This window comes from Stigmatopora nigra, chromosome 11, assembly GCF_051989575.1.
Source record: "Stigmatopora nigra isolate UIUO_SnigA chromosome 11, RoL_Snig_1.1, whole genome shotgun sequence".
Taxonomy (NCBI): Eukaryota; Metazoa; Chordata; class Actinopteri; order Syngnathiformes; family Syngnathidae; genus Stigmatopora; species Stigmatopora nigra.
The window spans coordinates 2,536,214-2,639,443 of record NC_135518.1 but is presented as its reverse complement, the minus strand read 5'-3'; the positions used below and the strand labels follow the sequence as shown (position 1 = coordinate 2,639,443).

At 40.2% G+C, this 103,230-nt stretch overlaps 4 protein-coding genes and 2 long non-coding RNA genes across 8 annotated transcripts; 2 read left to right on the top strand and 4 right to left on the bottom strand.

The window, feature by feature from the left end:
- Positions 1–1,117: 1,117 nt before the first annotated feature.
- Positions 1,118–5,889, bottom strand: tent5c (terminal nucleotidyltransferase 5C). Its single transcript, XM_077728283.1, has 2 exons — positions 5,715–5,889; positions 1,118–2,309 (listed from the first exon to the last, which is right to left on the bottom strand). Exon 2 carries the CDS (start codon positions 2,289–2,291, stop codon positions 1,140–1,142), a length of 1,152 nt encoding a protein of 383 aa, XP_077584409.1. The 5' UTR covers positions 2,292–2,309; positions 5,715–5,889; the 3' UTR covers positions 1,118–1,139.
- Positions 5,329–40,451, top strand: LOC144204351 (uncharacterized). 3 transcript variants are annotated; one of them, XR_013327875.1, is made up of 3 exons: positions 5,329–5,457; positions 8,503–8,616; positions 39,441–40,451. It is a non-coding gene; the product is annotated as an uncharacterized LOC144204351 (long non-coding RNA). The 3 variants fall into 3 exon arrangements; XR_013327877.1 differs by lacking the exon at positions 39,441–40,451 and adding an exon at positions 8,941–9,531; XR_013327876.1 differs by lacking the exon at positions 5,329–5,457 and adding an exon at positions 6,148–6,237.
- On the bottom strand, positions 18,148–54,316 carry man1a2 (mannosidase, alpha, class 1A, member 2). Its single transcript, XM_077728280.1, has 14 exons — positions 53,920–54,316; positions 49,626–50,154; positions 47,827–48,088; positions 44,686–44,782; positions 40,865–40,983; positions 34,450–34,530; positions 33,018–33,112; positions 32,829–32,952; positions 30,085–30,178; positions 28,402–28,517; positions 26,393–26,612; positions 25,655–25,827; positions 25,262–25,377; positions 18,148–19,873 (listed from the first exon to the last, which is right to left on the bottom strand). Exons 2-14 carry the CDS (start codon positions 49,937–49,939, stop codon positions 19,738–19,740), a joined length of 1,947 nt encoding a protein of 648 aa, XP_077584406.1. The 5' UTR covers positions 49,940–50,154; positions 53,920–54,316; the 3' UTR covers positions 18,148–19,737.
- A 5,862-nt stretch (positions 54,317–60,178) lies between these two features.
- Positions 60,179–84,059, bottom strand: trim45 (tripartite motif containing 45). Its single transcript, XM_077728282.1, has 8 exons — positions 83,383–84,059; positions 82,324–82,612; positions 82,117–82,262; positions 73,767–74,083; positions 73,376–73,505; positions 67,197–67,311; positions 64,980–65,106; positions 60,179–60,844 (listed from the first exon to the last, which is right to left on the bottom strand). Exons 1-8 carry the CDS (start codon positions 83,856–83,858, stop codon positions 60,690–60,692), a joined length of 1,755 nt encoding a protein of 584 aa, XP_077584408.1. The 5' UTR covers positions 83,859–84,059; the 3' UTR covers positions 60,179–60,689.
- Positions 83,456–91,960, top strand: LOC144204352 (uncharacterized). Its single transcript, XR_013327878.1, has 3 exons — positions 83,456–83,602; positions 85,252–85,439; positions 91,901–91,960. It is a non-coding gene; the product is annotated as an uncharacterized LOC144204352 (long non-coding RNA).
- vtcn1 (V-set domain containing T cell activation inhibitor 1) lies at positions 88,437–95,775 on the bottom strand. Its single transcript, XM_077728284.1, has 5 exons — positions 95,686–95,775; positions 95,419–95,483; positions 92,722–93,081; positions 89,094–89,348; positions 88,437–88,999 (listed from the first exon to the last, which is right to left on the bottom strand). The coding sequence occupies exons 1-5, from the start codon at positions 95,715–95,717 to the stop codon at positions 88,890–88,892; spliced, it is 822 nt and encodes a 273-aa protein (XP_077584410.1). The 5' UTR covers positions 95,718–95,775; the 3' UTR covers positions 88,437–88,889.
- Between the last annotated feature and the right edge of the window lie 7,455 nt (positions 95,776–103,230).

Here is a 103,230-nt window from a genome sequence, read left to right as displayed (position 1 = left end):
AATACAAAACTTTGTGTGCGCAAGCATGGGGGGGGGGGATACTTGCAAACCCGGGCCACCCACGTCCTGAACACCAGATAAGTGCTGCTGGTTATCTGGTGCAAACATTGCAGAGGCGGCAGCTTAGAGGAAAAGGCAAGTGTTTCCAAGAAAAGGCCAGAGGCCCGAGAGAGGGAGATTCACGTGTTGTTTATGGTGGGGGGGCATGGCTACTTACATAATAAAGCAACAAACACCATCTTTGACATTGCTTCACAATCCTAATAATAGTAATCGTATGATGTCATCAAGCACACCTGGTATCTTTACATCCACTACCGCATATGGGGTTCCTGTAGTAGACTACCCGTCCCCCAAGGGAAGACAGAATGACGCTAATTATAGAAGCACGATCTGGTTGCAGGGCGACTGCGCACCACGTGCTTGGACTTTTTAAGGAGGCCCAAGAAACACAGATCTGGGAACCCCAACAAAATTCAGCCTCGGCTCCAAACTTGCCTGGAAGCTTCACAGTGGCGGCGGTGTCAATACCATTAGTGGCTTGAAAGTTTGCCACAATTTAAATGCGGCTTGGACTTACCCGGCTTCGAAAAGTGCCACTTGGTCACGTGACTATGTTCAAGTTCTGACCTGGAGTAACTTTCTCCCACAACTCACTCTGGTATTACTGATAATTTGATTTTGTTTAAACATTATACAGGCACTTGTGTGGCAGTCCTTGAGTTCAAGTACAAACTAAATATGAAAATTAAGTCCTCACCACAAATCATACCAGAATCACTTTCTTTAGGACTTAATATATTACATTTTCCCACAGACACCAGCATTTTTTTCAAATATTTTTCTTCCCACTTTTTCCACTTTGTGTAATTCCAGCAAGGAGGAAACAAAACAAAAAAAAAATCAAAAGTTTAAGGCTTATTATGCCCCTTTAACTATGACCCCCTGATGGTGGTGGGCCAGAAGAAAGCAAAATAGAGAACACTTAAAAATATTACATAGATGTGTCTGAAGTAAATAAAGAAGCATTTCCCATAAGCTTTTCAAAAGTTGTAATCTTCCGTTTTTCATTGATTTGACCAAAACCCCCTATTGCCCCCCCCCCCCCCCCCCCCGCACCCCCATCTTCCGTTGTCCCATCAGTTGCACGGCAGCCAGGTGGGTATATTCTGGTTAGCCACGTAGTAGTTGCTGAAGTTGTGATCGCGCACGTATGGCGCCGGCTGATAGTAGCAGGTGACGCAGGAGGCATCAGGTATGGCGTTCTGCTCAGCGAGTACGCGAAAGGCCATTAGAGAGATGAGGTGCAGCGTTTGGCGCCGCTCATGGCCCATGAGGCAAACAGTGCTCTCGTTGACCACGCGGCGCAAGATCATGAGATAATCGTACTTGCTGGCCTCCTCGCCCACAAAGTGGCTCTGGAGGTACGCCTCTACTTTGCGCTGCTGCTCGCCGATGTCCGGGAAGTCGATGAAGAAGCGTGAGCACATGTAACGCTCTAATCCCCGGAACTCTTCTTCACTGGCAGGCCGAAAGTCACGCACTAGAAGGTTGCAGTACTTGAGCAGTCCACCCCCACGGATTTCTTCGGGCCGCTTGGTGGCGATGAGCTTGTCGCGCAGGTGGCCTAGTGCCACGTGGAAATCACCATAGACACTCTCGCCGCTTACTGCCGGGTGGTGGTCTGCTGACATGGGCACAAGCGTGCCCGTCTCGTAAAAGGCCAACACAGGGTCCAGGATGATCTGGAAGGAGTCCACACTGAACTCAAATTGCCGACGGATGGAGTCAACAAACTTGAGCTCTACATTGCGACCGTTGTTGTTGGATAGTGAGATGAGGCTCCAGCGGTCCTGCTCTGTATTGACCTTGACCAGCTTCTGCACATAAGCCTCCTTTAAAGTCATGGGCGTGATCTTATCCTTGTTAACACCCTCGGGCAGGAAGTCCAGTAGGGTACCCAGCACCACGTCACGGATGAGACGAAATTCCGACTCGTGTGGAAGGTCCACTCTGAAAATGACGTCAAGGTCCTTGTAGCTCCAGCCCAGATCCTGAACGAGTACGTGGCTTGCCGTTGAGCCGTTTAGACGCACATCTTTCACGGGGATGCCGCTCAGGGTCAGGCTTGATTGTACCCGAGCCACAATGTCCTTCAGACATATCTCCAGCGTAGGGAAGTTGCCACGGCCGTGGACAGGCACAACCTCGCTTAAGACCTCATCCAGGCGGCTCACTTGCTCCCATGATAGAAGGCTGATAGCATTACTCATAGCCTCTTTGGTATCCATCTTCTATCGTTATTTTAGCTGGGGACAAAAATAGAGAAATCGGTCACATGGTACACCTGAACTGGAAATAGTAAAATCATTGTTTGGTGATTCATCAGCATTAATTCATTCATTCTCAACACCGCCTATGCTCACATGGGTCACGCGGGTGTTGGAAACTATCCTAGCCAACTACGGACACCAGGCACGGGACACTTGGTGGCCAGCCAATCACCAATATTTGATGAATAAATAAGAAAGAGAATTCACTTTTTTGGCATAGATAAAAGCTGGTATTTGAGTAAAAGCTTGGAGTCACTACTGCAACTCTTTATCCACCTCTCAGCAGTGAACATTAAGTGTTTATTTTCCTTTTTCTTTTTAAATATATTACCTTTTTTCATTTTCACTTGAGCTATAACAGAGGACAATATAGATACCATGACAGGAGTCTGTGGCAAACATATCATCCTAATATATTTCCTCTCATGACAGGGCTAAGACTGACAAAGTTCAGTCACAATTTTTAAGTGATGACATGAATAGCTCTATTCTGTAAAATACACATAATTTTACTCTGTTTGGAATTTCTAATATCAAATAATATTGTACTGCCCGCAATTCAATAAGAAAGGAATCATCTTGATTGCAGAGATGGGATCTTTTTTCTCGATGGATTATAGTATAAAACTAGATTATATATTTATATTCAAATCTAAAAATTGTAAACAAAATTGAAGTCTGGAAATCTGCTACAAATCAAGAATCCTTGCTTCCAATTAGGGGTTCCACTGCTTCGTCATGTGTTATGATAACCTGACATTTAGGGCATTCAACAGTTCACTAATTGCCAGGTCAAAATGGATCCGATATCCAGCACCATCAATGGCAATGAAACATGTCTCCATGCCAGCAATCAGTCATAACATAAGTGCTGCTATAAATGGCCTTTCTTGTAAGAAAATTGTTTCTTTAAAAAAATGTAACTATGCAATTCAAATATTTAAGACATGATTAAAGGGAAAATAATTATTGAACATAAAATGGCACTGTATTGGTTTAGGTTTTCTTCATTAGTATACATCACAATTTCTTTGCTCCTAAATTGTTAAGCATGATTTGTCACTGGGGTGGTCTTGATCAAAACTTGGCTACTGTAGCACCGTCAATGGCATAAAGCAAACAGCAAATTGGCTGGCAACCCCCAAGTCTTTTTCTACCGGCAATGCAGGCAAGGCAATTTCTTACAAATTATGCCACTAAACTATCACGCTTTTTAAAAATATTGATAACTGTGTGCCACAGATATTTAACTATTTCAGTGCCACTGACAATGACAGAAGTCCAATCACCTGGCTCTTTTCATCCTGCCATGTCATTCTACTAAAAATATTTTGATTGACTTACAGCCCTGCCAATTTAAATAGATTGCGCGAGTATCCCCGTCAATGGCAGCCAATGATAATTAATTAAAACATTAAAAGAAAGTTTGGTGTGGTGTACTGAGTACCTAATACAGTACACTAGTGCACAGGTGTGAAAGTGGCAGCCCAGGGGCCAATTCTGTCCCGCTACATCATTTGGTGCGGCCCAAAAAAGTAAATCATATTGTATGATATTCAATCAAGATTATAGATATAGGGAATATTGCCTGATTGTCCCCCTTTTAAATTAATAATTGGATTTTTTAAATCTCTAATGGTATTTTTTCTACTTTAGTTTTGTAACAAACTGAATATTGATGACTTATGATTCAGGTTTTTAACTCTAAAAAAAATTAAAATGTTGTACCGTAATACCTTGCCATCCGAGTGCACCGACATAAGAGCACTGGGCGGGGCTTTGAGTTTTTTCAGTTTTTTTCCCCCGTTAGTCAGTGCAGAATGGCAGAGCTTGCTCGCCAATACGAGGAGTATACTATTTCCCGGGCAAGTCGGCGAAGGGTCGCGTGTTATTCTATTGTGAGGACATTTGTATTCATCATTTTTTGAGTATTTTGAAGGGAAGACAAATCCAAAAACCCTTGATAGGTTCCTTTGAAAAACTGCAGCTGAAAGTCAAGGTGGAGGCAGGGAAATGGAAACCAAGAGAAGAAAGGTATAAAATTAGTTTATAATTAAATTAAGTGTAAGGTTAGATTAAATTTAGAGTGTGTCAGTATCATAATCAAAGATTCAGTTAAATTTGTTTATTTTATGCTACAAGCGTGTAGCCATGCAAAAAGCCCCTCTCTGCCCTCCGTAAAATGATTTTTCCAGAGGGTTGAATTTTTTTTTTGTTTTAGTTCATTTTCATGCGAAACGTTGATTTGAGATAGGAATAAAATTGACATACGATGTCAGTCCCGGAATGCATTAAGTTTGTATCTCAAGTTACCACTGTATCTAAAAGGTTTCCTCTTTCCCCTTTATTATTTTTTTTTTACTGTAAATAAACAAATGTTTAAATACTATTACTTTACATTTACATAAAAATTCAAAGGTTAAACATACGATAGATTTAATATTTGTCCTCATTTCTGATTTAAAAAAAATAATATATATATATATATACACAAAAAAATCCACTACAAGAGAATATTTGCTAGGAAGAGGCTCAAAGAAAATATTTGTACTATTTTTAATGCCAAAGCCAAAAAAAAAAAAAATGATGTATCTATCGGCACGATCAGAAAAGCTGGTAATTCATTAAGCGAAACATTTTGGCAGCCTAGTTGGAAGACATAGCGGCCCTCCGGATGAAATCGAAACAACGACGTGACCGGCGACAAAAAAAAAAAAGTTTGAAGCCCCTGCTCTAGTGACAGCAGCCATTTTGCTGGCACGTCAATTCAACCCCAACTAAATGAATCTGAAGCGTTTGAATGGTAGCCAATGAGACCAGTGTAAATCTCAATTGTAACTAGCGTTTGACAAAGTTTGCTTACACTAACTAGTACAGCATCAGCCGCGTACAGGCAGTGAGGCTTCCAGAACAATTCAGGAGCTTCAGCCTTTATTTCCCTTTTCCAGAGTCTTCCTTAAAACACACACACACACATTCACGCGTGCGCGTGCACAACCGCATCCAAAATTATCCAACCGGGTCACAATGAACTGAGGCAGATTAAGTTAACAGTCGAAGGGCTAAGAAGTTACATCGAAGGACTAACAAGTTAAGAGTCGAAGGGCTAAAACGTTTTTGAACGGTAAGAGTACGAAAGACACCAAAAACCGAGAAGCCGGTTAGCTAGTTATCGAGTTAGTTGTCAACTTAGCTCGCCCATATGCGACACTCCGCAGGGTCATCTGACACAGCTGTTTAGCATCAATCGACTAGACAGTGGAATGAAAAGTTTGATTCGCGCCAAACTTTTCGAACATGGGGTTTTGAAGACGAGTCATACTGTTTTCATTTAAGTGGACTAAATGTAACTTTAAGGCAAGAGATGTGAGAAATACGTACGTTTCCAATAGAGTTCCCCGCCGGCATTCAGAGTGTGTGGGGAGGTGTAAGAATGGGCAGATGTTGCATGTCCTTCGTGCACACGGAGAAGTCAACATTAGTCCACGCGGAGTTTCACACAAACACGCCGTGACACCGAAAGGTCGTTCTTAAAAGCTTCCTTCTAGCGACTGGAAGTGCGGCGCTTTTATGCAATCGTAACACGACCTAGGGGAGCTGTGTGCCTCCGCGTCATGAAACAGTCCTTCGCGCGCATCCCCTTTTTTACATTTTACAATTTTCTTTGACCATACTGTGACTTAATCAGGATGTTCTAGTAAATAATAAATGTCGTTGAAATAATAGAAACGTAGTTTTCGCGACAAATGAGAAGGTTAAGGTTAATTGTATTAATGCGCTGTGTCAGCGTGCTAATTGGTCGCTCGTGTTTTGCGTTGCCAGGTGACCGGAGCAGAATTTCCAATTTCACATTGCAACAGGCTGGATTTCTATCTATATTATAATAATTAGATTAAAGGGAAAGGTTAGTACACTAGTTTAATAAGTTGGGAAATAATAAATGCGTTTTTGTTAATTTTTTTGTGACTATGCGGCCTGGGTATAAGGGAGATCACAAAATGGCTGTCTTTTTTATTACACATAATTGTATTCATTGTCAGAATCCTATAGAATTATGTGTCCATTTTATTTATGTACATGTTCCTTTATATTAGGTATAACAGTAAAAACAATTCTAAAAAGAAAGTGGGTTTTCTCTGGGTACTCCGGTTTCCTTCCACATTCCAAAGACATGCACAGTAGGCTGACTGGTCACTCTAAATTCCCCCCAGTTATGAGTGTGAGTGTGAATGGTTGTTTGTCTCCTTGTGCCCTGTAATTGCCTGGCAACCAATTCGGGGCCCCTGGCCCGCAGTCAGCTGGGATAGGCTCCAGCACCCCCAAGATCCTAGTGAGGATAAAACGGTTCAGAATACGAAAAAAAAGTTTTAAAAAAATGAACAAGGCATCTTGGGTGGCTTCTCTTCACTCAATGATGAAAAGCAAAGAATAAAACTGCATTAAGTAGAATTACAAAAAAGCATGTAATAACTCTGGAATGAACAGGGCCATTGTAACATAAGATTAAAACTTATTTTAAAGTGTGTGTATAGTAATCCAAGTTATTTTTTTTTATTTTAATTTAAAGTGTGTTATGTTCTCTCTCTCCTTCTCTCTCTCTCTCTCTCTCTCTCTCTCTCTCTCTCTCTCTCTCTCTCTCTCTCTCTCTCTCTCTCTCTCTCTCTCTCTCTTTCTCTCTCTTTCTCTCTCTTCTCTCTCTCTCTCTCTCTCTCTCTCTCTCTCTCCATCTCTCTCTCTCTCTCTCTCTCTCTCTCTCACTCTCACTCTCTCTGTCTCTCCCTCTGCTTGAAAAAAAACTTTGAAATTAATAGTAGGATAAAATAAGAATTTTAATATTAGGGTTATAAACTAATTTTTAGGCCAGGTTTGTTTTTTTTCCCAATCAGATAAGATAGTGAAATCAGTGAATTGGTTGAACAAGTAAAAATACTGAAGTGCATTTATTTTGCTGTGTGGTTAGAAATGCAGCTTTCCTTTTCTGATTCTCTTTCTCAATTGATTGTAGTTCCCCACCATTCATGTCATCATCACAGCCTAAGGAAGTACTATAATACACATGTATGCAAGTTATGCATGTGTTGTAGAATTTGCACGTCTTGGTGAGTCACAGTGAGAGAACATCCTCTTCTTCTAAGTACAGTGTCATGAAACTAGAACTCAAACTATGAATATGAGAGTGTGTAGGAGAGGATGGTCCCATGAGAGGTGAACCGACAAAACCTGTCAGTTAACAGAAAAGGAAGTGAACGGGCAGTTTGAAAATTCCCTTATACCTATGTTACAATAAAAATGCTCACAGATCATTTAACACTCTTGTCAATTAGGGCAAAATACAAATAGCATGAAAGACAATGTTTGCTCTTCAAAAAAAAAATAATAAAAATAAATCAAAAAAAAATATATATATATATATATATATATATATATATATATATATATATATATATATATATATATATATATATATATATATATATATATATATATATATATATATATATATATATATATATATATATATGTATATGTATATGTATATATATATGTATATATATATATATATATATATATATATATATATATATATATATATATATATATATATATATATATATATATATATATTTTTTTTTTTATTTATTTTTATTATTATTTTTTTGTGTGTGTTTGTTTTTTGTGTATTATTATGTGTGTGTGTGTGTGTATATATATATATTTTTTAATTTTAAAAAAAAAATCTTTTTTGAAGAGCAAAGATGTACAATGTCTTTCATGCTGTTTGTATTTTGCCCTAATTGACAAAAATGTGTTAAATGATCAGTGAGCATTTTTATAAGCAAAATTCAAGTGCGCGTTATACGTGAGGTCTTCACTTTTATGACCAAATCCCTGAGAAATTTGCATTCATCACTGTTCTTTCTTGGAACATTTTGCACAACCACTGAGTGAGGGGATCTGTTTGCCTTTTCTCTTCTACCACCAGATCTTTTCCTCACATTGGTAAGTGGAAGTGTCAGCCGTTCACTGCCTCAAATGGTTTGCATCCCTCTGCTGTTGGAATGATTCTCATGTATGTTTCTACCAGGCTCAGGCATTCTGACCATGGTTTTTCTGTGTGTTCCATGGTTTATCTGAGTCTGAGTTTTAATGTTCCATTGTTTTTTTCTAGAGTCCAGCACTTCCGCTCGATGAAATCCATGTTCAGACCTCTGAGGGATATGCCATTGTTTGCCTTGTTTCGCACTTGGGTTGTTCATTGCCTTGAGAGTTGTGTCTACAGCAGGTAAGACAGTTATTTTTTTATGAAGTAGGTTTGGAGACCTCTGGGACTATACTATCCCTCCTGTTGAGACAATCGTGGAACGCATAGCTTGTTTTCTACTGCATAGAGGTCGTTTTTGTGTTGAATGGCCCCTTCTGTTTCCCGTTGAAGTTTCTCTTTTTCTGGTGGTTTATTTTAACCCTTTGTAAGAAGGTTTAGTCTCAATTGAAACGCTTTTAGCATTTGCCAGTTACCAGTCCTGGTGCAATCCTTGACGTGAGCTTAGAAAAAGTAAAAAAAATATTTATACCAATTTTAATACGGTACATATATAAACATCAAAAGGACTGTTCAAGCTATCATATTGAAATGGAGGGAGTACCAGACCGCTGCACATTTACTAAGACCCGGCCGTCACTAAACTTTCCTCTCAAGAAGAAAATTGATCAGAGATGCAGCCAAGAGGCCCGTGATTACTCTGCATGAACTGCAGAGATCTACAACTGAGGTGGGAGAGTCTGTCCACAGGACAACAATCAGTCATGAACTGCATGTTAGGGTTATTATTGGTATTATTGTTATAAATTAGCTGGAATGCTTTGCTTCATTTTGAAAGATCATTGCTTTACATCTCTTGCAAGAATAACGCTTGTTTTGTGATTAACAATGGGAAGGTCGCTCCTCTATCCAGCTGGATTTATCAAAGTTGTTTTGAGAAACCTCCGGGAGAACACCCAATTGTTTTGAAACCTCGACTTCTTACACGATTGCAAGCAAGGTGGTTTTGACTTGGACTGCGCACCAGGTGGCGATACCGCTTGCCCCCCAAAAGGACATGCAATTGTTTTGATTTTTGACCATCAATTGTTTTGAATAGATGCTTGCTTGCTGTCAACTCTTGTGAAAATAAATGGGCAGAAGAGGATTCGATTCATTAGAATGATCTAGGATGAGGACGAGTCAGGATCAATTCTCTCTTGCAAGACACTGGTTATGAGTCAGATGTCCATTTCTGTTTTAAGGTGAATTTGGGAATACCTATTGGTGAACCTATCACTGCACTAATCTGGCCTTTATGGAAGAGTGGCAATACGAAATCCATATCTGAAAGATGTCCATCAAGAAGCTTCATTTAAAGTTTGTCCCAAGCCGCTCAGGAGACACACCAAACAGGTGGAAGAAGGTGGTCTGGTCAGAACAAACCAAAATCGAACTTTTTGACCACAATGCACAATGAAAAGTTTGGTGTAAAAGCAACATAGCTCATCTCCCTGAACATACCATCCCCATTGACAACTATGGTGCTGGTAGCCTAATGGGTTAGACCATATATTCCTCAGCAGAGACAGGGACAATGGTTAAACATAATGAAGATATGAATGGAGCCATATACTAGATTATTCTGGAATAAAACCTGTTAGAGACTGCAAAAGACTGAGATTTATCTTCCAACAGGAAAATGATCCTAAATGTTCCTAAATCTCAGTGGCGCTCTGTGCACAGTGATGAATGTCAATGGCGTATGGCAAACATTGCCCGAAAATGCGGTCAAATCCAGCCGAAAACAGCATTTATTGATTAAATACAAATACTGGAGCTTTTTAGACATCAAAACCGTATCAGTATCATTTCCTCAAGAAGAAATACAGCGATGAACGTCGATATGTCCATACATGTCCATACGCAAAATGGTAAAAAATGCACTAAAATGGGGTAAAATCCATTTCCTAGCAGCATTTATTGATTAAATAATAATACTGGAGCTTTTCAGACATTACAGGAGCCAGGGGGGTTATTTCCCCGGGAAAAGACAGCGATGGACCTCAATGGCGAAACGGCAAATATTGCGCTAAAATGGGGTAAAATCCAATTCCTAGCAGCATTTAGTGATTCAATACAAACACTGGAGCTTTTCAGATATCAGAACTTGGCCCACAATTGAAATATTATGAAGTAATATAGCCATATTTTACTCACTAAAAATCCTTTTTAACTGTACACAATATCTGTTCTTTCTTCCTTCTTTTATATCGCCATCAAAGCTAATGTTGAAAGTCAAGCCTGTCCTGTATTTCTGGCAAAGTTTGTCTTGAAAATGGCTTTAAATCAACACAACAATATATTTGCTTGTACACTTCGTTTCAAATACAGTATGGTAGCTCTCCGAAGCTAGCCAATCATAATTGGTGAAAGCGATGACGCATCCCTACGCATGCGAAAAGGCAATGGTGTATCCCTACGCCTCTGACAATGCATTGTGGTGTTGCCACCTCGAAATTGGATTGGTTGTAGCAACAGTCTTATCGACGCTTGTTTAATGCAGCAGAGCCCACAGAACTGATTGTGAAGGCTTTGAGGCAGATTTCTGACCCTGGCAACAAATAATGGTTGAAATGTGATTGGTTAAATACTTCAATATGAAAAGACATCTGGAAGCAGTGCAAACGGGGAAAAGCAATGAAAGGAAGCAAACATACAATTTGGAATTATTGAATAAGTATTGATGGACAAAATATAATATATGATTCAGATATATCTTAGGCCAGCAGAAAAAAGGCCTTGAAGGCCCTGACGGCACGCTACTACTAAATCTACAATGGTTTTTTTCCCACAAATAAACGTATTGAGGCGTTAGAATGGCCCAGTCAAACTCCAGGCCTGAATCCAATAGAGAATCTGTAGGCAGAGCTGAAGACTGCTGGGGATAATGTACAGAAATTTCATTTTCTTGATGGGCAAAACTGATAGAGACATACCACAAGCGACGTGGAGCTGTAATTATATATCAAAAGGTGGCACTACAAAGTATTAATGCAAGGGAGGCAGAACATATTGAACACCCCACTTTTCAGGTTATGACTTGTTAAAAAAGTTTAAAATATCAAATAAATTTCACTCCACTTCACAATTGTGTTACTTGTGATTCTTGACAAAAAGTTATAATTTTATATCTTTATGTTTGAAGTCTGAAATGTGGCAAAGGGTTGAAATGTTCAAGGGGCCAAATACTTTCGCAAGGCACTGCATATGGATATATACAGTGCTGTGAAAAACTATTTGCCACCTTCCTGATTTCCTTGTGTTTTTTGCATATTAACCACACACAGGTTTCAGACCATCAAATACATTTTCGTATGACAACCCAAGGAACAAGAAAATGCAGTTTCTAAATGACAATTTCATCTACCAAGAAAGAAAAAAATACAAACTAGTCTGGCCCTATGTGATAAAGCAATTGCCCTATGAACCACTATATGAGCCATTATCCACAAATGGAGACAACTGAGAACAGTTCCCCGGAATCCGGATACCCGGAGTGGTCGTCCAGCTAAAATTACTCCAAGAGTGGCCCTCTGGTCTCAGTTAAGGGTCATGACTCTTTTATCAGAAAAACACAGGCCAAAGCTGGCATCCATGGCAGAGTTCGAAGGCGAAAAATATTGCTGTCCAAAAAGAATATACGTTACGTTTGCCAAAAAAGATCTTGATGATCGTCCACACTTTTGGAAGAACATTCTGTGGACTGATGAGTCAAAAGTTGAAATTATTGGAAGGTGTGCAGCCCGTTACATTTGTCGAAAAAAATGGCACAGCATTCCATTCAAAGAACACTATAGCACCAACAGTATGAAGGTCTGGGGCTGCTTTGCCAACTCGGCACCAGGAAGACTTGCTGCAATTGATGGAAGAAAGAATTCTGCTGTATATCAGCAAATTTTGAAGGAGATCGTCCGGTCCTTAGTTCATGCGCTCAAACACCAGTGCTCTTGAATAATGCCACATGCAACGATCCAAAGCACACCAGTAGGTCCACCTTTGAATGGCTAAAAAAACCCAAGGTTTTGGTTTTGGAGTGGCCGAGTCCAGTTTTAAAACCTATTGAAATGCTGTGGTGTGATCTGATACGGGCTGTTCATGCTAGAAAACCATTCACACCCACTCATACCTAGGAGCAATCAGCCTACCCTAAATGTCTTTGGAATGCGTGAGGAAACCGGAGTACCCGGAGAAAATCCACACAGTTCTAGGGAGAACATGCAAACTCCTCAGAGGTGGACCCGAACTGGATTTGAACCCATGTCTCTCACTGTTAGGCTGACGCACTATCCACTGTATATGATAAATATGCAAAAAACACAGACATCAGGAAGGGGACACACCTTTTCACGGCACTGTACATTACTCGTCTGAAATGCTTATCCTCACCAGGGTTACGTGCGGTGATGGAGCTCTAAGAGCATTAGATGGTGGACACCCTGAATCGGTGGCCAGCCAATCGTAGGGCACAAGGAGACAGTTTCACATTCACAATAATTTTATGTCAGCGATTAAAACATGATCCAAAATCTAATTCATTTACCATTAATTTCAACATCTTCTCCCAAGCAGGGTCAAAGTTTACACCATTTACTATCTTAATAAACCTTTGTACAGCTGCTCTAATGTTTGGGTAGATGGAAGCCTGCATCTTCTCAAGTATTCAAATTGTTGATAAGTCAACAGTATTTACTCATATTTACAAGGATTGATGGTATTTTCGTAACAGTTTGACTGTGGAATAAATTAATTCTATTTCCATTACCCATGGATATAATGAATGGGAAATGCGATATCAAAGGTCACGTCTGGTGTTTGTTCCAGTGAAAGAGAACCAAGCTCCATTAACACATTAAACACGTACGCGTGCAAACAAAGTAATCCATTAATGGTCTGGCTGTGATCTTATCTGTTTTCGCTGACTCACTCTGAACACTAAGAGCTCACAATTTTCAAATGACATCAGAAATCTTTTATGTTTATCCATTTTTGGGTGGGCTGCTAGTGGGTCCATAATAGGTCTTCTCATATGGGATCCCAAGAGTTGGTTTCAAGGCCCGTGTTTTGCAGTACAGCGGATGTACTGATGTGCAGATATAGCAGTTGTGAGAAAGTCTGCCTAGTAACACACCTGTTGACTGGTCTCCAACGTCATGAGTGCATTTCCCCCGTTGAATGGTTAGTGTATTTGCAAGTATCTAGGAGCCTTAACATTCACTATGAAAGCCATAATTAATGTATTTTCTCGCAGATACGCCATATTTATCGCAAAAAATAGATGAATCAATCAAGGGTACGGCTATATGTGCACAAATTAGACTTGACATGCACGAAAATGCACTATGACAAAGACAAAACACCATAAAGCAAGATAATCCATCCAATATGGGCATCCAAAAATAAACCGTATCTTGCCTAAAACGTGAAAAAACTCACTTGTGCCTGGAATTGTTCTCAGGGTGCAGCCACCTTACCTAGGGATGACAAACTAGACCGCGACTGACACACTTCCTGATAGTACTGCTCGTGATTTAGCGAATAGTTTTCTTCTTGCTAGGGGGGGCCTAACAGAAAATAATTGAGAAGCACTGTGTTAAAGTATGTATCGGTATTCGACTATTAATGTCTGGGTGCACATAGGTTGAGGCACGGGAGATTTTTAGTTATTACAGTAAAAGTTGGTTGAAGACAACAAATACAAATCACTGTGATTATTTCTCCGTATTTAAAGGTATGCTGTTTGTGTTAGAGGCCGATTGAGTTTATGGTTTGCAAGATAGTGTTTAGCATGTGAGAAAGAAGATAATGTTTATTAATGTTTGTTTACTTTTGATGTGTGTACGTGAATGTGCGAGCCTCGGGTGGAGCACATTGAATAGCATTTAGCAAGCTACCCTCGGCCGCTATTATAGTTAGCATTATATGCAGTGTATGATGGTCGTAGCAAACGAAGCTATGTTATTGAGATTCCATTGTTTGCCCCTACTGAATAGTTAAGGACTTCTCCAAGTTGTAAAAACATATGGTAACAGGTTATGACCGTTTATGGAAGAAGTGCTATTGTACATTATGTTTTCGGTTCAAACGTGTTGTTAATATATGTATATATATATGGGTATAATTGTATATTATGTTTTTATGTGTGAATGATTACAGTAAAAGTTGGTTGAAGACAACAACAACGAATCACTGTGTGATTATTTCTCCCTGTGTTTAAAGCAATAAGAAAATGCAGGATGCAACATTTCTCTTGCACGTTATTATTTTTTAATGTGGGTTCTTATATTAGTAGAAATAAAAATATTTGGGGTTAGAAACTGCATTTTTGTTGCCTATAGGGCAGACACTGGAAATGAGAACCATTTTAGCATTGTGCGGAATGCTTTTTATTTGGCGTAACAACATACATGTTTGTGTGACATTCTATCTTGGCACCTCAAATAAGTATATCTTGCTTGTCAGTAAAGGCTGAATGCGAATGGGAAATAAAACGAGAAAGGAGTAGACGATGTTTTGTATTGCTTTCATAAAAATTGTGACCGTAAAACAAAAAGGAAAATAGATAAAAGAAGCTACATTAAGAACATTGAACTTCAAGTGAAATTTTAATGCAAACAGAACTTTACCTTGAAGTCCCACATTCACAGATTTTTATCGTGACCGGACACTTCGCCGATGGACGCTTCGTCCCCGGGCGCTTCGTCCCCGGGCGCTTCGTCCCCGGGCGCTTCGTCCCCGGGCGCTTCGTCCCCGGGCGCTTCGTCCCCGGGCGCTTCGTCCCCGGGCGCTTCGTCCCCGGGCGCTTCGTCCCCGGGCGCTTCGTCCCCGGGCGCTTCGTCCCCGGGCGCTTCGTCCCCGGGCGCTTCGTCCCCGGGCGCTTCGTCCCCGGGCGCTTCGTCCCCGGGCGCTTCGTCCCCGGGCGCTTCGTCCCCGGGCGCTTCGTCCCCGGGCGCTTCGTCCCCGGGCGCTTCGTCCCCGGGCGCTTCGTCCCCGGGCGCTTCGTCCCCGGGCGCTTCGTCCCCGGGCGCTTCGTCCCCGGGCGCTTCGTCCCCGGGCGCTTCGTCCCCGGGCGCTTTGTCCCCAGACGCTTCGTCCACGGACTCACAAACGATTGTTTTTAAAATAAAAGGCAATAAATAAAATTATTTCATTAAAAAGAAAACAAAGGAAATTCACATATTCTTTATTAAAGAAAATAAAACAGCAAAGACTTGCTCGACAACACAGACATTGACATTTGGACGTGTGCAAGTACTAAATGTGCTTGTTTCTAAACACTAGGCACGAAACGGTTGCTACGTTGAGCGCTCCATGTTTGGAAAAACCTCAAAAAGAATCAAAGTGAAATTCACAGATGGGAGTTTTTATTTTTCTTTATTATAAAAAAAAAACAGCAAAAAACTTGCTCGACAATACAAACACTTACATTTGGGCGTGTGCTAGTACTAAATGTGCTCGTCTCTAAATACACCACGCACGAAACAGTTCCTACGTTGAGCGCTTCACGTTAGGAGACCCAAAAAGAATAAACGTGACAACTGAGTTGTTATGTCACGTTGATTCTATTTGGGGTCTTTCTAAACATGGAGCGCTCAATGGAGGAACCGTTTCGTGCAGTGTGTTTAGAGACGAGCACATTTAGTACTTGTACACGACCAAATGTTAATGTGTTTGTGTTGTCGAGCGAGCCTTTTCTGTTTTATTTTCTTTAACAAAAAATATGTGAATTTCCGTTTTCTTTTTAATAGCATGTTAATGGAATAATTTAATTTATTGCCTTTTATTTGAAAAACAATTGTTTGCGAGTCCGGCGACGAATTATCCGTTGACGAAATGTCCTGCGAAGATATGTCTGTTCGACAAACTGTCCGGCAACGAAGTGTCCGTTCGACGAAGCGTCCGGGGATGAAGCGTCCGGCGACGAAGTGTCCGTTGATGAAATGTCCGGGTAACATTTTTACATAACAGGTGGAGGACACACTAACGGTGGCCAGCCAATCGCAGGGCACATATAAATAAGCATTCACGAGCACACATACTTAGATGCAATTTAGTGTTTTGTAAGATGAACATTTTCCATGTAGAATCATTCCTAAGTAGAGGTACTGCTGTATCGGCGATTGAATTTCATATGGTGGCCACCATGTAATGAAACTAAACGGAAGTGTGCAAAGACGTACGCCAGTGATGTCTCTTGGTAACAACTCGTTTTTGGGAAATAGTTCAGCAAAGTCCAAGCTATCAAATTGTGGCCCTTTAAAGTAATATTTAACTAATTATCATCTTATGAAAACAACGTTTTGATTTTACAGAAATCAAATCCTATTAAAGATCAAATGTATGCACTGAACAAGCTAATTTAGCTTTAATTTATAGCAGCGGCAGTCCGTGAATTTCCTGGCGACGCCTTCAGCTGTCGGAATCAATCAAACCTTCAAAAACTATTTTATGGCTATAAAACCTCTACTGCAGCTACAGCTGCTATTGGGGTAGACCTGCCAACTGGCTTAATAATTGTTTGTTTATGTCGAGCCAATGTGGCCAAACTGGTTTTACAATTGTTTGTTAGGACAGTGGAATGTAGGATAAGCCAACTAGCTGGCCTTGCAATCGTTTGTTTGCACCACGAATTGTAAGATAGCTAACTAGCTGGCCTTGCAATTGTTTCCTTGTATTGTGGAATATGGCCAACTCGCTTTGGAACTGTTCAAAACGCGCAATATAAGATAGGCTGCGGCAGTTTGTGTGAGCTATAAAAATATCGTGTTTGCATACAACTTAAACCTGCTAATGTCTAACCATATTAGGTTTTGTTTACATAAGCTCTGTCCTACATCACTGTCTTAGACATATTACCCTATAGTTCCTATATAAAGACTGAGCTAGTGTTCATTCAGAGAGAATTGCGAGGAAGGCAGGCTGTGAGAGGTTCACAGCTGTCGGAGCATTCTCCAACCATCCTGCAGTCCGGTAATAAACCTATTTCCTATTTAAATTGATCTCACTCTTTCTTAACCTGCTCCTGAAGTTGTATTTTCAGACCTATCAGCGGCGACACATGAAAAAATGGCTTTTACTGTAAATCTGCAAACAAATCAATTTCTTCTCTTTCAGCCATTACGGGTTGACAAAACCGCTATTAAATCAACAACAATATACTTGCTTGTGCAGCTCGTTCCGGATACAGATTGGTAGCTCTGGCTAGTCTACTCTACCACTAGCCAATGATAGTTGGTGAAAGCGATGACTTATCACTACGCCTGCGAGACGGCAATGACATATCCCGAAGCCTGCAAAAAGGTCTTGGTGTCACAAAATCGTATTCTGATTGGTTATAGCAACAGTCTTATAAACACTTGTTCAATGCAGCAGAGCCTAAAAACTGATTGTGAAGGCTTTGAGGAAGATTTCTGACTCTGGCAACAAATAATGGCGGAAATGTGATTGGTTAGATGCTTAAATACGAAAACACATCTGGAAGCAGCACGACCAGGGGAAAAGCAATGAAAGGAAGATAACAGACAATTTGGAATTATTTAATAAGTATTCATGGACAAAATATGATTATCATCAGTCTGTGATTCAGATATTTCTTGGACCAGCAGAGAAGGCCTTGAAGGCCCCAATGCCACACCACTCATTTATAGTAAGTGCATGTAACCTTGAAAGACAAGATAAAATGCAAAAGATGATTTACCAAAACTAATATCATATCATGAAAATAAATCAAGGTCCTTCTTAGTTGTAGCAACAACTTTATTGAATTTCGTGTCAGAATTTTACATATTTACACATAGCTTTTCTTTGTAGTTATGTAAAAATACACAGAATATCTCAAGGGATGGCTCACTCCACCCACGGCTGATGGAATTTGATAAAGTTAAGAGGGAGAACAGTGACATTATCTAAATAGTAATGTGTATATGTGGCCTAGCCCAAACTGATGCACAACTTAAAAGCGCAAAATACTTAACTTAAAAAATAATGATTGAACCACTGTACTTTTACAATATGATGCCAATTAGATAAATCATTGCGTGCGTCCCTGTCGGAAAAACCGCATCCAAATTCTTTTAATTTTTGTATTTATTATAAACAATCTTTCAGATAAACTAAAAGCTCGTAACACCTGCCATTACATGCTTTAAATTGAAAAGTCACAGTTTTTTTTTTTAAATCATTCTTTTTATAAAGAGTCAGTACAGCGAAATGAATTATCCATTTTAAAAAAGTCACATTCAGAAAACTATAATTCTGACAACTTTGTCATTTAAGTCTGGTGTTAAATCTGTTTCACATCACAGTTTGAAATGTTTTAGCAAAAAATAAAATGCAAAATGGTCAAAATGCAAAAAAAATTATACCGGCACAACTGTGCTTCGCTCGACGATAAAGGCGAAGTTTAAAATAGAATAAAACGCAATGGTGAAGTGCAATTCAATACTCATCTCCACTACAAGAATTGAGTCAGACTTTTAAGATGACTGATTTTGAAACTTGTCTTATCATTTTGCGAAAGGAACCCATCAACCTAGAAGGAACAATGTCATCATCATTCATCGGAAAACGAAAAAAAAACAAGAAAAATATGATATTGTGATTGTTGTCACTGTGAAAATTAGACATTAGTGTCGATTAGGGGAACTTGTGACTCCAATGTTTTTGGCTCATTGTAATGGGCAGGGTGAAGAAAATGTAAACGACGAGAAAAAGTCAGGACAATGGAGGTACAGTTAAGCTATGAACAAGCAAACGTAAGCAATTTAATACAAGATTCAGGAAAAGACAGGAAAACAGACCACAGGACAAAATTAGATTTACTTCATTTCAGAACGCCAATAATAGTGTGAAGTTAATAAAAGAAAAAACATGAAGGCCACAGCCATTGAGTCAGATAAAGATTCTGCTCTTCCTCAAAAAAGATTGTGCAATGAAGCACACGTAGGACAAAGAAGCAGACGTAACATAAAAAAAAGGAGGTAAGAATAAAAAAGCAGCTTCCAATCATAGTGTAGCAGCAGAGTTTTGTTGGAGGCAAGTGATATTTCAAGATAGAGAAATTACGAAGCAAGTCAAACTGTTGTCCACTCAGTAGGATCCTACCTTGAAAGAAGAAAAAAAACAATGGCCCCTGGTTCACGGCGCAAAAAGGTTTCCACTCATCTGGTGCGTCCCCATTAAAGAGAAATATATAGAGAGTTTGGTCACATGAACATCCAATGGTCCACTCCAGAGAAACAAAGATTTAAGGGAGTCCTCTCAGCTCCAATCTGGTCCCTGCCTGAAGAACCTGATAAAAGTCAGTCCAGTGTTTTTGGATCTTATTCAGTGCTTCGCTGGCTCACTGCCTGGGAGCGTGATGTTGCCCAAGTGGAGTACAGGAAGCGGATGGGCTTCTGTGTTGAAAACCCAATTTTCCAATGGCATCAAGTCGTCGCTGGAGAACAGCAAGTACAAATACCTGATTATGGGGGGATAAAAAGACAGAAGCATGGATTTATAAGAGTAAGCCAATATACAGCAAATGTCAGTCATCATTAAATTTGTCAGCATTAGTCATACATAAGGTACTTTGCAGGCAAAGAAACACGTATTATTTGTTTAGTATTATTATGAATTAAGTTCCAGTGCCAATTATTATACTAAAATAATTAGGCAAGAGATACAGTCCTATGACTGGGCACCCCTAACCATTTTAAGATTTTCCTTTATAAAGGTAACATTTATTTTCTTTTTGTGACTATTTTCATCATATGCTTTTTTTTGTGGGAAAATTGCGTAGCTTTACATAGAAAAATATTTTTGTAACTATTTTTTGTAAATCTGCAATACTAAAAATATATTTTTATGCTCCCGTGATTGAGTAAGATTCCAAATTCCAAATAAGAACCATAAACCACTAAAAATGAACCAATAGAAAGAACCATTCATGAATTTTACGACGCAGACGGGGGGTGCAGACACTTCCAGAATCCTAGCAATGTAAGAGTTCTGTTGATCGTCGATGCAATACTGTAGTGACGCAGCAGGGGGTGCGGACAATCTCGCGACATTCGTCACCTAGTGACGACATCTAGTGACCAGCCAATCATTGATTTTACGACGCGCAGACGGGGAGCAGACACTTACAGAATCCTGCCTATCAACGATCTCCGGTCGAATAAATAATTGGTTGTTCGGATCAGCAATTTTAGTTAAATATATCATTTCGCTGACAAACAGTGATATTTGAGAATTGAAATGAAGTTTATAGGATTTACAGAAAGTGCAATAATTAAATAAAAAGTAGGCAGGAGTATAAATGTAGGCACCCTTGTTGTTGTAGTGATTGCAATATCTTTGGCACTAATTATTGGAACACAAAGTTTGTTTGGTAAGCTCATTGACCCTTGATCTACATAGACGGACGGGTGAAGTAAACCATGAGAAAGGGTATTTAAGGTGGCCAGGTGAAAGTTATTCTCTTCTTTGCATCTTTGGAGACCCTCAAAACAATGGTCAAATGACCTGAAAATAAAGATTGTTCAACGTTATGGGTTAGGGCAGGGAACCTATTACTCGGAGCCAAATTTGGCTTTTTTGATGGTGTATATGGCTTTCGGGTAACCTGTGTGGTAAAATATGGGAACCGCTGGTGAGAGACCTAAATCCCGAAGCGTAACGCCGCCACTATCTCTAGCGCCTTTTTAATCATATTTTTTCTTCATTAGACTCTTCTACTACAATTCTGAATATGGCTCTCAAGGAATAATGTTTGAAAATATGAAAAGTTCATGGCTCTCTTCGTCAAAAAGGTTCCCCGACTCCAGGGTTAGGGGAAGGATACAAAAAGCCAGCTCAGGGATTTCAGCTGTCAGTTTCCACTGTGAGAAACAGTGAGGAAATGGTAGTGCACAGGCACAGATTTAGATAAGCAGAGGCAAAGGATGGTGAGAACAGGCAAAGTCAACCCACAGACCAGTGCCTACAACATGATGTTGCTTCAGATGGTGTCACTGTGCATCATTCAACTATTCAGTGCGGTTTGTATACTGATATCCCGTATAGGAGAGTAATGGAGAAGAGGCCTTTTCTTCACACACTGCAAAAAGAGTTGCTTGAGGTCTGCTAAAGCACATTTGGAGAAGCCAGGTTCATTTTGAAATAAGGTGCTGTGGAACAGATGAAACTAAACAATTTGGAAATAACGAGGGGCTGATGTATGGTGGAAGAAGAACATATCATTGAAAGACAAACACTTGCTACCCACAGTAACATTTGTTAGTAGTTCCATCATGCTGTGGGGTTGTGGCCAGTGTAGCGACTGGTAATCTTGTTAAAGTTGAAGGTCACATGAATTCCAGTCAGTACCAGCAGATACTTTGAAACAATGTTCAAGAATGAGTGACAAAGTTGCAGTTGCATCGGGACTGAATATTTCAACAAAACGACGACCATAAACATTGCTCAAAATCTATCAAGGCATTATGCAAAGGAACAAGCACAACGTTCTTGTATGACCATCTCAGTCCACAGACCTGAAAATCTATCGTGTGATTTAAAGCGGGCTGTCTATGCTCAGAAACCATCAAAGCTGACAATGAGCTCGTATATCGATTTACTCATATCTCAAATCTTTTCCCAAGGAAAACTACCAAAGACAAATGAATTCATTCCCACCATAAAAAACACCAACAACAGGATATTGGAATGGAAAAACATTTTTATTTTTTCTAAATTGCCATTTACTAACAGTAACTAAACTATCTAGTGGTTATGATGTTGAATACTGAAAAGAGACAATAATCAATACAATGCGCACAATCCATAAAATCTGAAAGCTCCTGCCACTGCGCTAACATGTCTTTGATTTCTTTTGTAGCAAGGTGGTCCCCTCTTCCACCTCCTCCTTGCTACGTTCCACCCATTTTTTGAAGGTATCTTTACACGAGAGAGTTGTGGCGAGGAAAAACAGTGCCTTGTTGTTCTCATTGGCAGCCTCTCGCGTCTCGGTTGTCCGGCTTTCTCATATGCTTATATCTAAAAAACTGTTTCGTATCTCAAGGCAAATATTTGCTCAGAATTGTACTCATATCTCAAATGCATCGTATGTCGGGGCATGCGCATGTCAAAGCATTACTGTAAATATACACACGTGTATGTACAGTTGTGGTCAAAAGTTTATATACACTTGTGAAGAACATAATGTCATGGCTTTTTTGAGTTTCCAGTTATTTCTAAAACTCTGATAGTGACATTATGTTCTTCACAAGCGTATCCAAACCTTTGACCACAACTGTAAAACTGAATTTTCTCGCATATAAGCCCTATTTATAACTTGAAAAAATGATGAACCAAGGGTACAAGAACAGAGAACTGCCAACCTCCGTCGACCCTATTTACAGAGCTTTATATTTTCATCAGGAGTGAATGCGATTTGCGCAAAATCGATATAAAATGTAAAAAAAAAAATTACAAGACAAATTATATCCAACTGTTATTATCATGTTTTTACATAAGTTGAAATATTGTGTTTTCACTAACTATTGAAAAAGTACAGCATAATGAAAATTATAAAAAGTATCAAAAGTGAACAAAGTATGATTTAATTCAAATTTCCACAACTTTAACACGTTTTTCAACTGGTCCTTTCCCCGTCCCTGCATTTGTGCAATGTCCAAATGTTGGTCCTTTTGGAGAAAAAACTGAAAATCACATCGTTTGATTTTAAATAATTTATTTCCAAATAAGTATTTAGTCACCTACCCACTGATAATCTCCCTCGATCTGGGGCTCCAAGCAATATCTCACCTCGTGGCATCAAAGTGTTAACAAGAACGGTGAGCAAAAATCCCAGAACCACACGGTGTGACCTAGTGAATGACCTACAGAGAGCTGTGACCACAGTAACAAAGGCTACCACCAGTAACACAATGCACCACCAGGGACTCAAATCATGTGTCGTGTGTGACATGTCCCATGAAGCCAGTACACATTCAGGCCCGTCTGCGGTTCGCTAGTGAGCATTTGGATGATCCAGAAGAGGACTGGGAGAATATGTTATGGTCAGATGAAACCAAAATAGAACTTGGATAAAACAGAAAGGCGCTGTAATGTAATTGCTATGTAACAGGAGCCACAGAGCCTGACATGTTCTGCGGATGTCACATGAACGCCGCCCTCTTAATAAGATTATGATTGGCTGGATAGGTCTGTTTTGACCTGGTATCCCCAATATGGAGGAGCAAGAAGTTAAGGATAAACTAGAAACAGGAGTACTAAAAAGACAAACACACAGTGGTGTTGGGTTTCCCTTGTTCGTCCCTTGTCGCTTACCCTTTCCTCTCGCCCAGCTGCGCGTCATTGATAAATAGTTCTGGTCTTGTCTATGTAACCTCACGGATTGTTTGTTATTGTTGGACCGTCTGATTTACGCTACATTTTTTCCGTGTCTCCTTGTTCCATGTTTCCAAGTCCCTTTGTGTTTTCTGTGCCGAGTTTGATATTTCACATCTTTTGTTATGTTCTTTGCCTCCTGTTTAAGTTATTAAAGTTTGGTTTGAGCACTCATTCAATCGTCCATTGCCTGCTTCCCTGCACACATTTCTTCGCCACGACGTCGCCAAAGGCATGACAACTGGTAAGACGGAGTTGAGGAAAAGCTTCAAATTGATTATTGAATATGCTAGAGAAACTTGTGTTGGCTTCGCTGAATGTAGTCAATGTGGCGTTTTGCTTATATATGCAAGCAAAAGGCTGGCACCTCGACGCCGAGCAGGCATTTAAATAGCTGGCATAAGTGATGATTGTCAATAATCGGACATAGGCTTTGTCATCATCATTGACTCGACAAAAGCCTAATTGTCATCATACCCAGCTGCGTATTACAAAATTAAAAAACAAACATTTAAATCGTCATATAAAAGTTGAAAATGTTTATATAATCATGTTTAACTTTGATTTCGTTACAAAAGACGAACTTGTTATCATTACTCACACCTCCTCCCGACTCAGGCCGGGAGTCCTGAGTCCTTACAAACAAAATATGAAATTTCGTGTTTGCTTTGGGTTCGGGCCTGCAAATCAAGTTAATTGCTCGCGCCGGGCCGGATTTTTTTCGACCCGATCTTATCTTTACTCAATACAGACAGTCTCACCGCGGAATTCGCGGACGAGAGAGACTCAACGGAGGGTGATGCCCTTTAACTTAAATGAACTTAGAAGACTACACACATAAAAATCAGTCTAAATCTTACTTTACACTAAATCTTCTTGTGCGATAACCGAGGCAAAGATGTTAATGTATTCCATCGCGGCTTTCGAGTCGGAATTTGCAGCTTCTCTTTGCCTCAGAACAGAGTGTATTCCAATTAGTTTGTTAAAATTGCCGAACCAGCCATGACTCGCTTTGAAAGGTGTCACTGGTGTTTTTTCAGATTCTTGCTTTGCTTTCATATCAATGTAGATTTCTCTGGCCTTTTCGCAGTTCATCGTCTCGGTTACGCTATCTCCAGTAAAATAATGCAACTTTTATGGCCCGGTCCGCGTAGATATCTTTACATGAGTGAGATGCAGCAAAAAAGTCAGACCGATGCTGTTCTCATAAGAAGCCTCTCACATACACGGCCACCCGGACAGCCGCATCGGGAATTATCTCGTATGCTCGTATCTCAAGGCAAAAATTTGCTATGAATTTTCTCATTCCTCAAATTTCTTGTATGTTGGGACACTTGTACGTCAAGATATTACTGTATTTGGTTTTCTACTGCTTGGTTTAATTATGTTCTGTTGTTTTAGTGACCCAAACATTAAAACATGGATGAGGTTACACAACACATTTGGCAAGTTAACAACAAGCCTTAGAGCTTACTTGAGTGTCTCTGCCAGAAAGAAGCTCTGCTGCACATCGTCATATGTCGGGTTAGACGAGTATACGTCCTTTATGCCTGAGAAGCCGCCACTCACTCTGCAGTACTTGTCAATGGCCTGTAAGGAGCGGTGCAGGATGGATTTGCTTCATTAGAAGGGGGACCAGGGGCATAGGCAGTATTGCAAAGGACGCCTTACACATTATAAATATAAACATTACATACTGTTTCCATATGCCTTTTTCATATGTACATTGTGAGTAGTATAGTGTAAAATGTTGCAATAATTAAGAAAATAAATACTGTGTAACCACATTCTTATTACATAATAATGATCACAGACTGTTAACAGAATACACAGAGCTATAGTGATTGGTTTTTAAAATGCATGATACCTGTGCGGCTTCCCAGCCCCACTGGCGGTACTTGGGGTCATGTGTGAACCTCCACATGTACCAGTAGGTCTCGATGACTTCGGGCCGCAGGATGTAGTACTTTTCATTCTGTCGCACGGCCACCGCTTCTAGGCCGCTATCGAACTTGAATGCTTCAGGGCCCAGCTTCACAACTGAATGGGGAAAACATGTTCCTTGTGAATGTCTAAGTTCAACAAATATATTGTTGTTATGAAGACATTGCTACTCAGTATTACTTGTTTGAATTTCTTGAAAATGGTACTGAAAAGGTAAATATTAAAAATGAAAATTGTCCAGAAATGCATTTAAAGACAAATTCAATCACCTCAGTAATAGAAAAAAATGGCATGCTTGTATAAAAAAAAAACTTTTAAGCTTAATATTTTCACACAATATTAATCTAGATTTAGACTAATCTCAATACATAAACATTCATTCACATAGTACACACGCACTATTGAACTATTCTCTATTTTTGTCCGTTTAATTTTTACGATTGGAAACAACACATTTAAGCTATTAAAATATGCAAATATCTTTACTACCTGGACGAGAAGGGTGTTGTGTTCTAACTTCTTAGCAAATAGAAAAGAAATATAATATAAAATCGGTTGCTGGTCAGCAACATCTTTCACAATATTTCAAGTATTTCTACTCCTAGCCACAGTTGGCTTAAAATGCATTGCAAACGGACTTGCATGTTTGGGCATCACTCACCTGTCCTATCGTAAGATTCGTGGCAGGTGTGTGCAATCTCTGCGCCCAACTGCAGCCAGTGGCCTGCTTTGTCATCGGGCGAGCCATCTGCACCCAATGCGAACATGCCACCAGCAAAGCACGCCAGGTGGCCCATCTTTCTCTCTAGGTGGCCGTTTTTCCATTCACCAATAAAAGTTAGGCCACCGTTGGACTTCCGTATCAAGTGACGTTCAATAGCCTGCAGAAGGCAGGCATTTGGAATTTCTTTGCAATTCTACACTGAGAACTTTCTAATAATGACTGTAATGCAAAAAAAGCAGGCACAAAACCGGCATAAAAAAATCTCAGAATGATAAAGTCAGCGCTGCCAACTTCTCCGGAATTTCCGGAGAATACCCGGACAAGCAATGTAAACCGTGGGTTTCCGGACAATCTCCCTAAACTCCCCCCAAAAATACTTAAATATTTTTTGAAGCAACCACTTCGGATTAGTACCAAATTTCCAATTTAAATGCCTCGAAATTCATTTAATTGGTAGGGCTTTCGCATTTTACTTCCGTAAATGTATATTTATTGCCATATATATTTACATATATGTATATATCTATATTTTTTTTATACACACACACACACATCTGTGTCTGTGTGTAAAAAAATATATAGATTTATACATATATATATACATATATATATATATATATATATATATATATATATATATATATATATATATATATATATATATATATATATATATATATATATATATATATATATATATATATATATATATATATATATATATATATATATATATATATATATATATATATATATATATATATATATATATATATATATATATATATATATATATATATATATATATATATATATATATATATATATATATATATATATATATATATATATATATATATATATATATATATATATATATATATATATATATATATATATATATATATATATATATATATATATATATATATATATATATATATATATATATATATATATATATATATATATATATATATATATATATATATATATATATATATATATATATATATATATATATATATATATATATATATATATATATATATATATATATATATATATATATATATATATATATATATATATATATATATATATATATATATATATATATATATATATATATAAAAACAAACATATGTACAGAAATATACATTTACGGAAGTAAAATGCGGAAGCCCTACCAATTAAATACATTTTGAGGCATTTAAATTGGTAATTTGGTACTTTTCCGAAGTGCTTGCTTCAAAAATCCCCAATTTTTTATTTATATATTTATTCATGTATTTATTTAGTTAATAACTTACTTATTATTTATTTGTCTAGAATGCCTTTCCTATATCTGCATTCTCACCCTCTTGCTACTGTGACAATGACATTTCCCGAATATGGGATGAATAAAGTTATCCAATGTAAGGATTTGAAGCTCTAGTCTATCGATAATGTTTTTCTCAAACTTTTAACTCTTGTTGCCTTCATCAAGTTAGCAAACTCCTTCCATTGCCTTCCAAACAAAATTCAAAGAGCAAATGTTAATATTAAACTTTGTACAATAGGCTTAACTTATTAAATGCCGTATTGGAGGATTTTGACTGACTTGTGTAATGTGCTCGACTATTAGGGATCGACACTAAAACTTCCAAATTAATGAAGAAATTATTTTCTTTTGCCAGGAAAACAAAAATAACTCTTGAGTAGTCAGCGCTGAAACAATGCCATCTTATGAATTTTAGGTGCTCTTAAATAGGGAACATGTGCTTTTGTGAAACAAAACCTCAAACTGAATAGTGCCTGATATAGTTTGGGAAGTAAAAGACGCACAAATATGCTATGGGTACCAAATGAGTTAATCGTGTGGCGAAGTTACTTTGTGATAACTTTGCACAATAATCATTCAGGTGATAATCTCTTTGCAGATGTGAACGTGGCATGAGTTTTACCTCAATAGCGTCATCATATGTCTTGCGTGCCTCCGTGTCAGTTCTGTCTGACATGAGCCAAGCCTTTAGCAAGTACTCGTAAAAGCTGTCCCCAAGCCCGCCAACAGAGGTGTGATCTGCAAACAGCAAAAATAATCTCCGTAATTGCATTTGAAGATACAAAATGAGATGCCAAAATAAGGCCACACAACAGAACATTGAAGACCAAAAACTATAACAACAATAAGTTAAGAGATGACTCTAAATTGCGCCTAGGTATGAGTGTGAGCGTGCATGGTTCTTTGTCTCCTGTGCCCTGCGATCGGCGGGCCACCGATTCAGGGTGTCCCCCCGCCTCTGGCCCGGAGTCAGGTGGGATAGGCTCTAGTACACCCCGGGACCCTAATGAGGATAAAGCGGTTCAGAAAATGGATGAAAAAAAAGTTAGGAGAATATATCACCACAAAAATTTGTTATCGTGACAGGCCTACTGCAGCTCTACTGTTGCAATATTTAAAAATTCATTACAACAGAATTACACTGACAATACAATATGATACAGCCTCTATTAGGAGTGGGACTTTATTTAAAAAATAAATAATTTAAAAGATTTGTAATTAAAGAATCTTTACTAATAACATGTGTTTAGATTGGATTGGATTGGATAACTTTATTCATCCCGTATTCGGGAAATTACATTGTGGCATTTGCAAGAGGGTGATTAGACAGAATAAACAGCAAAGCACAAAGTACAAAGCAAATCAAAGTAAATGGAATCATCAAATCATTAAAACATAAAAGCCGCAAAACACAAAACGAACAAGAGTGGACAAAACTACCGTGGCCGCCGGCTGCCGCTTAAACAGCGCCATTTTGGTTGCGGTAACCTCAAAAATATGTTTTTATTTAAATGAAAAGATGTAATGGATGAATAAATGAAATGGTAAACCTCCGAAAAAGGCATTTAGGTGCATTTTAGTTCAAGACAATGTGAAACAAAATTTGAGCAAATAACAATTGTCTGAAGTAGAGCTGGACGATATGGCAAAAATGGTTTCATGATAAAAAAAATATCAGTCTATCGATACTTATCACAATAACTATCACATTTTTTGTTTCAAATTTGAAACTTCAAACTTCTGTGAATAAGTAAATAATACTTTCCTCCTTATTCAAACATGAAAGTAACAACATAAGCTTTCTTTATAAAAAAGAGAATAGGAAATATTAAGTATTTTTGTTATTCTGTGGTGCAATAAAGATAAGACAACTCCCTCCTTACACTATGAAAAAGTATAGAATAAAACCTGCAGAAATTTTGCCGGGCATCTTTATTTTTATAAATTTCCCTCCAAACCAGAAGTTGCTCCTATGCAATATGAAATAAATAAGATAATCAACTGAAGACATCACCATTGGCAAACAGACTATTTTTAGCCTCGTAAAAAGAAAGTGTGAATTTAGTTCACATTAATTTTTTTTTGATTCTGTATGTACAGGGTATGAATGAGCTTCCAAGTGCCTGCCAGTAACAACAACTCTGTGGGCCAGATCTGACACTCAAGCAGGTTGCTTCTGGCCCTCAAGGCATACGTTTGACACACCTAATAAATATCACCCTTTGCCCTTGTTTAACATCCACACATACACTTATATTTCAAAAGCAGAACATTCGAATACTACACCAAAGAAAGTGGTACTCACGTTGGCCCCAGCGACCTGTACGGGGGTTCAAGTAGTTTGGGTAGAGCCCGTTAGGTCTGTCCATTTTGGCTAATAACTTTCTGATATGCATCACCTGCAAATAAATTAAGACATTGTACATTCCATTCAAAAATTTGAATCATTGTAGAGCTTTGTCTAATTTTCTTTCTCATTTATTAATTTTGTTCATTTGTACATTGTGATTTGAGAATTGATTTGAAACATTTAAATTGCATTCATTATTTATTCTTAATGAAAATACTAGGTGTCTTTGAAATCTTGATATTTTGTTACTAAAAATAGAGTAAAAGTAAGAAATAAAAGATACATTTACAAATTAACTGACCTCTTCCACCACCTCAAAACATTTAAAATGGTAGTTTCTGGATAAAATTTCTACATAGGAAAAAAAAATTAATAGAGAAAATTCTTTCAAAGTTAACTGTCCTGTTTCTGAAAAAAAGAACGGCACTATTTAATGAAGCCTTTTCACTTCTTTCCAGTCATAAATCCATCAAAAATAATAAAACACTCTTGATTGTGTAATTGCAAAGGTAAAACATTAAAGAATCATTAATTCCCAAAATTGGATTATTCCCCAGAGTCCCCTGTGTTTGCTTTAATCTTGATAATGATGACACTAAAGCGCTGGAAAATAAAAGTTTGTGCACCCTTTTTTAATGGTTAAATTAAAGCACTTTAAATACGAGTTTTCGAAGTACCTTGTAAACAATGTTTAAAATGTAACGAATCATCTGGGTCACTGGTAGCAGACGAAGACGTCATCGCTGATTGCTAATAGTATTGTCATGCTTTAACCATGATGTGCGCACACTCATTCCCTTTTCACCCATTCACCTACTCACGAGTGCGTCAGAAAGGCGTCCACTTTGGTGATTTTTTTTTAACTTTTACGTGCGTCCTGTGTGAGTAAATATGTGCCGCGTACTTTATTGCGAGAAGGCAATGACATATCCCTATGCCTGCGAGAAGGCCTTGGTGCCACCAAATTGAATTCTGATTGGTTAAAGCAACAGTCTTATTGACGCTTGTTTAATTCAGCGGAGCCTGCAGAACTGATTGTGACGGCCTTGAGGCAGATTTCTGAAACTCGCAACAAATAATGGCTGAAATGTGATTGGCTAAATGCTTCAATACGAAAACACACATCTGGAATCAGTACAAAAAGGAGGAAAAAGCAATGAAAGGAAGCTAACAGACAATTTGGAATTATTTAATAAGTATTCATGGACAAAATATAATTAACATCAGTCTGTGATTCAGATATTTCTTAGGCCAGCAGAGAACCACTGGTATGCGTATGTATTCTCAGATGTAACACATAGGCCTCTTTCTACCTAACTAACCACCAATTTCACAATACATTCACACTTCCACACAAATAAAAAATATATTTACATGCCTAATTCATTTGAATGGCTTAATACATATTTTTCGTTCTTTTTTGCCACTAAAATATTTCATAAAAAATTAGTATACTTTTAGAATTGTTTTTAAACGGTTTAAAAGTAGTATTGTATTATTGTACAGTGGTACCTTGAGATAGATACAAGCTCAATGCGTTACGGGACTGAGCTCGTATGTTGATTTAATCGTATCTCAAAACAACGTTTCCCATAGAAATGAACTAAAAACAAATTAAGTCATTCCAACCATGTTAAAAAAAAACAAAAAAAAAAACATTGGAATGGTAAATTTTGTTTGTTTGTTCTAATATGCCGTCTATTAACAGAGTAACAAATACCTAGTGGTTATGATGTTAATAGTACTAAAATTAGATAGATTTTGCAGAAGGGAGAGAGATTTTTGCACGGCAACACGCTCGTAACTTAAACAAATTTACCGTATTGATAGTACTAAAATTAGACAGATTTCACAGAGGGGAGAGAGCGAGAGAGATTTTTGCACAGCAACGCGCTCGTAAGATAACACACAAATTTACCGTATTTTCACGACTATAAGGCAGACTAAAAAGTCTTACATTTCCTCCAAAATAGACAAGGCACCTATCCAGAGCAGACCGCCGTGTTTAATCTCTAAAGAGTGAATGAGCACACTTCTTGCCGACACGCTTCTTATATAGAGAGAAGGCAGACGTGGGTGGGGTCAGACGCTAGAGGCACATCCCTACAAGCTACCCGTATATAGTGTGGGCATGTGTTTATTGCAAAACAATTTTGGTTTGGTTTCTAAGGCCCCCGAAGCAGCGGTGAAAAACCAAGTAACGAAAATGAACTCTGAGCTTGCCTTAATTTCCGGAGGCTTAACTAAAGCGCCAGGCTAGTTACACTACTATTTGCAAATGGATTGTGGCCGCCTGGACTAATGTGTCTGCTTGCACGGTTGTTGAAGGCACTAACAACAGATGCTTGAAAACCACTGGACATACATGTAATTGAATGCCTTTTTTGTCATTATAGAAGTATAATGACATTGAAGACATTCAATTATATTTAATTCAATACTTTTTAAGGCTTTTTAGGGGACCGTGGGAACAGTTGCTATGTTTTGTCATCCTTCCTTTAAAATAGACATGTTGCACTTTGACTCCTGGCCGGACCACGTTTATTAAAACAAAAAGTATTAAGTAAATCTTAAATGAGAGACCAATATTTGTCAGTCATGAAGGGGCAAATTTATACCCGGGTTGTTACTAGAAATTATGGGGAATATTGTTCCGTGCAGGCACAATGCAATAATAATCTTAAAGAGAAAGGCGTTACCTTCTGATAGTAGACAGGGTTTCCCGTCAGGTAGGTTAGGTGGACAAACTCCATGTGCAGTGTACCGAACTCTGCCAGGATGCTGCTGCCAGCCGATGCCCAACCCCAGTTGCGACCAACACCACTGTAAGGGGAAAAAGCGCTCATCTCAAGAGGCACCTTTGAAATAGCTAAATAATTACTACACACCTCTTCAGATTCACCATAGCCCATGGGATCCCTGTGGGTGTGTTGAAGGCAGGGAGCAACTTTTCAGCAAGCTGTACTGACTTTAACTTGAACATCTATAAAGGAGACAAAAAAATGGAATTATCATCATGAACTGAATTTCAACCATAATATTTAATTTTTTAGTGTTGAGCTTTAAAGTTTCAGATCATGTTTTACTGAATTTTCAAATACTTTACAATTTGGTAAATTACTTACTGTAGTTAGAGAAAAAGAAAAGAAATGGATGAAAAAGGATTTAGGAAAAAAAAGAAGGTTGGTGTGGTAAAATGTAATATGTTCCAATACACAGGCGTAATAATCCTTACAGTTGGTATATGCACAGGCCTGATTTCAATATAATTGTGACATAAATAAATTGTTCAAGTATTTGTTTACTGATTCATTTTCTGAAACTTATCCTCAAAATGGTCCCAGGGGGTGCTGGAACGGTACTCGGGCGATTCGTCTGGCCGAGTGACAGTTCACCGAGGAGGCGTTTGGCTGAACGGAGTTAGCCGAACGGATAGTTAGCCGACCGGATAGCCAGCCGAAGGACGTTGCGCCGACGCACTCGCCCCGCCCCCGGTCGTGCGTGTACATGTTTTTCAAACTCGGTCATTCATTTAGAATAACAAGGGCATTTATTCACAGCCAAACACACGCAGAACAAGAACATTTTAGACACATTCCCCGTGCAAAATGACCCACCAGAACCAAGTGGATCTGCTTTTAATACACAACTGTACGCACTCTAGACTGGTTTTGAATTGCCAGAACTCTTCCACCTAGTGGACAAATAATTTTATTGCAATTGGGTCCGGTACTGGGTTAAAATCAAGCAACCTGGGCTCCGTTATAGTCCCTAAAAATCACCAGTATTTTTATTTATGCTGCGGTATTTGCATTTATTCATTTAATGCTGTTTTAGGCTGGATTTAAAGCCATTTTTGTGTATTTTGGTGCGCATAGAAAACATTGAGATTAATCTTTGAATTAAGGTTCTCAGCAAATCATTTTGAATATATATATATATATATATATATATATATATATATATATATATATATATATATATATATATATATATATATATATATATATATATATATATATATATATATATATATATATATATATATATAGCAAATCTTGGTTCACAGAAATGTTAAAATTCAATATTTATTCAGTACATTCTTACATCATTGGAAATCATAAGAATGTTTCTGTCATGTTTGTCCTCCTCCAGAAACCATATTAAAACAAAAATATACTTCTCTTGTCCGTTTTCAAACATTTGTGAGAAAGCACAAAGGAGCCTCTAAGCCAAGTCTAAAGAGCCGCATGCAGATCCAGAACCTAGGTTTGACCCCGACTTAACCAAAATATACACATTATCTACACAAGTACTGACCTCTTGACCAGAGAGGTAGTATGCTGCCAGGAGGCCCCCGATGAAGCGGATGTTGACCTCAAAAACAGACACCTCAGAATTCTGGAAAAAGTTCACAAAAAACGAAGGTATTATTAATGTATGATAATATAAATATTATAAATATATATTAATATATTTATTATATAAATCAGTCATTGTTTTTGGTTTATCATATGGAGTTGTCAAAAACAGCATAGATAATACTTCACACAAGTAATATGCAAAACTAACTGCAAGATTGAGGAAGTCACTAACAACAACAATGGAAAAATTTAATTACAGAGTACTAAATATATTTTTGGACTATAAGTCACACTAAACAAAAAATGCAAAATAAAAGGGAGAGGGGGAAAAAGAGAAACACTGGAATATAAATAATATTTTGGGGGGAATTTGCATAGATTTAAAACAAAGAACAGACATGTCAAATATAAAATGTTCATATTGTAAGAAAAACAAAACAAAGTTGATATCTAGATCGCCACCTGGCCTGGCATCTACATGCTCATGGGGCCTACTCAAAGATATATTTTTGGGAAAGAGTGTTCAAACTTTTTTGCTCCAAGATCTACCTTTTTTTCTTTTACAGGCCGCTGACAAAGCTCAACAATTATGTTATGATATAATTCGTATTGACTCCTTCAACATGTATGGGAGTGGCCTGGAACAGGGGTGAAAATTCACTTTCGATTCATGCTAAGGCTTACGGCAGACATGCCAAATTCATAAGAGCCTAGCTAAGGAAACCGACAGAGGACTAACTATATGAGGCCCACATACATAAAAAACATATAGTTCTTCTGTAATCTATCAATAGTTCCTTGGCACATCAATGTAGCGCCAACGGTCACTCTAGTGCTCCTACATTGACCTATGGGAGCGATGCTTTGGCACATCAAAGTGTCGCCAACACTAGCTCTTGCGTTCTGACACTAACTCTTGTACCGCTGCACCAACCAATGGAAGCACGTCTGGGTTTGCGTCATCCTTGACTTGAACAAGTCATGAAAAACACATGGAGCCATTTCAAAGCAGCTGCAGGTCCCAAGAGCAACAGTGCAAACAATTGTTTGTAGGTGTAAAGTGCATGCCACTGTTTTGTCACTGGCACAATTAGGAAGAAAAGGCAAGCTATCACCTGCTGCCGAGAGAAAATTGGTCAGGAGGGTGAAGATTCACCCGAAAATCACCAAAAAGCAGACCTGCCAAGAATTAGAAGCTGCTGGAACACACGTGTCAGTGTCCACAGTCAAGTGTGTTTTGCATGCATCTCCATGGACTCAGAGGCTGCCGTGCAAGAAGGAAGCCCTCACTCCAAAAGCGGCACCTTAAGGCTCGACTGAAGTTTGCTGCTGATCACATGGACAAAGATAAGACCTACTGGAGGAAATTTCTGTGGTCAGAGGAAACTAAAATCGAGCTGTTTGGCCACAATGCCCAGCAATATGTTTGGAGGAGGTGAGGCATTTAACCCCAAGTACACCATGCCTACCGTCAAGCGATAGTATTATGTTGTGGGGCTGTTTTGCTGCCAATGGAACTGTTACTTTATTGAGAGTAAATGGGATAATGAACAAAAATGATTATCTTCAAATTCTGGTGGTAATGGAATGGCTAAATGAGGCTACAATTAAGGTTTTTGAATGGCCTTCCCAAAGTCCTGACTTAAACCCCATTGAGAACTTGTGGACAATGCTGAAGAAACAAGTCCATGTCAGAAAGCTATCAAATTTAACTGAACTGCACCAATTCTAATAATAAAATAAGTATTAAAGATATAATAAATTAAGAAAGGACATCCCTAGAGAGAAATAGCGTAAAATACGGCCATAAGATAAGACGTTCTTAACAAAGTAAGTGGCGAGAAAGAAAAAGAATGTGAAGTAAGAGTATTGACAGAGAAAGACAGAGCAGGTTAGAAAAAGAAGGGATGAGAAAATTGACAATTTTATGACATAGGTTATTTTCTCTAATTTACTTATTGTAGATTTTACTTGTTTTAATAGAGCTACAGAAAATGGGTCTTATCTTGTGTAAACAAAACGGATGAAAAATTCAATAGGAATTCAGCTAGCGCAATTTAGCTATTTTAGCAAAACGAGTGATTTGCGATTTTGACATAAGTATTAAGAATAATTTAGAACACTAACGATATCAAACATGAGGATAACAATGCAGAAATTGCATTCATCCAAATTATTCGGGATATCAAACATGAAAACAATGCAGACATGGCATTTATCCAAATTATTCGGTAAATTGTACCTGGCGGCAAGTTTAGATTAAATACTTAATTTAGGATGAGCATGATTTCCCTAGGACTGAAGAGACATGGATTGTTTTCAGTGCAAGGAAGACATTCCCTGTTTTTGTCCTGAGCGGGTGAAATATGCTTTAGCAGGAGTCATATTAATGACTATTAGACTATCACGGATTGCATTAGCATCAAACAATTGATGTCAAACAAATGATGTTAACCTATTTATTTAAAGAATGATTATTGGTGATAGAACAGCAATAGGTGGTGAGCTGCCAAGAAGCCCAGACTTGGGATGGCGGTCTTCACCAGTGATGAAAATTGCAGACCACTGATGTGTGAGCATGGATGGTTGTTTTGTCTTTTTGTTTTTGATTGGCTGGCCACCAAGATATAATTAATTGATCAGATATAAAGGTGGGAAAGGATTTAGAAACTTGGAATCGATTTCAAAAATGGGGAATCTGGGAGCACTGAGACAGAAAAAAAAAAAAAAAAAAAACTAAGACAGTGCATGATATGAAATTTTAAAGTACCATTGATTTATAGTAATAATGGCATCCAAATTGTGCTAACAGAATAATTGACTGAATTGGCAAAAGGTTCCTTATTTTGCTATGAAATCACTGCACGTACATATGTTCAAATCAAATTTGGTAGACCATACAAATCTCCATTATTCACTACACGATTGGAACTGGCCAACACAAGTGTTGCTGACCAAACAGCTGACCTGAAAATAGCTGGAAAGGAGGATGTGGATCCACCTTTGCACTGTAAGAAGGTCCTCTAGGTTGGAACATTTGAGGAGACTGGTAAGATAAACTTTTTGATGTGATCAGACGTAATGGCAAGCACTCCAATATTGATTGGACAGATTATTGCTCGGGGAGCAATGCAAAAGATTATTGCTCAAGGATCAATGTCATAAACCATAGGGACATTTTTGTATACGTTTTGTTGTCTCCATAAAAAAGGGGTGAAAGCGTTTCAATTGAGACTAAACCTACTTACAGAGAGTAAATGATCAGAAAGAAAAGAAACTATAATGGATAGAAATGTAACTAGATTTTAATTTCATGCTGGACTATTCAAAAATGTTGATTAAGAAAGTTTTATAGGAGACGATAGACAAACTCCAAAGACAATGGAATGTTACATTTGATAAAAAAGACAATAAGATTTGGGATATTTTGAATTTCAAACAACTGAGTTTAATATGCAACGCAAAAAACATTATTGAATGAATTGGGACTTGATTATTTTGCCTTTTATAAGCAATGAGTTTTAATTGTTGTAAAGGACACAGTTATGCTAAAAATATTAACCTTGACAAACAAGGGGTGGTTACATTGTAGTGGGTTCCACTCTATTCAGAATTATAAATGTGTGCATTTGTTTCTGGATATTAATTGATGTGAATGTAAATGTTGCAGATAACGGGAAAGCTGTTTTCCTAAGGAGAAAGCAGCCTGGTTTGCTTTTTGTATTTTTCCTATTATTATTTTGATTAGTTAATTTGTGTAATTACAGGAAAGGAAAAAACAAATATAGTTCTTGAACTTAACAAGGAAGCAGTGATCAAAATAGAATACCGCTGGGAAGGCACATTCGTGGAAGACTGCGAGTTTGGTGACATTAATGAAAGAAGCAGAATAGGCTTGTTAGATTAGCGGAGGGTCTAAAATTGGATGTGAAAAAAACAGGTCTTTTACGAGAGGTAAACGAGTCAGAGAGAATGTTATGAAAGTTGTGGAAATGAACGCTAATGCAAGAATGATAGCTATGGCATTTGTGTTAATGTTGTCACGTTTGGCTGTTAAAGAAGAAAATGTTGGTCTGGTATCGTCATTACCCGTTTTGCCATTCTTGCCGCCTCCTTACGCCAGATACTTCCACTTATAGAATCTGGTGGTACCAATTGGCTTCAAACGGTGCCGAGAGCGATAACAGGACAAATGTTAACAGCTATTCTTCTTAAGCAATCATGTCCGCTTTTAAAGTTTAACACTGATGCAAAATTGAGGTTTTCTCTTCTCTCTTTGACGATCTGACGTGGGAAAATTATTTGACCTCGTCTATTGCATTTTTTTTGCTTTCACTTGGAAATGTACTGCCCCATGGTGTTCTTCTGGCATAGTATGTGGGAGACCACTTGCTGGCAGTTCAATCTGAATGTAACATGTTGCCTTGGAGCTACCTGGTCTTTCCTTTCTCATTTGCCTTGTATTGGACTGAAGTGTTCCATGTACAAATTCAGATTGCCTGACGCCTGATTTCACGCCACTGCAAAGGAATGTCTCCCTCTCACAAAGATGCTATCTCTCATCACCCAAAACCAACAAATGTCAAATCCATGCTGGCTTTTCAATGGCCTTTGTAACTACTCCAGACATGTTCCTGATATTGCTGAACTCACCCATAAACTCCGGCAGATGGTCAATGCACAGGGTATGCGAAACCTTTCGAATACTCGTTATTGGACCGCGGAAGCAGATAATTCCTTTGTTTGCTTGAAACAGCATCTTTCAATTGCTGCAAATTTTGCAATTCTCAATTACAGCTGCATGTTCTATCTTGATATGACTGAAAAGGTCATCAGTGTTTCTGCTGCCCTTTATCAGAAGGGGGAAGTCGACAAGTTTGTTTGTATGCATCCACTCCATTGTAAAAATATGAGCAAAGTACCCAATTTATGCTTCTTTCGCAACAGCTCATAAAACTGATGGGAAGATGAATGGAGCCAAATACAGGACCATTCTGGGAGAAGACCTGTTGGAGACTGCAAAAGACCTGATACTGGGATGGAGATTCATGTTCCAACAGGACAATGATCCAAAACATTAAGCCAAATCTACAATGTAATTGTTCACAAATAAACTTATCCAGGTGATAAAATGGCCAAGTCAAACTCCAGGCCTGAAACCAGTCGAGAAGCTATGGGCAGAGCTGAAGACTGCTGCTCACAGATTTCCATCAAACCTCACTAAGCTCGAGCTGTTTTTCAGCAAAATGGCAATGGAAAAAAATCCAGTTGGAGCAAAAAGAGGCGTTACAAAGTATATTTAACACAAGCGGGCAAATAATATTGTACGTCCCACTTTTCAGGTACTTATTTGTTAAAAAAGTTAACGATATTCAATATATTTTGTTCTACTTCACGATTGTATCCCACTTGTTTTTTTATTTTTGACGTAAAATTTGAATTTAATATCTTTATGTTTGCAGTCTGAAATAAGGCAAAAGATTGAAAAGTTCAAGGGGGCCGGATACTTTCGTAAGGCACTGCAAATAATGAAAAGCCTGACGAAGCTGGCGGCTTTATTGTCGATCTTACAACATTTCACAGCATTTCCCATTGCTCCTCTCTGCACTTGGTGTCCATCTATCATCTCACTTCATGCTTTATTTTTTGTCACTTCTACTTTTTTTGTGATTTTATCACAAGAATCCTGCTTCTTCTGAAGAAGTTACTAAGACTAAACAGCATTGGAGAATGATGGCAATTGTTCGGAACATGGAAGTACTTGACATAGCAAAAGAGGAGAAAACTTACGGAGCCATCCCACTCAAAGTTCGAGTAAATTATTACTATTAAGATGCATGAGGCTAATATCATAATGTCTTCCATCACTCTCTCTCTCTTCCCCATCCACCAATGCCCCATTGTATAAAATAATGGCTCATTTTATCATTAAACATCATAACCACCAGTTATTTGTTACTGTTAGTAGAAAGTGAATTAAAACAAATAAAAATATGTTTTTCCATTGTAATATTCTGTTTTTGGTGCTTTTTCAGAGGGTGGAAACAATTTATTTTGTATTTAGTTAATTTCTATGGGAAACGTTGATTTGCGATACGAGTAAATCGACATATGAGCTCAGTCCCGGAAAGCATTAAGCGCGTATCTCAAAGTACCAATTTATTGGGTAAACTATTTTACACAAGCTGCATTAGGGTATAGATTGCAACGCACCTCCGGGCAAACGATTAAAAAAAATGCAACTTACAGTCCAGAAAATACAGTACGTTGATGCACTAATCCACCTTATAGTTGGGCGTGCATTATGTATGATGATGAACTTTTCTCTTGATGGTGCACCTTATAATCCAAAAAATGTGGTAGGCACTCACCACACTGAAATCTAGATTCTGCTCAATCCATTCCTGCCCGTCCTTAAACTCCTCATGAAGGCCCATGATGTAAAGTGTGTCTAAGGCATCCACGATGGATGCTCCGAGCTGAGAATTCCCTGCAAAAAAACATGATGAAAACCCAGAATCAGAAAATCATACATTTAGATTTTTAGAATTAATCAGTTCCCCATCCAATTTGGAAAAAGAGTTTGACTTCTATGTGCATCCAACAGGCGTGAAAACATGGTACTTAAGAAGTTTCAAAAAAACCTCAGGGATTTGAAATAGTCACACACAATGTTCCCTCTTAGCTGTGTGCGTGCACAATTGCGCACTCTTCTGGTCTTTGCGCACAACAAAAGTATGCAGCAACAAAATAAAATCCAACCTGTATTGTAAAAAGAATAAACAAATTACATTTTTTTTCTGTGCCATTTTTCAACGCAACTCAGAGAATGGCAGCTTGTTACTGACAAACGACAACAAACAGCAATTACGGATAAAGCTATGACTAACACTGAATCCAGCCAATGATATGATGCGGTTCACGTCACTCACACGTGTTTACTTCTTGGGCATGAGTAAATGTTAACGACATTTATTGGCTGCGTTAGGTACGCGGTCTGCACAGGTGCCTTTGATTCGCAGGTTAGCATATAGCTCACGGTTCGGTGGAGCTGCTGCCAAGCTTTTATCAAACGAGCCAAAGTAATAAAGAAATGCGGTTCTTTTAAGATGGAATGACTGTCGGAGTATGTGCAAATTGAATAAGAATGTGTGTGTGTGTGTGTCTAGTATGTGTTATCGTTTGTCTTTAAGCTAGAAAAAGGGACTAAAGATGGAAATAAGCCCTCGGCTACAATCTTACAAATTTACATGTTCATTAACATGAATGTAAATATTTTCATTAATATGTGATGAAACTTATTAAATAAATTAAATCAAAATCAAAAGAATGTTCTCTGGAAAACATGCAGCAAGCTACAGTTGAAAGCGAGTTTTCTGATGGAAAAATATTGCATATAAATGGAAGATTGACTATCTGCATTCAGCAGAAAAGGCATTGGAATGAAAAAGTGAAAAATAAGGAAAGTTTAAGACAGATTTGTGCATATTCTAGTGACGTTTATGAAGATGTATTAACGCCTGGCCCGGGCACGAGCCAGGCGAATTAACTTGATTTGCAGGATTGAGCCAGAAGCAAACCAGAAATTTCATATTTTATTTTTGAGGACGCGGGAGTCCTGAGTCGGGAGAAGTGATTTATTATAACAGATTAAAGCCTGTCTTTTGTAAAAAAAATCTAAGTTTAACAAGACTGTATAAAGATTTACATCTTTTATATAATAATATGTTTGCGGTCGTCACTTTAACCAGTACAACTGTTGAAATGCCTACTCAGCGTCAAGGTGCCAGTCTTTTTGCTCTCGTATGAGAACAATGCGCCGTCCTTAACTTCTTGGTCTTCCATATTGGGGATACCAGGACAAAATAGATGAGGACTTGCGGAGAAGATTATTAAGAGGGTGCGGTGCGTTCACGTGACATGCGCAGAGCATGCTGGCTCTGCGGCTCCAATTACAATTACATTACAGCGCCTTTTCTGTTTTATCCAAATTATTTATTTTATAACAAGTATTCCTCAGTTTAGTACCACCACATTGTTTTAGTATACATTCTAATAAAGATGTTATCTTTTAAAAAGTCAGCGAGAAAGACTACACATCGTTTTAGTATACTTTTTTTCAGCAAGAGTGAAACCCGTCCTGACCAAATTAATGATTGACATTTTAAGCCCGACTCAACCCGAATTACGGGTCGGGTTCGGGCTCAGGCTAACGATTTCACCACTAATTCAGTGTTTAACTTACATATTGGACTGCACAGGTACGCCAATTCACAAGACAAAAGATTGGCAGTCTAGGTTAGCCAAGCGCTTCTGCCCTCGTTGTCCATTCGTACTAGTAAACGAGCACTTTTTCTAAGAGGTTTAATCAAAAAACGGCTAATTTAAACTACCACGTCCGATATGAAGCTGCATCAGACGCAAAATAATATTTTATTACCACTGTACTATTATATAGCACTGTTTGAAGTACATAAGTGTCTAGTTATGTAAAAGTTCTGAGCATAAAACCAAAAAATCTCAGGCAGAATTAGACCTGGGCGATGTCATAAAAATTGTTATCACGACAAAAAAGAAATCGCTAATTATCACAATAACTATCACATCTTTTATCTTTCAAATTTGAACTTCAAACTTCTGTGAATAAGTACAGTGTTCCCTCGCTTATCGCGGTTAATGGAACCGGGAACCTCCGCAAAAGCTGCATTTCCGCGAAGTAGGCGTGCCCCTTCAAAAATGCTTAAAGAAACGTATAACACGTGCACAAAAGCACCACCAAGCAAAATATCATAGTAGTCCGGATGGAGGATCTTCTGCAGTTGTTTTGCACGTAAGAAACATCGTTATTGGGAGTTGTGAACATTGTTTTTTTTGGGCGGTGAAGATGCGCCTGTAAACAGCCATGACGTCATCAATGCGATTCCTGAACTCACCATGTTTTTGACTATTTCTTTGGCCTTTTTTTTGATGCAATTACTAATTCTTATTGAATATTTTGTTTCCACCTCTTGTAAAATGATGTAATTTATAATTTTAACTTAATATCCTTAAATCTTTTATTTTTTTTAATCCTGAAAAACATCCGCGAAGCTCTGAGTCCGCGATAGCTGAAGCGCAAAGTAGCGAGGGAACACTGTATATAAATTACTTTCCTCATTCAATTTTGAAAGTAACTATGCTACCTCACGTCATAGGAAAAGAGAATGTAAATATGATTTTAAAATGTATTTTTTTTGTTCTGTTGTGCAATAAAGATAAGACAACTCTTTCCTTACACTATGAAAAGAATAAAACCTACAGAAATTGACAGGTGTCAGTACTTTTATAAATTTGCCTTCAAACTGAAAGTTACTGTGCAAATATGAAATAAATAAAATAATAAATTGAGGACATCATCACCATTGGCAAGCAGACTACTTTCAGCCTAGTAAAAAGAAAGTGTAAGTTTAGTTCATATATGCTCATTTACAATAAAAAAAAAAAGATTGAACTTAACCATTTTTAACCCAAGATAAGTTTTAGATTTTTGCAACGTTTTCAAAATATTTACATAAAATGGAGAAGGACCTTGATATCAAGTAAGACAAATATTACAGGCTGTCCTTAACTGGTCAGAGAGTTAAGGACATTTTCAGTAAGGCCGCTCTTAGTAACAGGTATTTACGAGGCATCCAAAAAAAAAAAAAAAAAGAGAAAGAAAGGAAATGCCAGGGAGAATTAGCTTGGATATTTTAGTGGATCGGCTCTGTTGTCCTGCATCTCATAATAGCTAATTTTGGCCGGGTCATTGTTCCTTTGCATTCATGCTCCGTTTTATCCTCTATTGCTAACTAGTGACCAATATTACTTTAATCTCCTAACATTACGCAAAGAGCAGTTTTGTGTTTACGTCGACAAATGTTGAGGCCCGTGAAGCCAAACAACTTTCGTTTCACATTACAAAAAATAGGCAAAAATAGTTAGATTGTAATAGTACAATCTATGATTTAATGATCATCATAGAGGGTAATCTCGTAAAAGTTAAATGTTATTGTCATAATATTACGTTTTTTCTTTCAGAACATTACAATGTATGACTTGTTGTAACTTACCGAGGCACACCTGATCATTTCTGCATCGCGGGACAGTGGTTGATAAACATTGTTGTAGAGGAATTGGGTGTATGATGAATAACCTTTGTCAGAAATCTTACCAAAGATATTTGTAGAATGTCCTTTCTTAGCAAGGGGCTTGAGCTCATTGTGACCCCAGCCATATTGTCGGTAACTGTCCCATGCATGTTTCATCATCTGAAACATCACAACAACAAAGCATATCAAGGGTGGTTATTAATTAAGCATTGTGTCATTATTTATTTCATTCATTTATTTCACCACTTATCCTTCCAAAGATCAACTGTGGGCAGCAGATAGGGGGCACCCTGAATTGTTTGCCAGCCAATCGCAGGGCACAATGAGGTGGACAACCATTCACTTACGAAAATGTGTGTGTTCAACCAGCTTGCCGTGTTTGTCAATTTATCATGATAAATTTCACCAATACAAAACAGTTCTGTGGCAATCATCTTGACGACTATCAGTGTTTAGGTAGTGTTTTTGTCCTTAATGTATCATTAAATTTCTAGATGATAAAATTGTGCAATACATTTTTCGTAAAATTAGGTCTGAAAAATTCTGTGTACACAAGCCACAACTGTAATTGCATTCTCATCATAATATTAAATACTTTCAGTATGTTGTAGCATGTACGAGCTTTGTACAGACATTTGGGGAGAGGAAAGCATGGAGGGGAAAGGTATGAGTCGCTTCTTTATTGTTTATGTTTAGAACGGTACTCAGACGATTAGCTGAAAGACGTTTGGGCGATTAAATATCTAAAGTCTAAAATACATTTACCCAGACATGAGACCACATTCCTGGGTAAAATACCCCTCCACAACCGACTGGGTCTGGTTGCTATACTAACATTCCTTGTAAATAAAGTACCCATGTTGATGACACTTTCTGGGTAAACGGAATTCCAGGACTTTCCTGAACCAATCTTTTTTACACAAATTAGTCAATAATACATCTACCCACACATGGAACACAATTTCCGGGTAAAATACCCCTCCAGAACCGAAGACGCCCAGTTATAAAACACCCACCCACTCTTCTCTAATAAATTTCCCCATATTTGACACAACATCAACCCAGAACTGTTTCTTTTAAGACACAAACTTCCCTTAGACACCCACCCATATTTTAGGCACTTTTCCCATGTAAAATGACCCACCAGAACCGAGCAAGCCTGCTTTTTATACACACCCGCACGCACTCAGCACTGTTTTGAATCGGCAGAACTCTTGTATCTGGTAGAAATATATTCATTGCAAGTGGGTCAGGTACCAACTCAAAAGTACAATTTTACCGGGAAATATACCAGCCTGGGCCCGGTTCTGCGGTCTAAAAATCCCCTGTATTTGTATTTAATCATTATATGCTCTTTTTGGCTGGATTTGAACCCATTTTTGTTCATTTTGGTCCTTTTCGTGAATAGACGTATGTGGACATAGTTCCCTTCATCGCTGAATCTTACCGGGGAAATCACTCACCTGGGGGTCGGTCGGTTCTAGTGTCCAAAGAGCTCCAATATTTGATATTTAATCATTAAATGTTCTTTTCGGCTGGATTTAAACCCATTTGCGTGCATTTTTGGCCTTTTCGTGAATGGACATATTTCCCTTCATCGCTGCATTTTTTTCCCCAAAACGACTGTTCAGTGAACTGTCCGGTCGGCCAAACGTCCGTTTGGCGAACTGTCCGGCGCCCAAAAGTTCGTTCGGCGAGCTGTCCGGCACCCAAACATGCGTTCGGCGAGCTGTCCGCCGCCCAAACGTCTTTCCGCGAATCGTCCAGTCACGGTTTAGAACAGATATGACATGCATAACTCGGGCTATTCTTAAAAAAACTCTGGATCAGGATGATACAAGTAGAGATTGGATTGAGTTGTGTTCAAAGCTTTTCTTAGATGTCTATAGACATTTTCTGCACAATATATTTACTTGGAAAATTTATATACAACGGGAAGTCAAACGCTGGCCTTGCAGATGACTGGTTAGCGTGTCGGTCTCACAGTTCTGGGGTCCTGGGTTTGAGTCCATGTCGGTCCTCCTGTCTGGAGTTTGCTTGTTCTCCCGAGGCCTGCATAGGTTTTCTCTGGGTACTCTGGTTTTCCTCCTATAATCTTTCATTATTTTATAATTTCTTTGACATTTAATTTTCATCAATTTTATTTATTGCCACTGCTTCCTACCTGTTTGGATTTTAGATCCCCTTGTTGACAGACGTTTTTAGAAAAATCAATCTAAAGACATTTGATTTTTAATGTTATAAAACGCGCAAGACAAACGTCGTCAAATTGGGCGATCGCATGACTCGTGAACACTTTTTCAGGATCCCCTGTTTTCTTTTCTGATTTGTGCTGTTGGAATGGTGGCTGCTTCCTCCTCAACCGACTTCTTGTTGAATTCCTTGTGTATTGCCGAGCGTTGTATTAACTTCTACTACGAGTTCGTTAAGAGTTCGTTTTGTTGCCCCTTGACCAACTCGTCAACATTCTCTACAAGCCACATCGCCTAACCGCGCGACACAATTTCGATGAAGTTGAGGCGCGACCGAGTGCGTCGAAGGCACTCGGCAACCACTGCTTCCTTCAAGAAAAATTTCAAGCCCAAAACGACAAACAACGATAAAAAAAAAAACAAGAGTATCTTGAAACATGAAGAGTTGTTGTCGCCTGCGAGTCCGTCGAAGGCACTCGGCCACAGCTTCTTCCAAGCATAAGTTTAAGCTATAACTCCAGTCAAAGAAACATGGAGGGTCGTTGTGAGACAGCCATTGAGAGCCCAGTAGAGTGTAGCGAGGTTCTAAAGTGAAAATCAATGCATCCGTGACAATATTTTCAAAAAAAGAAATAACGGATAAGGAAATGCATTTTCTTTTTGGGGATTTCATAACTTTGATCTTTTTTGTATCTTGGGGCACTCCTGTGCATATAAAAATCTTTCGGAACTTGAACATTTCGTACCTACCGGCATTTGTAAGTAGAGGTATGACTGTATATCCATCCATCCCTCCCTTCCCTTTTGCAACTTGTCCATGGTGAAATGTACACAGTGCAGAGGAAGTTAGCCCAACCATCCCCAAAAATTTTTGATCAGCAATGAGGAGCTTTTTATCTTTTTAAACCAGACGGTACTTGGCGGGATAGTAAAGTAGACGGCTCTTTTTTGTTTATAAAATTACATCTTGAGTGCTTTTGCCAATGGAAAGATTAAGATCACGCTTCCTACCTCTCGAATCTTGTTACGTTTGTCTTTGACATCGGGCTCAATAGGTTCGCCGTCACCAACAGCCACTACCTTGGGCATGGGCACGGGTGGCAAGGGCTTTGGCTCAGCATCCTTTTTCTTGAGTTCCTGCACAACTTTGGTCTTCTCTGTCTGAATCTCAGCCTGCAGCTCTTCACGTGACTTTCGCAGCTTTTCCTTGGCCTCCTGCAGGGCTCGTTCGTGGTCTGCACGAATCTTGTCACGCAGGCTCGCTTCATCTTCCCTGCGAAAACCAAGTTATCGTAGAGGTCTAAGAACACATAGATCTGGATCAATACATAAACAGATTTAAGACAATTAAAATGAAATTGATGAAAATATCGATCAACATTGTCATTTTATGACCTTGTGTAAAAAAAGAAAGAAAAAAGTATTTCAGAAAAATATCTGAAATGTTTCAGCAACATAATTGTCTGAAACATCAAAATGGCTTTTTTATGTTTCAGATCAATGGAAAAATGTTTCTTATCTACAGCAGTATTTTATATGTGAATTCTGTAATTTGTTCAATGATACTAAAAAAAAAAACCTACCAAAACCCTTTAAAATGATCAAAGTAGTACCAATTTTGTATGGAAGTGACAAAGAGGAAAAAAAATGAAATAATACGATAAGAAAATTATTTATTAATGTATTAACGTGAATGACAAACATGCTCTATTTGTGCCATAGTGCAGTAAGGAGAAAGCTAACTTGTGCACATGGACACATTTAAACAACTTCAAAGTATGAATTCAAAACAACTTAGCATTAAATCAAACTCCAAAGGACTAAAAGTCTCTCTGTGTGGGTTTCAAAAACATGCATGGTAGGTTGGTTGGACACTCTATGCTCCTGGGTAGTGCGAGCATGAATAGTTGTTTGTCTCCTTGTGCCCTGCAATTGGCTGGCCAACAATTCAGGGTGTATATATATTTCAGCAACGTGCTTGTTTCTTTATTTATAGATCTATTCATACATTTATTTATATATTTATTAACTTATTACCTATCTATTTATGTCTAAAATGCATTTCCTGTATCTGCATTTTCACACTCTTGCTATTGTGACAATGACATTTCCCAACTAAGGCATGAATAAAGTTATCCAACCCATTCTAATTTTTATTTTTTATGTATTTATTTTAAGTGTTTTTAAGTAGCTATGAATTTGCATGTTTTATTAATTTCAACATTTTCATTTTATTTTCTCTAAACAGAAAAATGCAACTTATATTTATTTTGCCTATCTTGGCTCTGTAGTTCTGCTTGCACAAAATTGAATGTAAAACCTTTATAAATCCCCTCAAAATTGGTGGGCGGGAACTGGACGGGGTTATTTTTTACCCCGTCACACACCAGTACTTTCGTGGGTGTCGTGCCCTCTTGCTTATGGAGAAGCACTACAGAACGTCATCTACATTTTCATCTGCGTTTTGTTCAATAACTTAATCAGAGAGAGCTGAGATGATGGGAAGAACATCAATAACGAGCCTGATCTGATCAATGCTAACCCCGCCCAGTTCCTGTCCGCGCACAAATTTTAATGGGGGGCCTTTCAAATAACACGGCACACTGCAAAAACAATTACGGTGTGTTTGCTGATTGCATCTATGGCCTCAACTGCAAAAACAGGAGAGCCTCCATACAATGTTCCCAGAATTTGCTTTCTCATGTTGGGAAGTCAAAGGAGAAAAATGTATGTTCTTCCCACTGAGACACAATGTGCAAACTTGAGAAAAGGCAACAATACAAGATTTCAAAATGAAGATTGAATTTTACCTGTGTCTATGTTCATCGTGTCCTCCTTGACCATGAATGATCACTTGTCCAAAAGCGTGCTTACCCTCTTTGGGTGAGTCAATGTGGGGGATGAGCACGTCTTCCAAGCCCAGGTCAAAGCGCTTGTGCTTGGAATTGTCAGGCAGGAAGAAGAAGGCGCCGAAGCACAGGGTGATGAAGGCACTAAGAATGAGCAGCAGTATAAACTTCTCAGACAGCCTCAAGGTGGCACGATGGTGCGGGAAGGAGGCAGCGCCCGGAGATAGTGTGGGTATACGGCGTCCAGAGAGGGGTAAAAGTGCCGGGGTGGTCATGTCGAGGGTTGTCGACGCACGTTGCAGAGCAGGACAGGAGGGAATAAGGTGGCAGGGAGGATAGCACGAACTCAAGACCACAGCGAGTGCCGTTTGTTGCAGCTGATTGACTTTATTATCTCATGCCCGTGTTGCCAAACCCTAACACCAAAAGATTATGAGGTCCCACAGTGAAGAAGTGACCGGTGAACAGGTAAAGTGCCGCCATCACCATTCTGGAAGGATAACAAAAATATTAACCAATAACTTAGAATGCAAAACTCTTAAAAACGGATTCATTCCCTACATTTATCATGGTTTGATGCATAATCTAGCTAGATTCGTTTGATAAAATCCAAAGAAATACATCAAGGACAATGGATCGACAAAAATTCTATACGTAAAAATAAAGCAAAACCGATATTAAACATGACCAAAAAAACTGTTTTTTTTATGCCTGCAGCAATTTCATCAAATAAAAGCCAGCGGATTTAATATGTATTTAAAAGCAAAGCAAGGACCTGAAAAAGGTGGGCCTTGAACAACACCAGAACTCTTCATTTAAGCTAAACTTATGTTTACATATGTTTTGTTACAAGCGGGGCGGTCCGGTGGATTTTGTGGTTAGCGCGCCCATCTATGTGAAGTTTGCATGTTCTCCCCGGGCCTGTGTGAGTTTTTTCCAGGTACACCGGTTTTCCTCCCACATACCAAAGACATGCATGGTGATTGTACACTCTAAATTGCCTCTTGGTATGGGTGAGAGTGTGCATGTTTGTCCACAGCTGGGATTGGTTACAGCACCCCCCACGACCCTAATAAATAAAGATAGATAAAGCGGTTCAGAAAATGAGATGGAACCTCTCATACATTTCCTGTTACACTTATCCTAGCGGGTTGTGGATATTTGATGTGATAAATATTGATATACGTCATTTATAATATGTGATCTAGGATTATGCTCTAATGTTTTGAACATATGGAAAGTGAAAAAAAAGGAAGTGACATTTTTGCCAGGATGAAAAATTAATTATCTAAACTGGCAAAGTTTGGACCAAGCAATCATCCAATCTTGAGGTTCTAACAGGCACCAGTCGAATAATTTTTGTGACATGAACCACCTTTACAGTAATATTCTGACAAACCACCAAAGTCGCTGCATAGCAATACTTAAATGTCTCCGACATGAAGCCTTCGCCCTCACTCTGACGGGAAGTTTGGCCACCAGCTAAGTCAACCCTGCCAAAACAAATGTCCAAAAGACACCAACAATATGCTATGTGGACCAAAGTAAAAATAAAAGCCCAACAATTCATTAGGAATATTCAAGCAATCCCAAATTAGCCTTTTATTTTTGGGGGGCCCCATGATACTACTTCCACCATATTGCACAGGTGATCTTGTAGTTTTTTTGGATCATTTTTTTCAGCATTCTTAACTTTTACTTTCTATCCCTCTGGGTCCCATCAGTCCATAACATAATCCAAAACTTTTTGGCTTGAATTCTGTACTTTTACAAACTCCAATCTAGATTGAGCTTGCCGTCCCAAGACCTTTGGAGAGGACTGTACACTGAGCAAATCAAACTTTTTTTCTCACTTTCTGGAGTCAATCAGACTGACCCCTAAAATTCACCTAATACGACTTTGCTCCACACAGTTCCAATCCGAATGGGACAGAAAAACCATTTTAATTGAACACAGGCTGGTTGCTGAACTCCTTTAGCTCAGCTCTGCCCAAAGCCACTTGAACAAAAACTTGACGAAAAAAAAACCTCGAAGATCACTTTGGCTGCAGCCAAGAATGATGAAGATTTTGGACACATAGCAAGGCAATTCTTGGGAACCTCACCTAAAATAATGAAAAACATTTGACAAAAGAATATGATTTATTTTTACAATATCTAAGGAACTGAATTAACTATTTGTTTTCCTAAAGCTGTAATCTTTGTGTGGTTTTGTGTGTATAACAGAATTAAATAAACTCAACCAAAGGATTTGTGCATGTTTAGCCCACATGTGCAATATTTTTCTAATATGATCACAAAAATAAATAATATTTTGAAATTACCTCTCTGGCATATCAAAGTATTGCAAATAATAATAATAAAAAAAACTTTGACATCCTTTTAGAGCAGCCCTTATATTGGATCCAATTTTTTTTAAATTAACCTATTATATTTCTGTCATTTTACTAAATGTGTAACTTATCACTACTAGCTAGTAATGTTAATCAAAAAGACATGAGCTCTTATGTTTCACGCTATAGAGTTGAGGTAGCTGCACTGTAAAAGAGACACATGCAGTGGGCATTGTGAAACGTGGGCTGGTTGCAGGTGGATCGGACATAAATGGACTGCCATCAGACAAGGTGGAATTTCAGGGTAAACCTCTCCTGTTTCCAGCCAGACAGTTACCAGAACTATTTATTTTTGTTATATGACACAATAATGATCAAGAAATTTTTGTATTATTTGCTGTCAAACGTTTATATTAGACAAGAAATCAAACGTAGTGGAGCTCCACAATTCTGGCTGAACCTAGGGTGCACTACCTAGAACAGTGGTTCTTAATCTTGTTGGGGCCACTGAACCCCACCAGTTTCATAGGCACATTCACCAAACCATACTTTAATGTAAAATAAAAGTGATTTTTTTTTCCAAATTCAAGATATATATAAATTCCTCATAGCACTGATTGGCCAAGCAATGTCACGTGATCATCTGCAGCCAGTGATGGTCATGTTATTGTGTACAGACATGATGTGTCAATGTATCTTGACCTCCGTGGCAGAGGCTCCAACGAACACCTAGGGTTTGACCAAACCCAGGTTAAGATCCACTGTCCTAAATGATTGTAGGTGACATGTTATGTTCAAACAGTTACACTGAAGTATAAAAATCAGGTGAATGTGAGCCATCACACACACTCAGACAGATGATGGGATCTGTATCCAAAAGATGTATGTGTGTTGGTCTGAGTTTGTGACAAGCCCAGAAGAAAATTTAAAAGAACTTGTGAAGATGGTGGATAAAGTAATACGTAAATGTAATTAGTATCCACATGGAAACAAAACTTGCACTGACATGCATACGTATCTCCTAATGAAAAATTACAGATTGCATTTTACAAAAAGACACCACAACAAAGATCTTAATTTCTGGATGCATCTCATAGCTTGATAACTAAAGTGAAGCTGTTTGGCCCATTTGCAATAAAAAGGACACTGGTAGACCTGAGAACACCAAACCAAATATGACGCATCATGTTATTGAGCCATATTTCTGCAGCAGGAGCTCTTCATAAAATAGATAGCATCATAAAAGAAAGGACATTAAATGGAGATAAGGCAACATCTCAAGACATCAGCCAGAAAGCTACCACTTGGGTGCAAATGGATCTTCCGGTTGGTCTGTCACCCTAAACAGACTGCCAAAATGGTTTCAAAGTGTCTTGAGGAAAGGAAAATCAATGTATTGGAGTAGCCACCACAAAGCCTTCATCTCAATTGAAAATGTGTATCTTAGTTTTGCATCTCCTAAGGAATTCCGATACCTTTTTCTCTTGGATTGTCACCAGATACGACATTTCAACCACTAGACAATTACCTTGAGAAAAGCAGATGCTTGCATCAGGTGGAAAAGTGAAACGATTTTGGCATAACGCTTTCCATGGCTGTAAGAATGATAAACAAGTACATATCGTGACCCTGCATGCAAAGCACGAATGGCTTTCAGCTTCCAGGGGTTCCGAGAATGCATGGGTGGCTACTTTATAAACAGCATCGTAGACGGATAATTAAATCCTTACGTAGTATCACAGTGTTTGGTGAAATAATATGTTTCGGGTCAGAGGGGAAGCAGAGTAGTGTTGTGTTCTGTAATATGACATTTCCTCACGACTCATTCCTTATTCAGACTGAGGTTATTAGCGGACTGCTAGCCCCCTTGCTACTCGTTAATAGCTGGCTAAGGCTTGTTTATTCAAAAATGTCTAACTTACCCGTTGATATTCATCGACAGACGAGAAAAGTAGTAATCTTAAATGCGCATTTGGCGTGCTAACACGATGGCTCAATGAGTTGAGGGCGGTGACAGACAGATGGGCTGGTTCCGTTAGCTGCGATTACCAGGCTGCTAGCTTGTCTGTCTAGTGAGCAGCCGGCGGAGGCGGTCTTTAGTCGCTGCCGTGCTGCATCACCATTGCTTTAATTTTCTCTGGGAACGTTTGACGTGCTGTCCGAGTCCCAGGCCGTTCCCGTAACGCAAGTGATGTACCGAGGGCGCTCATGGTACATAGAAAAGATTGTGCGTTTGTTGAAGGCTGGAAAAGGGGGTGGGAGTTCCGGTTACGATGCGCCGAGATGCGAACGAGGGCGGAAATCGCTGAGTGGGCTCTCCAATGGGCCTGAGTAGTGGACCGATCACATGAAGCCTTGCTGCTAGGACTGATAGAGGACGCTGGGACCAGTTGAAAGCATTCAGCCTGATCGGAAAAGGGATGGTGTGATAAAGCATTAAAGACAATTTAACTAAATACATTAAACTAAAACATTAATGACAATTTCAACTAAATACATTAAAACCAAAACATTAAAGGCCACCGTCGCCCGTCGGATTGAGTGGTTAGCGCATCAGCCTCACAGCTCTGGGGTCCGGGGGTTCAAATCCAGGTTGGTCCACCTGTGTGGAGTTTGCATTTTCTCCCCAGGCTGTGTGGGTTTTCTCTGGGTACTCTGGTTTCCTCCCACATTCCAAAAACATGAATGGCTGATTGGACTTGCCCATAGGTATGAGTGTGGGGTGAATGGCCTGCCATCGATTCATGGTGTCCCCTGCCTCTGGCCCGAAGTCAGCTGGGATAGGCTCCAGCACCCCCTGCGATTCCAGTGAGGATAAAGCCGTTCAGAAAACGTCATGTCACTAAAGACCGTTTTAAATAAATACATTAAAACCAAGTACAGTCATACCTCTACTTACGAAAATTTCAGGTTACAAAAGCTTTTTATATGCAAACGAGAGCCTCGACAAACGAAAAAGATTCGAGTTAAGAAATCCACAAAAAAAGTAAATGCATTTCCTTATGCATTATTTTATTCTGAAAATATTGTTGCGGATACATTGATTCTCACTTTAGAACCTCGTTACACTCTACTGGGCTCTCATTGGCTGTCTCACAACAACCACTATCCATGTTTCAGGATTCATTCTTATGTACTTTTGACTTCCGTTCGTCGTCACGGAGTTCTGACGGTGTTTTTTGATGAGTTTTTCCAAGTAAGAATAAAGCAGCTGCTTCTGTTTTTATCATCATGCCTCCCAAGAAAATTAACAGTGCGAATGAAAAGAAGTGGTCAGAGAGGAGGACAATGACAAGTAGGTCGAGGGGCATGAAAACAAACTCTAGAGTTAATGAAACACTGGACAAGAAGGCGGATGAGCATTCCAGCAGTAAAAGTAAAAAATGCTGGAGAAATTTCACAAACTTTCTGTCTATGTAGAAAAAACACATCCAGGTGTTCACAAGTCGTGTGATCGCACACTTTGACGACATGTGTCTGTTGCATTATAAAAAAATGTTTAAAGTCATCATAGGAAGTCGTTTTTGGATAGTTTTTTCGCCACAAACGTCCATCAACCAGCACTGCAAAAGGCCAACTTAAATCCAAACAGAAGAACCAGAGTGACTAATTAAATGGGTGAAAAATTAAATTCCCCAAAAAATCATAAAACGTTAATGTTTGTTGTTGATTATATGATCTAGCGCTAGCCAGTTGCAGTTTGTCGAAAATTTTCTTCTCTTGCTCCAACTCCAGGAGGATAATCTTGGCCACTTTTTTAGGATCAACCTTGTACTCGGAAAAAGTTGCACTTGTACAGTTTGTCGATCACAAACTGATAGTGATTGCACAAGTAATACTCCTCGTTTATAGTTGTGGTCAAAAGTTTTCATACACTTGTGAAGAACATACCTATGTCATGGCTCTCTTGAGTTTCCAGTTATTTCTACAACTCTGATTTTTCTGTGATAGTGTGATTGGAACAGATACTTTTTTGTCACCAAAAAACATTCATGAAGTTTGAACAGAAAAAGGTGATCAAATCTGCTGGGTCAAAAATAAACATACAGCAGCGCTAATATTTGGGAACATGTCCCTTGGCCATTTTCACTTGAATTAGGCGCTTTTGGTAGCATCCACAAACTTATGGCAAGCTTTTGGTTGAATCCTTGACCACTCCTCTCGACAGAATTTGTGCAGTTCAGTTAAATTTGATGGCTTTCTGACATGGACTTGTTTCTTCAGCATTGTCCACAAGTTCTCAATGGGGTTTAAGTCAGGACTTTGGGAATGCCTTTTGAAAACCTTAATCCTAGCCCGATTTAGCCATTCTATTACCACTTTTGATGTGTGTTTGGCGCCATTGTCCTTTTGGAACACCCAACTGCGCCCAAGACCCAATCTTCGGGCTGATGACTTTAGATTATCTTGAAGAATTTGAAGGTAATCCTCCTTCATTATCCCATTTACTCTCTGTAAAGCACCAGTCCCATTGGCAGAAAACAGCCCCACAGCATAATACTACCACCACCGTGCTTGAAGGTAGAGATGGTGTACTTGGGGTTAAAGGCCTCACTTTTTCTCCTCCAAACATGTTGCTGGGCATTGTAGCCAAACAGCTCGATTTTTGTTTGGTCTAACCACAGAACTTTCCTCCAGAAGGTCTTATCTTTGTCCGCGTGAAAAGGAGCAATCTTCAGCCAAGCCTTAAGGTTCCGCTTTTGGAGCAAGAACTTCCTTCTTGCACGGCAGCCTCTCAGTCCATGGAGATGCAAAACACGCTTAATTTCGGACACTGACACCTGTGTACCAGCAGCTTCTAATTCTTGTCAGATCTGCTTTTTGGTTATTCTCGGTTGAATATTCACCCTCGTGACAAATGTTTTTCAGCAGCATGTGATAGCTTGCGATTTCTTCCTGATCGTGGCAGTGACAAAACAGTGCCATGCACTTTATACTTACAAACAATTGTTTGCACTGTTGCCCTTGGGACCTGCAGCTGCTTTGAGATGGCTCCAAGTGACTTTCTTGACTTGTTGAAGTCAAGGATTTGCTTTTTTAGATCCATGCTCGGCTCCTTTGACTTTCCCATTTTAGCGTTTGTGGGCGTTTGCCCACAAGGAGCCCATTTTAAATGGCCTCAGAGAAGTCACCAGCTGTAGTCACCCAATCCCTCACAAGAAGTTAAGAGGCCATGCTATGAAGCTCATATCACTGACTCAACTTTCTAAGTCACCAAAATTGCTAATTCATGTTGCTGTATGTATACTTTTGACCCAGCAGATATGATTACTTTTTCAGTTACGCCTACAAACGCTACAATGGGAGGTTCTCCTTTCCCAGTTGACTCCGGGTCAGAGGTGGGGGACACCCTGAATCGGTGGCCAGTCGATCGCAGGAAATAATAAAATTGTCGTCAAAATATATATGAAACTGCAATCTTGTAGCGGCACGATGGAATATTGGTTAGAATATCCGTCCCATAGTTCCGCTATCAAGTGTTCATTCCTGGGCCATGGGGAAGCATGCATTTTTTCTGAGTGTACTGCAATTTTCTCATTCAGTGGAACCTCGACTTAAGAGTGGCCCCACATACGAGCAGTTTGAGATACAAGTACATTTTTTAGCAAGCATTTATCTTGAGATACAAGACAAATTTTGATATACGAGCAGACAGCGGGCGCGAGAGGCTGCTCAAAAGAACATCATGGGCACTGACTCTCTTCCCGCAACTCCCTCGTGTAATGTCTCTGTGGTGGCAAGTTCCTTGTGTAATATCTCTGCAAGTACTGGGTGGAGCGTTGCATGTTTTCAGTGGTTTTATTTCCTGTTAGTCAGTGCGAATGGCGTATATACAACTTCTCGTTGGCAAGTGGCCATGCGTTATCCTATTATAAGGACATTTGTGTGCATCATTTTGGGAATATTTCAAAGGGAATACAAAAGCGAACAACGCTCGATAGGTTCCTTTTAATTGCACGTGAAAGTCAGGATGGAGGCGGGACAAATAGAGCCAACCCCGCCGGGAGAAGAAAGGTCAAAATTTAAGACAAAATTAGACTTAAGTTTAATGTAAGGTTAGATTAAAATCAAAGTTCATTTAAATTTGTTTATGTTATGTTATGAGCACGTTGCCATGCAGTCAGCGTGGAGGCGGGGCAAAAGAAGCCAAGCCGGGGCAAAAGAAGAAGAGAGAAGAAAGGTATCAAAATTAAAAACAAAATTTAGTGTAAGGTTAGATTAAATTAATTTTGAGTGTGTCTACATCAGGGGCCCTGATTTGCGGCCCGCGTCTTAATATGAAAAATTAATGTCCGTGCGGCCCAGAAGATTGATATCAACACTGTGTTCGGAGCTGAACCACGGTGAGGTATACGGGTCTGGAAGGGAGGACATTGGCCGGGCTGTCCAGTGCCTCGCTCACTCACTCATTCATTCCTCCAATCAGCTGGGCTGAGGAGAAGCCGTGAAGCCGATCACTCCGCTCAGAGGGCTTCCGTAATCCAATACGATCGGAGAGCGAGGGTGCGCATGTGCCACAGACCCGCGCGACTGAAAGTTAAAAGTTCCCATTGAGCTGCAGTGCAACTCTGCACTCAAAGCCAAGTTCACAGAGGTGAGTGGTGAAGCAGACAAGCTTGGGCAATTTTTGAGAGAGTTGACCCCCAGCTTCCCTGAACTTTCTCGAATGTTCAAAAGGACCATGTGCCTTTTTGGGAGCACACACTTGTGTGAGAAACTCTTCTCCACCTTGAACCTCAATAAGTCCAAGTATAGGTCCAGACTTACTGATGAGCATCTTCAAGCTCTATTGAGGGTCTCCACTGCTTCCTCCCTCAAGCCAAATGTGACTCAGCTATGTGAGAAGAAGCGCTGCCAAGTCTCTAGCAGCAAGAAGTAGGCAAGAGAAGCTGTGTCCAGAATATTTCTTGTTCAATGTTCCATTCAAGTTCAGAAAGTTCAAATTTAAAGAGCTGTTAATTCAGAAATTTGAAACGGAATAAAAATAATTAGTTTTCCCTACTTAGCCAGCCACTGTATATCTACTGTATGCTCATTATTATTATTTTTGTATTACTGATTGATTGATTTTTTATTCATCTTTAAGTTAATTTATTTAATTCATTATTTTTTTGTTTAAAAATAAAGATATTTGATAACGTTGGAATGTTTTATCAGCGCTTTTCTTGTGGAAATCCTGATGCGGGCAGCCCAGTCTCAACCAGACTCTGCCTCTAGCAGCCTCCAGGTAAATTGAGTTTGAGACCCCTGGTCTACATCATAATTCAAATTCATTAAAATTAGTTTGTTATGTTACAAGCATGTTGCCATGCAAAAAAGAACCCCCCTGCAAAATCTGTATAATTTTAGTACTATTAAACATATTTTAGTCATATTAAACCACTAGTTATTAGTTACATTGTTAATAGATGGCGAATTAAAACAAATAAAATTGTTTTTCCAGTCTAATATCCTGTTTTGGGTGTTTTTTCCGAGGGTCGAACAAATTAATTTGTTTTTAGTTAATTTCTATGGGAAACCTTCGTTTGAGTTCCGAGAATATTGACATACGAGCTCAGTCCTGGAACGCATTAAGTTCGTTTCTCAAGGTACCACTGTATGTCCCAAAATCAGGATAAGTTGATTGGTCACTCCAAATCAAACCCTCTATCTCAGTGTGAATGTTTGTTCCATTCCTTGTGAAATAAGTGTCTCGGAAAATAAATTAATTGAAAGTATGACAACAACTGTACAATGGAATACATTCTGTAATTATTTCTGCAATTAAATAATAGAGTACGGTATTTACTCGCAAATAAGTCGCTTTTGTCAGACAAAAAATAGTTGACTGAATCGAGGTATGGCTTATATGCGCATAAAAAAATGACCTCCAAAAAACAGCTATTTGACGTCGCCGTGACACGATGACGTCACTACAAAACGGCACCCGCGCGTCGTGGCGCCACGGCGCAAGTGAGTGCCGACAGTCATTTATTCCAAATCAGAGAAAATATAAACAGATGAAACGCTAAACTAAATTTATTTTGAAGTCTATGAATAAAATTCAGGAAAAAAATGCAAAACATTCTTGTCACTGCTCGCTCGTGGCACGGCCATCTTAGTGAGGTCGGGCGCAGTCGTCTTAATTTTTTTTTGCCAGACAGGGAGCCCTGATTTTCAAAAGAGACAAAATTGCACCTTGATTTTTTTTCATTTTATTTCTTGTTCAAAAGTATTGAAGTAATACGAACCATTGAAATAATTGAGATATTTTGACATTATACACAATATGGCTTCCACAACATCTTAAACTTCTGGTCGGAAAATTTTAATTTCTGTAAACTAGATCTGTTGGAACAAAAACCTTCATCCACAGCGGCTCTCGAGGACCGGTTTACCAACCCCAGTTTTAAATTCCAGGCCCTCTATAATATGCCTTCAGTCAGCATGTGACAAATTTATAGGAATTTACTAAAACATACATATTAACCTGTCACTAATATTCTTCTTAGAGTAATTGTAATGTTTCATTGAAATTTGCACAAAAATGTGTCTGTTAGCTGTATTATTTTAGGAATAAAATAGAATAAAGGCACTTAAAGTCAAAGCCAGCGAATGTTTCAAAGCACATTGAGATGACTTACTGGCAACTCAATCAGACAGACATCTTTCCTGTCTTAGGACCGCCAATCATCGACCACATTATCCAACCTCAGAGCTCAACGGTGCGTAAGTGTTTACCCGCAGAGATGGCTTTCATCACATTGGCAGGTAAACACTCAGACTTCTCCGTGGTACTGCCACAACACGACCAGTGTGGCTTTCCAGGATGACCCCTGTGGCTGTGTCCACACCCTTGAAATCCTCCTGGACACACAAACATCAAATCATCAGGTCTATGATTCCTCTGTTGAAGCTAAAACATTGGCTACATTTACATAGACACTTTATTGGAGAATAAAAACCTGATGGGACTGAAAATGCTTCATGTACACACTGCATTCGGAATATTTTAACCTGAGCCAGTTCATAAAGGATTCTATTCCAAACAAGAGGCATATTCAATAAATCAATTAATAATCGATCAAAAATTGGGCATTTAAAAAAAAAAAAAATTGGAATAAATTGCCATATAAGTGGTATCTTTTGCATTCTTATTCCATACCCCGTATTCTCGAAAGGCAGTGGCGGTCCCTGCATTTTCTAGCAGTGCCTTCACAGCGAATCAATCCAACCCTCAAAACCCATTTTATGGCTATAAAACCTCTAATGCAGCTACAGCTGCGACACAAAAAAAAAATCACCAATAATAACCTCCTACAATTGAAATATTATTTAGGAATATAACCATATTTTACTCACCAAAAATCCCTTTTAACTACACAATATCCATCCTCCTTTTCTATCGCCATCGAAACTAATGCTGAAAGTCGAGCCTATCCTGTCGTATTTCTAGCATATGTTTTTATTCAATTTAGTGCTGAAAATGTTCGTTCCTGGTTGCAACCTGCTTGCTTGTTTTGGATGCGTCTGACCTTTCTTAATGTCCAGCTTTTTTTCTTGAAAAGTCAGTCTGGAAAATGGCTTTGCCAGCAAATCTGCATTCAAATCCATTTGTTTTCCTCCGTTGGCCATTGTGGGTTGAGCTTGCGAGCTTTAGCTGGCTCACTCTGGCTAGTCAATCATACTTTGTGAAAGTGATGACGTATCCCTACGTCTGCGAGAAGGCAATGACGTATCCCTACGTCTGCAAGAAGGCAATGACGTATCCCTATGCCTGCGACAAGGCATTGTTGTGTTGCCAACTTGAAAACTGATTGGTTAAAGCAACAGTCTTATCAACCCTTGTTTAATGCAGCAGAGCCTGCAGAACTGATTGTGAAGGTCTTGAGGCACATTTCTGACCCTGGCATCAAATAATGGCTGAAATGTGAAAAGTATTTATCTCCAAAATATAATATATGATTCAGATATTTCTGAGGCCAGCAGAGAAGGGCTTGAAGGCCCTGACGGCACGCTACTGTCAAAAGGGTTGTGGGGGTTGCTGGAGCGAAAGGCAGACTATACCCTAAGCTGGTCGCCAGACAGCCATGGGGCACACAGAGAGACAAACGACCAAACGCACTCACATCATACCGCCACCAGCGGGAATCAAGCTCGCAACAAAGTCAGGCTAGTAAACCTCTTCTTCACGAGGTGACTTCTAGTGTTATCTTTACTTAAGAAATGAATTGGTTCCAGAAATGCTTTCTTATCGCGCTCGACCGTTATGGGATTTATAAAGGCCGATTGTCGATATCTAAAGCTAATTAAATAATGGATTCAGTTCATTCATTCATTTTCAAAACCGCTTATCCTCACAAAGGTCGCGGCGCGACCATAACAGAACGATCCGACCATAATGGTCCCAGAAGGAAGCCAGCCACGCTTGCCCCGACGCTCTCGTCGACGCCAGCCACCTTTCTCGAAGCCTCCGACCACATGGATTCAGCCAGAAGCTCCCCAAAATCTTTTAGGGAGTTTATAATGGACACGCCGTGTTGTGAGCACCTCAGAGACGTTCTGGCAGCGGAGGAATCCCGACGAGGTAATTCTGTGCCTCCATCCACCTTTAAACCCACCCTTCACTCAGCCCGTCGCACTGGGCTGCCAGCACAGTTAAGTCATAATACCCAAGTTCCGACAGGCCCATTTCATTGCCCGAGTTATCTGAATTCAAACTCTAGCGAGTCTTTTCCTCAATGGAGGGAGAATCTCCAGCCTCCATCGGCCCCGTTGGAATGCCGTTCATGTCGGTTGGGACTTTGAACCTTCTGAGGGTGAGGACAACCGGGAGCTAATTGATTTGTATGCTGGAGATTCGGGCTCGTACAGTGATTTTCTTAGCTGATTCGGACTCCGATACACTCATCTGATTACTCCGACCTGGATGACCCCGACCAGGATTTGCCGTTTCGGCTGGCCATCTACAGTAGACCACCACGTGGCGGCTGGCAGGGAGGCTAAGGGAGGAGTTTCGAATGCCGCCCGACTTGTCTTTGTGCGCAGCAAAGTCTTTCACCGTGTCGGCGGGCCATCTACAATGGGCCAGCACGTGGCGGCCGGTGTGCTGTGCCGTCCTCCCGGAGGAAGCGGCGAGCAGCGGGCCGCAGGGAGAAGCGGAAGGAGCGCCTGGACGCTCGAGCCCCTCGCTCGACTTCGCCCATCCAGGCACCTCGGCCGACCACACAGTTACAAGCTTCCCAAATTCCTGTGCCGAAGTCATGCAAAATACTGCCTTTGCCAGCTGGGCTGCCAGTCGCACCCATGCTGAAGTCATGAACCAAGCTTCCGATGCCGGCTGGCCCGCTTAGTTCCTGCCCGCCAAGTTCCTGCCCGCCTAGTTCCTGCCCGCCTAGTTCCTGCCCGCCTAGTTCCTGCCCGCCTAGTTCCTGCCCGCATAGTTTCTGCCCGCATAGTTTCTGCCCGCCCAGCTCCTGCCCGCCCAGCTCCTGCCCCTTGACGAGGGGGTTCAGCCGTTGTGACGTGCCAGGGCCTCTGGACAAAAGGGTTGGCGGCGGCTTGAGCGACTCTCCAGCGCCGCTGGACGAGGGGGTGGCGGCGGCGAGAGCGACTTTCCGGCCCTCCCGGCCGAGGGCCCCCCCGACCAGCCAGGGTGAGGTGTCCGACGACCGTTCTAAAATTCTGGTTTCTGTCAAGAGCAGGGGGCTTGGCCAGCACTTAAAGGACATGCGGGGAGGCCCGCGGGACCGGCTACTCTCACTCCTCTCTCAATGCCAATATGGACGCCCGCCGGACAGGCTTCTCCTACACCTCGTCTCAAGCCGGCGCAGACGCTCGCTGGATCGGCCTCGCCTACGCCTCGTCTCGGCGTGGACGCCCGCCAGATCGGCCACCCTGATGCCTCGTTACATGCTGGCGCGGAGGCCCGCCAGAACGGCCACTCCCATGCCTCGTCATTGGCCGGCGCGGACGTCCGCCGAACCGACCAATTTCTCGCCTCGTCTCTGTCCGGCACAGACGCCCGCCGGACCGGCCACGCCTCTTCACCGGCCAGTGCGGACGCCCGCCGGAGCGACCAATGCCAATTGTCAGAAAAAAAACACATTGAAATACAGCCGAGTTATGGCTGTTTGAAACAATCAATCGCCCGCCACAGGTATTGAGCCACGCTCACCTACAAAACCAAGACAAATCTAACACTTTCATATCAAAGATCTGAATGGTTAAACATGGGCTATGGGAGTGTATGACAATGTATTGAGTTTGGCCCGTTGGCCCAGTTATCAATCAATCTATGTCTGATATTGCAAGGCAATAACTCACCTACCATTGCTACAATATGAAGCAGAAAAAAACATTAAAAGCGACGACTCATTGACATGGTCTCTGTAATTTCAAAAGAGACGTAGTCACTGAACAAAAAGATAGAGATGTTACTTCTTTGGATGGAGGTGGAAGAAATTGCAAGACATACAGTGACAGTCAAAAATTCCTGAAAAAACAGCTACCTAATGCTAAGTTGTTTTGAATTCATAATTTGGAGTTGTATAGATGCGTGTTTATGTACGTGTACTTTTTTTTGCTGACTAACGTTAGCTTCCTCCTTACATTTATGTATTTGCATGAATAGAAAATGTTATTGCATGGTTGTTATTCATATTAATACATTAATACATTTTCCTTATCATTCTTTGTCTTTGTGTGTTTTCACATCTTTAATAAAAAATTGGGACAATGATCATTTTTAAAGTGTTTAGAGATTCTGTCAGACATATCGAGTCCACCCTTCTGGTAATTGCTAAAAGGGAGAGCCATACTATGTATATATGTCATAATTTATTCTGCACATTATTCATTTATATTGAAGCTTTTTTTATCGTTTACAACTTCAACTGGATCCAAACACCATTTTGTTGGTTTTTGTTTTATAAGTCATTTGTGTTGCTAAAAGTATGTAGATGGTGTTGACAGAGAAAATATGAGCAATAACGCCTTGTACCCGGCATTGTTCCTGGACAGCCACAGCGAGCCTCCTTGGCTCCTCCACTGGAACAGAAGGAGCAGCAATGGAAAATTCCAGTATGAATCCTCAGCTTCTTCTTCACATTCAAAACAAATGGAGAACCCTACAGAACAGGATGCAATGCTGAGGATTGTTATAGTATTCGGTTGGTGACCTCCATCTTAAAAAAAAAAACCAATATATTTGTTTCCGAGTTTTTACAGAAGTTAAATTTGTATTTTTACATTTTACCTCAGTGATATTTCTACTCACGGAAATAATCGGTTCGAGAGCTGGTTTCGTAACTTGTTGTCCATATTCTACCGTATTTTCACACCTATTTGGCGCACTTAAGTCTAAAATTTTCCTAAAACGGACGGGGTGCCCAATCAGTCGGTCCACCTTGGTTATGCACTAAATTAACATTTTTGTATGACCCTGACCACTTGACTAACTGGTTTCATTTCTTGCCGACGCTACTTATTGCAATCAACCCAGAGGAAGTTCACACTAAAAACAGCCTCCCCGCATATTCCAAGCATTACGCTAAGTCCATTCAAAACAGGCCTGACGTCAATGACAAATTAATGCAGGTGTGAACACTTGGAAACTGGACTGAAGAAAATGGGTCAAACACGATATAACAGCGAGGAGAAACAGCTTTGCGAACGGAGTGATGAATGTCGGATAGCAAACTTAGTAGTTACATACAAAGACGAGCAGGCAGCATCACACAAGATGATTTGGAATTAATAACTTTATTCATCCCGTATTCGGGAAATTTCGTTGTCATAGTAGTAAGAGGTCCATTTGGAATGGATTGTCGACGCCTGGGCCAAAGTGCCGGCGTGAACTGTAGTTTGAGCTTTCGTCAAAGCTGGAACCGCCATTACGAAACACCACGCAGACAACTCTGACCCTGACAATGTTATGGAACCCAGCATTGTTGGCGAACTCGCCCACTTGACCAAACTCTTTATGTCGGATACAGAATGAGGACTTTGACAGACTTGTAGATGCTTGAATGCTTTGACTTATGTTATTGCGACGACGCAAAGTCAATAATACCAAATCAAACAACTTTGCTCCTGTTCCGTTTTTTAAAACATAAGCTAGCATGCGTCCTAACGTGTCTGTCATGCTAGCACAAGCATTGCAGTGCGTCCTTTGAAATGAAGCGCCTTTTCTATTGTCAAAAAACAGAACACAATAACGTCCAATAGGTGTGAAAATACGGTACATTGAATTAGCATTGTTAATTCCAAGATCTTTAATACTACCCCTGAATTCCTTTCAATTTTGTATGCAATGTGTGCAAATGGATACATGTTGGGAAAAAGAACAAAAATATTTCCTAGTGGATAAAACTGAATAAAAAATGCAAAGATATTTTTCATCTGCTTTAATTGAACGGCACCTCTAAGTGAACGGCACTAAGGGGGAACATTTGAAAAATAGAACGGCATGCTGTTGAAATAGAGGTTTTACGGTATGTACACACGCATGTTAAAACACAACTTAAAAGTATGTTACGCTCACTCAGAAAAACTAACAACTACGAGAAGAAAAAAGGCAGAAGGCACACGAATTAGGAATTCACAGCTGATTAGCCATGGTATCGGAGAAAAAAAAAGTGCCCAAATGGGGCTATTTCTCTCTTCCGCCTACGTAGTGCACTGTTTCCTGTTTTTGTGCTGCAGCACACTCTTTGTATTGCAATAATATCAAAGCACACCTCCAGCTGAAACTCTGTATCCTATATGCAGTAACCGAACGCCTTTTCCACTCAATCTAGCAAGATAATTGGCTTAGAGATGTGACACTGTTGCCTCGCACATTCCCGCAGGGAGGAAGAAAATGCACGGGTCGTTTTGACATGTTTTGGTCATGCCCTCCACAATATTTTCTATTTCTCATGTGGCCCCCTAGAAAAGAATAATAATTGCCCATCCCTACATCAACTTAAAAAACGAAAACAGCCGCAACAAACAACTAAATAGAGGAAGTAGACCCGTGCCCTGAAAGGAAATATTGCAACTATTTTGACTTCCATGAGAGGGACACATACTAACAAGTCATTCACTGTGTCTTTATATTATTTTTAATTCAATGTCACTAAAGCCTATATTTCTGACGAGAAATGTATCTTGATACTTTTTGTCTACATGGGGTACATTTGTATAGAAGCTATAGCCAGATGGAATCATGCTGTACCTTCACATGTTGAGCTTTGACACAAACCCACACTGAATACATCCCTGCCTCATTCGGTGTATAGGAGACTTTGTAGGAGCCGTCATTGTTGTCCACCACTGTGCTTTCCACCACGCTGAAAGAAAAGAAAACAATTCATAGATTAAAAAGGGGATCCGTGCAATGCAAAATGACGGCAAAAGAATCAAAAGCACAAAAACATTTATTATTTATTAATATTATCACAGGCAGCCCAGCGGATGAGTAGCTCGCACATCGGCCTCAGAGTTCTGGGACCCTGGGTTCAAACCCAGGTCGGTCCTCCTGTGTGAAGTGTGCACGCAACCCCGGGTTTGAGTGGGTTTTCTCCAGGTACTCTGTTTTTCTCCCACATTCCAAAAACATACATAGTAGGCTGGTTGCACATTAAATTTAACCTAGGTATAAGTGTGAGCGTGGATAGTTGTAAAAGTACTTTTTTCTGTTAAATCATCATTTACAGCTCTTATGTCGCAGAAGCATACATCTTGTTTCATTGATAACAAAAGTGACATTTACAGAGAAAATATTTTTCAATCTTTAGTTGTAAGGGAATGAGAAGATTTCCCATCCAGGGTCAAATGCTACAGTACCAGGTGAACTTCATCAAAATTCCAATGAGTCCTTTCTAAAGATTATGCATTTATTGTACTTTAGGTTTCAAGGGCAGCTCCTTCTTCCTGCTTCAACAATACAAACAATTGTTGAAAGATCCCTAAGCTTGGAAAAGAGTAGATCATAAGTAAACTACATTGACTTTTAAAAAGGATGTTTCTTGAAGAATGATGTGTCTCAAATCTGATATTATAGCAACGATTCAGACTCATTCACTATTAGTGTATGGAGATCAATGAAATTTACAAATTCAAGAGCAGACATTTATAAAGATGGTAAAATATAGAGGGCCTAAAATACACAGTGGGGCAAATAAGTATTCAGTCAACCACCAATTGTGCAAGTTCTCCAACTTGAAAATATTAGAAAGGCCTGTAATTGTCAACATGGGTAAACCTCAATCATGAGAGACAGAGGTGGGGGAAAAACCTGAAAATCACATTGTTTGATTTTTAAAGTTTTTTTTTCTAAATTAGAGTGGAGAATAAGTATTTGGTCACCTACAGACAAGCAAGATTTCTTGCTGTCAACGAGGCCTAACTTCTAACGAGGTCTTCACTCGATACCTGTAGTAATAGCATCTGTTTTAACTCATTATTGGTATAAAAGACACCTGTACACAACGTCAGTCTCTCATACTACAAACTCCACTATGGCCAAGACCAAAGAGCTGTCGAAGGATACCAGAGACAAAATCGAAGACATACAAGACCACTGATCATCTCCCTCGATCTGAGGCAATGTTCCCTCTAATTTTTGTTTGTCTGGGCAGAAGGACAACCTCCCTGAGCACACCGAGTACCAGTGTGAGCAACATCATCATTGCTCGCTATGGGCACACACCAGTATCACACCTGCCATGAGCAGGTGCATGTCTACTAAACAAAGATGATTTAGTAATAATAAAATGTAATGATTAATATCTATGAATGGGCGGCCCGGGGGTTGAGTGGTTCACGTGTCGGCGTCACAGCTCTGGGGTCCTGGGTTCAAATCCACGCCGGTCCACCTGTGTTGAATTTGCAAATTCTCTCTGGGCCTGCGTGTATTTTCTCAGAGTACTCTGTTTTCCTCTCACATGCCAAACAGATTTATTGTACGCTGATTGGACACTATAAAATTGCCCCTAGGTATGGGTCTGAGTGTGCATGGTTGTCCGTTTCCTTGTGCCCTGCAATCGGCTGGCCACACCGATACAGGGTGTTGTCCCCCGCTCCTGGCCCAAAGTCAGCAGGGATAGGCTCCAGTAGCCTCCGCGAGTGATAAAGTGGATAAAGCGGTTGAGAAAATGGGATATGACCGACAGATAGCTAGTAACAAAGTCTCGTATCTCAAGATAAAAATTTGCTCAAAATTGTACTCGTATCACAGATTGCTCGTATGTCAGGGCACTCGTATGTCGAGGTACCACTGTACAGTCATACTTGTACAGTGTACAGTACACTGTACAGTCATGCCCAAACATACGAGCAATTTGAGATACGAGTAAAATTTGAGCAAATATTTATCTCTTGATATGAAACATTTTTTGATATACGAGCATATAGTGGACGTGAAAGGCTGCTCATAAGACCATCATAGGCACTGCCAGTCTGGTCGCAACTCCCTCGTGTAATCTCTCTACGAGCACTGGGTGGAGCGTTGCATTTTGTCAGGGTTTTCTTTTCTTGTTCGCTAATACGAGAGGAATATATACTACTTCTTGCTGGCAACTGGCCGTGCGTTATCGTATCATGAGGACATTTGTGTGCATCATTTTGAGAATATTTTGAAGGGAAGACAAAAGCAAACAACCCTCGATAGGTTGGATCTGAAAGTCCTGGTGGCGGCGGGGCAATTAGAGCCAACCCGGGAGAAGAAAGGAATATACATTTAAAACAAAATTAGAATTATGTTAAGTGTAAAGTTAGATTACATTTATTTTTGAGTGTCTGCATCGTAATCAAAGTTCATTTTAATTTTTTTTGTTATGTTCCGAATACGTTGCCGTGCAAAAAGTCTACCACCACCCCCACCCCCTCTCTCTGTCCATCCCTCTCAAATTTTAGTACTGCTAAACAAATTTTGGTAATATTAAACCTTTAGTTGTTACTCTGTTGATAGATGGTGAATTAGAATAGATAAGTGTTTTTTCCCAATCTGTTACGGCTGGAAGCCTGGACACGCTATGTGGGAGGTGTGTGCTTTCTTTTCTTTACAGGTATCTGCAGCTGTGGCTCCACCCCTGTGACAGAGCCCTGCCCAGGCCAACACAGCTGGGTCTAATTCCCCAATCATCCCCCCTCCAATCAAGATCCACTCCTGCCCTTATTTAAACCCTTTTCAAATGTCAGTTCCCCCCTTGTTGCTGAACTGCTGACTTGTAGGCTTGTGAGTATGTTACTCCATGTTATATTTTGTATGTGTTGTTAATGATTTTGGGTTGCATAGGGGGACTTGAGATAAGTTTAGACACCTTTGGGTATACATATAGTTTGTGCATTTAGACAGTTATTCCCCTCGTTTAAAGGGCCATTAGACGCACTAAAAGAGCAGATTGTTGGTGAAAAGCCCGCCTAAACTAATGTACTGCAATATGTCAGTCATTTTCGCGAGCGACTGCACAGAGTGTGGGAGATGGCTACAGCAAATCTCTCTTGTGCGCAGGAAGGAATGAAACTTCGATATGACAAAAAGGCAGTCAGGCGGCCTTTCCAGGCAGGCGATAAAGTGCTTGTTTTGTTGCCTGTACAAGGAGCCTCGCTACAGGCTCGATTCTCTGGTCCCTACTCAATAAGTAAAAAGTTGAGTGAGACCGACTACCTGTTAAACACTCCCGACCGCAGAAGACAGGCGAGAGTGTGTCACGTGAACATGATTAAGGAATATCATCCACGAGACGAAAGTGATAAAGAATTGCCGGTGGTGCGCAGTACGCTACCACCCGTATCTGTCGCTATTACAGCGCCAGTACGCACATGTGGCACAGAGTTGCAGGGAGACGAGGATGGTTTGACGGTGTGTGAGACTCAAACACAATCTCCCCGGCTATGCAACTCTGACATGTTACAAAACCTGTCCACGTTAATGCAGCATCTAAACAAACAGCAGGAGTCTGACGTGGTTCAGTTAATTTCAGAATTCCCAACTTTATTTGACGACGTTCTCACCCGTACTACTGTGTTGGAACATGATATTGATGTAGGCGGAGCACGTCCCATTAAACAGCATCCGTACAGAGTTAATATTAAAAAGAGGAAACTAAAGGAGGGAGAGGTTGCCTATCTGGCAGATAATGGTCTAGCTCACCCTAGTTCCAGTGCGTGGAGCCCTCCATGTTTACTAGTACCAAAGCCAGATTCTACTGTTCGATTTTGTACCGACTATAGACGAGTGAACAAAGTAACTGTTCCAGACTCATTTCCTATGCCAAGAATAGACTGTATTGATACCATAGGATCTGCCAAATATGTATCAAAAATTGACATGTTAAAAGGGTATTGGCAAGTTGGTCTTACGCCTAGCGCATCCGAAATCAGTGCTTTTGTGACCCCAGATGCATTCATGCAATATTCGGTAATGGCTTTCGGCATGCGTAATGCTCCAGCTACTTTCCAGAGGTTGGTCAGTCTGGTATTTGCAGGTGTTCAAAACTGTCTAGCTTATTTAGACAATGTGGTGGTTTACTCATCCACCTGGCCTGAACATATGGCTTCGCTGCAAACTGTCTTCCAACGATTGGCTGATGCCTCTCTCACTCTGAACTTGGCAAAATGTGAATTTGGAAAAGCCAAGGTTACATATTTGGGTAAGGTCGTGAGTGGTGGCGAGGTCCGCCCCTTAGAGGGAAAAGTGGCTGCTATCGAGGCGTTTCCTCCTCCTACAAACAGGCGAGAACTACGAAGATTTTTAGGCATGACTGGTTACTACCGGGGTTTCTGCCGAAATTTCTCGTCTATTGCTGCTCCCCTGACTGACCTGATAAGTCCCTCCGTGCCATTTGTATGGTCGACTGAGTGCCAGTCTGCATTCGAAAACTGTAAGGCTCTCCTTTGCAGTGCCCCAGTCCTCCGGGCTCCTGATTTTTCTTCACCGTTCTCTGTTGAAGTCGATGCGAGCGGTCTGGGTGCGGGCGCGGTATTGACCCAGCAAGACCCAGATGGTTTAGTCCACCCTGTTGCGTACTTCTCTAAGAAGTTTAATGATAGTCAAAAGCGGTATTCTACAATTGAACAGGAGACGCTTGCACTGCTATTAGCGCTCCAATTCTTTGATGTTTATGTAGGATCTACTTCAAATCCAGTCGTGGTGTACACCGACCACGATCCGTTAGTCTTTCTGGATAAAATGTCTAACCACAATCAGCGGTTGATGCGATGGGCGCTTGTCCTTCAAAATTATAATTTGAGTATTCATCACAAAAAAGGCTCAGAAAATGTTATGGCTGAAGCCCTGTCTCGGGTTTAGGAGAGTTTTATTAGGATTGTATTGGTTGATTGAGGCAGGTTGGTGGTTTAATTTCGTCAACAGGTTGACTCTTGAGGGGGGAGGTGTTACGGCTGGAAGCCTGGACACGCTATGTGGGAGGTGTGTGCTTTCTTTTCTTTACAGGTATCTGCAGCTGTGGCTCCACCCCTGTGACAGAGCCCTGCCCAGGCCAACACAGCTGGGTCTAATTCCCCAATCATCCCTCCTCCAATCAAGATCCACTCCTGCCCTTATTTAAACCCTTTTCAAATGTCAGTTCCCCCCTTGTTGCTGAACTGCTGACTTGTAGGCTTGTGAGTATGTTACTCCATGTTATATTTTGTATGTGTTAATGATTTTGGGTTGCATAGGGGGACTTGAGATAAGTTTAGACACCTTTGGGTATACATATAGTTTGTGCATTTAGACACAGTTATTCCCCTGTCTAGATTATATTACATCAGTTTAACAGTGGCATCCTTCGGTCTTATTTCCTGTATTTTGTGGGTGTTCATTTGAACACCTGTCTGGGAGGGGGTTTTACCGTGTTTATTTGAGGGTGCCACTTTAATATCTCGTGCTTCCCCTATGTTATCCCGTAGTCTGTTTTAATGACTTTATTGTAAATAAAATATTACTAAGGCTACTTGCAGTGTTTGTCCGACCTCATCTTTACCAAAACCTGTCTGCTGTGATAGTTGCGACTCCCTGGTAGATAATAGCCCAGGGGGAGTCGTAACACAATCCAATATCCTATTTTTGGTGTTTTTTCAGAGGGTTGGAACAAATCAATTTGTTTTAGTTCATTTCTATGAGAGTTCAAAGTAAATCGACGTACGAACTTGGACCCGGAACGCATTAAGCTCGTATCTTGAGGTACCACTGTACTGCTATACTTACCAAAAATTTTCAACTTGCCAAAAAACTTCTGGAACCAATAATTTTGTATGTAGAGGTACGACTGTATTTTCAGAAATGTTAGCAGAGCTCGAGAAATCCAAGTTCCAAAAGCACTGGAACTATTTAATTTTGTAAGTAGATGTTCCACTGTATATACTATGTATGTATAATGGCTGGATTGATAATTAGCTTGGCCTTACCATTTCTTCTTCTCCCTGTGAACAATGCTGACCAAGACATGATCCCCTCCATGTGCTATCTGGTCCCCATTGGAGTCTCGGCAGACCAGTGTAATGTGAGCCTGCTGGCCCTCAATAACCTGCTCCAGATCTGTTGACATGATAATAGGTGGGGCTAGTTACATATAAATGCATATGGTACTCGGACGATTCCGATAGCGCGTGAATCCCATTTAGGCGAAACGTCCGTTTGGTGAAACGTCCGTTTGGCGAAACGTCTGGTCACGATGCATATTATATCAAGTCCTTACAGATACGCTTATGGTACCTCATAAAGCATTAAATACAATATCTATAATAGTATAAACATAGTCAGAAAATGAGCAGCCAGTCAAGACCAATGATTTCTCACCTTCTTCATCTAAAGAGCATTTGTTGGGATCCAGGGCCTTAAAATGAATCACGCCCACTACTGGATACCCGCTCACCTCCCCCGCCAGTCCTTGGGGATCAAAGCGGATACTGCTGCCGTCATTGGGGACAAATGCTGCCAAGTGATCGCCACAGCTGCTCTCCGCAAGATTGCTCAGCCTCTTAAGGGTCACACCCTTAGAGCTGAGTATTTTGGCATCTGAGCCACAGGTCAGTAGCCTATCAGCAAAGTCCACACCGCCCCGGATGTCCGACAGTGCCTGTTGCAACTGCACCCTCTGCAAATGTAGATGGTCCCTGCCATACAACGTGAATGGTCCTGGATGAGATTTTTCACTGCATATCAATGGCTAAAATGTTATTAAGCAAACTTGACGTAAATTATTGACGACATCATTCAACATGTTATTGTCCAACAATTCATCAAGCAAATAAACCCTTGCATGTTGTCAAGGAGTCCAGAATGTATGTCAGTATGTATGTCAAATTCCAAAAGACACAATAATTGAAAATAATGTCTGTGTTTCCACAGAAAGAAACATTAAGTTTGTGAACATTCAATTATTTTTCAAGATATTTTTTAATCCTTTTAAGAGCACTTTATTTGGATACGATATAAATGGGGAATGAGTTTATTTCTGTAGCATGGCCTTTGGAAGGACTCCTCTCCTTAATTGCATCCTTCTGCTTAAGGATGGTGGGTATGATTGACGTATTCCTCTTGTATTGCCGAGCAAGCTCGGTGACACGTACACTACTCTCATATTTTTCAATTATTGTGCTTAATGTTGATTGTCAACGGTCGCCTTTTCTTTGCAAAACTCTGCCGATCCATTGGTGTTTACTTTGTATGTAAATGTAGTTTGAATTGACCAACGTGGAAAAAAACGGTGGGGGGTAATGCAAAGCTCCGCCCTATGCTCATTTATTTTATACAAAAAAGAGATGCGACAAGACAGCGCCATGGCCACCTAGCTTGGTCGCATCTCGAAATTTTGATCGTATCTAGGGCGAAATTTTATTCTATTGTATCTCGAGCATGTCGTAGGTAGAGTTGATCGTAGGTCGAGTACCACTGTATTATTGTGGCCGTAGCGCAGCTGCATTGTAAATTTCGATATTAGATTTAGCCACACGGGTGCCCTGAAAGGCCCACTATCACTTTACTGAATTCGATAGAATAGACTGAGTCAAGACCCGTAATCTTTTTTTCCATAAAATAAAACCAAAAGGAACAAGAAAGTCAATTTTTTATATCATAAAAATTGTTGATACGTGTAGTTTAAGGCAGTACGCAATATGTCCAAGAAGTGCGTTTCCACCGCACTGGCATATCCTTTAGCAAATTTACGCACCTCAACCACTGAGCAATGGTCTGGTGCGCTGCAAGAAATTACAAGTCAGAAATTGTAATATTCCAAGAGAAAAATCTAATATTACGGGATTGAAATCGAACTATTATGATATGAAAATCAGAATATGACGAACATTAAATCATAGATTTCACTATCACTATTATCGTAATACTACAAGATTTAAATAGTCATGCCCCTACCTACGAATGCCTCTAGGTATGAACATTTCAGGTTATGAAATCTTTATATGCGGATGAGTGACTCGAGATACGGAAAAAGATCCAAGTTATGAAATACCCCCAAAAAGTAAATGCATTTCTTTATCGTTTTTTTTTTTAACATTGTCATGGATCCATTGATTAGTCTGGTCCTTCATCTTCGAAGTTTTCCACGGGTGACCATTCAAGCGGCACATGACTTATTATTTAATTAACGTGTAAAAACATTTTCTAGTGGGACTTTTAATACTTGGAATTTGGAGAAAAAAAAAACTCAACTTTTGAGAATTAAGTAATACAGTGTTCCCTCGGTTATCGCGGCTAATGGGGACCGGGACCACCAGCGATAAGTGCATTTCCGCGAAGTAGGGATTCCCCTTCAAAAATGCTTAATTTGAATTTAATTCCAAAAAAAAAACAAATTTTATTTTTTTATTTTTTACCCCCCTGTATACTGTACACCAGTGATTTTCAACCACTGTGCCGCGGCACACTAGTGTGCCGTGAGAGATCGTCAGGTGTGCCGTGAGAAATTATCCAATATCCTTTTTTTTAAATTAACATTTATTAATAGTTTTCTGCAAATATGATGTCATTGTCCAGTGTCCGTGCTGTAAAGGCTGGTAGCGTAATGTAATATTTGTCCGTGTGGCAACACGTAGTTGATTGCCTCGTTCCGCCAAGAAAAATAGTGATGCACCTAAGAGGCCGTGGTGACAGTCATGGAGAAGTTATTAAAAAGGACAACTGCAAACTCCGAACTGGGCCCTGGACAAGATTCTGACCCGGATAAAGGCCCTAGTATGAGTGGTGGAGAAAAGAAAGCAAAGACGGTGAGCTCAAGGCAATATAGTGAAAGCTATCTTTCGTTTGGATTTACTTTCACCGGGGATGAGACGACACCTATTCCGTTATGCCTGGTGTGTGGCGAGAAGCTATCCAACAGCGCCATGGTGCCAAGCAAGCTTAAACGCCATCTCCAAACGAAACACCCGTCGCTTCAAAACAAGCCGATAGACTATTTTGTTCGCCTGCATGTAAACACAGAGAAACAGGCAACGTTTATGAGAAAAACCACAAAGGTAAATGAGAAAGCGCTCAAAGCTAGTTACCTAGTCGCCGAACTTGTTGCTAAATCAAAAAAGCCGCACACTGTGGCAGAGACATTAATACTACCTGCCTGTAAAGCCATTGTCAACAAGATGCTCGGCCCTTATGCGGCTAAAGACATAGATAAAGTCCCGCTCTCTGATAACACAATTGTCAGGCGTATTGATGACATGTCTACAGACATCAAAAGCCATGTTTTGGAAAAGATACGCATCAGTAGGAAATTTGCGTTGCAAGTTGACGAGTCTACGGATATTAGTGGACATTCTCAGCTCTTGGCCAATGTGCGTTTTGTGGATGGTGATGCCATTAGAGAAAACTTCCTATTTTGCAAGACACTGCCAGAAAAAACAACTGGAGAGGAAATTTTTCGGGTCACATCGGAATATCTTTATTGGGGTAGACCTGCCAACTGGTTTAATAATTGTTTGTTCATGTCCAGCCAATGTGGCCAAACTGGTTTTACAATTGTTTGTTAGGACAGTGGAATGTAGGAAAAGCCAACTAGCTGGCCTTGCAATTGTTTGTTCGCACTACGAATTGTAAGATAGCTAACTAGCTGGCCTTGCAATTGTTTCCTTGTATTGTGGAATATGGTCAACTCAATTTGGAACTGTTTGTTCGAAACGTGCAATATAAGATAGGCTGCGGCAGTTTGTATGTGCTATAAAAACATCATGTTGGCATACAACTTAAACCTGCTAATGTCTAACCATATTAGCCCAAAGTTTTGTTTACATAAGCTCTGTCCTACATCACTGTCTTAGAAATATTACCCTATAGTTCCTATAAAAAGACTGAGCTCTGTTCATTCAGAGAGAATTGCGAGGAAGGCAGGCTGTGAGAGGTTCACAGCTGTCGGAGCATTCTCCAACCATCCTGCAGTCCGGTAATAAACCTATTTCCTATTTAAATTGATCTCACTCGTTCTTAACCTGCTCCTGAAGTTGTATTTTCAGACCTATCATACTTTGGTGCCGAAAGCCCGAGACCCAACAGCCAGCAATTGCCGGAGCGACGATGGAGCACGACGACAGCATCCTCGATTGGAAGGATCAAGGACCGGTGGACGTTCCCTCGCCGCTCCGGTGATCTGGTGACGGGTTCCCGAACTAGGGCAGGTTCGGAACGAGAAAGATTGTAAGTTCCCCCTTTGGTTTTTGTCTCCGTGAAGTGTGATAATTTGAATGAGTATTATCACTGCGGTAGTGTTGAGTCAGGGACTCCACTGGGGATGTTGAGTCAGGGTCTCCATGAGAGTGTTGAGGCAGGGACTCCATTGAGAGTGTTGAGGCAGGGACCCCACTGGGAATGTTGAGTCAGGGTCTTCACTGGAGTGTTGAGGCAGGGACTCCATTGAGAGTGTTGAGTTAGGGACTCCATTGAGAGTGTTGAGTTAGGGACTCCATTGACAGTGTTGAGTTAGGGACTCCGCTTGGTGTGATCAGAAATATTGGGTAGAATCACGAAGTATTGAGACAAGGTAAGTGGGTTTGTTGCTAGACTGCAGGATGGAGATCGGAGGGTTACCGGGTGTGGGGTATGTGCGGATGCGTAGTGTGGGGGGTTGCCTGTGTCTGCCGCGATGGGTGGAGCGGCATGGTTTATGACCCAATTTGAAGGACATGGAAGGTTTGATGAGAATAGAAAAGATTTTGGTAAGTGAAGAGAAAGGATTTTGGTAAGTGAATAGAAAGGATTTTGGTAAGTGAATAGAAAAGATTTTGGTAAGTGAACAGAAAAGATTTTGGTAAGTGAATAGAAAAGAAAGTGTAGGAAAGGCAGGTGAAGGAGTGGGAGAGAGGCGAGAGAGCAAGACAGAGATAGAGAGAGCGAGACAGAGAGAGAGAGCCAGAGAGCAAGAGAGAGATTAGAAAAAGAAAAAAAAAAGTAAAATCTTTAAGGAAATTCATTGCATTTGTGTTGTCAGAGGGAGACTGTGCTTCTCAACAGGAAACGGACCAACGGTGGTTCCAGGTGGTGCCTTAAAGTGGGAACGTCCATACCAAGCATTGCTGACCAACCAACCGATGTGAAAATAGCCAAGACGGGGATGTGGAGCAACCTTTTACACTGTAAGAAGGTTCTCTCAGTTGAAACGTTTGAGGAGACAGGTGAGATAAACTTTCTGACGTGATAAAATGAAACGCCAACCACTCCAGTATAGATTGGAAAGATCATGGCTCAGCAAGCAATACCATACAACCATTGGAAACTATTTTTATTGGTCTTATTGTCTCCATATGCGAAAAAGGTGAAAGCGTTTCAATTGAGACTAAACCTTCTTACAAAGGGTTAAAATAAACGGCCAGAAAAAGAGAAGCTGCAGTGGGAGGTGGAAGGAGCCACTCAACGCGAGAGCGGCCTCTTTGCAAACAAACCATGCATCCCACAATCATTGTCTGAAGTAATTGCATAATTGAGCCATGGGAGGAGCCATGTCTCAACAGGGGGGGATGATCAGTATAGTCCAACAAACAATGCATGTTCCCAGAGGTCACCAAACCTACTTTTAAAAAACATTTGCAGAAACTGTCTCACCTGCTCTAGACACAACTCTCAAGGCAATAAACGACACAAGCAAGGAACAAGGCAGACATGGACATATCCCTTCGAGGTTCTGAATATGGATTTCATCGAGCTGAACCAAAGTGGCATATACAGGTACTGTCTGGTGTTCATTAACCAAGTGGGTTGAGATATGTCCATCCAAGAAAGCAGACGCCACGGCAGTCGCATAAGGCATATGCAAAAGGATCATTCCAAGCCATGGAATACCACGAGTCATTTGGAGTGATGGTGGTACTCGCTTCGTGAGCCGCGTGATCCAAGCTACGGGACGGCATCTTGCAATCAACCAAGCTGATGAACGAGTGTCGGAGCTCACGACCAGGATCCAGTGTGGGGCTTGGATGTGCCCCTCAAACACAAACACTGGTCAGTCTCCTCCAAAATTCTAACGACTCTGTTCCCCTGGGTGCGTGTGGCAAGGAACGCCCTGCGTCTGGAGACCATTTACTGCAGGTTCCGGGCCTGTGTCAGCGCATCAGTCTGGCTGCGGCAAGGCTGAGAGGCCCAGGCCGCCATGGCCCTGGTGATTTTCCAGGGCCGCCCTGCTCTTGACGGAGTCGCCACCCATTGGGGAGGTGTGTGTGTGCCATTTGGGGGACACTCGTGCTGCGCCTTCATCCCTGTCGACGCGTCCTGCTCGATCCATGATGCCATGGAAGCTATGGGAAACATGCGGAGCGCTGTGACCGGAGATCCACTTCCATCCACTCCCATAAGGCGGGTGGTTTGACTGGTTCCTCTCAGGCTCATGAACACACACTTTTGAAATCCCTAATACTATTTGTAACTGTTATTGACCTTGTGCTTATCATCCTAACCTGTTATTTACCCTGCTTCTCAGGTTTGAACAAACGTACCATTAATGCCATTGTTGAACTACCATGATTGAAGTGATTTGTGAAGAATTTCATTTAAAAGTAGCGTCGTGATGAATGAAGTTTTGATATTTTTATAGTCACAAAGGAGGGAATATTGGGGTAGACCTGCCAACTGGTTTAATAATTGTTTGTTCATGTCCAGCCAATGTGGCCAAACTGGTTTTACAATTGTTTGTTAGGACAGTGGAATGTAGGAAAAGCCAACTAGCTGGCCTTGCAATTGTTTGTTCGCACTACGAATTGTAAGATAGCTAACTAGCTGGCCTTGCAATTGTTTCCTTGTATTGTGGAATATGGTCAACTCAATTTGGAACTGTTTGTTCGAAACGTGCAATATAAGATAGGCTGCGGCAGTTTGTATGTGCTATAAAAACATCATGTTTGCATACAACTTAAACCTGCTAATGTCTAACCATATTAGCCCAAAGTTTTGTTTACATAAGCTCTGTCCTACATAACTGTCTTAGAAATATTACCCTATAGTTCCTATAAAAAGACTGAGCTCTGTTCATTCAGAGAGAATTGCGAGGAAGGCAGGCTGTGAGAGGCTCACAGCTGTCGGAGCATTCTCCAACCATCCTGCAGTCCGGTAATAAACCTATTTCCTATTTAAATTGATCTCACTCGTTCTTAACCTGCTCCTGAAGTTGTATTTTCAGACCTATCAATCTTGACCAGGGAGGACTTACGTGGGAAAACTGCACAAGTGTGTGCACTGATGGAGCTGCAGCCATGGTCGGGCGCACCAAAGGCTTCGTGAGTAGAGTGAAGGAAAAAAACCCAGATCTGATTAGTACGCACTGTTTTTTGCACCGTGAGGCCCTCGTTGCGAAGACTTTTCCAGTAGAACTGGTTCCTGTGTTGGACGATGTGGTGCGCAAAGTGAACTTTGTGAAGACACGACCTCTGAAAAGCCGTATATTCGCATCTCTGTGTGAGGAAATGGGAGCGGAGCACAAAGCCTTATTGCTCCATACGGAGGTCCGATGGTTGTCGCGCGGTAAGGTGCTGACCCGTGTGTATGAGCTGCGAGAGGAACTTAAAATGTTTCTGACAAATGAGAGGTCTGATTACTCAAATCTGTTTGCAAGTGATGAGTGGTGCGCAAAGTTGGCATACCTGGCTGATATATTTCATCATCTTAATGAACTGAACACAAGGATGCAGGGCCGAAATGAAAACCTGCTTACAAGCACAGATAAAATAAATGGATTCCGTTTAAAGGTGCATCTCTGGCAACAACATGTGCAACGTGCCAACCTGGAGATGTTCCCACTCACAGACAAACAGCAAAGCAACACTGCTGTACTGTCTGAGGTAATAGGTAAACATTTGAAAAGTCTTGAGGAGAAGTTGTCATTTTATTTCTCTTCAGCCTCCACTGAATGCTTTGACTGGGTTAGGGACCCATACAGCTCGGCATCAGTTGTTGGAAAGGACATGACTTTACAAGAGCAGGAGGAACTAACTGAACTGAAACAGGATCGTGGTTTAAAACTAAGATTTGCTGATCTTCCTTTGGACAGTTTTTGGTTGACTGCTGCCAAGGAGTTCCCCATTCTGGCCAACAAAGCTGTTCTGACATTGCTCCCATTTTCCACAACATATCTGTGTGAGCTGAGCTTTTCAAGCCTAACTGCTATAAAAACTAAAAACAGAGAGAGACTGAGAGCTGTTGAAGAAGAGCTTCGTGTGTGTCTTTCTTCTATTCCTGCCAGGATATCGGCTTTGTGTTCATCTAAACAGGCCCAGGTTTCACACTGACTGAGTATAAATAAATTGAGAAATTATATTGTAATTAAATATACTATACAGAGTGTCATTTTGTAAAATTTTTGGTTAGTGGTGTGCCACAAATTTTTCCAATGTAAAAAAAATGTGCCGTGGCTCAAAAAAGGTTGAAAAACACTGCTGTACACCATATAGAATACGGGTAGAGAAAGTGAAATTCATGTTAGAACAAAATAAACTGTAAAATATGTTGTTTCAATGTAATATTTGTATTTTTTTTCCCCAAAAAAATCTGCGAAGCTCTGAGTCCGCGATGGCTGAAACGCAAAGTAGCGGGGGAACACTGTATATATGTGCATGTCATCCAGAATCCAATTTATCAACATACATCATGCCAGTTTTTCTCCTGAAACCAACATGCAGTACATGTCAACCTCAAACATGTCATTGGTGGCTTGGAATCATACCGGCGTTGAAGGTGAAGTTCCTCCAGTCGACGCAATAAGTCCAAGCAGTGCGTTTCCACCGCCCTGGCATAGCCTTGAGCAAATTTACGCACCTCAGTGGCAGCAGCCTCCACTCTGTTGTGCAAAGCCTCCTGGGAAACCTCTACCTAGAGAACATTGGAAACACATGCAAATGAAAGAGAATAAGACATGACCAACTTGCCACACCTTCTGCAATGTCTGTTCTAGTCTTTGCAGGTGTGGTCGCAGGCGGACAGTTATCAGCGTCTTGATGGAGTCTCTGTAGCAACCTATAACTTCATGGGATGGGCAGCAGCGGTGTTCCGAGTGCAGAGTTGAGGTGCACTCAATGCACACTGGCAGGTCACAGAGCTGGCAAAAGAGTAGTAACTCCTGGCCAGGATGGTGAGTACACAGGACGGGACGGCAGAGGTGACCCCGGGATTTAAGCTCCTGTAATGGCTGAATGGAATGCGATGATGTGCGTGTCTGACGCCTGTGGACGGCATACATTGCATACACATGCAGATATATATTAGCGCTGAGCCGATACCACAACCACTGCATATACCGCAATATGTGCAGTGCACAGTACAGCATCCGATTTTGTCATGTACCCGTTTGCAGTACAATTTGTGCGCTCCAAATAACTGAGGTCTATTGCGTAGTCGGTAGTTTCAGTAGCACAAGAGCAATTATATATTATTATAACAACTTTTCTCATTTCAAGTAGGACGGCGAGATTCAAAAGTCTGCACTAATTTTAACAAAAATGCGATATGAGAGTCACTTTTCAAGCACCCTGACCCTTGGAAAAGATGTGTAAAATGCATACAGTGGTACCTCTACATACGAGCAGCTCGAGATACAAGGACAATTTCGAGAAAATAATTATCTCTAGATACGAGAATAATTTTGAGGTGGCCAAGACATTCCTTTTTACTTTACTTTGTACTTTATACTTTAATGGTGAATGATGAGTATGTTAATACTTTAGTCCTTTTTTTCTGTTTATGTTTCATATGTATATATTAGAATGCAGTTTTGTATATGTATCGTATCTTGTGTTGACCCGGCCCATTTGTCAAATTTTTAAAGTCAATGTGGCCCCCGGGCCGAAAAGTTTGCCCACAGCTGCACTAACCCATCACGCCGCCCAGACTAAACCCTTTAAAAATAATAAAACTATACCAAAGTAGGTATTTGTGATAATACTGAGAGGAGTACGATGGGAGAAAATGAGGTAGATAGTCATGAAATAAATACCTGTGCGCTTGTAAACAGAACTCGCATAAGTTGACACAGCAGACCTCACAACGGCTCTCGGCGCCTCCTTCCCCACAGAGGTCACATCCGAGCGGGCCATCGCTTACCAAGGTCTCGAGGAAAACTTCGTCCAGCGCCAGATGGTCGGTGCTCAGGCCAGCCGGCCCTGAAGCAGGAATGTCCACCTCGGAATCGCAGTGAGGGCACAACACCGTAACCCGTACGTTTTTTTCTGTCGCCTCCTCTTTCTGCGCTCCTCCTTGCACGCCTGCTTGTTGATGACTGTTCCCGTGGCCACTAGCGGCAACCGAAAAGGGTTCCAGGCGGCTGATACAGTCGAGGCAGAATGTGTGTAGGCACGGGAGAATTTTAGGTTCCCGATACAAGTGTTTACACACTGTACAAACTGCTCTGGGGTTAACTAACACTCCGTCTTCTTTCGCCAGCTGTTCCGAAAGATCTTTTTCTTTGGACATTGTCGGTGCCAAATAAACAAACCGCACTTTTCGCCCACTTGCTTCAAAATCCCTCAGTAGTACCAAATATTTCCACACTCACTCCCATTAAAAGTTTATTAAAATATAACTTTTTAACTTGCCCTCGTTGTGAAATCCCAGAGGAATGCAGGCGCTGGCGTGTTCATGGTCCCAATGGGACACTCGATACCTCTTGTCACCGGTGGGCCAATGGAAGGACGCCAGGGTTCTGCGGAGGCGGTCCAAAGACTATTAGGGACCCTCGTGTCCAATGTTTCCTCTAACGCGGGGATTGGACCCACGCCCCCAAAATGAATAGGTTTTATTTTTTTTCTGTAGCACTGCTCCTATTCCAAACTACTCATCACGAAACCAATAAACAATTTTACTGTATGGGCTGATATTTGCACCATCAGAAACTTAGTGTGAAAATGCTAAACTCTTCCAAATTATTAAACTTGAATCTGAATGATTTACTCGAGTCTCAACAACTTAAATAAAATCTAAATAATATAATTTAAAATTGTAGTTTTTATTCAAAGCATTGCATTTAAAACTGAATGTGAATAACGTAATTAGAAATAGTCCAATCCAGTGGTTCTTAACCTTGTTAAAGCTACCAAACTCCACCAGTTTCATACACGGATTCACTGAACCCTACTTCCGTGTAAAATAAATCATGATTTTTTTTTTCAAATGTAAAATACCTCACAGCACTTATTGGCCAAGCAATGTCACGTGATCATCTGCAGCCACTGATGGTCAAGCGGGGCATGCTATCGTGTATAGGCATGATGAGTTGATGTGCCTTGACGTCCGCAGCAGAGGCTCCACCGAACCCCTGAAACCAACTCACTGAACCCGAAGGGTTCGATAGAACCCGGGTTCAGAACCACTGATCTAATCTAATCTGATCTGATTCAAATGCATTTCTCACATTCAGTTTGTAAAATTGAAAATCAGACATAGGCATTGTCGTCATCATTGACTTGACAAAAAGCCTAGTAGTCATCATACCCTCAGCAGCGTATGATGAAATTATATAGTGCTTCTCCACAAGTTCGTCTTCCCAGGCAAGACCCATTAATGACATGTTCATACTTGTTAGCTCTCCGCCTCCTTGAGCGCCATCAATCCAGCGACTGCAAGTTGCCTCACCGATGCCAACAAGAATAAGATGGATCACTTACCTCTCGCTGTCTTCTTACTTACCCTCCCTCAGTCAGCCTGTAGAAGGCAGATTCACGCCAAACGACCTTCCTGTTACTTCACTGCGACTTAATTTCATAGAAGGGATTAGTGTTGTCGTCACGTCTCGTGTTGCTGCAGGTTCAGAGTCCTGATGGCTGTTGGGAAAAAGCTGTCCTTGAGCCTGTTTGTCCGTGCTTTGTAGGACCTGTGGCGTCTGCCAGATGGAATCAACTGGAACAGGCCGTGTCCAGGATGGCATGGGTCCCCAACAATGATCCCGGCTCTCCTGAGGTACCGGGGGTTGGCAATGTCTTCCAGTGATGGCAGAGAGCAGCCGACGATCTTGCAAAACAGGGGTGACCTCACAGTGGAGGAATGGGTTTCAATCAGGTCGGTCCACCTATGGGTAGAAAATGAGATGAGATGAGTTTGCAAAAGTCATTTCATCTCATTTTACGAACCACGTCATCCTCATTAGGGTCACGGGGATGCTGGAGCCAATCCCAGCTGTCTCCAGGCCAGAAGCGGGGGACACACTGAAGGAGACCGACAACCATGCACACTCTTACTCTTTCCTATGGCAATTTAGAGTGTCCAATCAGCCTACCATGCATGTTTTTGGAAGGTGGGAGAAAATCGGAGAACCTAGAGGAAAACCAGCCAGTCCTGAACAGAACACACAAATTCCACACAAATTGACATGATTTGGATTTAAACCCAGGACCCCAGAACTGCAAGGCCAACACACTAACCACTCGCACCACCGGACCACCCTGTTTGCTAAACTAAAATTAAAATTCAAGTTGGAAAATTTAGATAGTGAAATGGATTTTTTTCAGATTTTTGTGTCTGTCATCTGGGTATTTCAGCAAAAGCAGTCAATCGTGAGACAATGATCAGGTCTTACTCGAATTGGTAACTTCTCTGTTGAGCACGTGACAGCGTCCTTTTTCAGTAGACTTAGTTATGAGGCTCGCCATTGGAATAAGTTGGAGTATCTGGGATGCCAACAAACATAGTAATGGAACATTACAATATGTTTAAACCATGTTTTGTTTGCTGCGTACACGTTATAGCTATTTGGTTAAATCGTTTTGTCACCTAACGTAAATAAACGAGATTTGTACACTGTTGGTACATATTTAAATAGAACTGTTGACTGTTGGATTTGAACCCAAGACCCCAGAGCTGTGAGGTCAATACGCGAACCACTTGCGACACTGAGCCACCCAGTTTACAAAGCCCAAAATAAAATCGTGAAGTTAAAATTGAAGTTAGAAAAACGTTATATCTATTTGGTTAAATCATTTTGTCACCTAAAGTAAACAAAAGAGATGTGTACACTGTTGTTGTATAGTGATGCTCATGTTTGGAACTGTTGACTCTTGTGTTCCTACCTTAATCCTTAATTAGGTTTAGGACTTTTGAATCAAGACAAAAAGCCTCCGTCCCAGCCTGCTTAAAATCGGCGACCCTCATCCCAGTACCAATAAAGTTACCTGCAAACAATCTGGGCGACTACCGCCCTGTAGCTCACACATTAATCATCACAAAGTACTTTGAAAAACTGGTAATTTAACACATCAACGCCTGTCTTCCCCTCATCCACGGCCCACATAAGTTTGCATATTGGCCAAATAGATCCCCTGAAAATAATCACCCCCCTCCACGGTGTCTAAGCCACCTTGAGAAAAGAGGGAGCTATGTCAGAATGCGGTTCATCGACTACAGCTCAGCCTTTAATACCAAAAGGCCGGACATTCTTATCTCGAAATTGGCCAAGCTGGAGCTCACACCTTCCACCTGCTCCTGGATTAAGGACTTTCTGGTCATTTGACCCCAGCATGTGAAGCTCGGTCACTAACTCTCATCTACCCGCACGCTTAGCACTGAAATTTTTAGACAATACTACATTTTTGGGGGTGATCACAGAAAGGAATGAGACGGCCTAAAGAAATGGGGTCCTTACACCCAGCAAGTGGTGCGCTCTCAACAACTTGGTGGTGAACGTCTCCAAAACCAGAGAACTCATCCTGGACATCCGATGCAACAAGGCCGCTCCATCCCGCCCTCGATATCAACAGCGAATGTGTGGAGGAAGTGGAGACTCAAATTCTTGGCGGTCCATGCTGATCTCATTTTGGCGGCAAACACCACAGCACTTGCCAAGAAAGCACAGCAGAGGCTACATACTGAAGAAAGAGCAACCAAACACTAACCTGCTGGAGACCTTCCCTGGATTTGAACCAAAAAACCCAGGGCTGTGAAGCTGACGTGCTAAACCAGGGGTCTCCAAACTATTCCAGAAAGGACCGTAGTGGGTGCAAGTTTTTGTTCCAACCTATAAAAAGAAACCTTTCCACCAATCTGGTATCTTAGAATTGCAATCAGTGGACTGCAGTCAGATTCTTGTTTCAGCAGAGACCTCATTGGTTAAACTGTTTGTGTTGAATCGGTTGGAACAAAAACCTGCACCGACAACACTCGAGCTGCTGAGTTGCCCCAAGGAAATCAAATTAAGTAAAAATAAAACATATCAAAACTATTGGAATGGTAAAAAAATCCTTAATTTTAACAAACATAGGAAAACAAAACATGTCGTGAATCAACTCAATTCTGGTAACCAAAAACAAGAAAATATACAAATAAAATCATCTTTGATTATATTGTCCGCAGTTGAAGTTCTTCTCGCAATTCTTCTTTTTTCTACAGTACACGATCTTGGTTTCTCATACGCAAGTAACCATCAGTGCCTTCTTCTAAAGCAGGGAAGTCTCATTTGTCATCTCATGTCATCTTCTCCTGCTTTATCTGAAGTCGGGTCGCCGGGGCAGTCGCTTCAGCATGGCCCCGTGGCCTCCCACCCGGTGGGACGTGCCCGGAACACCTCCCGGGGGATGCGTCCAGGGGACTCTTGGTGCCCGAAAAAAGTAGACTTTAAAAAACTAGATTTTATTTCTGCACAAATTGCATAAGCATTCAAATTCTAGTAGAGTCTGTGGACAATGATCTGAGATTGTCGTCTTGATGAGATAAGATTCTTATTCACGGAACTTGTATGTTTGTGTCCGAGCTTGCGTGTGTGTGTGCGTGTGAGAAACAGGTCACTTTGAGTGAACACGAACAAGCAGGTGTGGAAAGGAGTATCCCTTTCAAAACTATGGTGTGCAGGCCTTCAGTGATCGGCGATTCCAATATTTGCAATGTGGGACCATTGACCTTGATCGATGTTTTTTTTCTCTGAAGATTGGCTTAGTTGAAGAATTTTGATCTTTCTAATAACAATTGATGATGCGAAATTGAGAGGCTAATAGAAAAATTATCAATGAAATTACATATTTTGATTTAATTTGTATGAAAGGTGTGAGAAAACAAAATGGCAGAAAATTATAAGAAAATGATGTATGTATTAATCTCTCAAAATGAATAACAAGCATACAAAATCTATCTGTGTTGAAAAGCAGAGGAACAAGAGGAAGCTAACAGTCTGGACGTAGTATCGCTAGTCCTCCTGTAGTCGCTTGGAAGCAGTTCTCAATCTTGTCCTGTAAGTGGCATTGAATTCTCTGATGCCACACCCTGGCAGCACAGTAAAGCCACAGGTAAACTTGAACACGTCCATTGAACAATGGGTATCAAATGACATCACAAGGAAGGGTGGGCAATCTGGAACACTCAAAGTTCGTCAGCTGAAATCATCCTGGCATTGAAAAAATTCTCCCCCCGCTAATGGCAGACACTTCCTGGAAATAGTGGCTTTTATTTACACACCCCACTATTACACACCAGAAGAAATAGCAGATGCCTTCTGCTGGGATGCACTTAAACAAGAAAGTTGCATCAAATTAAAGATGTAACACAAATCACACACATTATGTTTCTGAAATATGACGTGAGAAAGGTTGGCGCAGTGCTGTAGGTATAGTATGTTTCTCTGGTAACAACAGAGCCTGGGAAAAGAAAAATATGAATATCAAATTTGTTAGGTTTTGAAATGCAGTGGTCCAAAATGCAACATGCTTGTTGTTTCACTGGGAAACTTACCTGGTGTTACAATGGCCTCTGAGTTTGATGCCACCAAGTCGTTCTTTATCCTGCAGGTGTATGTGTCACTGGTATTGACCGACCGCAGTATGCTGATCACTTGAAATATCCCTGGAGAGCCCTCTATAAAGCTTGTATTTGCCTGCAGGACGTTGCCGTCAGCATCTAGCCATGTTGCGTTGGGCCTGGGGAACCACCTGCTTGCATTAGCAGTCAGGACACCGCTTGATAATGTAAATGTGGGGGCTGTGAAGGCTAACAGGAGGTGAAAATAAACAATGTGTCACTGTTCCTGACAAACTCAAAAATTTAAGAATGCAAGTAGAAAATATAAGAGTGCAAATGTTCATTAATTTGTGGAATATTTCCACTCCATACACTAATGGTATACACTATTTCCAAATGCCACTCATTTTCACACTATTCATGATACTTTAGCTGCTCATTTGTGAAGTTCACAAACGACAGTGAGTACACCCCCCTTATTTCTGCTATTTTTATTAGATCTTTGGGACTGTCTAACGGCGAAGCTGACACCAGGTGATTTCCACTGAATCCATATTTAGTTCCGTCCTCCTGGTACAAATAAATGTCTAATGGTGAACCTGACTCAGAGAAGGCAAATGTCTAATTGGTCCAGATTCTGGGCTATTTTTAAAGATTTGCCCTTAGGGTATATACTCACCTTGGCTGGCAGCATTTTTCACATTCATTGCTGTATTTTGAATTGTTTTGTATTGCAGAAATCAGAGGGGTGTAGCTTTTCTTAGATATTGGGAGTGTCGAACAGTAGTTCACAAGCACCTAAAAATATTAAAAAATAATAAGTAAATAAGTAGCCAGTTTTAAATGCAAGCAGCTGTAAAGGCACAGCCCTGGCCACAATAGAGCATTGGTATGTCGTATTTTGCTAAAAATGATAGCCGTTGTCAGAATTCTTAGTTTCACATTATTATATATTTGCTTGCAATGAGGAATCTACTTTGATTTACTATCAAACTTACTTTAGACATTATTATCAGTTTCACATTATTATATATTTGCTTGCTACGAAGTAAGTACTTTGCTCCTGAAAACCTTAGCCTAAACAAAGAGGAACCAGAACAGTGTGGAATCGTAAAGTTTTGCCTTTGCTAATAAACTTTACTACTGGAAACATTAACAAAAAGGATTCAGACGGTCTTGCGGTGCTGCAAATCTTATCTGGGAACTGCACCTGCGTCCACCACTGACCTCCCAAGGCTTCCAGACCTTCCTGCCAACCGTACCTTGAAAAATCATTTTTGTATGAAAGCTTCTTCAAATTGTCTGAAGAGAACTCGGGGTTGTAACAAGTCACCGAGTCCTCGTGCCAAGGACTGTTGACCTGACATCTCACCCAGTCCCGGGCTCCGAGGACTGTTTATCTGGGTTTGCAACGAAGATGCCGTGAAGGACTCTTGATACCAGCAGATGACTATCAATCACCTATGGGAATACTCGAATAGTGTTCCTACATCGTGACGTCCTTTCTCGCTTCTTAATGGAATTGTTATGTCGAATGAAGGATTGTTTGTTCTTGCTTACGCAGTTGGATTAATCAGTAAACTAATTGTTTTGATTTATGGCTTTAAAGCTGTACAAGAAATTACTGTTCGGGACGATTATTCTGAGACGGAGACCAAGTCTGAATGTATTCTCACTTATAAGTCTACTCACCAAGACCATTTATTTAAATGTCAATAATTAAATCAGATGTCTGCCTGCAGTGTTTTATAATTATATTAAAGTATAATTATTCATGGACCTATCACAATGGTTGAAAACGAAGTACACGCAGCTGGTTGTGAGAGGAAGAGAAGTCTGGAGGGACACAAGAGGCAAAAAGTAAACAAAACAACCAAAACCCCAACTAACCCTAACAGACAGCTTCACTGAATAAATACTGTTGTTCATGTATTTATTGACCCATCTTAGTAATGTAATTGGTTAGAGAATAACTAGTTTCGTCCAGGGGTGAACATAGGGGTAATGTTCTGAGAAAAATATACCAATAAAAATACTTTGGGCAAGTTATTCAATTGAGGAAGACAGGTAGTTATTTTATTTTTGTAGTTTTATTCTGGGTGGACTGGAGGGTGAGTCGTTAGCATGACAGCCTCATAGTTCTGGTATGGCGGTTTCAATCCCCATTGGGCTCTGACCTCTGTGGAGTTCACATGACACCATTGGGCGTGGCTGGGTATTCACCGTATACAGTGTTCCCTCGCTACTTCGCGCTTCACCTACCGCGGACTCAGAGCTTCGTGGATTTTTTTGGGAAAAAAAAAATTACATTGAAACAGTTTTTTTTCGTATAACATGAATTTCACTCTATCTACCCGTATTCTCTATGGTGTACGGTATGCAGGGGGGTAAAAAAAATAAAAAATAAAATTGAATTAAATTCAAATTAAGTATTTTTGAAGGGGAATCCCTACTTCACGGAAATTCACTTATCGCGGGTGGTCCCGGTCCCCATTAACCGCGGTAACCGAGGGAACACTGTACTCTGGTTTCCTTCCATATCTCCAAAACATGCACCTTAGGGTGTTTGAACATTTTAAATCGCCCCTATGTATGAGCAGTGTGAGCATGAATGGTCCTGCCCTGCGTTTGCCTGGCTGCCAATTCAGGGTTTCTCCTGTACTGGTCCCCATAGTTAGCTGGGATAGGATTAGCGTAACAGAAAATGAATAAATTTTATTCTTTTTTAAATTTTATTCTTTTTTTTAAACTTAAAATACATCCCTCATCTCATTTTCGAAACCTTTTTATCCTTGTTACAGTTGCGAGCGGTGCTGGAGCCTATCCCAGAATCGGTGGCATAAGGAGACGGACAACGATGCACCCTGTTGCCGATACCTAAGGGCAATTTAGAGTGCCCAATTAGCCTACAATGCATGTCTTTGGAATGTGGGAGGAAACCAGAGTACCCGAGGAAATCCACGTCGGCCCCGGGAGAACATGCAAACTCCACACTGATGGAAATGACCTGTATTTGAACCCAGGACACCAGAGCTGTGAGGCCGACGCGCTAACTACTCGCTCCACTGGGCTGCCTTAAAATACATTGCGTATAAATTATCTTCCATACCGCGCATCCTCGTAAGGGTTGTGGGGGTTGCGGGAGCCTATTCCAGCTGGTTTAAGGAAAAATTACTGTACTGCTTATTCTTCTCTTCATTTAATCAGTATAAGGGCAAAAACAAGTATACTTTTTAGTGCGGCCTAAGGTCGTGAAAATACGGTAGTTTATTTTCCAATGTCTGATTTTTTTCTGCAAATAAATCTTAAACAACTTTCAGCTTTTATTTAATTTCATTACGTAAAATGTAACCAGATATGTTAAATGTGTATGAAATAATGTAATTAATTGGCCGAAGGCTCTTGAATCAAACCGTGGAAGACTAATTTCAGCAAATTTCAAATCAATGTCAAAAGAAACAATATTTTTTGTTTTGTTATGAAATTAGTAATTAACTATTGCTTTTGTTCGGAGTTCACAACACCAACGAGAAAAATGTAAAAACAGTCATTTTGCATTCGCATGTTCTTGCTCTTTCATTATCAAAGCAAGCAGTGCAACTCGACAGTCAGCTTTTCCTACCTGCTGTCCTGAGCTTGATAATGACATTCCCGTTGCCTCGTGAGTGGCTGAGCGAACATGTGTACTCGCCTGCATCGCGGAGTCGGACCCTCCGCAACAGCAGTGAAGCGTTTCCTTTAACCACAAGATCAGTGAAGATCTCCACCCTGCCATCGAACTCTGAGTCCTGCTCGCCGTTGCTCTCGGCACCATCTTCATAATGGTAAACGACTCCTGCCAGTGATTTTTTCCTCCATGTGACAGACACTTTTTCAAGTGTACTCTGCTCACTGTCTTGGGGCAAGAAGCAGCTGAGTGTATGGTCTTTACCAATATTGGCAACAGGAAGTCTGTTGAGGCTCTGCACCAGGGATAATTTACCTTTACAGAAAAAAAAAACTTTCAATGACACTACAGCAAATGGGTCCTGGGTGACCTCATAAATATCACCCCAAAAATACCTGAGGAGTGCAATATTAAAGTTGCTTAAATAAAATGAATACTACTACTAATTCGTCTACGTGCGAACAACACCCTCTCTTCCGGAACACAAAAAAGAAATGATTGTACATTTGTGATTATGAAATAAAACAAAATACTGCTTTTCTTTTTTTTTCTTTTTAAGTCTTATTCGTCAGTAATATTTGGCCGCCTCATCTTAAACTTCTGGTAAGAAAATTGGAATTTATGTCATTAAAAAGCATCAGGTTCTCATCAAGATAGACTTATTTCTTTTTTACAATTGAATAATTTGATATTTTGCATTTATAAAGACAGACATTAACTTCCTTATGATAGTGACCCTAACGATGTGCTTTTGATTCATGCAATATCTCAGAAATACCACTGATGATTTTTCTTAAGTTTCCCCTTCAAGTAACACATTTGTACTCCTTAATATAACCATGAATATGGAGGTGAAAATCGGTGAATCAGGGGGCCAGCCTATATGCGAGAAATTGTAAAATTAAAAAGTTTAAAGCCAACTTTGAGGGTCCGGCTTATACGGACGGGTGGCTTATATGTGAGTAAATGCAGTATCTAGGCTACTCGTGTCTGGCCAGTCAGAGCACGTTTAACTGCAGGAAAATGGCGACGCCCTGAGCAAACAATAACGGGCACAAGTTTTTTCACCTTTTGTGCAATACAGATGCTCCCCCTACTTCCGAACGAGTTAGGTTCCGAGCGCTTGTTAATAAGTTGAAAGTGTTCATAAGTTGAAATTGTTCAAATTGAAGTTGATTCAGTACTATAGTTTGTATTATAATTTATTTTTAAGGCCTATACAAGTATATTGAAGGTTTATACAAAGTGCATATGTATGTTTAAGGCTTGTATCAGTAACGAGCATTGGTTTGTACTGATAAAAACATTTAATAAAATGAAGAGAATACATACAGTAGTGTATACATACATTAGAGAGATGGAGAGAGAGATTTATGAGAAACTGGCCGAAAGAAGCTATCTAATGACGATTGCACATTTTTCTTTTTTTCATCATAAATGATATGATAGCACTGCATGGAATCATTCAATTGATTTGCTATACTTTGTGCAACGTTCAATATTTGGTTCCTGCTGCTCGATCTCTCGGTTTATAAATGGTACAGACGGTCGAACGATTCAAGTTGTAGTGTTCCCGTGCAACGCTCACCACTTTCTCACGCCCATCAAGCTTCTTTATTATTGCCACTTTCATTTCAAATTAAATGGCTTGCCTCTTCCTTGCACCTCCCTCACTAGAAGCCTTTCGCTTTCACCAACCAAATTGAATAATGGATGCACAAGATATTTAATGGTAAAAATGAAAAAGGTTCTTTGCGTACTGGAGATACGTCACGTACTTCCGCACTGCAGAGGAAGTTAGACGCTGGGTGAGCTGAGCTCTCACAGCACCAGTCGTCTGTATTAGCGGCGGTAAGAAGCACTACTCGGAAAAAGGCGCGCAATACAAAATCAAACTTATGAACATTTTTCGACATAAACGCAATTTGCAGACATGTTCGTATGTACCGTTTGTTTGCAAATTGAATGTAAGTAGGGGAGCGTCTGTATACATGTTTTTTCTTGAATTTTATTCATAGACGTTATAATTAATTCTGTTTAGCGTTTTATTTGTTTGTTTTCTCTATTTTGAAGTAAATGGCGGTATCAGCTGCATTTTTTTGCGTTAAAGCGTTTCGTCTTTGTCAACTTGCACCTTTTATGCCCATATAAGCCATAACCTCGATTCAGTCATCATTTGTTAAAGCGACAAATACAGCTTATATGCGAGTAAATAAGGTAAGTCCGCCCCTGTTTTTGCCCACCCGGACCCTAAACTGCAGTTTATTTGGAGGTTGGTGCCTTGGAAGCAGAAATCGGCGCCGGCTTCTCTCAGTGCAAACTGGGGGATGGGAAGGTGCACCACTGTGCCTTTTGTTCCGAAGGTTTACTTCCGACAGATCGCAAATTCGCCATTGGGGACTGGGAATTGCCCACTGTGAAGCTTGCTTTAGAGGAAAGGAATCACTCTATCAGAGAAAAATCTGAGTTGTAGAAGTAACTGGAAACTCGAGAGAGCCATGACATTATGTTCTTCACAAGTATATGTAAACTTTTGACCACAACTGTATATAACTAAAGTTATGTTTTCACAATGGATTTGAATTGTAATGACATTGTATGTAAACATATGTAGTAAACTTTGGCTGACTTAGTTAATCTTAAAAATTTTACCTGAAAGTGTCAAGGACATGATGAGGATGATAAATGCTGAGAAGACAACTATAAGTGTGACCATGCTAAACAAACACACACACAGATATACATACACACATTTAGCCTTCATTCAAGTATAAGAGGTTACATTTTGATTTAGTCTTCATTTTTCATTAAAGTATAATAGTAATTCATTCTAACATTGTGTCTTTAAATGGCTGTACTATTGATGATAGTACAACTAATTATTACTTATTTTACACCAAAAAAGGTTTCTTTGCTTACATGTAGAAGATGATTTGTCCGAGTGAAGCCATGGATGCTCACACTTCTTTTAGTTCTTCAAGTCAAAAACCGTGTCAAATTCACTTGTGCAGATTGAGTCACTCACATGTGCACACACACTAATAGTCCTAAAAACATGGTGAGTCAATATTACATTAAGGCGTATGCTACTGCTCATTTGGCTTATGAAAATAAAGTAACTGTCAAGGAAAGCTTTCTCCAACATTACTCAAACATGTATTATAGATTCAGTGAAGAAGCTAAATTGTCCAAAGGTCTATGAATAAGAATGGCTGCTAATTTCGCTTATCAAAAATAAAGTTACTGTCAAGGAAAGCTTTCTCCTATAATACTAAAACATGTATTTTATATTCATTGATGAAACTAAATTGTCCGAAGGTCTATCAATAAGAATGGCTGGAAACCAATTCTTTACAGAACAGCCAGAATTATTGGCCTGTGAAATGTCTATTTTTTGGGGGACACCTCGTATATCCAAGTCACTCCCATCCTGCCTTTAGGGACCGGTTATGGAGAGCATTATTACGTCCCATACCCACACACAATGGTTTTATTATTTTCAAATAAGTTAGTTTTTCAATTGCTATACTTGCTTAGAGAGTGGAGAGGCATAAATGGTTAGATATTTACCATTCAGTAGGCGCCGAGAGCTGATATTAATGGAGTCTGAGATGTGTCTGTGCTTCATTTTAGGCACTTTCTTGCTCACCAGCGCCGTATTATTGTGATTCAGCCTCCTGTTTGGATATATTCCTATAAGCGTTTTCTTCAGGATTCTAAACCAATTTCCCTTATAGGAACAGCACCACACAGGTAGAGCTTTGGCTGGACTGTCCACTCTACAGACCAACATAGCCTCCGAGACACCTGGGTTTGGATAAACTATTTTCCATCCAACCTGTCATCTTGTATGAGTGTTTTTGGGGAATCATCCGACCATAAACGTAACGCTTCCATCAGTACGAGCTATCACTTGCAAAGAAGCCAATTTCAAGGAACTTTATACCAATTTATCTATCCATATAACTCATTCATTTAATAAAATGATTAATTCATTAATACATGTATTCATTTAATTAAATAATTTATGAATTCATTAATTCATGTATTCATTTAATTAAATAATTTATGAATTCATTAATTCATGTATTCATTTAATTAGATAATTTATGAATTCATTAATTCATGTATTCATTTAATTAAATAATTTATGAATTCATTAGTTTATTAATTAATGTATTCATCTAATTGAATAATGTATTAATTTAATTAAATAATGTATTAATTTAATTAAATAATGTTTTCATTTAATTAAATAATGTATTCATTTAATTAAATAATGTATTCATTTAATTAAATAATGTATTCATTTAATTAATGTATTCATTTAATTGAAAAATGTATTAATTAATTCACTCATTCATTAATTTATTTCATTTATTCATTCATTCATTTATTTTTATGAGGACAACACAGGGGTGGCCAGCCGGATGTGTGGTTAGCATGTCGGCCTCACAGTTCTGGAGTCCTGGGTTCAAATCCTGGTTGGTCCGAATGAGTGGATGTTCCCCTCGGGCCTGCGTCGATTTTCTCCAGGTACTCCGGTTTCCTCCCACATGCCAGGCTAGTTGGACAATCTAAATTGTCCCTAGGTATGAGTGTCAGTGTGAATGGTTTGTCTTCTCATTCCCTGCGATTGTCTAACCACCAATTCAGTGTGCCTCCTGCCTCATGCCCAGAGTCAGCTAGGATGGGTTCCATGTGTTTGGGATATGGGAGGAAACCGGAGTACCCAGACAAAACTCACACAAGCCTGGAGAGAACAAGCAAACTCAACACATTGACGACAGACCTGGGATCAAACACACGACCCCAGAATGAGAGGCTGATGAGCCACCCACTTGGTTACCGGTAAAACAGCAATAGAAGAATTTTTTTTTTTCCATTTAGTTTTTTTTTTTAAATTTAAGTTTAGAGGTACGCACATAAGAGGAAGTTTTCATCTTTGTGTGCTTGTGAGAATCTCCTATTGATAAGCTAAAAACTAGGTTTAACGAGGTTAAATATTCCTGTTCGAGGTAAACAAAACCTCATGTTATTTAGCTTGAGGGCTACAAAGCCAACATTTACTCTATATTGCTATGCTTGTCACTGTTTCTTATATTCACATGCTAGGCAAGTTTTCGGCACATCTTAACAGTTCAATACAAGTCTTGCCAGTATCAGATCATTTGGCATCGATCATTGTCACTGGACCATTCGTAAAATTGATGAAGCACAAACTAAACTTGAGTAAATATAGCAAATGTACTTTTTTTCATCGATGGCAAATCATTTTCACAAGTCTCAAAGAAATATTAGTCTTTTGTTCCTGCACTAACGGCAGAGGTTCTGTCTCCTCTTTACTATTTATGCTTTTCTCTGGACAAACTTTGAGCCTCCTCAAACCGGCAAAGAAGTTTTTCACCTGTCCAATGCACTTTCTATATGGGAGTGGTGTGTCTAGAGGCAACACTTCAGAGGAATGGAGGGATTCCTGATGTTCGAGAGGACTTGAGGTTGAATTACACACCACTTTCTTTTTCATTTTAGAAACTTTAGTTCTTTTCAGGTCTTTTGAGATAGTTTGCTTTCGCATCTTCCTCAATTCCGGAGTGGTAGAAGCACAACGTTTTGGCGGAGAGGTTTTAGTGTTTTCTTTGGTATTTGACCGAGCCTCTGTAAGCCCATCTGCGTCCTCATCTCTTGAAGCCTCAAAACGCTGGTCTAGACCAGGATGTTCATGCTCTGATTCAAATCCATTTGATTTGACTTTGTAGCTTTGATGTCTCGACAAAACGCCTGTCAAGTCACCTACGGTCTCTGCAGGCTGATGAGCACTGTACAGGCCTGCCATGAAGCTTTCAGGCTGTTCTTCTGCAACACATGACATCGTGTCACTCTGGTCTCCTAGGAGATTTGCAACATTTGACATATTCATCCTCCGTTTTTATTAATAATAATTTTATGTAATAAAAACCTCAAGTATATTGCCGAAACATGTTTATAAAGCAGTACTCACCCATGAATTTTTTGGTGGTTTGTTGAAGGCGACTCTTGCCTTCTGAAAGTTTTATATGAGAATGCTGTTCTTGTTCTAATAGAGTTGTGTCCTGTCCTTGTGTGGACACTTTGTTTACTTTGATTAATTCCACACGTTCTTCCAGTTCATTAAGCACGGCCTGAAATAAGGTGTTGGAGCAGGTTTTTATCGCGTCATTGAAGTACATTTCCAGAAGTTGCGACAATGGTATTTTAAGCGTTTGTGGTAAATGACTCGGTGACTTTGATGACACTTCGGGTGGCTGTTCAGTAATGCCGTCATTGTCTATGTGAAAACTTTCAGAAGTGGAGAAGCTTGGAGCATCAGTGATGAGTTGTTGACAGTTTTTCTCCAAATATATTTGGCCAGAGAAAGATGATTGAGAATCACTGTTAAGTTCTAGAGTTGAATCGTTGTGGTCTTCAAGACATGTACACACGTCTCTATTCTGTTCTAGATATGGAGATCTTATAGAGCATTTGGATGACACCATTTCTCTTAGTATGACTCCTTGGTCATCATTATCAACACCTAACTGAACTAATTCATGACACGAGATGTCATCATTGGAACTCGCAGAGGAATACCTATCCTGTCCTGAGGATACATGTGTTAAATCCTTTTGGAAAGCCAGCGATACTTCAGATGATCCTCCACTGTAGTCCTGCCATGGTGAGGAGCTCAATGATTTTGGTCCAACAATATCCTCAAATAATTGGTCATCATTAAATTCAATGAAATCTGAATGGGGTGGGGTTTTGTCTACTTTGTGCTCCTTGAGTGGTGATATACTAAATGATTTTGCTGATTTTCTTTCATCCTTTCTTTCATCCAAGTCATTATCAAGATCCAAAAAAGTTACTTCTTGCACGGAAATCAAGGATGGACTTCCTTTTCCTTTCTGTTCTGCTGCTGGACTTGTGGATTTTGATAGTTCATCTTCAACCACATCATTATAAAAATCCAAATTATGCTGACCGGGTGAGTTTAGATGTTCTCTTGCATTCCCATAACATTCTTCCTTTGGTGATTGACTCAAAGATTCTGACGGTTCCTCTTCATTCATGTCATAGGCAAGCTTCATGAATCCCAACACCTGACTCGTTGGAGAAGAGGGTGGGGTTGCTTCCCTATAATGATCAACTTCAGAAGACAGACTCAATATATTTAATTGTTTCTCTTTATCCACATCATCAACATCGAAAGAATGATGCCAAGGAGTGGTAGAGGGTGATGTTTCATTACTGTATTGCAAACTTCTTGGTGATGGAGTCGATAATTGTGATTGTTTCTGTTCTTCCACATCACTTTTAAGATACAGAGGATCTTGACTAGTAGGTGCAAAGAGCGAATACCCAGTTGTATCATATTGCTCACCTCCAGATGATGGACTCAATGATCTAGATTTTTTACCTTCGTACACAACACTGTTTAAATCCAAACAATCCTGACCAGTAGAGGGAGTAATTTGGTCACTATATTGGTCTCTCGTAGGTTTTGATGCACCAAGCTCACTGTCAAGAGAGCCAAATTCAGGCGAGGCATAGAATTTTGTTGCATAACTATGTTGATCACTTGTATGTGATAATCTCAATGCTTTTGTTGGTTTATTTTCATCCACATCACTTTCAAAATCCAGAAAATCTTGACCAGTATCGGCAATGGGTGATGTTGCATCATTATGTTGCTCATCTATTATGGGTGACAGACTCAAAATTTCTGATATTTTTCCTTTAGTAAGAGAGGTAGAGCATGGTGTTGCATCAATGTATTCATTGTTTTTAGGTGATAGATTCAAAGCTTTAGATGGTTCCTGTTCTTCCACATCACTTTCAAAATCCAGAAGTTCCTCACCAGTAGAGATTGAGGCCAATATTGCACCACTATATTGCTCATCTCTCTGCGTAAAACTTGAGGATTCTGATATTACTCCTTTAATATGAGATGGAGAGGAGCGTGTTGCATCAGCGTCTTCATTGTGTCTAGGTGATAGACTCAAATGTTTAAATTTTTCATGTTCATCCACTTCACTTTCAAAATCCAGAATTTCTTCAACTGTAGAGGCAGGGGGCAATGTTACATCACTATATTGCTCATCTCTTGGTGATAGGCTCAAGAATGGGGTTATTCTTCTACCAGGAGATGTGGGGGAGGGTGTTGCATCAATGTATTCACCATTTCTAGATGTTGGAGTCAATGGTATAAATGGTTCCTGCTCACCCACATCACTATCAATATCCAGAAGATCTTGACCAGAAGTTGAAGGTGGTCTAACAACACGGTCTTGCTGACTTTCAGATGATAGGCAGATGCATTTTGCTGCTTTCTGATCATCAACATCACTGTCAACGTCACTGTCAACATCACTGTCAACAAAAGAGCCATGCCAAGGAGAATTTGAGTGTGGCAGTGAATCATAATGTTGCTTATCTTTTGCTGTTTGGCTTGTATATTTTGAGTCTTCTACAACCACATCACTGTCAAAATTCAGTGTATAAGGGCCCTGACCAGATGAAATAGCGGATGTTGTTTTATCCCGATAGTGCTCATCTTTTTGAGAAACAATTAATATTGATCGTTTCTCATCATCCAGGTCACTATTAAACTCTACAGTACCTGACTTTTTACAAGCAAATGTTGAGGATTGTGTTGTCTGCCTATACTGTTCTTTTGGCGAAATGGAGAGTTTCTCTTGCTCCAGATCACTATCAACTTCTAGAGGATCACATCCCTGAAAATAAGTGTTTATGGGTGCTGTTGTTTTTCCATGCTGGTCCTTTGTTGATGACAAACTCAAGGATTTTGTTCGTCTCTCTTCTTCCAGATAACTATTTAACTTTACAGGTCTTAAATCCAGAGAAGCAGCGATATGGTGTTGGGCTGCCTCCCCGTATTGCTCCTCTTCTGGTGATGGAATCATTGGTTTCATTGCATCCAAATCAACCTTCACAAGTTCACAGGGTGATATTGCCTTTCCACATTGCTCTACTCTTGGCGATTGGCTGAAGGATTTGGATAGATTTTTCTCTGAGTAATTATCAATCTGTGCAGGATCTACATCCTGACAAGGGGAGTTCAACCGCATTGAATGCTCCTTTATTACCTTTTCTTCTGGCTTGACTGCCTCGCTATCTAATTCTTGACTAATGGAGCTACAGGATGACTTTCTAGCACCCAAGCTGTTACTTGAACATGTGGAGCTAGAGCTGCCTCCTTTTCCTGAGCTTTCTGGGGTGAAAATGAGATTGTTGGACCACTCTCTACAGTATTCATTTGGGGATAATTTGGACATCAATAATTCCACATTATCCTCAGGAAACAAGTCCTGAGTAAAAGATACCGGTGATACAACTTCATTTGGCCCGTCTGGTCCATATTGTATGGACTCAATGTAATGAACAAATCCCTCAAAGATGGTTGCGCTGACTGTCTTGATCGCAGCATGAACTTCACCGTCCAAGTACACTGAGCTAACGGAGGAACCAGAAGAGCTGCCTCGTTTTAATGTTAGTGGGCTTGATGCTCTTAGCAGATTCAGGTCATTTTCAGCACATGGGTGCATTAGCTCCTGAAGTGGAGAAGATTGCATGACTTTTTCATCAGATGGGACACTGATCTACAACATGACCCGATTCTTGTCCATTAAATTACACCACAAGGGGATATAGAAGTGCTTGCTTCAGGATAACTTACATAATCTGTGCATTTTGAGGATTCTTGTGCGTGGTTACTATTCGAATAATCATTTTTCTTTTGCCTCTAAAGACCCGGTCCCTTTTTGTTCCTCAGTTTTCTGTTCACGCCATCCACCAACCCAGAGAAAAGTGAATCAGACTTTTCATTAGTTTCTGTAGAGCTGTTGTCTGACTCAATCTTGCTGTCTAAAAACTTTGGAAAATTAAATCTACCATCCTACTGTATTAAGGTAACAATTTCCACACATTCATATTACAAGTTTGTGTGTAGATGGTTTATAACATAAGCCTTCATTACCAACTGTGAGCTTTATAATCTCTAAACACAGCCTTCAATGAGTAAAGATGCCGCCTATGGCGACCAAACTAAAGCCTTTATTACTTAAATTACATCTGCTTTAATGACATCATTAGTATTACATCATCAGATTGGGATGAACAGGGTCGCTGTCACATGACTCTATGGTAGTGACTCGCGGGTAACCGAGCTTCAAATAAAAATTTGTATTTTATTTTTTTACGATAGAGATGGGTTTTTACGGATATCGACGTAAGTATACTGTATTTTCACACCAATAGGGCGCACCTAATAGTAGCACATTTTTCTTTAAAATGGACGCTGGACCCAATCAGTCGGTGTGCGCCTTGTGTTTCCAACAAATTCTAAATTTTGTATGACCCTGAACGCTTGACTGATTTCATGTCTTACAGACACGCTACTTATTGGGGTCCACCCAGCGACATTCA

Coding starts and splice junctions, on each gene's coding strand:
- trim45 (XM_077728282.1), bottom strand. CDS start 83,858: ATGTCCAAAGAAAAAGATCTTTCGGAACAGCTGGCGAAAGAAGACGGA. Junction 82,263..82,323: donor TAGAACAGACATTGCAGAAG/GTGTGGCAAGTT, acceptor AATGTTCTCTAG/GTAGAGGTTTCCCAGGAGGC. Junction 73,506..73,766: donor ATGCTCTTTAGATGAAGAAG/GTGAGAAATCAT, acceptor TCATGTCAACAG/ATCTGGAGCAGGTTATTGAG.
- man1a2 (XM_077728280.1), bottom strand. CDS start 49,939: ATGACCACCCCGGCACTTTTACCCCTCTCTGGACGCCGTATACCCACA. Junction 44,783..47,826: donor AACGTAACAAGATTCGAGAG/GTAGGAAGCGTG, acceptor GTGATGTTTCAG/ATGATGAAACATGCATGGGA. Junction 19,874..25,261: donor TTTCTGGCAGAGACACTCAA/GTAAGCTCTAAG, acceptor CCCCATAATCAG/GTATTTGTACTTGCTGTTCT.
- vtcn1 (XM_077728284.1), bottom strand. CDS start 95,717: ATGGCTTCACTCGGACAAATCATCTTCTACAT. Junction 95,484..95,685: donor GGACAAATCATCTTCTACAT/GTAAGCAAAGAA, acceptor GTGTTTGTTTAG/CATGGTCACACTTATAGTTG. Junction 89,349..92,721: donor TATCAAGCTCAGGACAGCAG/GTAGGAAAAGCT, acceptor ACCTCCTGTTAG/CCTTCACAGCCCCCACATTT.
- tent5c (XM_077728283.1), bottom strand. CDS start 2,291: ATGGATACCAAAGAGGCTATGAGTAATGCTATCAGCCTTCTATCATGG.